The 141357-nt window shown below is 43.8% G+C and overlaps 3 protein-coding genes across 3 annotated transcripts; all 3 read right to left on the reverse strand.

Annotated features, from left to right (window-relative positions):
• Positions 1-13066: 13066 nt before the first annotated feature.
• UBA2 (ubiquitin like modifier activating enzyme 2) lies at positions 13067-25658 on the reverse strand. The gene is made up of 17 exons (XM_075189382.1): positions 25467-25658; positions 23440-23523; positions 22005-22075; positions 21460-21524; positions 20867-20967; positions 20544-20665; positions 19729-19796; positions 19503-19624; positions 18834-18933; positions 18513-18676; positions 18058-18151; positions 17872-17984; positions 15983-16138; positions 15696-15792; positions 14459-14564; positions 14166-14302; positions 13067-13842 (listed from the first exon to the last, which is right to left on the reverse strand). Exons 1-17 carry the CDS (start codon positions 25602-25604, stop codon positions 13655-13657), a joined length of 1926 nt encoding a protein of 641 aa, XP_075045483.1. The 5' UTR covers positions 25605-25658; the 3' UTR covers positions 13067-13654.
• Positions 25659-40519: 14861 nt separating this feature from the next.
• Positions 40520-78083, reverse strand: LOC142104611 (pyrethroid hydrolase Ces2e-like). The gene is made up of 14 exons (XM_075189388.1): positions 78065-78083; positions 74030-74138; positions 67818-68022; positions 67576-67714; positions 66745-66878; positions 56950-57103; positions 56414-56527; positions 55785-55880; positions 49538-49678; positions 48605-48682; positions 44629-44776; positions 42790-42936; positions 41950-42022; positions 40520-40946 (listed from the first exon to the last, which is right to left on the reverse strand). Exons 2-14 carry the CDS (start codon positions 74088-74090, stop codon positions 40760-40762), a joined length of 1677 nt encoding a protein of 558 aa, XP_075045489.1. The 5' UTR covers positions 74091-74138; positions 78065-78083; the 3' UTR covers positions 40520-40759.
• Positions 78084-92698: 14615 nt separating this feature from the next.
• On the reverse strand, positions 92699-115691 carry LOC142104610 (fatty acyl-CoA hydrolase precursor, medium chain-like). The gene is made up of 13 exons (XM_075189387.1): positions 115583-115691; positions 111903-112107; positions 111662-111800; positions 110803-110936; positions 109084-109237; positions 108552-108665; positions 107926-108021; positions 107157-107297; positions 106235-106312; positions 96275-96422; positions 94968-95114; positions 94136-94208; positions 92699-93117 (listed from the first exon to the last, which is right to left on the reverse strand). The coding sequence occupies exons 1-13, from the start codon at positions 115641-115643 to the stop codon at positions 92931-92933; spliced, it is 1677 nt and encodes a 558-aa protein (XP_075045488.1). The 5' UTR covers positions 115644-115691; the 3' UTR covers positions 92699-92930.
• Between the last annotated feature and the right edge of the window lie 25666 nt (positions 115692-141357).

Raw genomic sequence — 141357 nt, forward strand, 5'->3', positions numbered from 1 at the left:
ATTCTAAGCGGCAAGGTCAAGCAAGAGGTAGAGCACCCGGGACTCCAACGGATAATTTCTCCTCTTTTCCAGTCAATAAGGGGGTTATGACTGCGAAGCCAAGGATACCCCAGAATCAACGGAGCAGAGGGACAGGTAATAAGGTAGAAGGCGAGTTTCTCCGTATGGAGGGCTCCTACAGACAACCGAACCATTGGAGTCCTAGCAAGAATTCTTCCCCCAGGCAAGGGGTTACCATCCAACCCACAGGTGGTGATACTTGATCCTAGCTTGATATCCGGAATATCGAGCGTCAGAGCCAAATGTATGTCCAGGAAGTTACCGGCCACACCACTATCAAGAAAATCCGTCAGATCCATGGATTTCCCACGGAAGGCTAAACGTCCAGGAACTAATAAGGAATTTTCCGAAGAGATAATTTGAAGATCTAAGCGCACCTCTTCACCTGCACTTAGGCCTAGGAGTTTCCCGGCTTATTGGGACAAGAAAGTACTAAGTGGCCCGGTTGACCACAATATATACAAAGGCCCAGCGAGCGTCTTCTGGAGCGTTCTTCCGGAGGCAAGCAGTAAGCGCCCAACTGCATGGGCTCAGAGGAATCGGGCAGAGTGGTACCGGAGCTAAAGGATAAGTCAATAGGTATAGAGGATTCCCGTTCAGTCCTCCTTTCTCTGATCCGACGATCAATTTTGATGACGAGTTGCATCAACTCCTCCAGTGAGTCGGATACCGGATACTGGACTAAGGAATCCTTAATCTGCTCGGTAAGCCCTAAGCGAAATTGACTTTGCAGTGCTGGATCATTCCAGGCACTATCGGTGGACCACCGCCGGAATTCCGCACAATATTCTTCAGCGGAGCGACGTCCTTGCCTTAATGCTCGGAGATGGGACTCAGCTGAGGCCACCCTGTCCGGGTCATCATACAATAACCACAAAGCTTGGAAAAAGGCATCAACGGTCTGCATGGCTGGACTTGTTGAAGGCAAGGAAAAGGCCTAAGACTGAGGGTCGCCCTGTAGTAGAGAGATGATGATCCCTACCCTTTGCTGTTCAGAACCGGAGGAGCGGGGTCTCAGTCGGAAGTACAACCTGCAACTTTCCTTAAAATTGCGGAAAGCTGACCTGTCTCCAGAGAACCGGTCCGGCAAGTTCATTTTGGGTTCTGGAGTGTTTCCAGCGGGAGCTTGCTGAAGCTGCAGGTTTCTGGAAGCCTCCTCTTGCTGCCAACCGCTGGGATAGAGTCTGCACAACTTGGGAAACCATCTGTATCTGGTTCGCCAGGATCTGGGCTGGAGACAGATTCGGTTTGTCGTTGTCCATGGCCGTAATATACCAATCTTCCTCGGCCGGTTATAATGTTAGGAACTCCCAAGCCAGTACAATGAAACTTGGGGTCTACTCTGAAGGCCCGGTGTTCGCTGGAGCCCCTAGTGGTGGGGACAGACTTGGCCGCGGGCCGTCAGAGGGTCGAGTAACGTATACTGACTTAAGGAGAACCCAGGAGAAGGGTGATTGGCGGACAGAAGCGGCCAGTAAAACCAAGGTCAGAGGTCACAAGCACAGGTTCGAAATCCAAGGACAAGCGAAAGGTCAGGAGCACTAGTGGAGGAGCAGAATCTGGTTTTCAGGCAAATGGTCAGGGTCAGAAGTGTAGGTTCAGTGGTCCAGAAGCAAGCAAAGGTCATACACGGGAAGACAATCAAAGGTAATAATAACCAGGCTGAGAGAGAACAAGCGGGCAGCAGAACTGAGGACAGGACGCTATAACCGGCAGTGAGGCTGCAGACCTCACTGCCTTAAATATCAGCATCAGCCAATCAGAGCTTAGCTCTGATATCACATGAGCAGATTCTGATAACCACAAGTAATTAGCCCACAGGCTTGTCAGCGCTCCTGCGCATGCGCCCGGCTGTCCACAGCTGCCGGGACGCAGCGCTACTCCTGCTAGTGTCCGGCCGTTGCCTTGGCAACGGTCGGGAGGTTTCCGGAAAGGACGTCCCGGTCGCCATAGCGACGGCCGGGACGCCTCCAAGAGGAAGGTAAGAGTCGCGGCTGACACCGCTGCTGCTGATCCTGGGAGTTCTTTCTCCTCAGAAAGCTGCTCCGCTCATGACGACATTTGACCCGTCCCCTCTCTAGTCACCACTCATCTTCCTGCCACCCCAGGACAGTGCCCTCTGCCATCAGTGTGAGACATCCGCACAGTAAGTCTCCTCTGATCTCTCCAGCAGCATTCTGAGTTGAATTGGGCATGTTAAAAAGTTTCACAGGACGGCATGTGGGTAAGTCTGATGGGCATGTGGGGTGGTCTGGTTGGCATGTGGGTAAGTCTGATGGGCATGTGGGTAAGTCTGATGGGCATGTGGATGGATATGTGGGGTGGTCTGGTTGGCATGTAAGTCTGATGGGCATGTGGGTAGATATGTGGGGTGGTCTGGTTGGCATGTGGGTAAGTCTGATGGGCATGTGGATAGATATGTGGGGTGGTCTGGTTGGCATGTGGGTAAGTCTGATGGGCATGTGGGTGGATATGTGGGGTGGTCTGGTTGGCATGTAAGTCTGATGGGCATGTGGATAGATATGTGGGGTGGTCTGGTTGGCATGTGGGTAAGTCTGATGGGCATGTGGATAGATATGTGGGGTGGTCTGGTTGGCATGTGGGTAAGTCTGATGGGCATGTGGGTAAGTCTGATGGGCATGTGGATAGATATGTGGGGTGGTCTGGTTGGCATGTTTGGAGGTTGAGGGACTGGTCAGTGTCGTGGGGAGGTCTGATGGGCATATAAAGGGCATGTAAGGGAAGTTTTCGATTATGTGAGGGATCTGAGGGTTTATAGGGGTCTGATGGCATGTGGGGTCATTTTTGGATGATGTGGGTGTTCTGATGTTGTTTTTGGGATGTTTTTTCATTCTCAAAATGAAGGGTAATGTGCCAACCTATTGAATGTTGGGTGTATGTATTCTATACTGCGTGATGTGTTATGTTCTGTAGTCCCTTACTGATCGTCTCTCCATATTCCACGTACATCCTGTACATTCCAGCAGCAGTTTGTGTATACTACAAGAACAGGTAGGAGAGAACACCCTCGCCCACAATGGAGGGATGAAGTTTGCGCTTGCTTGGTGAGATTGGGCTGGAGCAGGGGAGGACGCTGCCAGTTTCATTTATACTGGGCACCATATTTTATGATAACAGCGCTGCTAGCAAGTTGTTTAAATAGTACCTACAGCAAGGACTACCAGAAATCTATACTGACAGACAACATTGTTACTTACATACCATATTTCCCCATGTATAAGACGCACCTTAATTTTGGCCCCAAAATTTTGAAAAAAAAAATATTACGGTAGCTGTCAAAAAAGGCAGGGAGAGTGTAATGGCCGACTGCTCTGATTTGTGATCAGAGCAGCTGGGCAGCACACTCCCCCTGCAATCGCCCCCCGCCCCCTGCTGCCACTCTCTGCCTGTCCCCCTCCTCCTGGATTCCCCCCCCCCCGCTGCAACTGTAACGCTGCCCCTTGATCCCCCCCACTGCCACTGTAGCGCTGCCTCGCTCTCCCTTGATCCCCCCCTGCTGCAACTGTAACGCTGCCCCGCGTCCCCGTCGATCCCCCTGCTGCCACTGTAACGCTGCCTCGCCCCCCCTGCTGCCACTGTAACGCTGCCTCGATTCCCCCCCCCCCGCGCTGCCTCGTGGAGCCAGCTATCGTGCCAGCGCAGAGTGACCGCGGGAGAAAATGATCATCATAGCGGTGGATCAGGACTTTTGTCCCAGTTGGCTGTTATGTCCCACTAGCGGATGGCTCTTCAATTCCAGGGGTACCAGCGGCAGGTGAGGGGAAGTGGTCTGGGAGCACATACATCCTAATATTATTATCACGCTTTATTTATAAAGTCCTGGCTGATTTTCCAGCTAATGAGATACAATTCTGTGCCCCAGCTTTAACCCATCAGAAAACGATCTGCGTTGATCATTGCGTGTTACAATCAGATTTATTCAGGAATTCTTATTGTGTGCAATAAATCCTTCATGTATCTGCAGAAGAGAAGATACTTTGCTCTGTTCTGATCGCCGTGTCGTAAGCTGTACACCCAGAACATTCCATCAGGTTACCAGGCTGGTTAAACATTAAACGGACAGCAAGTGAGGCACAAGGCCCGGATAAAGGTCCCAGAACTGATGTGTCACCAACAAACAGGCATTCCAAGAATTCCTCCTAATCCTGATATTTCACAAACACGATGCACAGAATCCGCCGTCCTGGATCAATGGACGTCACATTTACGCAGAAAATTTACATAGACTGAAGTTGTCTCTAACTACAGATTCTCAGCATGTTTCAAACCACTTAATGTCTAATTATATACAAGGAAAATATTGTGATTTCCTCCCCCTAGATGTCTTAGGAAGTGGGATGTGCAACAGACAGTTAGCTCCTAAAATAATAAGTACGACGTATTTAGACTGTGCATTATAGGTACAGGTATAGTTTTGGAAATTCCTTTCTCTTTGGATGTTAAACTGGGAACTCACCATCTATTCATGGATGAGACGTAGAATTTTGTCCTTAGAAAAAGAATTCACCGCACCCACTTCAGAGACCAGTTGCCAAACCACAGACTCCTCTTTCCTTATATAGCGACAGTGTATCTTGTAAGACGCAGGGCCGGCGGCTGCGCTGACCACGGAGAACACACGAAGATGTACAATATATTTATCTGTGAGGGAATCGGCACTGTGTTAGACAAGATTAGCACAATACTCAATATCTACTGAAATATCTTTAACTTGACAACCAATGAGCAGGACATGTTACTTATCTACAAAGTGTCCAGTCCATTATCATACATCCCAACATTTATACCTATAATCGGGACAAAATAAACCACACCCCTGATACTCCAAAACCCCGCCCATGATATTCCCAAACACCCACTTTTTTTTTTAAAACTTTTTCCATATAAGCCCCACCCCTTTTGGGGTCTGCCAAATTCAGACTTATTACACAAAAGAGCAGTTTTTGGGCTTGTCCTATTCTGGCTGTTTGTAATTGAACAGGTTCACAACCGATTGGGGTGTAAGGTGTGCTCAATTGGGATATCATCACTTGTGCACTAATGATTGGGGTATTATCACTTGTGCACTAAGGATTGAGGTATTATCACTTGTGCATTAATAATGGGGGTGTAAGGTGTGTTCAGTTGGGGTATTATGACTTATATAATAATGATTCACTAACCACGAGAACATACGGTGATGTACAATATATATTACTCAGCCTGTTGCGTTTAACCAGTGAGTCGCTCGCTTAGTGTTTCGTAAAGACGCCGGACTCCATTTTTTTAATACAGATTCCTTACCAGCAACTCTCCTGTAATAAGCTATAATAATCCCTCTCTCAGACCGGAAGGGGGGAAATCTTTGGTGGGATTTAGTCAGACCCAGGTGAATGAGGTGTGGAGGAATTAGCCGAATGGCAGCAGGAACATGAAGCCCTTTGTCTGAGCTTTTCAGAGAGAAAATAATCCAGGTGGATGTATGAGATATCAGGTTGCTGAGTGTTAAATGAGGGGCCGAGTGCGGGACACCTCTCTCCCGAAATATCCAGAGAGATAAGAGACATTTATTGCTCTGGAGTCACCTGTTCAGCTCGGTCTGATCTCCCTGTTCCACTGTTAGAATTAAATATATAAAATAAAAGCTTTTTTTGTTTAATGAAAACAAATTGTTTATACATAAAATTCAGGCAGATATAATATAAAAAGATAATATCTACCTTTTTTCACCACCAGAAAATAATGTTTCTTTTCTGAGCAATAAAACCATTAAGTTAGTTTCTAAGGGGTAAATGCATCAAGCTGTGAGCTTCCGGTGGGTTTGAAAAGTGGAGATGTTGCCTATAGCAACCAATCAGATTCTAGCTGTCATTTTCTAGAATGTACTAAATAAATGATAACTAGAATCTGATTGGCTGCTTTGGGCACTTTTCAAACCCGCCAAAAACTCGCAGCTTGATACATTTACCCCTAAATCTTTATAATGAGCTCTAATAAAGGGAGACAGAGAGAAGTATTAGGGATGATTGGAGAAACAAGAATTGTGAGATTACATTCAAGCAATAACATCTTCACAAGCCTGATTCGTTTTAAAAAGTTTCCGGTAAAAAATAAATAAAAAATAATGCAGTAATAACATTTTTTATCAGTTTTTCTGGTAAAGCAGCAGATCCACATCAATTTTTTTCCAGCAAGATAAGTAGCACCTGTCATTATTCTTAGCTGTCCTACTACAAATAACTATCTCCTTTTCAAAATCTTTCCTGAGCCAAGACAAGAATGGCTGCCAGTCACACACCAAGGCCCACAGATGTCATGTGATGGCAGTGGGGAGAAGGAGGAGTTTCAGCTCAGAACCTTTCCGCTTACTCCATCATGTGCCATGTGACTGTGGTTGTCATGGTAGTCACATGACACTGTGCAAACAGTTTAGAATTATAAATCATTATTAGCAGCCTAAAGAAACAATCCAAGGAAAAAGGTTTATAATCAACATTCTTCTTATAGTCTGACAGTGATTTATGTAAAAAAAACAAAAACATATTTCTTCATGGAATTGCTGCATCCTGAGATGGCCTTAACAGAACAGACATTGCGGTACACGTACCCCCACCACGCTCTCTCAAGTAAGGGCATGGGATAGCCAGCACCGGCTAAGCTGGTAAAATTTACTGCAAGAATGGGTTATTGCCGAGGATACGAATGTTAGCTCCTGTAGTCAGTTCTATGATGCATAACTCAAAGCAAATTAGCTCTATTGCCAGAGCAACAATTCACAACGAATACGGTCAGTCTGAGTCCTTTATTTTATATTCAGCAAATCTTATCCGAGGAAATATAATATTTTGGCATTTTAGTATAACAACACATAACAGATATTGATGTTCAGATGTCCACGTCCCGTGGCTGCCACGGTGGTGTCTGACACCAATAGTTACTGTCATTGTCTGGTCAAGTTTTCTCTCTAAAAAACCCCCATCTGTTATGTGTTAAATTGTTCTTATACTAGACCCCCAAATATGGTGATTTCAGAATAAATATTCTGTATTTAACAAACTGGAAATCCAAGTCTTACGTTGTAAGACTGAAACAAAGAAACAACACAAAAAAAACCACAACAGGTAATTTCTGTATCAGAATCCAGAGCTGGAACGAGCGCACGTTGGAACGCCGAGAGAAACAGCGAGGTTTCCCCAACCTGGCACCTCCGCAGCTTGACGCCACTTTCAGTGCCAGTAAAGTCACATAAGGGGATTTCCTTCTCTCGGTTACAGCGGGAGAAACATCCAGAGCCTGACAAATACCAGGATCCACCTCAACTCCTAAGCGGCCTGCAATATACAGCCCCCCACAGGGGAGATCAGAGCAGCAACCGTCTGCGTGGTTTAGAGGGTGAGACCCCATCCCTTCAATATACACAATCTGTATATTGGAGGAACGGCAGATTCTGCGGTTATGAAGAGTCTTCCACTCGGCGAGGCGCTGTGAGAGCCACGTCAGTGTAGTCCATAGCTCCCTGGGCATTTGGTGTTATTTATTACCTACCAGAGAATAAATTGTTCCTTTATGATCTAAACATTAAATCTTGCTCTGCAAAATGATTAAATTGAGATTACCGTTTGTTTTTATCAGCCCTCTCATGACCGGGAACAGACACCATGAAAAAGTCAGATCTGAAAACCAGGCCACAGCCGCTGAAAAATACCCAGCGCTAGAAAATGTATCGCTCCCGACATCGTCAACACCAAATCAGATGTGAGCACTTAAATGGTTGTTACACTAAACACCAAAATATTGTAATTTTCTGAATATATTTTGCTGCATTTAAAAGACTTTATTAAATGGCCAAAAAGTCTTATTGGCATCAGAAATGGGAGTTTTATATTTGCTTTGCCCAATAAATACTTCATAGGGTGATAAGATTGTTGATCTTTTTACAAATGAATGGGTCTATTGCCAGCCCCTAGAAAATAAATATTACATTCTGTAGGGAGAGGTGTTCGATATGATAAAACTTTTATATTGCATCTGCCTTTGTATATATAAAGCTTCAAGTCCCACACCAGTAATTGTGACTTGTACTCAGGCGAAAAAATAATGAAAAATTACACTATTCAATAACCATTGTAATGATGAACAGAGCCCTAAGGTAGTGAATGGATCAAATGATAATCAAATCTAATTTATTATTAAACATATTAAAATATATAATAATGTACACAGTGCACAAAATAATAAGAATAAAGTGATATTTTAGAACAGATTCTATTTCCCAGCCAAGATCAGATACAGACAAGGGTCAATACCCCCCATAATAATAAGATACCTCATTGAGTGACTCCTGACTGTAACAGAGGGAGAAGAGTAATTAGGAATGAAACAGATAAACACATTATGAAAGCAGATGGGATTTCTAATCTAAGAAATTTCCCCCTCTCAAGAACAGAAGAAAACTGATAAGTAAAAGTTCTAAAAACAGTGACTTAGTCAAACGTGCTAAATTTCTAGATATAGATAAATATGAGAAGTCTTACCCTTAAAATGATATTTTGAAGACACCAGTTGCTGAAAGCTCCATACTAGGGTTGAATGGAATAAGTTACAAATATATCAATATAAGAACCAAATCTAATTATTTTCCTGGCTATCTGAATGGACCATATTTATACACGATCTTTCTTACAAAGCACCTCAGAGTGATTTCATTGTGGATAATATGGATTTTATTCTTAAACATAATTATTTTTGGTTTGAAGATGAGTAATATATTCTCAAGCACAGAGCAGTACAATGTATATATTATATGTGTCTATATTGTCTTGTTAGAGATCTCATCTATGCTGATCCCCTTCTCGTCTCTTAGTACAGACGATTCATTTCCGGATATTGGAGGAAACAACATTCTATTGGCTTCTGATTTCTTAGGTATCAGGGCGATCTTTTCAGATTATCTGACTCATCACAAGAGGAACTCTAACAGGAGCCCCCCAAATCAGGGATAAATCTGCCTTCCTCCTATTGGTCTTCACATTATCATTCAGTTTTTAATGATGTGAACTCATTACTGACTGATACAATGTAACAGATCCACAGGTGGTTACTGACTGATACAATGTAACAGATCCACAGGTGGTATAATTATCTCACCTGTCACCTGCACTGTGAGGGGCCCCGAGGACTGGATTGGGGGGTAACACTGGATTAGGTTATTACATCCACCCCTCCAAAAAACAAACAGCAACATTTGTTGACTGAGAATACTTACGTTTCCCATGACTGCCCCAATGTTTGCTTATAACATGGCAGCCAGGGACGGGGAGTGGTCATAAGGTTTGTGAGCTGGGAAAGCAAATCAGATCCATATTTATACCGTGGGAAAATGGTTCAGGAATGTTATAGTAGAATGTACTTATACATAATGAGGTTGTTTTAGTAGTTATCAGAGAAGTACTACAAAGCTGTGGCCAGTGGGGCACATTGTGGATGTTATGCAGGGATGCAGATTTCTGAGCTGATAACACAAGTCATCATCATCATTTATTTATATAGCGCCACTAATTCCGCAGCGTCTTCATTCAAGGACAATCGCATTCAATCCTTGTTCCTGCCCATCTGATCTTCATGTTGTCCCTCTAGATATCCACACTTTAAGACCAGCTTGTACTTGATAAATTCAGATTTGGGCGTAATCACTAAACAAATGCTGCGCTGGTGGTGGTCGGTCACCCACAGGGGTGCATGTGAGGGAGGCGTAGTTTCCCTAAAAGAGAAATATCTATAGGACCCTAGCGCAGGGTGTCAGCTGGACACCCATCTTACCTACCAGTCCTGTATCTACCAACAAGCACTGCACCACGGTACATAGCCAGGAATCAATCATCACAATCTACGGCCCTCAATCCAGGGCCCCAGGCTGTAACAGACAGATGAGTAGAGTGATGGCAGCACAAGCTGCTACCTTCAATTTTGGGAATGGACCTGCAGGCTCTAGGTCCACTTGGGACCTCGGCAGTTGGGGCATTTCCACTGCCATGAATATGGCATTTACCTGAAGGGCTGTGTCTGACAGTATGAGTAGGCTGGACCAGAGAGCTCACAACCTCAGCCCTCCCCAGCTATACTGTTACCTCAGGTCACAGCCACTGGGCACCCTGCAATTGACCCCACGAGTGACTGTATTTGGCCAGTGCTGATGGCAATAGACAGACAATTACAAGCTGAGCAGTGAATGATGGGAGTCCTCTGTGAAAAATTAGGTTCAACAAAGTGTTTAGGGGCGGACAATGGCAAACACAGAGGCCTGAATGTAACAAACAACAAAGTTACTACACAAAAGCACCTAATGCCCAAAGTTCGAAGTCTAGAACAATGACAGCTGGTCCTGCGGGAGATTCAGAACCCTCCATCCCGACAGCTGGTCCTGCGGGAGATTCAGAACCCTCCATCCCGACAGCTGGTCCTGCAGAAGATTCAGATTCCTCCACCCCGACAGCTGGTCCTGCGGGAGTGCTTCAAAACCCTCCATCCCTGTCAGCTGGTCCTGCGGGAGTGCTTCAAAACCCTCCATCCCTGTCAGCTGGTAATGCGGGAGTGCTTCAAAACCCTCCATTCCCGACAGCTGGTCCTGCGGGAGTGCTTCAAAACCCTCCATTCCCGCCAGCTAGTCCTGCGGGAGTGCTTCAAAACCCTCCATTCCCGCCAGCTGGTCCTACGGGAGTGCTTCAAAACCCTCCATCCCGACAGGTGGTCCTGCGGGAGTGCTTCTCAACCATCCATCCCGACAGCTGGTCCTGCGGGAGTGCTTCAAAACCCTCCATTCCAGCCAGCTGGTCCTGCGGGAGTGCTTCAAAACCCTCCATTCCCGACAGCTGGTCCTGCGGGAGTACTTCAAAACCCTCCATTCCCGCCAGCTAGTCCTGCGGGAGTGCTTCAAAACCCTCCATTCCCGCCAGCTGGTCCTGCGGGAGTGCTTCACAACCATCCATCCCGACAGCTGGTCCTGCGGGAGTGCTTCAAAACCCTCCATTCCCGCCAGCTAGTCCTGCGGGAGTGCTTCAAAACCCTCCATTCCAGCCAGCTGGTCCTGCGGGAGTGCTTCAAAACCCTCCATTCCAGCCAGCTGGTCCTGCGGGAGTGCTTCAAAACCCTCCATTCCAGCCAGCTGGTCCTGCGGGAGTGCTTCAAAACCCTCCATCCCGACAGCTGGTCCTGCAGAAGATTCAGAACCCTCCATCCCCACCAAGTGGTCCTGCGGGAGATTCAAAACCCTCCATCCCGACAGCTGGTCCTGCGGGAGATTCATAATCTGTGATAATGTCCAGTGGGTCTTGGTTCTATGGTCACAGATAGACACAAGTGGTGATGGATGCTGAGCACATTTTAATTATACAAGTCTAGAATATTCATATATTAATATTAATGAGCAGTGTACCCAACGATGGCCTATTTACATGTCTTCCATCCACATTGACACAAAATACACTAGTCACAAATGACAGATATATTACAGCGTTTAATGCTCTGTGGAACAGGGTCAGAGACATGGAAATAGAGAACTAGGATGATGCATATGTTCACATAGGAAAAACTGAATTTTTATGTAGGAGACTGAAAATAGAATGTTTATTCCCTCTGTGAAGCCGCGTCCTTCCTCCACTATTTCTGTCCCTTCGCTTCTCCCACAAGTCAGGAAGAATTTTTTCAGCTACGTGAACTAGAGTTGACATTCAGGCTGCTGTGTTACGATCCCAGCGGATGGTTCATGCTGCCCCCTGCTGGTAAAGTGTGGGACAGCAAGAGGAAACCCGAGAATCTCCAGCTGGTGAAGAACTACAAGCACTAGCATGCCTCTCACTGCCACAGCTGGGGGGCCCACATGGTGTATCTCTGCATTAAAGAGACAAAAGTAAATTAATGGTAGCCCTTATTTGATACTTTGGTTTAATATAATGAAACATAAGACCCGCGAGCTAGCGATTCATGTTAATCTTGATAAACGACGGGCCATTGTTCTCTGCAAAGTTTTATACTTTCCCACCTGCTGCAGATGAAAACTGTCTATTGTGGTTTTTCCTTCCCAGTTGGATTAATTCTATCCAAGTTGTTTAGGTATTTGGTTAGGGCTCGTCCTCCTCTGAGCCGCTGGGCTACCGTGTGTAACCAACACTTAACAGAACCATCACAGCAACGCCGGCAGAGAATCTAGACGCGGCCAGGAGTGCACAGCGGTAGGAAGGGGTTAAACAATCCGTTACTGACACGCAGCTTCCAGGTTTACACGGTGAAAGTAGAGCAGACATTTAGAATCACACTGTGCTAGAAGTCATGGCAACCTCCACATACAGCGAGAGGACAACACACCTCCAACCGGCCGCGCACTCTCCTGTAGAGCGTTTCCGCCCACTAATTTTAACTCAAATACTTGAATCGCTTTAAGTGCTTTCCCATAAGACCCTCCTGAATGGTTATATCGCTCAGAAATATGAGGAGTCATCGCCCTAAACAGCGTGCTGCTGTAAGTGGGTGGGAGCGCCATTACCTGCAAAGCGCACGAGAGACATTTTTCTTGTGTACATTTCAATCAGTGCGTTGTAGCTTAAGGTTCCCAAAACTCTTCAGATCATACTTACGATATTTCTATGGTACAGTATCACTCAAATTTAAATGTCATCAGTTCAGATTTCCTAGTAATTCTGCACAATGGCTGCAGGACAAAATAAACGCAACCTCGCAAGAAGTTTAAAGACAAAACTTTTCTCCGACGTACAACTAATGACAACATTCTGTACGTGTCCCATATAGGAGGGAAAATGTTAGATTAATAATGTGATAATTAGAACTATGTATCAGGTATATTGTTAAACATTTATATAAACCAAATTGAAGCTGAGCAATGGATCCTAAGTGACAGACGGCTGCTGCTTTCTCCGAGCGGTGACGTTTTTCTTACTGGTCATATGACGCGTTGTCCCTGTTTCTGACACTTACAGAGACTCTGCACACAATATACAAGATGCCATTTATTTGGTCCTTTCAGAGGTACAGTAAGGAAGCGAATCTTACAAAACATCCAATATAAATAACCTGGAACAATGCACAGTTTGCTTTGAACAGTATCCATCAGTACAGACAAGAGCCGCTTTACAGTAATGTACTGACAGCTGCCACATACGCCAACCATCGCCCCCCCCCCCGGAGGACAGAGAAGGCGGCACGTCGTAGAAAACGCTAACCAACTATAAATCAAATTAGGGTGTGAGAAACATGTAGCTCTACAAAAGTCCTTTCTCTAATCTAAGAATAAAAATGTAACAAAACATAAATACAGGAGTCAGGATTCTTCGTTATACCACAGTTTTAGTGCTAAACCACTTGAACATAGAGGAGGGGGCTGGGCCACCTCCTACAACAATGTAAAACACAAGTGTATGAACATATAAATAGACATGGCGTCCTACTTCTCAGACCAGTGTAGAAAAAGAGAAGACGGCTGCCGACTTAGGTGGAACATCAAAGGACTGGAGTCAGATGTTTAACACACCCTAATAAAAGTCACAACGCAATATATAAAATATGGCGAGTCTGCGGCGAGTTCTCAGTCCAGAGAAATGATGTCATCGTCCTGTTCTGGCAGCAGCTCCAGGCACTTCCTTTTGCTGACCACCGTCTCGTCTTCTGAAAGCTTCCTCTTTAGACTCACGCTCTCCATGTTGACATCAGAGTTGCTGGAGGAAGGACTTTCTTCATCAGAGTCCACGATTAACACGTCGTCTTGTTCTTGAGCTTTACAGGAGAGAAGTAAAAGTGAGCAGCAGAGCAAACAGTTACTACACTCCGACAAATCTGTTATAGGTCAGAGTATGTTATATGAACCCACTGTCCTAGATCGGCTCATTGTCATTATCAATACCCCCCGCCCCCCCCGATGCCCTACACCAGCTCATTGTCATCGGCCATAAACCCTCCCACCTCTGCTGTCATACACCGGCTCATTGTCATCAGCAATAAACCCAACCCCCCTGTCCTACACATGCTCCTTGTCATCATTAATAACCCCGCCCCCCCTCCCCCACTGTCGTTCACAGGCTCATGGTCAGCAGCAATACCTGTGGATGTTGAGGGTTGTGCTCCGTCGTCACTGCCGTTGGTGATGCTTTTATCACCCTCTTCCAATGGTTTCTGAGGAGCCTTTTCTGGAGCGTCTCCAACAACCTCAAACTCCACGTCTTTCTCCAAATCTTCACTAAAAGAAGAAATGTAACCAGCTTTAAGCATCAACTTACACACAAAAGCCATTGTAACTGGAAGGGTTGAGGTGGGTGTTTTGGAGTCTAGAAAGGGGACGAACCGAAGACTTTACACAGGTTCAATAATAACATTCCTGCAGGCTCACTCCTACCTCTGTAATAAGTTGATCAGGAGAGTATAATCCTGTAGAAAGTCATCCGCTTGAAGTCTAGTACCGTTCCGAATGCCAAAGTCTGAGAGCTTCCGCCCGTTGTTTGCTGAAAGAGGGAAACGGGGCAAAATGAGAAACCTCCCAGAGCGGACAGGGCAGTAATATCTCTGCCAGGGATCCTGCTATATCGGTCATACAGTGCCCGCTGTGAGGGTGGCACATGATACAATGTAATGAGGGAACGTTGGCTGCTCGTGAGGTATTCATCTAACACAGCTAGAACGGAGATCTATTCCTCGTCTGTACTGCACAATCAGCTTGTAGACACACTGACTGTGGGAGCTACACTCAGAGCAGCCAGACAACATTCATAGGAGAAACAATCTGATACACGACCACTTCAATGACCTCAGTATGGTCGTCTTTACCCATTTACTCAATTTGCGTCTCATGATCTAAAAGGAACTTAAGTTGAGCCGGTTTGCCCACAAAGGATTTTAATTGTAACAAAACGAATAAATCTAACCAGAATACCCTCTGTATTTGTTTCCTAACTCCCCTAACACATTACAATCGTATTCATTCTTTAATCCTATACAGAGATGAGCAGAAGGGCCAATCAGAGTCTTAACGAGTCCTAGGCAACAGCAGCCGACGTGCCGGATAGATACCGATGACTATAAATGTCCAGAGCCCACCCCGCCCAGCTAATGGTCTGTAGTAAGGAGACCACAGTAGTATTCCCAGAGCAGGTTACCACAGAGGCCCCAGCATGGTCTACGCACTGAAGGGAAAGTGAGAAGATAAGTATATTATAAATACATGGACCAAGCTTCCTCTACGGGTGCTGCTTTATTGCAGAGTGACTGACAGCTTGCCAGTCTTGCTTGTACCAATGCACAGTGTGGATTGGTGGATGCATACACAGGGGCAGGACCAGTGATGTCACAGTAGCTCAGATGACTGAATTCTCAGCTGACACTGCCCTAAACACGCGGGAGGATTATCAGCGGTCTGATAGAGATGGCCAATACTTTATGACAGGGCCGTAGTGTAATATCAGGGAACAATGTATGTTATATTCTGGAGCTGTCCCAGATTACAGATAGAGAACATGGTGGGACTTTCCTTGTATTGCGTCTACCACTGCGGCGCTCAGCGACCTGCATGTAAGGTGGATGCAGACAGAGGTCGTTCCGCCAGGATAGACAGCAGCGGCCACATGCCTGTCACTCACCATCCGTTTCTCCAGCCTCGGAAGAGATGAGGATGGTGCCTTTACCGTCCTCAATCTGGACATCAGGAGCCACCATGCCGAACTTCTCCTTTATTATCTGGGAAGACACGATGGAAATTTACTTCTGAAGCGGCCACGACAAGTAATGCAACTAATTTTTCTTCTATACGGAAATTCCAGCCAAGAGAAACCAGAGCAGGACGGGGGAGCAGCCTAGCGGCACCAGTAACCCTCCGGCAGTTATAACACATACATAACGCGGTTTGTAGCACTCGGTGTAAACGCACCTTGTCCTGCAGCGTCTGCACCGTGACTTTGTGGACATTTAACTTGACTTTGACCTCGGGACGGCTCGCGCACACGTAGCAGTTGGGGTTCGGGGGATCCAGCACGCAGGGGACCAGCAGCTTCTTACGGGGGTTGGGCTGTTTGTTCAGAAATACCTGACGGAAGGAATCACAGGGGGTCACATACTTACTCTCTGTCTTCATCCAATGATAGCACCGGTATCAGATTGTCACACACAGAAATACAACAGATATTTAGCATCTCTGATTTGCAGCAGCCAACAACATATAGGTGTAATATAACCAGAAGACCGCTGACACTAATTGTATCACATATCCCGATAGTGACATCACATATGAAACGTAGATACAATTAAAAGACTAACAAATAGATAATGGATACATTTAGACAATGTTGCGTCTCCTTGTGACAGCCGAACGACCGTCATTACCGTTTATCTGTAAAGAGCCTCAAACATCTGCAGCACCGGACGTCCAGACAAACACATCGCACATAAAACAGTACATGAGGTTAATGGAGGTGCAGACATCAGAGAGAGGGGGCCCTGGTCACGAGAGCTTACAGTCTAGGTGCGTAATATCTGAGCTGTCAATGTGTTTTCCTACGCTGACCCCGATTAGCTGGTCCATATAGCGGTCAGTTAGCGACGCCACATAGCGCAGTTTCCACTAATGTCATGTTACAGGCACACAAAGCGGAGGTCTCGGCGCGGCTGAAGCTGGGAGTGTCCACATTAAGTGCCGTCTATTACCGCAGTTAAATCAGCAGCTCGTAGCCGTGTTACTCAAAGAAATAAAAAAAAGTCTACAAAACAGTCGAAGATGAAATCCCCTAATCGCGATTCATCACAGCGCGTGCCACTGTCTGATGCCCTATCCCCCTCCCCGATTCTGTACAGTCATAAGCCATTTATATTTGGTTGATATAATGGATCACAGATCTACAGGAGATATAATGGATCACAGATCTACAGGAGATATAATGGATCACAGATCTACAGGAGATATAATGGATCACAGATCTACAGGAGATATAATGGATCACAGATCTACAGGAGATATAATGGATCACAGATCTACAGGAGATATAATGGATCACAGATCTACAGGAGATATAATGGATCACAGATCTACAGGAGATATAATGGATCACAGATCTACAGGAGATATAATGGATCACAGATCTACAGGAGATATAATGGATCACAGATCTACAGGAGATATAATGGATCACAGATCTACAGGAGATATAATGGATCACAGATCTACAGGAGATATAATGGATCACAGATCTACAGGAGATATAATGGATCACAGATCTACAGGAGATATAATGGATCACAGATCTATAGGAGATATAATGGATCACCACAGTATACAGACGAGCCATACGTTCATGCTGTATGCAATTTTTATTAATTGTTTGAAATAAGGTTGCAAGTCTTAAATATTGCACAAGGAGGCGCCTTGATGTCCTTTGTATTTTCCTACAGATTTTATATTCTCCTGGCTGAACAAACAGGAGGTTAAAGGTCATCGGAGGAATGTATTCTAAGAATTGTGCTGCTATTGGAGATAAGAATGTATTAACCTCACAGTACAGTGATATCACGGAGATGGGCAGGGGTTATACACGTCACAAAAGAGCTTTAGCGTCCGTTACTACTTCTCGATATTGATGCATCTCTACCACTCTGATGAAGATTTGTATTTATCTGTTGTTGCTTCGTGCTTGTGCCCATATCTAGGGGAGTGTTCTGCTAAACACCCGGAGCTCTGAGGTCCACCTAGGGTTGTCTGCTGCTCGGTAACTGAGTACATATGGACGGACAGACAGGTCACACACACACAGAATAAAAGCGACATACGGTTCTGCATTGTTCTAGGTTCCCGGATAAAATCTTCAGTCCCTCCAGCACGATCAGCCCGGATATAACGGCATTAGTCGTAGCAATCGCAGGGATGATGTTTCCAGCCATGGCTGTGAGAAGACAGAAACACGTCCTGACTCGTGTCCTTTACACACACGGAAGACACCATTATCAGCTACTTACATTTAACATCAAATCGGCTCTTCATGTTCATGCTGAAGATAAACATCCTGAGGTTAGCGGCAGCCGTCACAAAGTCCATCGCTGGTGGGTCATCCTACAGTAACCACAATAACAGCCAGATCTAAGTCATAGAGCAGCGCAGAAATAAAGAAACCACCACAGAGACATCATTTCCTATTATTACCTCCCAGAAATCCCAGGTCAGAGGTTATTGAGAGACTACAAATCCAGCAGACAAAACAACAATAATCTGAGAAGTTACTGAACCGGTCCCCTATATAAAACTTTTTTGTAACGCAACCAATTAAACGTGTAATAATAGAAGGCGATTTATCGAGAGAAACATAATAAAATATTTAGCCAATTCTCCTGAACGCTACATGTAACAAGTCATCCTGTAAGATTATATAATATAACATGAACTGACCGGAGGTACAGACACGGGTACATCTCACCTTATCCCACACAAGCTCAGCGCCATCGCCCTTCTCAGATATCTGCTCCTGTAATGTCCGGACGCTGTGAGAGAACAGCTGAGCGTAACCGGCGACATCCAGGACCTGCTGGTCCTTCAGACCGACGGAGGAATATTCATTCTTCTGTTCTGGGGAACTGTTCTCTGGGGAAACAATGAAACATTTTATACTGCAGTCCAGAATGAAAGCACGGTGTTATATAGAGAGAGAACTAGCGATACATAATAATGTAACTGCCTAACACACCCCGGGCCGCCATCATGTGCACACACCACTAGATATGTATAAAACGTGAGTTACCGCTGTCCTGCATGCTGGCCCAATCCAGAGGTACCGGGGGCTTCCGCTTCCTCCATAGTTTGTCCATAGTCAGCAGATAGCGGATGTCGTCCTTGAATAGCTGCGAGTAAGGAGGAAGGTGATCAGGACACCCCTGAATTGTATCATCGTTATACAGCGAAACTCCCCCAGGGAACCCCTAGACCTGTGCCAGCCGTCCCGTGGGCATAACCATATATACAGATATTAAACAAAGTACAACATTCCCCAGACACAGATTATCTGGAAATTATATCCAGTATACAGGCAGCAATGTGCAACATTCATAAATAAATATGCAAATATTCCAATATATTAAGGATTTGAGATGTCCGACATGAGACAGAATCACTGGGAAATAAGGACATAACCGGACGTCCCGGGTCCGTATCGGTCACTCACAGGGCGCGTGCGACTCATCAATGTGCACAAACACCTTATTTTCAATCTCCTGAGGATGCCGCGTAACTAACAACAGAGCCGGCTGTGGAGCTCTCCGGTTGCTTTACTGCACAGTAGTAAATAGACTGGAATTCGACATGAAGATTTTTTCTTATTTTTTAAAAAAAGCTCCTGTTCACAGACCCATCACTCAGTGGCCCCTTCTCCCCCACAGACATGGGACACAGCACAATTAATTGGTTAAGTTACCTTGTGAAACAGCTTGACCGGATCATACCCCGTAGACCGGGCCCACTGCTTGGTAGACACACGCTTGATGTCCCCATCCTCGTTAGAGGCATTGGCCCGCTCTGCGGCCTCTGTGGGCTCCCCTGTGAGAAGAGACCAGTATCCGTGAGACTAGTGACCTGCAGGACACACACGCAGAACGCAGGCTTCCGATTGGTGCTCTGTAATAGCGACAGACAATACTCACAGGAAGCTTCAGGGTCAGCGGTGTCGGGAGAAACTTCCTGATCAGCATCTTCTTCCCCAAATAACTGGCTGCAGAGAGAGAGAGATTTCTAGGTTTCCAGAGCACAATGGTGAAAGAGACCGCACACATTACAGCGGTAGAGGCCGCAGCCATCACTCATTACACCCACTATGTCAGATGATCACTGCTGGTTGTTATAGGAGTAACTTATTACGTGCTACAGGTTTTCATGTCCTCCCCATTTGTTCTACAGACCCAGCTCCCAGTGCCACCTTATAGCCCGGACCTCTGACCGGCTCATCCAATCAGCAGCCGGCTTTTATTTGTAGCTGCTGTGTCCGGTTCTCCTGCGCTGGAGCTGCCCGAAGGGTAGTAATAAATATCCCGGATATATGCTAACAGGTCCCACTAAATAAATATAACTAAATAAAAGTGGAACTCCCCTTGAAAGTGTCACAAGGAGCAGACATTAGAGGACTGAAACTGGCGTCTGAAGAGCATCCCAACAACCTGGCGCACGTAACCTAACCAGAGAGCCACGACTCGAATATACCAGGAGTATGCTGTGTGAGGAGAGCAGTGCCATCTGGTGGTGGAAATAAGATTACACACTGAAATCTGGAATATGAAGAAAGATCTCTTACAGGATAACATGACCCTGCCTCTATTCTAGCTCCATAATTCCCAAGCTTATCTACTTATAAAAAAAATCTCTATGTGACAGTTGTGAGTTATGGGACAATGCAGTAAATTCATGTAACTGGCCTGAGCTGAGCGCACAGAGGGCTCATATCACAGATATAATTACATCTTACTTGAACAAGTATTTTGCCCAGACGATGCAGTGGATGGGCTCAGACGGAGTGTTTCGGATGGTGCAGCCAGGGAAGGTCTTCTGGGTAGGTTTGGGTTGACATTCGTAGCACTCGGTGACGCCCTGGAGATACACACGTTATGTACAGGTTTACACACATCCAAAGAGGTTCAGTTTCCAGCTGCCCAACCCATGAGCTGTAGTTGTACCAGTTCCACAGCAGAATTATCTCCAAGTTTATATCAGCGTCACTACAAAGCTCCTCCTGACTGACAGGCAGGAGGCCCAGTAGCGGCTGGGAAACTCTCATACACCGACACAAACCTTCTTAATAACTGTGACCTGTCCCAGGTACCCGGCCGTTCCGCTTTCTATCAGGGGAATTTCAGCAGCCAGACACATCCTGTTTACATGGTTCCTGGCAGCTGTAATTAGAGGGAGATGGTCATAAAACTATACACAGGTTACATACAGGTTCAAGATTCCCCAGTCCCACCTGGCTAACGTCAGATATAATATAGATATAGTGTCCGAGGGAGGCGGCCCCCACACAAGGGACAACAGAGGATGCCCTTCAACATGCAGCAATGGAAATAAAGGAACAAAAATTGAATAAAGACACAAGGCAGGAGCAAGAGGGGTACAGGAGTGTGCTGCCACCTAGTGGAGGAACACAACCCATTGTCTAGGTACCACCACTGCAGATAAAGAAACTACTTTCAGGATTAAACAAAGCCTTAAGTTGTTGTTTTTTTTTTTTAAAGAATCAAATTGAATATGGGGTAAAAAAAACCTGGATATTCACAGAAACATTTTCAGATTCCACCCATTGCATCATTGAAACAATAAAACAGAGCCACACGATTTATAATAGCACTGACTATAAAACATTAAATATAGATCTCGGCACCTCGTACCTCTGTTGTCCAACGCGTTCATAACCAGGGTGAATTTCTTAAAGAATTCCACGTCATATTCAGCGCTGTGAAGACAACATATGACAGGTTACACCCTACACCAGGCTCTGACAGGTCCTCAAGGACATAACACAAAACTTCCCCATGACAAAGTGGCAAATATCCATAACTGCCAAACAAGGGTCGGCAATACACGAGTCATATCTATAATCCCCATAAATAATATCTGTATAAACCGAATTCTGATACCGTCACTTTAGTATTAGAAGGAATAACGCACAACTTATTGTCAAAGATTATGGATATTACAAGTCCCCTCGGATCTATGTGACCAGTATAACAGCAATACCCCCCCCCCCCCCCCAAAAAAAACAGCTGATGATTTATATCTCTGAGGTGACTTGTAATATCATTAAAAATCTACAGTAGAGTTGCATTTTCCTGGTGCATAGTCACAATGGATACGTTTGACATGTTCCTCTTCATGTTTAGTAAATATAACGTTCATCTCGCATTAATCCCCCCAATGTAGACGGAGCACTGACTTCATGATGCTGTCGTGGTAATCTGTAATACTGGCTTCTGGACAGAACTGCAGGACACTCTCCTTGGCCACCTGCAGAGAGAATACGGAAGGTCAGACGCTGGTCCAATAATCAGTTATAGGAGACAGGGGGACTACTCCTATCTGTTGTTCCCAATAGCAGTATCACCTTTAAACTAGCTGTGGCTAGATAACGTAGAGATATTGTAGATATTTATTTCAAGGGTGCCGCTATTTGTAATTGCAATTGTACGTATTTTGGTATAGTAATGTAGTGATATGCCATGTAGCAGGACATTTGTTTTTGTAACTCCTGAAGGTTAAAGCTAAACATGCTAATTCAGTCTTTTCACCTCAAATGTGACCAACATAACTTTATAGTCTGAATGCACAGCAGGAGGTAGTTACCTTTATCTTAGAACCTTTCTAAATAATGCAACCAGCAAGTAATTTAGGAAATCACAGATTGATGTGAATTTTGTTAAGGTAAATTGCGTTAAAAGCAAGTTTAGAAAATATTTTACATCCTGATGGTAAACATTCAATGTAATATCTCAAATTGTGGTGTCAGCTTGGAAGGGAGCAGGGTTACCCCCTGCCAACATGTGTCAGAATCTGTATATTAAGAGCCCTGTTTGACCAGGCTATGGTATCATTTCATCTGTAACTTCTGGACAATCACCAGTACCACTAAACTAGTGTGAAAGGGTCTTGTCATGACGCTTGAGCAATAAAGAATCACTCATTAAAGATTCCACATGAGACTATTACCTGCTGTTTCCCGTGACCAGCAAATAAGAGCTTACACTCTAATCCGTTCCCCGGCTGTCCTGTGTTGAGCCCAGTGTCTCTGTGTCAATGCTCTGGCCACTACCCAGCAGTTCTGATCCATAGTAAGAGGTCAGGAAGTACCAGCCAGCAATAAAGAGGCACTGAAAGTAGCTATACCAGGTACCCCAGAAGTAAGCTGTTTTAGATGCCATTGAAGGAGCCTAGTGATGGCAGACGAATCCTCCTACAACTACTGCGCAGTCAGCAAGTGTCTGGTGCTAAGGTGACACCAGGAGTGATCAGTTACTGACAGTGAATAACCCAGATAAACCGTGCAGGAGCGTCCTTTCATCCTTCTTCCCCACACAGACCAGGTGATGAAGAAAGCCCATCCGGTCACACCAATTATTATTTATTTACAATAAACTCTGCAGCATAGAGAATGTAATGTGGGGGCTCTGCTACAGCAGGGGTCCAGGTAAAGGGTCTGGCTCAGTATTACTAGTTCAAGAGAGGAAAACGTGTGGGAAAAACCAAGGGGTGAGGATCTCCCTGTCTAAATTAAACACAATGGAACCTCTTTCTGCCACTGTATTATCAGAAAGACGGTGATCTAGAGGCTACCAGTCACATCCAACTACTGTACAAATAAGGAGGCGACTTACCTGCGCCTTTGACCTCCCGACATGTTTCTTCTGAAACAGAAACTGCCTGTTGAGGTTACTGACGTCAATTGTGTCCAGATCAATCTGCAAAGCAAAGAAAACCTCTTGTTTAGTTGTTGCCTAGAGTTTCAGACAGGACAAGAGCCCCTCAATTCCCATGTGAAGGAGCAGAGAAGAGAGGGCAACACAGGGAGATGCCACGACCAGAGGGAGAGGATAGGGGCAGCGGGGATAGCCCAAAGAGGGAAGGAGCAGGAGAGAGATACCCTGCAGGTGTATGGGGGGCAAGGAGATGCCCTGCATAGAGAGAAGGGGGGGTCAGGGAGATGCCCTGCATAGAGAGGAGGGGTCAGGGAGATGCCCTGCATAGAGAGAAGGGGGGGGTCAGGGAGATGCCCTGCATAGAGAGAAGGGGGGGGGTCAGGGAGATGCCCTGCATAGAGAGAAGGGGGGGTCAGGGAGATGCCCTGCATAGAGAGAAGTGGGGGGCAGGGAGATGCCCTGCATAGAGAGAAGGGGGGGGGGGGTCAGGGAGATGCCCTGCAGAGAGAGAAGGGGGGGGTCAGGGAGATGCCCTGCAGAGAGAGAAGGGGGGGTCAGGGAGATGCCCTGCAGAGAGAGAAGGGGGGGGGGGGGCAAGGAGATGCCCTGCAGAGAGAGAAGGGGGGGGGGGGCCAAGGAGATGCCCTGCAGAGAGAAGGGGGGGTCATGGAGATGCCCTGCAGAGAGGGAAGGGGGGGGGCAAGGAGATGCCCTGCAGAGAGGGAAGGGGGGGGGGCAAGGAGATGCCCTGCAGAGAGAGAAGGGGGGGGGCAAGGAGATGCCCTGCAGAGAGAGAAGGGGGGGGGGCAAGGAGATGCCCTGCAGAGAGAGAGAGAGGGGGGGGGGGCAAGGAGATGCCCTGCAGAGAGAGAGAAAGGGGGGGGGTCAGGGAGATGCCCTGCAGAGAGAGAAGGGGGGGGGGGGCAAGGAGATGCCCTGCAGAGAGAGAAGGGGGGGGGGGGAAGGAGATGCCCTGCAGAGAGAGAAGGGGGGGGGGTGGCAAGGAGATGCCCTGCAGAGAGAGAAGGGTGGGGTCATGGAGATGCCCTGCAGAGAGAGAAGGGGGGGGTCATGGAGATGCCCTGCAGAGAGAGAAAGGGGGGGGGGGCAAGGAGATGCCCTGCAGAGAGAGAAGGGGGGGGGGGGGGTGGCAAGGAGATGCCCTGCAGAGAGAGAAGGGGGGGGGGGGGCAAGGAGATGCCCTGCAGAGAGAGAAGGGGGGGGGTGCAAGGAGATGCCCTGCAGAGAGAGAAGTGGGGGGTCATGGAGATGCCCTGCAGAGAGAGAAGGGGGGGGTCATGGAGATGCCCTGCAGAGAGAGAAGGGGGGGGTCAGGGAGATGCCCTGCATAGAGAGGAGGGGTCAGGGAGATGCCCTGCATAGAGAGAAGGGGGGGTCAGGGAGATTGCCCTGCAGAGAGGGAAGGGGGGGGTCATGGAGATGCCCTGCAGAGAGGGAAGGGGGGGGTCATGGAGATGCCCTGCAGAGAGGGAAGGGGGGGGGTCATGGAGATGCCCTGCAGAGAGGGAAGGGGGGGGGTCATGGAGATGCCCTGCAGAGAGGGAAGGGGGGGGTCATGGAGATGCCCTGCAGAGAGGGAAGGGGGGGTCATGGAGATGCCCTGCAGAGAGGGAAGGGGGGGGGGGGCAAGGAGATGCCCTGCAGAGAGGAAGGGGGGGCAAGGAGATGCCCTGCAGAGAGGGAAGGGGGGGGCAAGGAGATGCCCTGCAGAGAGAGAAGGGGGAGGGCAAGGAGATGCTCTGCAGAGAGGGAAGGGGTGGGGAGGGCAAGGAGATGCCCTGCAGAGAGGGAAGGGGGAGGGCAAGGAGATGCCCTGCAGAGAGGGAAGGGGGAGGGCAAGGAGATGCCCTGCAGAGAGGGAAGGGGGGGCTTTTAGGGGCCCACAGGCCGCACTCGGGGTCTTATCCCCTCCCCACAGTTACCCCCGGGGTCCCCTCAGCCCGCCCACAGCCCCGGGTCCGCACCACGTCCAGGTTGGTGAATCCGGTGAGTAGAAGGTTCTTCAGTAACTCGCAGCCGATTCCTCCGGCCCCGACCACCAGCACCCGGCAGCTGGACACCGCCTCCGCCAGCTCCGTCCGCAGCGCCCCGACCACCGCCATCCTCACCGCCTCTCAGCGCGGGAGACACCACAGACTCCGTCACGGACAGAGCGGCCCTAACACACTCACACAGCGCCACCTGCTGGCTGGAGGGAACAAGGCACCGGAGCGCGCTTCGCACAGCGACACCTGCCGGCTGGAGGGCACACTGCACCGAAGCACACACAGCTCCACCTTGTGTCAGAATGGCGCACTGCATCTGAGCTCAGTGTTCAGATCCATGGAGGAATTTTTTTAAGTGTTTATTTTGAGAGGAAACAACAATCAACAGTATAGTGGCTCTGACCCAAGAGACGTTGTACCCAGCCTAGAGGATCCAGAAGCGTCTCAGGTTCCAAATCGCATAGAGTGGGGTCTGCTGCTCCTGGAACGTGGGGCAGGGGAGGGTGAGCAGCTACGACTTTCCCTAAGATACCAAGGGGCCCAACACTTGTGTGAGTTGTGATGAAGATAGTAGGCGATACTATTCCTACGTGCGATATGTCAGACATCAGAGGCGGAACTAGCGAGTTGTGGGTGCTGGTGCACCCCCTACACACACATGCAAAAAAACAAAAACATATAGTGTTTTGTTTTGATTTCAATTATAAGAAATATAAATACATAACAAGTGCCATATTGTATCATACTGTGCCCTTCAGAGGGAAGCCAAGAAGTGAACTCCTGTGAAGTGCGTCTCCAAGTCCACCACACAATATTCTGGTAAGAACAGTGGCGGATCCAGGAGGGGGGGGGGGCAATCACCCCCTCATAGCAGCACAAGCATACCTTTAAATTGTAGCTAAGATGCTGTTCAAGATGGAGGAGAGGGTGGGGCCAACCGGTGCTGGGGCAGGGCCAACAAGAGCTAGCCAACCAGAATGAAGGAGGGGCGTGACTATGCTGCATCACCACCCCCTCCCACCTAAAAATAAAGTCTAGGTCTGCCCCTGGGTAGGGAACAGGGAGCATAAGTGACTAATAATAAAACTTGATATCCGGGAAGCAATCAACCTATTCTAAACAGGCAATAAATTTGGCGATCAGTCTCAGCTGATCGGCGGGTAGCGTCTATGTTGCTTGGCAACAAAAGCGGCACATCGCGCATGTGCTAGTGCCGCAATCATGTGATTGCGTCCCGTTGCCTAGCAACGGGACGTGAGTTGCGGCCTAGCGGAGGTGCGGAGACAGCACCTTACAGTATCCTCCCCCTCTTTTTTTGTGGGTAGCATAGGACTCCTGCAAGAATTTTGCCAACAAAAGTGGGGCATGGATATCCTCTTCAAAGACCCAGGACCTTTCTTCAGGGCTGTAACCCTTCCAGTGGATTAGAAATTGGCGTCTCCCACGAGAGATTCGAGATTTCAAGATGCGTTCCACCAAAAATTCTTCACCCCTAACTCTTAACAGGAGTGAGTGGAGGAGATTTGTTGGAAAATTCGTTGAGAATGAGTGGCTTCAACAAAGATATATGGAATGTGTTATATATCCGAAGAGAGGCTGGAAGGTGACGTCTGTAGGTAACTGGGTTGATCACATGAGAGATGGAAAAAGGTCCAATATAGCGTTGAGCCAATTTCATTGTGGGAACTTTGAGTCTAAGGTTGCAGGTAGCTAACCACACTTTGTCTCTCACCCGAAGCACTGGAAGATTCCTTCTATGCTGATCCAAAAAGCGTTTGTAACAATCCGAAGACTGTAGTACCCTGGAACAAACTTGGGACCAAATTTGGGAAAAATTGTGAATCATATTCTGTACAGCAGGTACCGAGGAATCAGAAAGATTAGAAAAGGTGGGGAGAATGGGATGTCTCCCGTAGATGGTAAAGAAGGGAGAGTTACCCGTGGACTCGTGCTGGTGGTTATTATGAGTAAACTCTGCCCAGGGTAAAAGTTCACTCCAGGAAGATTGTTGATCCAAACAGTAGCATCTCAGAAATGCCTCCAGGTCCTGATTGGTCCGTTCAGTCTGCCCATTAGTTTGCGGGTGGTACCCGGAGGAGAATTTTAGGCTGATGCCAAGCTGTTTGCAAAAAGACCTCCAGAATTGGGAGACAAATTGGACTCCACGATAAGAAATGATATCCCTCGGGCAGCCATGGAGGCGGAAAATCTCTCGGATGAACAGGAGTGCTAGCTGGGAGGCAGAGGGTAGTCCCTTGAGGGGAATGAAGTGGGCTCATTTCGAAAAGCGGTCTACCACTACCCAGATGGTATTAAAGCCATGACTGGCAGGAAGGTCTGTGATAAAGTCCATTCTGATACTGAGCCATGGGAGGTCCGGAATGGGAAGAGGATGGAGAAGACCGGCAGGGGGTCTCCTAGGGATTTTATGTCGGGCGCAGACCTCACAAGAACGGATGTATTTCTGGACGACCGAGGGCAATGAGGGCCACCAGTATAGATGAGAAAGAAAGGCAACTGTCTTCTTAACCCCAGCATGACCAGCGAATTTGGCGTTATGAGCCCATCTCAGAAGTTTGATGCGCAGATGTTTTTGCACAAAAGAACGACCAGGAGGAGGAGTCTTGAAATAAGAATTGGTCAAGGCTAGAATAGTGGAGGGGTTGAGGATGGGTTTGGCAACTATGGGTGATGAGGCATCAGAGGAATCAAATGATCTGGACAGTGCGTCAGCACGCATATTCTTGGTACCGGGCCGGAATGTTAATATCAGCTGGAATCTGTCAAAGAATAGCGACCAGCGGGCCTGGCGAGGGTTCAGACATTGCCCAGACTGCAAATAGGTGAGATTTTTATGATCAGTAAACACTGTGATAGGAAAGCGTGCCCCCTCCAACAGGTAGCGCCATTCCTCTAAGGCGGTCTTGATGGCGAGAAGTTCTTTATCACCAATCCCGTAGTTAGCCTCACTAGCAGAGAACTTTTTGTAAAGGAAACCGCAAGGAATGGGAAGACCAGCAGAATTCTTCTGAGACAGCACCGCTCCAATCCCAACAGAAGACGCGTCGACCTCCAAGAAGAACGGTTTACTTTGGTCGGGTTGAGATAAGACGGGTGCAAGCGTGAAGGCCTCCTTATTGGCTAAAAATGCTTGTACTGCCTCTGGGGGCCAGGATTTTGATTGACCACCCTTCCGAGTAAGAAGAGTAATGGGAGAGATTAGCGTGGAAAATCCCTTGATGAATTGGCGATAATAATTCGTAAAGCCAATAAAACGCTGGGCAGCTTTGAGGCCGGAAGGCTGAGGCCAATTACGAATAGCCTCCAATTTGCTGGGATCCATCCGAAGGCCAGAACCCGAAACTATATACCCCAGGAAGGGTACTTGAGAGCAATTGAAGAGACACTTCTCTAATTTGCAGAATAGCTGATTAGAACGTAAACGAGAAAGTACTTCTTTGACATGCAGAAGATGAGTAGACAGGTCTTGTGAAAAAATTAGGATGTCATCCAAATAGATAGCCACCGACTGATAGAGTAAATCTATGAATATTTTGTTAACAAAGTCCTGAAAGACAGCTGGGGCGTTACAGAGCCCAAAAGGCATCACCAGGTATTCATAGTGGCCGTCTCTGGTATTAAACGCGGTTTTCCACTCGTCTCCTTTACAAATTCTACTCAGATTGTAGGCCCCTCTGAGGTCCAACTTGGTAAGAATTTGTGCCCCTCGAATACGATCGAAGAGTTTCGAAATTAGGGGAAGAGGGTAGCGATTTTTAATCGTGATGGCGTTTAGTCTTCTGTAATCAATGCACGGTCTGAGAGAGCCGTCCTTTTTTTTGACAAAAAAGAAGCCTGCACCTGCTGGGGAAGATGACTTCCTAATGAATCCCCTCTTGAGTTTCTCGGAAACATACTCCGACATGGCTTGTGTCTCAGGTAGGGACAGAGGATAAACCCTGTCTCTAGGAATACTTTTCCCAGGGATGAGGTTGATAGGGCAATCCCAAGGCCGATGAGGAGGAAGGATTTCAGAAGCGGTTTTAGAAAAACATCAACAAAACCAGAGTAAGCGTCAGGAAGACCCACCAGGAAAGATGTGCAGAGGCAGGCCAGCTTGGATTTCAAGGGAGAAACTGATTTCAGGTAGTTGATAGTTTCATAGTTTAGGCTTTTGCTAAATGGGTAACTGTCTGTGTATTATCAAACAATAAAAACATACAAAAATAAAAATTTGATGAGGTTGGGCCTAATTTCAATTACCATGACCTTGCTTTAATTAAAGCAACTACTGTAGGAGAGCTTCAGCCTACTGACCTGGCCTCTATAAAAGTGTATAAATGCAAGTGTTCAGAAGCAAACAAACACAATGGCCAGATGCGGACCAAAAGAAATACAAACTGACGTATTGTATATATTTTGTCTGGTTGGCCAGGCTCAGACCATTGTGATTTATTACATCCCTACCGGATAGTTCAGTTATTGAGATAAATGAGCTCTTGGACATCCATCACTAGTCAATGTAGATAATGTGTTGTCTACTTACTAGGATAACAGGGTGTGGTTCTTTGGCAGAGGTAATAATTCCCAATCCTCCCTGTGTATTATTTTACAAAACATTACTATCCAGACACACAGCAAACAGCTCACACAACACTGCAGTCTTAGGTTGTTGTCAAAAATATGTGTCTATTGCAATAAGGACAGGAATGACCATTGATCTAAGTGGTTTGGTGAAGCCCTGGCGATGGGACAACCACTGTACATTAGCAATATTATAAAAGGCTAATGACTTTGTATATATTGTAAATGTGCCCATATTCATATCGGTACATATTTGAAGTAAAGATTCATGACCTTGGTGCACACCTAGAATGAATTGAACTAGTCCATTAGTTGCATTTGAACCTGTGAATTGTGTCACATTATTGAGAGGTAACATATTAAAATAGGCAAATAATCTTGGCTGGAGGTATTTACCTACCTAGCAAGGAACACTATAGTAGTTATATGCTTGCCTAGGCACCATTTATTCACCCAAACCAAGAGACACTGCAACTGGGGTAAACTATTACCCCATTCATACTGCACCAAAATCCCGGGTTTTTGCCGGGGCGAGCTCAAACTACCCGGGTCTTGGTGCAGTATGAATGGTACAAGTCTAAAAACCCGGGTCTTCAACTCGGGATTTATCGAGGGGTTATTCCCGGGTCGGACCCGGGTTGCCTGCACTATGAATGGTGCAACCCGGGTTTTTCAACCCGGGTTGCACAGAAAACATGCTGATTGGCTGTCTGCCTGTCTCTTGAGGATGATGTCATCGTTGGAAGCCCGTGGAAGATTGTAGAAGCTTTTTAGAAGAGATGGTGGATACATTCAAACAAGTGAGGTCAAATTGGCAGTGAGGGTGGTCCTAATAAGTTCAGCAGAGGTATTGGTGCGCTCTCCTTCAAAAGTACTGGAGTCCACTGACAGCACTGGCATTTCAGATTCCTGCACATTCCACTCAGGTAGAGATTGGTCTTTTTGAATTTTACAAATGTTATGTAAAATACAGCAAGCAGCAACCACGTGGGGCACAAGCTTGGTGTCAATGTCAATGCGCTTCAATAGACAGCGCCAACGTCCTTTCATGCGCCCAAAAGCATTTTCCACCACCATCCGAGCCGAGCTGAGGGTATGTGTAAACCGGATCTGGTCCTGAGACAGGTGATGTTGCTGAGTGAACCCCTTCATCAGCCAGCGCCTCAAAGGGTAAGCAGCATCCCCAATGATGTGTACCGGTATCTCCACACCATCAACAAACCTAGATTTCTGTAAATAAAAACATGCAGTTTCACGTCACCATGTTAAAAATATTGGTCACATAACGCAGTACACTTGGTACTATATGGTGAAAATGCATTTTGCAAGTGTTACATCTATATTTAAAAAGGGGCAGTAAATACATACAATATTGATAGCAAACAATAGTATATAAGCTTCAATTACAAAAACATCATACAACATTACACCTATATTTACCTCTCTAGGGAGCAGCCAGCCATCTTGTCTTTCCTCAGCAATTTGGTAAAGGTCTGAATTTGCTAGAACTCTGGCGTCATGGGAACGTCCAGGCCACCCGATGAAAACATCTGTGAAACTGACATAAAAAAATGCATATAGCAATGTTTTACAATACGCATTACACATGGCACAGTCACATAAAAAAACCATAAAAAAAGCTTACCAATAGTTGGGGTCAACCACAGCCTGCAGAATGATGGAGTGCCAGCCTTTGCGGTTGTAGTAATCCGCATGGTTGTCTGTGGGGGCAATGATGGGGATGTGTGTCCCGTCTATGGCTCCAGCACACTGTGGAAACCCACGCTTCAGGAATCCTGCAATTGTATCATCCAGGCGCTGACCTTGCGGTAAGGAGATGAAGCTATGATACAGGGCTTCCAGCAATGCCGTGGTGACTTCATGCACTAGAGTGCACACCGTGGATATCCCCACTCCAAACAAGCAGGAGATTGTCCGGTATTCTCCAGGGGTAGCATACCACCACAACACAATAGAAAGGCGCCTACATGGTGGAATAGGTTTCCCAAAGTTAGTGGCCTTCCTGGAAAGTGCTGGGGTAATAAGGTCCAGCACATAGTTAAATGTCCCACGTGACATTCTGAAGTGTTGCATCCACTGCTGTTCCTCAAACGCTTCCACAGTAGACCAGAAAGCTTCTCCGTGGCTACGCTCTCTGGCACGCATGGTTCGGTTACTGGCAGCACTGCATCTCAAAATTGAGGCAATGCTGGCCCTGAGAAACGCTCTCCTCCTGCGCATATACAGACACCGAGTTTTCTTCTGTTGTGCCATAAACTTTGCCTTCCTCCTCCTGAACTGGGACTGTGCAAGAGTGCACAGTGTCAGCAGATGCAGCAAACTCTCATTTGCTGCATAAAACAGCAAAAACACACTAGTAAACATGAACTCTGGGCTACACAAAAGTGAGTCGTCGGCCATGATGAAAAGTAATGTGGTAAACAATCACCACCCACTTTTGCATCATCTTTATGCGTCAAAAAACCAGTCACCTTTCAATGACATCACCATTTTTCAGCCAATGAAAACTGCTCTGGTGATGACTCCCACAAAATGCCAGGGCACAGACTTGTGCAGTATGAATGGGGTCAACCTGGGAAATTCCCGGGTCCGAGGTGCAGTATGAATGGTGTTTCTGAGCTGGGACGCTCCGAGACCCTGCAAAAACCCGGCTTGAAAAACCCGGGATATTGCCGGGGCGGCAGTATGAAAGCGGTATATGTCTGCTTTTGGAAGCCATTACCCAGTATGAGATATGTTAAAAATTAACCTTTTATGGCTGCCATTCACATGATGCTAGTTTAAATTTAATAGATTTTAAAACCTGATTAGTGATGTACATGTGTGCTGACATTTACTCTCGTATTCAATTGTTGCTCGGGGCGCCGCCGGAACGAGCGCGTTAAAACTATTACCGTTTATACGGTAATATTGCGCGTAATTACCGTTCATACGGTAATTTACTCGCTCAATTTCAGCTCGCTGCTAACAGGAGCTGCGAGCTGAAATTGAGCGAGTAATTACCGTATAAACGGTAATAGTTTTAACGCGCTCGTTCCGGCGGCGCCCGGAGCAACAATTGAATACGCCCCTTAGAACTTTAATCTGCAGATCCAAGCCATATTTACATTAAATATTTAGCAATGTGTTGACTATGGAGAAATTAAGGTCATGCATGGCTGCTTTGTCATGTACAATCCCACTAAATAGTTAGCGGTCAAAGACTGAAATTTAGAGATAGACATAAGGGCTCTGAATCATTACAGATCTTAACTAAATAAACTTCTTATTTAGGTCTCCTGGACAAAACCATGTTGCAATACAAGGGGTGCAAATTAGTTTTCTGTTTTGCACACAAGTTAAATAATGACTGTTTTTTCATGTAGCACACAAATATCAACTTTAAATCTCAGTGTACAAATAAGCCATCAAGTATTTAACTTGTGTGCAAAACTAAATACTAATTTGCACCACTTGCATTGTAACATGGTTTTGTCCAGGAGACTTTAATAAGATACTTCTCAATTTAAGATCCTTAATGAATCAGGCCCAAGATGACCCTTTGGCTAGATTTAAACATACCGTTTGACACATAAATGTCTTGTCAGACACGTAGCTAAAATTAAATTAAGGAATGTAGACTCAGTGTTCTGAGATAACAATGTCCTTAGACTTATTAAAAAGTATAGATTTTTAACAACATCATAAAAAAGCTATAACAAAATTACAGCCACATAGTTTTGGTATGATTATAACATTTATTTTACACAAAACCATAATTTTTGGTTAATAAAATTTAATAAAATGAAAAAACAAAAACAAAACTAAAATAAAACCAAGATCATTTTTTTTTGCCTTCTTATAAAGGATTTTTTTGGCATGACGGGTGTGACTTCTGGTTACCCGTGATGTGGAGGAGTCAGAGGAAGCATCCAAATGCACAAGGGGAACAGAATGTGCAGACGCTGTGAAGGCACAGGGTTATGGGCAGGGGTGGTGGAAGGGGGCAGGACAAAGGGGGTGGAAGGGGGCAGGACAAGGGGGGTGGCAGGTGTCTGGACAAAGGGGGTGGCAGGGGTCTGGACAAAGGGGGTGGCAGGGGTCTGGACAAGGGGATGGCAGGGTTGCAGGACAAGGGGGGTGGCAGGGGCGCAGGACAAGGGGGGTGGCAGGGGTCTGGACAAAGGGGGTGGCAGGGGTCTGGACAAGGGGATGGCAGGGTTGCAGGACAAGGGGGGTGGCAGGGGCGCAGGACAAGGGGGGTGGCAAGAGCATTTGCTAGGGACATAGAATAAAGATGGACTAGGGTTGGGGCAAGGAGGGAGGAGGGAACAGACGGACCAGGGAGGGAGGAGGCAACAGACGGGGCAAGGAGGGAGGAGAGATCAGACGGGTCAAGGAGGGGGGAGGCAACAGACGGGGCAAGGAGGGAGGAGGGAACAGACGGACCAGGGAGGGAGGAGGGAACAGACGGACCAGGGAGGGAGGAGGGAACAGACGGGGCAAGGAGGGAGGAGGCAACAGACGGACCAGGGAGGGAGGAGGGAACAGACGGACCAGGGAGGGAGGAGGGAACAGACGGACCAGGGAGGGAGGAGGGAACAGACGGACCAGGGAGGGAGGAGGGAACAGACGGACCAGGGAGGGAGGAGGGAACAGACGGACCAGGGAGGGAGGAGGGAACAGACGGACCAGGGAGGGAGGAGGGAACAGACGGACCAGGGAGGGAGGAGGGAACAGACGGACCAGGGAGGGAGGAGGGAACAGACGGACCAGGGAGGGAGGAGGGAACAGACGGACCAGGGAGGGAGGAGGGAACAGACGGACCAGGGAGGGAGGAGGGAACAGACGGACCAGGGAGGGAGGAGGGAACAGACGGACCAGGGAGGGAGGAGGGAACAGACGGACCAGGGAGGGAGGAGGGAACAGACGGACCAGGGAGGGAGGAGGGAACAGACGGACCAGGTAGGGAGTAGGGAACAGACGGACCAGGCAGGGAGGAGGGAACAGACGGACCAGGGAGGGAGGAGGGAACAGACGGACCAGAGAGGGAGGAGGGAACAGACGGACCAGGTAGGGAGTAGGGAACAGACGGACCAGGGAGGGAGGAGGGAACAGACGGACCAGGTAGGGAGTAGGGAACAGACGGACCAGGCAGGGAGGAGGGAACAGACGGACCAGGCAGGGAGGAGGGAACAGACGGACCAGGGAGGGAGGAGGGAACAGACGGACCAGGGAGGGAGGAGGGAACAGACGGACCAGGGAGGGAGGAGGGAACAGACGGACCAGGTAGGGAGGAGGGAACAGACGGACCAGGGAGGGAGGAGGGAACAGACGGGTGAAGGTAATGTGCCGGAGGTGCGTTGGGAGTGGACATGTAAGAGATCACCCAGGAGTGTTGCTATAGTAGACATTGTGGTATTTAGAGTAGTCATTTGGGTGGTGTGTGCTCATGAAAGTTTTGAGTGTGCTATTGATAGTGGTGCTCCATGCGGGGTAGAGTGCTCGCTATTTGTGCAAGGTGAGTGTTCTGTGATACAGTGATACAGTGGCGTCTTCAAATCTTTGGGATGTGAGTGAGAGTGCCTGCACCCTCGCAAGTTCAGCCTGATCCCTCTGAGGCTCCTCCACATCACGGGCAACTTCCCCCTCCACCTCAGGAGCAGCCTGGTGTTCACATTCTGTAGATAGAGAAAAAGAAACAAGAAGATATTAAATCCAAACAGTAACCCTAAAGGTTTTATTTGTAAACATTTTTAGCCATGCGTGATGTAGCATTGGTAGAGTGTAAGCTTCCATGGAATTTGCTAACAGGCCTTGACAGTCCACAAAAGCAGCCATAGGCACATATGTTGCTACCTTTTTCTAAAAGCCCAACATATTGATACATTTTGTCTTCAGTGTGTACATTTCATTTCCTACTATGTGATAGGCAAACACATTGTGCCATTAAAGTTTTACAGAAGACACATCCTGAGAGTTGACACATGTGCAGATACAGACATTAACAGACATTAAATAATTAAACCCATCATCAGGCGCGGGCTGGGAGAGGGATGGCCGGGGGGCACACAGGCGGCCGCATCATATGACAGGGGGTGCGGCCGCCTGTGCGCTGACACGGCCGCATCTGATGTCATCAGATGCAGCCGCGGGGGGAAAACTATGTTTTTTGCATCCGGGGGGCGGCTGGTCGGCCTACCCCCCGGCCCTAATAGCCGTCTGACCCAGCGGCCCGGGGGGCCATTGCCCCCCTGCCCCCCGGGCCAGCCCGCCCCTGCCCATCATGTACCTAGTGGAGCGTGCTCTCCTGTCCAGGGTGGGCTATAGCCAATGTCTATGTCACCCACCCCAACGATTTCAACAATCGAAATTGCTACACTTGCACTCTCCTCTAGGGGTGTTAAAAATGTCTCAAGGGGAGGACCCCCACCAGTACCTTGGGCATGTTTGTGTGCCCGCAACATTTTTGCCTTCAGCCGGCCTTTATAGTCTGCCCATCTGTGCAAATGACAAAGATTATGCCGTGAAATAGCAGATTACTAAACGAAAAGCAACTTCATTTTGTACTTTGGCAAATCACACACAAAATAACGAAACAAATACACTGTAAAATGTGTGCGGCTTTTCAAGTGTGGATAATGTAGAAAACTGAACATGTTAATGTGACAAAGTACCCTGGTGATTTTGTAGTTGAACTAAGGCCCTGATAGACAAATGACTTACAGACACAAGGTGGGTTAAGCTCACAGTTTTCTAACTAGTACTATGGTTACAGTCATCCAACTTAAATAGGGCTTTAGAACAAACATTTAATTTGTACCGTTTCTGCACTTCTTGCGTTCTACGCTCGACGGTTGATCTTTCATTTATTTTTTGGGTTATTTGGGCTCATTTTTGAGCGCGTTCATGCCCCATTATCTGTCGATCCACTTCTAGCTCGGCTTCAGTAAAATTGTGCCTCCGGCGGGCTGGCAGCCCTGGGGCCCTCTCCGAGCTGGGCCCAGCATCAGACATATTGCTCTAGAAAAAAAAAGGAGTGTGTTTATTGGCAAAGCAAACAGTCAGGTGCAATGAAACATTGTAGGCCAAACCACCTCCTTAAAGATTGCATTTGGCAGACTCCAACCTATGTATCAAGCACATGCCCCTTAATCTAAAAAGCCTTGTTGTTTCTATATATAACCAACAGTCACTTAGCCAACTGTATTTTAAAATTAGTTGCCTAAAATAACTAATTCAACATTCTGCTAATACTATCACTCTCCACTTTATGTTTTATTACATTGTTTATCACGTTGGCAACACAGTTAACTCACCTATCTCCCATTCAAAATCCTGAGCAGGAACACAACAATGTGATTGGAAATGTAAGTTGATTGCAAAATAAAGGCACCACCAGGATTAAGAGTGTAGACTATAATTTTTTATTTTTTGGGATTCATCCAAATAAGTGCATAGATACATGTGCAGTAATATGACCATCAATGCTATAATCTACTTAATAGTGTGTGTTGTAGGGAGAAAGCCATTAGCAGAGTGTAGCAGTAAATTGTACACTTCCCATGTACATTTTGAGGGCAAGGCCACGCTTTCATTGTTGAAAGCAAAGTAACAAATATTTCATCCTAAAAAGCTGCCTCCATAATGTGAGACAAACATTTTTCTTTTTTCTAAAAATATATCACATCCAATTGTACTTACTGTTTGTTTGTTTGATAAGAAGCACCGCAAAATGTCTCAAAATCAATAATACGCTTGGCCTGCCCTGCAAAATAGCAAATGAACAGGAATGAAAGCTAAGTCCAGGTGGGTTTAAAAGCATGATTTTATTAATAAACCAGGTGTACACTCTCTTCCTAATTGCAGAGCACAGAGTACTCAACTTACCTGCGACGAGCGCCATGTTTTTGGCTGGAGAAGCAGCCATTACACAGACAGGTGTCAGAAAGATCCGTGTGAGACGTGAGCGCGCCCATACGTGCTGAGAGAACCAATCACAGCCCAGAATACTTCCATTTTGATTGCTTGCGAAAATCAAAATGAGGGCAGCAATCTTTACCCGACGTGAGCTCCGCTGCCTTACTGAAGACATGAATAATGGGCCCTCAGGGAGGTACATTAGCAACGAACTTAAGCTGCGGGCGTATCAGAGGGTCCGCAGACACCTCCGCCTGCGGTACCACAGCAAACGGACCGTGGTACAGCTCCAGAGGCGCTGGAGCGACCTCCGGCGCCGTCAGCCCCAGCTGCTGCATGAACTCCGTCAGGAGATTATAAGAAGTGAGTTCTCTATTAATCGACAAAAACACGTGTACACATATATCATTGCTATATGTTTGAAAATATGTTCACCCTAATCACCTGACATGGACTACCAGTACATATCAATGTTCCAGCGCACTATAGACTACTATACAGACTACTGGCAATTTGTTAAAAAAACAAATTACCCGCCCAGTAGTATGTTTTGGGAGTGTTGTAGTCAACACATGCAACTATGGAGAAAACATGCAAACTCCACACAGATAAGGCTATGGTCATGACTCGAACTCCTGACCCCAGTGCTTTGAGAGCAAAGTGCTAACCACTAGGCCACTGAGATATTCCGCATCCCTATACCAAAAACAAACATTTGTGATAGGTCATGTGAAATGCTTTGCGTGTATCATGTTTAGCTCATTACTTTTAAAGTAGGTAATATTTGTGTCTGCTGGCAATGAGAAGTTTTGTAAAAATGTCTGATCACATGATTATCGTACTACTATTGTTTTTTTAAGCTGGAGAATCTGTTAACAATACCCTGTTTATTTGTGCCTTGTTTACAACAGACCGGGCACGGTTTGAACGCCGGAAACAGCGCCAGCACTGCCAGCCGGTGGGGGAGGAGGAGGAGCAGCACCACCAGCTGGTGGGGGAGGAGGAGGAGCAGCACCACCAGCCGGTGGGGAAGGAGGACGAGGAGGAGCAGCAGGGCCAGCCGGTTGTGGAGGAGGAGGAGGAGGAGCAGCACCACCAGCCGGTTGTAGAGGAGGAGGAGGAGCAGCAGCGCCAGCCGGTGGTGGTGCTGGAGCAGGAGCAGGCTGACCAGGAGGAGGAGAGGCCGGAGGAGGCAGCGGTGGCCAGCCAAGAGGCAGAGGCCTTGGGAGATAGTAAGTATTTGCTATAACTGTTGGACATAATTGGATAACATTAAGATGTCCATTATACTTGTATATAATCCCTGCTGCCATTGATTAAATGGTGACATAAATGTCACAGGTTTAAAACATAATGGTCCTACAAATTTTCGGATCACGGGGGGCCCTCAAGGGGGAATGGAGGCCCCATTAGCCCAGGGGCCTCCATTCCCTTAATCCGGCCCTGCCACTGAGCTACCTGTGAGATTCCTATTTTGTCAGTAATTTGTGTGAATAATGAAGAGTACTATTAAGTGTCAGTTTCCTGTGTAGCACGCATGCTGTATTGTTGGTGTTCTTCCGGGTTTTTCAAATATCAGGTTGTGATAGTGGGTAGCTCTCCTACTTTCCATAAAGGCAGTCATGAGTTCTAATCCAGACAGAAACCCTTTATCTGTGGGGAGGTTGTATACACCCGTGTGTGTGTGTGTGTGTGTGTATCCTTTATGGAAGAGTATGCTATGCATTTTCCTGAAAACCCAGATGGATTTATAGTACATACATTTTTATAGATTCATTACTCATGTGCTTTTAATGTAGCCATGTCCATACATTTTGCGTACTATACGGCGACTTGAAATCCAAAACACACAAAGGCCTTCAGCAATGTGTGCTTTAGTTAAAAGTGTGTATTACGCTAATTAATAGCAAATGAAAAACATCGTTCACAGTGTACCACATCATTGTTATTTGCCAATGATTAATCAGTAAAAAGCTATCCCGTGAAAATAAGCCACAGGCATGGTGTTTTGTTATGTGTAAACAAACTGTTGGGACCTCCCACATTGGGCGTGACGTATACATTTCTTAGCTTCATGTCAATTGCTTGTGATCCCTCGCTTGTGCTTCTACCTTGTTTAAATATCCGCAGGTGGGTGTGTTTTTTTGAGTTTGTGATTCTTATTTCCGTCCCTTAAATGTAGAAGACCACAAGTGGGTGTGTTTTTGGAGTTTGAGGTTCTTATTTCTCTCGCGTAAGTGTCTGCGTCAATTAAAGTATGCAATGCAAATACGGATGCGTTTGCGTACCTTGATGAATCGGGCCCTTAGTTCATAATTTCTCTGTGTGATGTGACCTTTTAGTGTACAGACGCTTGTGCGGATACTGTAATCTGCTCTCTGTCTACATTCAGTAAGACATTTAGGCAGATTGTACTTACACCAATATTCAATATGAAAATGCTGGAGTTTCGCGCTATTTATAAAAACGCAACTTGTGTGCAGGTTCAAATCCAGCAATTTGAAGTAAAATAAGAGTGTGAAAACAAATACATTTTTTTCCTTTAATGAATGACTTATTTGATAATTTTTCACAGTATCAAAACTAAAGATAAGACGGTCAGTCAGGTGTAATATTTATCAGGGTTAGTAAGATGTAATTCGGTTACTTGCTTACAGCTCCTTGAACATCCGTGTTGTTAGGAGTATGTTAAGGTGAAGGGCTGGTCTGTCTTGATCTTCCTATAAGACGCTCTGTAAGCCTCTACTTCTGAGATGATCTGGGGACATTTACAGCTCAGAACGGGTTTCCCTTTCCTTCAGCAGTTCCTGCATTTTCTCAGGAAGACTTGTCGTCCAGAATTTAAATTTTTCGGCTTTCAGTCCTTCTGCAGGAAGCTGCTCCAAATTAATTTTCAGATAACCTTCGACTTGGTCGTATTGAGGCCAGTTGATGAGCCCTGGCCCATTGGGATTACTGAAAAAAATGAAACCAGAGATTGTTAAAAAGAAAAAGTGTCAGAAGAGAAGAGTCTCTACAGACTGGTGTCCAAGGGAAGAAGTGACTTGCACATAAGTGAGGGAGTAAAGAAGTAGGGCTAGAAGTTGTGATTACACAATCTTGTGCAGTTTTTAGGGGACCACCACATTAGTTAGTAACTAGGCTATTATTATTGGATCGCAGCAGATATCGGAGAAATCTTCTTTGGTCCCAGCCTCATCATTCACAAATCCAGTACTCAGATGTCTATGATTATGCGCCATTTATCCGACAATGGCGTTAGCTGTTCTATCCTACGAAGAGAGCATCGCAGGAGAGTGATCCCTCCCCAGCAGGCTTCCCGCTCCCCAATCCCATAATTCTGCACAGACCATTAGAACCTGTAAGTAAACTGATTGCGATCACTTACTACAAACTATTCGCCAGGTCAGGCTCCTAACGGTCAATGTTAATAAATAGACATGTTATATCATTTCTCATTACTGCGATAACAAATGATAACCAACGCAAGGAAAATACATTTGGTCATAAATAGACCCCTAAGTCTCCCGTAAGTATGAGTCTCCTGAGCACTACGCCTCCTACACCTCAATGAACATAAAGTGTCAAAGGGCGATATGGATTCTGTTGGGTCAGAGCAGACATGGGATAGAAAACACATCTGTCTGATGACTCCAGATCGACCTGTAACCTCTGGACGGTTATATCTGCCGTTTATAAGACTCTTATGCTCCCAGTCCACATCTCACCCCTTTTATATTAGTATCTGATACTGGCGCACATCCTATGACAACTGAGCCACTGGATTTAGGTAAAGAGAAGAGTGAATGTAGACGGGGCCTTGGTAGTACAAGAGCTCTAGATATTCAGTCACAATACTGTGGTCTCTGATCTTTTACCCAGTATTGGGGCTCAGACAAGTGACCCCACAGGGCGGAGATACCAAGTCAGGGCCAGGGGAGATCAGCAGATATCTTACCCAGTGCGGGCAAAGTTGGCCCAATATCTCATGACTTTCTTACTCAGAACCTTTTCTTCTTCCTCAGCGGCACCTACAGAGATACAATAAAGGTGTTAGTAAGACCACAAAACAACATAGAGTAAAATAGATCCCTTCTATGTGTGTACGACAGACAATGGGTGGGTGCACTCGGGTGTTTCTCAGGTGTGAGAGAAGCCAGGAAGATAAAACAATCTATTTAATATGAGCTGTCAGACAGCGCACAGCAGCAACATGTTCCTCCTGGGTGTAACCCATAGACCTTGTCACAGTGATTTGGAGGAGTGAGACACTAAGTGCTGATACCTGATGAAGGCACATTGTTGCTCTTTGCACCGTCTTATGTAATAAGCCCCATTGAGGATTATGATATAAATAAAATAATCTCCATCAACTTTTGTACTTTTGCTGACGTCTTAAATCAGAACTGGGATGGTGCTAATTTCCTGCCACAGTAAATTCCATTAATATTCCCCAAACTCATGGTCTGCATTAAATGAAGGATAATATTATTCTGCCATCTGAAATCTGTGACGTCACCGTCACTGGTCCCCTCCAGTGTTCCCAGCGACTGAGGCCCAGAGACAGCTGGTTTCTCCACCTCTGTTTACTCATCACGTCTGTTGCATTATGACACCTCCTTCCTTTATCTACCTTGTCTGGTCTGGTTTTATGACCAGACGTTACTGATCTCCATGACTTTATTACTGGCAGATTCTATCCTACTTCCTGCCTAGACACCATATTGTGCCGGACGTGTGCCAGGCATTCCTATAACACGCCCATTTCAGGGTTCCTCTCAGACTTTAGGGAAATTACCTGAGAACAGACCGAATTTCAGAAATGGCCATCCTACCACAAAGAACAACTCATCTCCGTGGTCGGCCTTCACAAACGCTGGCTTAGAATCCTTAAACAAGGATGGACGGCACTGGAACTCATAGAAGTAGACTGGGTGACCGGCATCTGTTGGGCAGGAGGTGAAGTGTAGTGATCATGGCACAATATGAAGAATCAAAGAGACATAAAACATAAAGCTGTGCATTCAATAAATGAGGAGGAATACCCTAACTCGTAACCTTGCCCCCTCTTCAGCTGGGACAAGGGATTGGACACGTCACAATGGGGACACTGCCACATCGCTAGGGGTGTGTGTGGTCCCATCCCCAGGGGCTTGACTAGCGCTTTGGAACTACCAGGCTGCCCCGTACTCTCCTGCCCTCCCCTCCAAACACCAGTCACTCAACGTTACCCAATCACTGCTGCTCTGACATGCAGATAATACCTCCCACTTTTCCCACCCGCGGGACAAAACGTCTCGATCAGGATGGCAGGACAGAACCCTCAAATCAGGACTGTCCCGCGTAAATCGGGACAGTTGGGAAGTATGGAATAGAAATTTTGGATTAAAGTGGACTTGTCACCAGGTCCTACCATGTTATATTTTTGCTCTGCACAATATGTATTAAGTAAAAAACACGGTTTCCCTAGAACACTGCTTGCACGAACCGAGCATTGTATTCTGTGCACTATACTCTCTCGCGGCCAGGCTTCCTCCAGAGCACACAGGAGAGCAATGTGGTGTAGAGCTGGCTCAGGACAAACATACTACAGTATTAAAGTTAGACTTGTAAGGTGAGCTGGGCTTTTAGAGTAGACAGCGCACTTCCGGGCCGGCTTCCTCTATAGCTCACAGCTCTCCTGCATCCTGGAGGAAACCTGCGTGGGAGAGAGAATGGCGCATAAACGGATATCTCCCAAGTGAACATAGCGCTTGGGAGAACCTGGTTCTTCTGCTAACAAAATGTGTGTGTATGTATGTATGTATGTATGTATGTATGTATGTATGTATGTATATATATATATATATATATATATATATATATATATATATATATATATACACACACATTATATATCTATATACATATATATGCCTAGTGGCGTGTGTTAGTCTGTCTGTGTGTGTGTGTGTGGAAAAAATAAAACCAAGCTGCAGCGCCACTTGCTGGGCGGAGTTATACACTGACCTACTAAATTCTTAGTGTGTGTGGAAAAAAAAATTCAGAAAGGGCTGAAATTTGGTATACTAAGATGTTTTTAATTTGTTAATTTAATTTGTTAATTGTTTAAAGTGTTTATAAAGGTTTAAAAAATATATATATATTTCTTGAAGGAGAAGTGACAGTGGGGAGTGGTTGGTGGTTGCCGGGGGTGACAGAGTGAGAGGAGTGTGATACTCAGGACCGCTGAGAGAGATCCCTGTGTCTGGATAGACATCTGGATAGATGTGGCGATAAAGATGAAGGATGAGGTGATGGAGAAAAATTATGAGGTGGTGACATGTGGACAAAACCACGTTAAAAAAGGGCGCTTGCGTCGGGAAGTAACGCTCTTCCCCTGAGGAGGCCTGGGCTATGGCCCAAATGCATGACAAGAACCTTTTTAACACCTTAAGTAGCTTGATTTCACTAGAATGCATGAGTATCATGCACGGGTTAACTTGTATATAAATATATATATATATATATATATATATATATATATATATATATATATATATATTACACACACATACATATATATAAGTTCCATAAATAAGGATAAGCTGCTATAGATCCACATCAAGCTGTACTAAATCCTGGCTCAGTCTCGTACCTCTGTGATATTTAGCCGTCTTCAGGGCCGGTATTACAAACATGAAGTCTCCGACAAGATCCACAAAGCGGCTGCGGATTTCTGCAGGATCAGTCGCATCGCCCAGATATTCCTCCAGCAGCAGAGATGAAGCGCTGGACAGTGAACCCTGAAATATTTTGAGATATTTTCACAATGTCAGTTGCGACCTCAGGTTCTACAAGATCCAGAACATGGGACACAAACAGCAACAGGAACTGCCTGAGACAAACGGAATGAAACGGGATTGTAACACTTATTTCATGTGAGGAAATAAAGGTAGACAATCCCAGCTCTGCACTCTATACAGAATGAAACTATTTTATGTAGTTTTATGCCTGTTTCTATTGTATTTAATTAGTTAATTAACAAAAATTACAACACAGACTTATGTTACATGTATCAGTTTCCTGTAAAAGAACTACAGACAGTAAGTATTAGGAAAACTTAGTGTGCAGGTGAAAGGCTAACCTGAGAGTGTGATCTATGGACGAGTAGTGTGCAGTAACTGGTATATATATATATATATATATATATATATATATATATATATATAGATATATATATAGCAGGTTGTCTCACATTCACAAAATAGAGCAATAAAGAGAAATACAGGTATTCCTCACTTAACAACCTACCCATTTAATGACCGCTCGGACTTACAACCTGGTTCTCCCTGGGTCCTCATTGTTATAATTGCTGCTGTTTGTAGAGCTTTACTGTACACATGTTTATTTTCTGTTATGCAGTGTTATGTAATGTAAAGCAAACTAACAAAATACAGTTTTCTTTAGTCTATTTCTTCATTCAGAATCAATAAAAATGATTACAATACATGTAGGTGCATATAACAGTACTGTACTCACTTAGCGACCAATTCGCTTAACGACCTAGTCGTAGGAACGGAACTCGGTCGTTAAGTGAGGAATACCTGTACAACAGATTATACTTTCTAGTATGATTGGATATATGATAACTGCTACAGGGTATGTCTTTGGGTGTGTACCGGCAGGACCAAGATTATAAATATACCAGTAAGTGACCGGTAACGAGTGTGGTAGGATTGATCAGCTGTCACAACGCCGACAGACTTTACAGCGACGTTAAAATACAGATGAGTATAATAGCGACAAGCACACCATGTAGACTTATCTAATAGACAGCCCGTATAATATAATTCAGGTGGTGGTCCGGCCATTGCCTCCTTAAAAAACGCCACTTTCACTATTAAAAGTGACGTAATTTCTTACTGCAGAGATTTCTGAAGTCGTATTCAAAATGTGTCGGGCATTACGTGTTTGAGAAATAGTCGCTGTCGGTTAGATGGTAAGTGTAGATTTTGTGTTGTGTATTAGATAAGTCTACATTGTGTGCTTGTCTCTGTTATATTCATCTCTATTTTAACATCGCTGTAAAGTCTGACATAATTGTAACACCCAATTAAATGATTACCACCGCCCGGTAATAACATTGTATCCCTAATTTCTGTGCTTGAGCATAGAAGGATAAGGAGTTCCATCCACATTTTGTGTAACAGAGAATAGACTGTAACCTTGCTACATGTCGTAAGCGGTCTATAAACTGAAGGACACATAAAACCACTATATACACTACTTATATTTTGTATCACTGTATGCTTTATGTGTATTTATTTCTTGGATAAAACTCTACTGAGAGCAACTTATTATTTCAGCCACTTTTCCTACCATTAGCGCCTGATCATTGTTGAGCTTATGCTATTTTACTGGTAGGTCTAGTGCTCCATTAATGTACCTAGTATCCTGTGTTTTATTGACCTTCCTAAGAAGTATGGTCCTGTATTCCTGCCATCCTGTTATTAGTATATAATCCTGAGTTCCTGATACCAGTGTACAATCCTGAGTTCCTGACACCCTGATACTAGTGTACAATCCTGAGTTCCCGACACCCTGATGCCAGTGTACAATCCTAAGTTCCTGATACTAGTGTACAATCCTGAATTCCAGACACCCTGATGTCAGTGTACAATCCTGAGTTCCTGACACCCTGATGCCAGTGTACAATCCTGAGTTCCTGACACCCTGATGCCAGTGTACAATCCTGAGTTCCTGACACCCTGATGCCAGTGTACAATCCTGAGTTCCTGACACCCTGATACCAGTGTACAATCCTGAGTTCCTGACACCCGGGTACCAGTGTACAATCCTGAGTTCCTGACACCCTGATGCCAGTGTACAATCCTATATTCCTGAAACCCTGATACCAGTGTACAATTCTGAGTTCCTGACACCCTGATGTCAGTGTACAATGCTGAGTTCCTGATGTCAATGTACAATCCTGAGTTCCTGATACCAGTGTACAATCCAAAGTTCCAGACACCCTGATGTCAGTGTACAATCCTGAGTTCCTGACACCCTGATGCCAGTGTACAATCCTGAGTTCCTGACACCCTGATACCAGTGTACAATCCTGAGTTCCTGACACCCTGATGCCAGTGTACAATCCTGAGTTCCTGACACCCTGATGCCAGTGTACAATCCTGAGTTCCTGACACCCTGATGCCAGTGTACAATCCTGAGTTCCTGACACCCTGATGCCAGTGTACAATCCTGAGTTCCTGACACCCTGATGCCAGTGTACAATCCTGAGTTCCTGACACCCTGATGCCAGTGTACAATCCTGAGTTCCTGACACCCTGATGCCAGTGTACAATCCTGAGTTCCCGACACCCTGATACTAGTGTATAATTTTGAGTTCCTGACACCCTGATACTAGTGTAAAATCCTGAGTTCTTAACACTCTGCTACTTGAGATTCCAACACCTGCTCTGTGTGTTCTATCCAGAGTTCCCGACGCTCTGCTGCAAGTTTGCAGTCCTGATATATCTCTCCGACCTGACGACTCCCAAACCATTGTCAGTTCTTGTCTGGTTTCAAGTGTACTAATCAGTTTTGCACTTTCAAAGTTCTCTGCCTCCACTTGTGATATAATATAGTAAATTTGAAATGCATGAAAAGTGGATGAAAGGTTCACACAAGCATTTCGCTATGATTTATATTATGGTAACAGTGAGCGCACGCTCTGCTAATACAAGACAGTGTTGAATTCTGCTCTGAGCTTATCTGAGACTCATTTACAAACTGGAAGCAAAACACATACATAGTACATGGTCCTATTCTGACTTTTCTACACAACACTTTGCAGACTTGCCAAAGATTGGGATGCACATGCCGGCAACAATAAATATGACACTTCAATCCTGCGTTCTCTCACTTGAAGGCCTACAACTTAATTACAGCTTTACATCTCTTTTCTAAAAAACTGCTCATTGGAGCCTCATTAATGTCTAAAGTCAGGAGACTAAGAGGACACTGGGACTGTGCAATATCCATCAATGATCTGCTTCCGCCATCACAAGGAGCAAAATGATGCTTCACGTGTGGTAGCTGCCATCTCAGATGTAATATCGCAAAAATAGGAACATGATGACGCAAGAGAGGAAACGGTGTTTGCTAGCACCTCCGCATTATGTGGTCTCACAATAGGTTAGAAGCAGGAATGGTTAAATATGCAATAAAGATATAATTCATTCTTCACCATGGTCGTCTCTCGTCACTGTTCTGACAAAACCCCACTCTGCAGTTTTAGACACAGTGAGATGAGGGGAGCAGGTACGAGACCGAGGAGAGAAGGGATGTAAGGAAAGCTAAGTCTCCTAACACATTGTTTCCTCCTGCAGTATAATAATTATATAATATGACAGTGACAAACTACCAAATACTACACAAGGGGGAGGGGGGCAACTAGCTGTGACATTCCTCACACCATCGCAGATGCGTATTTTTTCCTATATTACGGTAGAAATCTCCGCTCATTTCTCCTCGCGCCTCTGAAAAATCTCCGCCACAAAGTGTTTTCAGAAATAGTCGTGAGACTTCGCAGCTAATTGAATTCCCCCCAAAGACTGTACAGATCTTACCAGAATGGGGAAGGTTTTTAGCATTTCATGGGCAGCTTCTCTTTCCATTCCATCTCTAACTCCGGTAATATTCATGGCCTGCCAACAAAACACACATCAATTAACACAGATATAACATCCCCGTGTCACAGATTCCTATTATCACAATCCTTACCTGGGGTAGCTGCCTCCTTCCAGAATTTCCCCTCACGTGCACATTGTGCTCACTGACATAACTGAATCTGTATGGTCACTAGGATCCTCGGGCTTTGCTAGGTTGGTGCAGGCTCTAAGGTAGAGCCAACGAGGCTACACACTTAGTCACAAGGGCTGTATGCTTATTTGTAACCATATTAACTATTGTATGCAAGACAATGTAACTACTGGTAATGCACGCAAGATGCGCACAAACAATTCTACATCCACTAGATGAACATGTGTCCAGTCATCCATACGTCCCTACTTCCGTTCTGATATAGGACTGATGCCATCATGGAATCACTTGTCACATTGTTGTGTTGAGTGTCTGTGACCCAGTATCCTGCCTATACCTTCTGGTTACGGAGCCTGGCTTGTACAACTTCCTCCCCAGCTCTGGCTTCTCATGACCACCCTCCCGGGTCTGAATGTATGGACTTGTCTTACCACTTTCTCTAACTTTTGTTTAATCCAGCATCCTTTCCTCCCAGTACCGGCACTTACCATAAACACATCAGACGTGTGCACAAGACCTGGAGGTAACCGAGTGGGTAAACATATCTATCTTTATGGGAAAAGAAGCTGGTAGAGGTGGAGAGCACACTGTCCCCGACACTCGTGTTTATGGCGCTCTACACACCAAATGTGTTTCCATCACAAATGTAAGAAGTAATGAAAATAAAATTTTCTAACCAATTCCGTTCCAAATTCTGAAAAACACATTATTATTATTATTATATGTAAGTAATATTGTACCATTGGAATCATCCAACCGAATTCCTGTTCCGTTACACCAGTCAAAAATGGGACACTATCAACCTCCTTATCAGCTAAAATCTGTTCCGCAGATTTCGGAAGAAACACCCCATCGATACTTCCAGGCACAATGAGGAATTTCTGTAGAGATAGATAATGGTCATGTCAGAATTAAAGGTGAACCCCAACTACAGAGCCCCCCCCAAAAAAAAACTTGTGCAGATTCTCAATGACGGGAAATGTAACACGATTTTACTGTATTCATCATGGTCTAGGTACCCCTGACCCCCCTCTGTTCCCTTATCTTGCCCCCGCTGGAGGAGAAAAGGAATCGCAGGCGCAGCAATAGCGCCGAAGAGGGATAAGGGAGGATGGTCGCTAGGCGGCCCGATGCAAGTGACATGAAGAAAGGGGGGCAGACAGCGCAGTCCGTCCTATTTTGTTACAGCTGAGCAGTGCAGGTAGCCACTCAGGGAAAGGAGGGGGCGAGACAGGAGGCAGGACAAGGTGAGGGTAATTAAAGGAGAGGGGGAAGGAGAGGGGAAGGAAGCTTATTATACATAGTTTTTCAGTCTTGCGAGGACTCTGAGCAACCCTCTGGACCTCCAAGGATTTAAATTAACAGAGGAAGAACTGGAGGCTCTAGGGCATCAGCCCTGGGGCAGGTAAATATGAATACATAAATTCAAATTAAAGATAAAGACATTTTAAATGATAAACTTTAAAAAAAATAAAAAAAAATAAGATATGATCTAAAATCATTACTTTTATTTTGATTAATTTAACATAGTGTGTGTTTTTAATGCTACAAAGTAAATACATTAAAATAAGGAAGCTATGTAGTATGAACTAAAGTATAAATGTTAGAGGTATTGTATTGCACTCAGCAGTGCTTTTTTTGTAAAAAAAAAAAGGTGGTGGAACTCACATCTTGTTAATATTTTATATTCATGTCTTAACATACCTTTAATGTATTATATGTATTGTATGTCCCCCTTCAGCTTTCATCCTGTACCAGTGCCCCTAATCATTTTTTTGTGCCCCTTAAGTTTTTATGCTGTGCCAGTGCCCCTAATCATTTTTTGGTCCCCCTTAAGTTTTTATGCTGTGCCCCGGGCCCACCCCTCTCATGCTGGCCTTTTTCCTTTTTTTTGTCACCATTTATTTTTCTGACCAAACGGCGCCCCACTTTTCCTCTAACTTTCCTTGCTTTCTGTTGCCTCCTTTTTCCTCGTCACTTTTTTTTCAGTTTTCTTCTTTCTGTCGCGGCGCTGCTCTTCTAGTTGCTTGCTCCTCACAGCTCCGTGAATGACTGTTGCGGCGCTCCTCTTCTAGTTGATTGCTCCTCACAGCTCCGTGAATGACTGTCGGGCGCGACGTGCGTGATGATGTCACGCCCAACAGCCATTGGAAATAGAGAAGGGAGGAGGGCGCGGCCGCACCGGACAGATGGTATTGTTTACTTTTTTTTTTTTCATTGTGCGTGTTAAAGGCCGGCGGAGAAGCCGCCGCAAAGCCCAAAAAAAAAGGTCCCGGAACGCCGTTCCCAGCATTCAATGGGAAAAAAAGCACTGGCACTCAGATAGCACTTGTTAAGCAGAGATGGCTGGGCTAGGAGACTTGCAAGTTAATGTGTGTAACAAAATAATACTATCTAAGGTGGGACAAGGCAGAGGCACAATTGCTTAGTACAGGGACATAATTTGGACTCTGTTTTTGTTTTTTCCGTTTTGTTTTGTTTTTCTTGATCTACTTCTTGCATAGACCAACATGCTGATGGTGCTAACAATTAGCCTCCGCCTTCCTCAGACATTCTTTTGTTTGACATGATTAGTTAGGAGACAGGAAGTGAAATTGTCTGTTGATCGTGCTGATTACCAGGAGGGGACAAGGTTATATCCAGGCTGTGGTTACAATTACAATAAGGAATCATCATATATGTTATTATATACATTTATTTCTTAATAGTAAGATTTGTAGTCACTCAGAATATATACATGCTGTGGGTTCTTTTCCCTTATCTATTCCTTCCACTTCCCGGTCACATGTCTGTCATGTGCTGATGTAGTCTTATAGATGCTCTACGTTATATTACTACTTGACAGTGATATATACTCTACCTTAAATTACTACTTGAGGTGATATATACTCTACCTTAAATTACTACTTGACGGTGATATATACTTTACCTTAAATTACTACTTGATGGTGATATATATACCATACTTGCCTACTCCCGGAAACTTTTTTCCGGGAGAGGGGGCGTGACTGGAGGGCGGAAGGGGGCGGGGCGAGGCCAATCACGTCATTTTGGCCCCGCTCCCCGCGAAACAGTAAGAGGAGAGTTGGCAAGTATGATATATACTCTACCTTAAATTACTACTTGACGGTGATTATATATATATATATATATATATATATATATATATATATATATGTATGTATATGATACTACCTTACTAATACTTTTATTACAGACATTAGGTACAGGTCTGCATACATAGATTATTTATTATTATACTGACTTATTATAAGACTATTAAATGTATTCAACCAAATGCATTTTCATTACAAGGTGAATGCAAATATATTTTTGCTGCACAGGTTAATTTATTACGTGCTTAGACTCCTTTAAAATATACCATTAGCAGCATTGATGTCATCGCTTATAAGCTGGACTCATTATCAGCATTAATAATAATGTATATGCATATATGTTACTGTGTTGAGCTAAGTATAGCAGACATATATGTGTGTAATTTGTAAAATACTGATGTAGGATAGTAACTAAATAATAGGTACGTAAGGCTGTAGATTATTTAATGCGGTTAAATACAGTAGTAGCGTTATAACGCAGTTCACATGCCCATTGCTCTGATTTTACTATTGATTTAACCAAATTCATCCTTTGTGGTCAGAAGTCTGTAAGATATCATAAATATTGGATAGAATGGGTTTGAATATGTTGGCTAGCACAGACTTAATTAGGGGGTTGTCACATCACACCTATAAGCACAAGATACAAGCTAAACCCCTCCTTGCTATATGTTTGTTTATTCTCCTGGGAGTTTTATGGCCATACAAGCACTTAGGGACAAGGACATAGTACTGGGAGGTGTCTTATTACATCTAATTAGGGAGGTGTCTTATTACACCTAATTACAAGTGCTGTTATTCCCGAATATACAAATCATCTGCTAAAAGATTGCATAGCACTAATAAGTTAATATTACATAAGGACCCTGTGGTTGGTAAATTTGCCTAAGTACCATTAAAGTTGTCTGATAACTAAAAAATATTACAGCATCTTTTACAGAAGTCCTGATAATTGGAGAGTTTAGCACAACTCGTGGCAAAAAGTACACAAGTCTGCACCATACAGCTAAAACCTGAGCCACCTGCACACTCTTACCAAGATCACCCGACACACTCATACCAAGATCACCCGACACACTCATACCAAGATCACCCGACACACTCATACCAAGATCACCTGACACACTCATACCAAGATCTGGCCTTCAAGGTGTTAAGCAATAGCAGCAGAAGCTGTTGATTAACATAACAGAGTTCACGCCCTGTCCAGCGGGGACGCCAACACCAGCACGCCGGACAGCTGACGCCATGCCCAACTCAGCAGCCCGTGCATCATCTCACAGGGGAAGGTCCAACGAAAAGCTAACGCCATGTCCAGCGCAGTGGGCGGGGCATCATCTAGGGCTGACGTCATTTCCAGCGCGACCAAAAAGGTCATTCAATGGATTACAGGGACGGGTGCACAAAAAGCTGACGCCACGTCCAGCGCAGCGGGCGGTGCACCATCTTCGGCTGACGCCACGTCCAGCGCAGCGGGCGGTGCACCATCTTTGGCTGACGCCACGTCCAGCGCAGCGGGCGGTGCACCATCTTCGGCTGACGCCACGTCCAGCGCAGCGGGCGGTGCACCATCTTTGGCTGACGCCACGTCCAGCGCAGCGGGCGGTGCACCATCTTCGGCTGACGCCACGTCCAGCGCAGCGGGCGGTGCACCATCTTCGGCTGACGCCACGTCCAGCGCAGCGGGCGGTGCACCATCTTCGGCTGACGCCACGTCCAGCGCAGCGGGCGGTGCACCATCTTCGGCTGACGCCATTTCCAGCGCTGTCAAAAAGGTCATTCATTGGATTACAGGAGACAGTACACCGGAGAGCTGACGCCACGTCCAGCGCAGCTAGCGGTGCATTGTCTACGGCTGGCGCCAATTCCAACGTGGCCAGAAGAACATTCATTGCATGGGAATGGTGAGATTAATAATAACGTTGTGTATAATTGTGATGTAGAATGGATGATAAGGATGTAGGTAATGCAAATATTAAGGTTAGGGGATGTTTATAAGGATCGAGAGGGCTTAGCTTACAGTTCAGGCGACGATAGCTCATCCGAGTCGGAGAACGAGCAGACGTATAAGTCATTGAAGGAGCAGCAGCGCGTAGTAAAGGATAATAGGAGGAAGAAGAAACTAGTGGGCCCAGGGGTGGATGTGGTAAGGAATAGACTTGTGCAGGTGGAGACTGGTGTCGTAGAAAGAAGTTTGTTCACACGGAAGTGTAGCTGTCGGTTGTGAGTTGAGCGCAGTGATGGGACATTTGCCAAAACACACCAGGAAGGAAACTGAGAAGGGTAATTTTGTTCACCTATTTACATTAACCGAGGAGGGACTCAAGGAAAAAGAGAGTGAGCAGCGCAAGCAGATGCGTACGAAACTATAAATAATCGGCTGAGCAGGATGTTTGTGTACTCTGGTTGTTATATGGGGACATTCCCAGGCAGTGCAATGGGTATGGTAAAGTACACAAACGTTATTCATTTAGTTTACAGAGAATACGCCGGGTCAGTATGGTGGAGATATGATGAGGCTTTTAGATTGAAATAACAAGGGCAAAGGCCCATAAGTTTCGGAGTACGGGATACATATTTGGCTAAGATCACAGTGGTTCATCAGTGGAAAGGAATGGTGCAGTGATAAGGTTTGGAGGCCAGTAAAGGGGAGCAGGATGAGTTGTTGCAGACAGGATGCAAATCAGTGATGCATGTGATTTTTGGTGGCAGGGCCAACAGAGTCAGATCAGTGTAAGAATTGGCTGTCTGAGTTGAAAACTTTGCTTATGTATTTTGAGTAGTGGAGCTCTAGGGTCAGACATGTCAGGGGCAGGCATTAAAAGGGTGAGAAATAAAGTTAAACCTGTTATTACCTCCCGCGGAAGCAGCAGAAGTAAAAATCATGGTTCAATTGTGCAGGTTTTTTAAGAGTGACGGGGTGCACCTTTAAGTTGTTGCACGTGATATGTTTAACAATATGCAGGAGGCGCTTTGGAGGTTGTTGTTATAGGAGGTCGAAGCGGTTGGGGGCTTCGGTCCCCATGGACAGGGTCATGAGAACCTTGCTTGGCGGGAAAGCGGCGAGCAAGGCATAGGAAGTGGGGAGCCAGCAGGGCCGGGCAGTATCGCTCTGGGTAGACGGCCACACGCCTGGTTCCAGCTTCAACGGTTGGGCCAATACCAGCGGCGTGCCAGGTTTATTGGAGGGTGATTTATGCCAAGGCGCTGGTCTCCGGAGGGCATTGTTGTGGTGCCTACATGGTGGGCAGAACACGCCCTATTTTTCCAGATGGAACTGGAAAAGGTGGTAAATTTGATTGGCCTTGCACGCCGCTTGTCTGCCAAGTTTGGAAGTGTTAATAAAGCTGTGGCCAAAATAATTTTGCCAAATACTTGTCTCAGAGTTTTTCTTTATTAGCTGACTGCGTGGGACGCCGGCTGGTCGACCTCTATCCCTTAATATGAGACCATGTAATGAAACTGATTAATTTTTCTTCCAGGTTTCATTTATGATGCAACATTACTGAATTGTTGTCTCTATCAGAGAATCTATTGATATTAAAGCTAAATCCAATGTAAACAGTCTCAATAATACATATAAAATGCATGTATGTAGTCTACCAATAGCCTCACTTACAGGAAGTCTGGTGTGCACAGGAAAAGTGCTTCCCCTGTAGTCATGTCGCAGATTATCTAAATTAATGTTTGCATACAATATATATTTATGAATGTTAACAGTCACTGTTTTATATATAGCAACCAGTAATATACATTTAATGCATCTTTAAGTGAAAGTTGAGATTCTTCTGGATGATAATAATTTATACAACATTCTCTATCTGCCCAGTGTGATATTATGATATTGGACAATATGATTACATTACAGTACCAGGCTAGAACTTATAGAGATGATCTCTTCTTCAGATTTTGTCTTGAAACAATCCACTATTGTATTCTGGTCACAGCCAGTCACGTTTGCAATTATCTGCAAGAGTAACATTTAATTTGGTTACAAGAAAAACTGCAATGATTCCAAACAATTACTAATTGACAGCATTTTGTTGAGGTCCATATGATTAGCATCTTAACACAGTTTTGAAGGATGGAAATAGAGCAACCTATAGATGAGCAGATCACAATATTTACAGCAGTATAAGAGCATTAAAGGACCCAAGTGTGCAGACCTTGTAGGACACAATGAAGTGTCCACTCATGATTATATAAGTGAGGGCTGCATGTGACAGGGGCAGTGACATGATGTGAGGAGGGGAATGGAGGCAGCTGGAAGCCACAGACTGAGAGTTATATAGTGGAAGGAGCAGGGTCCCCAGCAGCACAGATTAGTAGTTTATCTTTCCCCAGGAATAGATGGCTCTTTGTGCAAATAGTACAGGAAGGATGTTGATGTATCAGCCACCAGGTATTGGTATTGGCTGGCGTAAGAAAGCCGTTATTGGCACAGTAGTTGGCGCTATAAACACAGACGAGGTAATTCCATTAGAAGGAAAATATACTTACATTTCTGATAAAAATAACTTCCTCAACAGACTTGGCCATCAAACCTGGCATGATGGCTACACCGCTCTCCGCAATGGCTTTGTGGAATAAGCCTTTGGCTAAGGGAGATAGCACCTAAACATGTGAAAAACACAGATGGGGGAGAATAGATGAGAGCTTAACAATCATGTTTCTAGAATCAAGATAAAAGGATATTATTATATCAGTAGGTTTGTCAGAGCACTATACATTCATCAGTCACTTCCTGGGTGAGCTCTTTACATGGAGAGACAACCTGCACGTAACGTCTGGTATTCTGAACTTACAAAGATACCTGTGCTGTCTAGTAGTAAATAGGATTTCTGTAAAATAGAGCGATATTTTCAGTTATGCTCAGTCCTAGAGGTTCTTCTCTCATCTTTAGATTTCTGTCTGTCTGTCGTTATGTACTAAACAAACAGATAACACCCACCAGACTTCATGGCTAGAATATGCAACTACTAAGCTACATGAGAATCTCTCTATATAACCAAGTTATTTTAGTAAATAGAACATACCAAGGCAGAGACACTGACGGCCCCAGCAGACTCCCCAAATATAGTGACGGAGTTGTGGTCACCTCCGAAATCGGCAATGTTATTCTGAACCCACCGGAGTGCCTCCACCTGATCCAAGAATCCGTAGTTTCCAGGCGCCCGTTCATCACCGGAGCTGGGACAGAGAATCACAGGAAGTTTATATCAGGTGGTACCAACTGTCTGATCTCTGTGGCTAGCAGGAAATAGCCACACAGACACCCACAAACACTACACTTGAGGGGTGGAATGTTTTTACTATTTATTAGTGTAAACCTGTAACAGATACTGGATTCTACTATTACTAATCTTGATTAGCGCTGGCTTACCTGAGGCGCGGAGTCTAACGATCTCCCCGGTGTTCACCAAGAACCGCCGCAAGGTGGGGTGGGCTTCGCTGCCAGGAGTCGCAGGTCGCGGTCCCCAGGTTCGCCCCAAGATGTAGTACAGCGGAGTGGAGCGGAAGATGAGGAGTCAGACAAGCCGGTTCGGTGCACAGGAATGGAGTCAGGCAGAATCAGGAGGCAACTCGGAGTCAAACAAGCCGGGGTCGGTACACGGATCACAAGAACAGAGAGATGGTCAGCAAGTCGGGTCGGTACACAGGGGTTGGAGAGCCAGGATAGTCTAACAGGCAGATATCAGCACACAGGAAGACACAGGAGACTGGAAGACACAGCAATCCACGAAGCACAGGAGCCAGGAACAGGTAAGTGAACTTGTTGCTCTGACAAGGCTGCAGTGTCCAGGTGAGCTTAATATAGTCTGTGGATAGTAAAAGCCGCCTCCCAGCCACAATCATGTGACCACCCAAACCAGGAAGTGCTGCTGTACACAGAGACAGGAAAAAAGCTGCAGAAAGCAAGTAGGTTTGTGACCGTACCCCCTACCTTAAGGGTGGACTCCGGACACCTAACAGGGTTTTAGGGGAAATTTTTTATGGAACAGTTTGAGTAGACGGGGAGCGTGCAGATCAGTGGCTTTTACCCAGGAGCGCTCCTCAGGGCCATAACCCTTCCAATCCACCAAGAACTGTATGGAACCTTGAACTTTGCGAGAATCCAGAATAGTCTTAATCTCATATTCCACTTGATCCTGGTCCACAATAGGAGGAGGAACTCTTGATGGAGAGGAGAATTTGTTGGTTACCATTAGTTTTAACAAGGAGACATGAGACATTTGGAATGCGTAGGGAAGGAGGCAGACTCAATCTGAAAGCTACCGGATTGATGACCTCAGAAATAGCGAACGGACCAATGAACTTGGGAGCAAATTTCTTACTGGGAACCTTTAAACGAATGTTTTGAGTGGATAGCCATACCCTGTCACCGATAGAAAAGCTTGGGCTTACTCTCCTCCTCTTATCATAAGATTTCTTGAAACGAATGGTTGCACTCTTTAAATTCCTCTTGGTTTGTTCCAAAATAGAAGAGAAGTTACGAAACAATGAGTCCACTGCCGGAACTTCGGAAGGTGTAATTTGAGAGAAGGTGGGTAGTCTAGGATGGTAGCCATAAAGAACAAAAAAGGGGGAGTTAGAGATGGCCTCATGAAAATGATTGTTATGGGCGAACTCGGCCCAAGGGAGAAGATCCACCCAGTTATATTGATTACTTGAGATAAATATTCTTAAGAATTTTTCTAATTCTTGGTTGGTTCTTTCCGTAGACCCATTGGACTCGGGATGATATGCGGAGGAAAAATCAAGCTTAATTCCGGACTTACTGCAGAAGGACCTCTAAAATTTTGATATGAACTGTGATCCACGATCAGAAACAATATGTTGAGGACAGCCATGGAGGCGAAATATTTCTTTAATAAAAATATCGGCTAAGGAGGAGAAAGACGGAAGGCCATTAAGAGCAATAAAGTGGGCTGTCTTAGAGAAGCGATCTGTGACCACTAGCACCAGTCTCTGACTAGGCCCGGCCGTGGTTAAGCCCCGCCCCCTCCGGCGTTGGGGTGGAGCTTGCAGGGAGCACCTAATTGACGGGACTGTTGTGGACTGACCACTCCCCCTGTGTTTTGCTGTTTCTCACAATAATCATCCAACTGTCATACTAATACTGCTGCCGCTGCAAAATACTGATCTCTTAACTATGCAGGGACACTATAACACTGTCAGCTGATAGAAGAGATCTCTGTCTCATTATAATATAGCAATTAATACGAGAGGCTGTTTATTCTTACACACGTGAGGCAGGGTCTGCTATTTAAGGCACATTCTTATACCATATGCAGCTTGACACTAGTCATAGATAAGTGATCGTTACTGAGCTTACACACAGAGTATGGCTACAGCTACAATAAAACACTTTCCGTGCTGCCAAGTGAATGATAGAGATAGTCTGGTATTTTGTAAACAGTCTGACTAATCCTATTAACCCTACTGCCGCCAACGGAGATTTCTGTCTTATTATAATTCAGCAATTGAAATGCACTGTTTGCGAACACTTGCGTATGCTAAGTGAGGTCTTTACTAAGATAAATACTTTGATCTCATGCAGCAAGACATACACAGTGAAATATGACCCCCTCTTTTTTAGCTCATTAACTACAGTGCTACAACAAAGCACCTTACGTGTTGCTATTTTGTGAACAATTGTGCACTTATCATTTGTATGTCATTTGTATGATAGAATTAGGGTCTTGTTTTATCCCCTAACAGCATACTTGCCAACATTTTTTTTTCTTTTTCCGGGAGATGCCGGCTGGGACGTGGGCGTGCAGGGGGCGGGGCTGCAAAATCGCGTCATTTTGGCCCCGCCCCCGTGACGGAATGACGCAAATCGCGTCATTTTACAGTGGGGGCGGGGCTAAACGCCGCGATTCCGGGTGAATCGCGGCGTTTAAACTAAATTTTTCCCCCTTCCTATCAGGGAGATTGCCACACTCGTCCGGGAGACTCTCGCAAAATGCGGGAGTCTCCCGGACAATCCGGGAGAGTTGGCAAGTATGCCTAACAGGGCAGTATTTATCATAATAACATAAAGCCCTAAGGATATTCCAAAAGTTACATACTTTGTACAGAGTTTTCTGTGTTGAATCTCAACCAACAAAGGGATTACACACCACTACTGGAATAATATATATTTTTTCTCCCCTAAGGGAGTAGATTTCCCACTGATAGGACAGAGACATATTATTTGAGGAGTTAAAATAAGGGTAATATTTCACCCTCCACTATTCTCATAATAACAGCATCACAGTTTAGCAGATAAACTGCTTTTTAACTCACTTACTGTTTTTTTCATCCTTTTGCATTTTTTAACTATTTCGCTAATGATGTGGAGTCCTAATAAAGATTGTATCTATACACATTTTTATGTGTTTTAATAAGTACTAATAAAGTTACAAACCTATTCTATATACACAGAGAAATGTACTATAATATTAACCCTTTTGAGTGCCCCACTATGCATATTTCTCTCTCCTCTGATTGCTGTTATATTGTTCCTTATGCAAGGGTGCACCTTCTACAGTGAAATACTATATATTCATCGTAAAAATCAGTCACTCTAGACTGTACAATACTTTCACTGTCTAATGTGGGTTTCACCCAGTGCGGTACACAACTTTTTAGTTCACTCTAGTGTCTGTTTCCGCCTCTATGATGACTGACCACACCCCCTCTGGTGGGCCCCTAGTTTTGCAGTCCCCCGGTGGGCCCTTCATACCCCAGTCCGACACTGACTAGCACCACAGTACAGCATTTGGAAGGTGGAAGGTCTGTGATAAAGTCCATTGAAATCTGTGACCACGGATATTCAGGAATGGGTAATGGGAGCAAACATCCATAAGGTCTTTTCCTAGAGGTCTCGTGTTGAGCACATTTGGAACAAGCAGAAACAAATTTCTTCACATCTTCCAGCAAGGAAGGCCACCAGTAACTTCGGGACAACAAGTCCCAGGTCTTGCAGATGCCGGCATGCCCAGAGAAGAGAGAGTGATGAGCCCAGCTAAGGAGTTTAGTGCGCAGACGTGGCAGGATGAATGTTTTGCCCGGAGGGTAGCCCTTGTTCAGGTGTGTAGTTGCCAATACTCGACAGGGGTCTACAATTAATTTATTATCCTCCAAAGGATCCATATCAGCTGGATCAAAAGAGCGAGATAAGGTGTCTGCCTTCATATTCTTGGATCCCGAGTGAAAGGTGATGTTGAAATCAAAGCGTGAGAAGAATAAGGACCACCTTGCTTGCCGAGGGTTTAGACATCGGGCAGTACGTAAGTAAAGTAAATTCTTGTGATCGGTATATATGGTGATTGGAAATTGTGCCCCTTCTAGTAGATGTCTCCATTCGGAGAGAGCCAACTTGATGGCCAGGAGCTCTTTGTCGCCAATCCCATAATTCCTCTCAGCAGGTAACAAGCGACGGGAAAAGAATCCGCAAGGATGAAGTTTGTCAGAAGGGCTCCGTTGTGACAGTACGGCTCCAGTACCAACGGAAGACGCATCTACCTCCAGGATAAAAGGACGTGAACAATCAGGCTGTTGAAGAATGGGTGCAGATGAGAAGAGAGACTTTAATGATATAAAGGCTTGGATAGCCTCAGTGAACCATATGCTAGCATCAGCAGATTTACGGGTCAATGTAGTGATGGGAGCCACAAGAGAAGAATAACCTTTAATGTATTGATGATAGTAGTTGGAGAATCCTAGGAAGCGTTGGGTAGCCTTAAGACAAGAAGGTTGAGGCCAGTCAAGTATGGCTTTCAATTTGGTGGGGTCCATCTGCAGACCGGTGCCAGACATAATCTATCCCAGGAAAGGAATTTGTTTCTGCTCGAAGGTACATTTTTATAATTTGCAAAACAGATGATTTCTCCGGATACGAGAGAGGACTTTCAGTACATGACTGCGATGAGATACTAGATCTTGAGAAAAGATGAGGATGTCGTCCAAGTAGATGACGATGGATTGATATAAGAGATCTTGAAAGAGTTCATTCATAAAGCCCTGAAAGATAGCCGGGGCATTGCATAACCCGAAGGGCATGACCAGGTACTCAAAGTGGCCGTCTCGGGTGTTGAACGCAGTTTTCCATTCATCCCCCTCCTTAATGCATATGAGGTTATACGCTCCTCTGAGATCAAGTTTAGAGAAGATGGTGGCACCCTTAATACGGTCAAACAATTCGGAAATCAGTGGCAGAGGATACCGATTTTTAATGGTAATAGCATTCAGATCTCTGTAATCTATGCAAGGGCGGAGACCCCCGTCTTTCTTTTTTACGAAGAAGAAGCCAGCCCCAGCTGGGGAGGCAGACTTGCGGATGAAGCCCCTCTTTAGATTTTCTTGAACGTACTCCTCCATAGCCTTAGACTCCGGAAGGGAAAGGGGGTAAACACGACCCTTAGGAATAGGTTTACCAGGTATAAGGTCAATGCCACAATCCCAGATTCTGTGAGGAGGAAGCCTAGTGGCCTTCTGTTGACAAAAAACATCACAGAGGGCTTGGTATGGTTCAGGCAAAAGAGTCACAGGAAATTTTTGGGAACGTCTGGGAATATCTGGAGGGACCACTTTCTGAAGGCAGTGAGAGAAGCAGGACTGTCCCCAGGACAATATGTGACCTGATTTCCAGTCTAAGGTGGGAGAATGGAGACGAAGCCATGGAAGTCCTAGGATGACTGGATTGGTAGATTTCTGAATTACTAGAAAAGAGATCTTTTCCTGATGAAGCGCACCGATCTGGAGAGGGAGGGGAATAGTGCGTACCAGAATGGACCCCTCAGGAATTCTTCCCCCATCAATGGCCAGCAATGAGATGGGTTGTTCCAAGTTTGCGTGGGAATAGCGAATTGTTTAACTACTGCGGCAGAGATGAAATTTCCTGCGGCTCCGGAGTCAAGAAGTGCAGACTGCGGGAAAGTCTTCTGTCCTAACTGAAGGGAAATGGGGATAGACAGGCAATCATTAGTACAAGGAACTGACTGAGACTGAGAGAAGAGGCCCAACGATACAGCTCCCGAACTCGTTAGGCCCTGTCGTTTCCCTGGCGTTTAGGACAAGAACTCAGAAGATGGCCACTCTCTCCACAATATAGACACTTGTTCTGAAATCTCCTTTCCCTTTCTTCGGCCGACGGGCGGGTCCTCCCCAGTTGCATAGGCTTTTCGGGAGGAAGAACAGGGGTTTGGAAGTTGTGGGCCAAGCGAATCATACTGCGTCTAGATTGTTCCTTCTTGGAATTACGCTCCTTAAAGCGCAAATCAACCTTGACACAGAGAGAAATGATATCATCCAGAGACGTTAGGAGTTCCTGAGATGCCAGCTCGTCTTTGATCCGGTCTGAAAGGCCCTACCAGAATGTAGCTACTAGAGCCTCGTCGTTCCAGCGAAGTTCAGAGACCATTGTTCTGAAGTGGACCGCATACTGTCCCACAGACTGGTTTCCCTGGCGAAGACATAATAAGCCGGTAGCGGCATTAGATACCCTTCCTGGCTCATCGAATATCTTCTTGAAAGTGTACAAAAAGGTGTTGAAGTTATATAGATTGGGATCATCCCTCTCCCATAAAGGGGAAGCCCATGCTAAGGACAACAGAGAAATCACATAGGCCACTTTTGCTTTTTCGGAAGGGAAGTTCCCGGGTAATAGCTCGAATTGTATGGAGCATTGATTTAAAAATCCTCTGCAATATTTGGGGTCCCCATTAAACTTAGGTGGGTTAGGTATCCGTAACTGTGAGGAAGAAACTGGCACTACGGGCTGGGGTTCTGGGGCAGCCACTGCCGGTGCAGGTGGTCCGCTAGCCACTAGCATGTTCTGGACAACATCCAACCGGATGGATAAACTATTGAGGAATTTTAAAAGTTGCTCTTGGTTAGCCTCTTGCTTATCCATCCTTCCCACTAAGTGCTCCAACAGGTCTTTTGCTGCGGAATCCATGGTCAGAGCAAACTGTAACAGATACTGGATTCTACTACTACTAATCTTGATTAGCGCTGGCTTACCTGAGGCGCGGAGTCTAACGATCTCCCCGGTGTTCACCAAGCACCGCCGCAAGGCGGGGTGGGCTTCGCTGCCAGAAGTCGCAGGTCGTAGACCTCAGGTTCGGCCCAAGATGTAGTGCAGCGGAGTGAAGCGGTGGTTGCGGAGTCAGACAAGCCGGTTCGGTGCACAGGAATGGAGTCAGGCAGAATCAGGAGGCAACTCGGAGTCAAACAAACCGGGGTCGGTACACGGATCACAAGAACAGAGAGATGGTCAGCAAGCCGGGTCGGTACACAGGGGTTGGAGAGCCAGGATAGTCTAACCGGCAGAGATCAGCACACAGGAAGACACAGGAGACTGGAAGACACAGCAATCCACAAAGCACAGGAGCCAGGAACAGGTAAGTGAACTTGTTGCTCTGACAAGGCTGCAGTGTCCAGGTGAGCTTAATATAGTCTGTGGATAGTAAAAGCCGCCTCCCAGCCACGATCATGTGACTATCCAAACCAGGAAGTGCTGCTGTACACAGAGACAGGAAATCAGCAGCAGAAAGCAAGTAGGTTTGTGACAAAACCCATATGCAAACCAGTGTGGTTATTAAATATGTACCACAGAGTGAATTCAAAGGCAAAATCTCCTATCACCAGATTTCCCCCACGTTCTCCACCACTCACCTACCTACCTTCAGTTCTTCGTCTCCTGTTACTGTCTCTGCTGACACTTTCCCTTCCATATTCAAAAAGCACACTTGTGACTGGATCACTCATAAATAACTTATGTTATCAATTTATTTAAGGGAAATAGTACAGGGCACTGATTTATACAAATTGCAAATGCACTTATTTTTAATATTGTATATATTCTGAGATAGGAAATCGTGATTTCTGAGACCAGAATAGAAACAGTTTTTCCTGTTTTCACCTTACTAAAGGATATGCCTTATTTCTGATGCATATATCTGATACAATAGGCCTTTGTGGATGGAGGTCTTGTGTGTATTGAGATGTATTTAGTATGGAAGTGTCATTGTTTAGGATTTGTAAGGTTGTTAGTGGAAACCTCCAATTAGGCATATGTGCAAGGGAGCCTGATAGCAGGAAGTGCTAACGAAGTTTTGTGATGAAGTGTCATGCCTGCTCTGGCCAAAGGCCCGGCAGGGGGTCGTTACTGTGTGGCTTTTTGTCCAGAGCGAATTTCATAGACAAGCACAAATTTTGTTAGCTTTGCAATGCATGTAAATCCATGTTTGTGTAAATAGAGTATATCCTGATGCTAAAAATAGCATGTGTCTGAAATGTATGAATGCATTGACACTGAAATGTGTTCTTCTGATTTCAACATTTAACCTAATCACTGGTGCCACTAACCAGTGTGAGCAAATAAACATCTTGCTTCAAGACCTGCTCGGAAACATCTTCAATATTGCTGTATTCCTGTGATCTACAGATTAGACCCTAAATATAATTCGTTCTCCGGCTGTCTCTGAGGTTTGGACCCAACCGTTTGCAGTACCACCGCTCTGCCTGCTACCCAGCAGCCCTGGTCAATGTGATAGGTCAGGGGAGAAACCATTCACAGCAACCCGGATCCATAGTAAGAGGCCCGGAGTTACCAGCCGGGTACACCAGCAACGAGGTACACAGCATTGTAAGCCCCTCCTACTGCGGTAAGAGGGCGCATTTGGGATAACGAAAGGGAATGTGACAAATTAAACCCAGCTGGTTCCCAGCAACAACAGACAGGGTGGCATAGGCGGTCCATCCTGTCACAACACTCATCTCTCCTGTACTCAAAAATCCATCTCTTGGCCCGACCTCTTTTCCAGCTTCAGCCGTTTGTCTCCTCACTTTTGCTTCCAATTACTTAAGCGTCTTGTGTACAACACCTGACCCACTTTCTCTCCACCCCCCTCACCCTCTTCAGTCCTCTACACTAGGACACTGCTCTCACTAAATGACCAACAATCTACTCAGCTTAGTCAACGGACAGTTACTACCTACTCATCCTCCTCGACTTTCCTGCTGCTTTCCATACAGTCAATACCTTTCCTTCCCTTGGACTTCATAGCATTGTTCTCTCCTGCTTCATCTCTCACTCTGCAAACAGTCTATCAGTGTCTCTACTTCTGACACCATCCTCTGCACTCCCTTTATTTGTTGAGGTCTCTCGAGGCTCTGTTCTCAGCCCTCTGCTGTCCTCTCTTTATACCTCTTCTTCTCTCAGCCACCACCACCGCCTCTATGGCGATAGAAAACTAAATCTACCTGACCTCCCCTGACCTCTCGTCTTCTCTTTTATCTTGTGTGTGCTACTGCATCTCCATTATCTCCACTAAAATGTCTTAACACTACTTAAAGCTGAACCTCACATTGAGAACCCTCATCAACACGTCCACTTTATATATCACTGTCCTCGTCACCAGATACTCTCCGACTCATCCTCTTAGATCTCCTTCGGACCTGCGCCACCTCCTGACTCCTACCTCCAAGAATTCTCCCGTGCTGCTCCCCATTTATAGAAACTCCCTACCCCACCTGATCAGACTCTCCTCCAACTGTCAATCTTTCAAGCACTCTCTCACAATCCCCCTCTTCACAATAGGCTCTCCCACTCCCGTATCATACTACTGCCTCTGCATGTTCTGCCAGCTCCAGTCCCATGTCCACCCCAAGTACCACCATCTCCTCTGTCTCACGTCTGCACCTGTTCTGGTTTTATGTGTATATGTTGATTGATTAATAATCCTGACTGTACAGCGCTGCAGAATTTTATGGCGCCTAACAAACAATGATGAATTACTGTGTACATTTATGTAATTTGGATGCATAATATGAGTTACCTGAGAAAGCCCAAGAGCCCCAGTCGATACTGGATAGAGACAACGATAACGTTTTCATGGGCACTCAACGCTGAGCCCTCAAACATCATAGCCCCTCCGATCGACAGAGCACCTCCATGTATAAATACCATCACCTGGGCAAAAGCATGAAATGTAGCGTTACATTAGTGAGACACAAAGATCTGCACGTGTCTGTCTACAAATTCCCACCTGCCCATTACGGGAGGGCGAGAAACCATCTGACATTTGTGCTTCTCTGTACACAGTAAATGTACCCAGGAAGTTTCCCAACATTGACAGCACCCATAGGAATGTCCAGAACAATTGTTAATATCACAGAAACAGCTGATGCCCTCTTTCTCCAAGAACATGGTATATAAGAGGAGCAGTAGGCCGGGCCCCAGATTTTACTCAGATTATTTTACAGGCCATAATTGCGCTGCTGGGTCTGTGTGTGACACTTGCTTTATACAATAAGGTAGATTGGCTTCTGGCATTTCACCAAATTGTCACTCATAATATTGGATATATTTGTGGCTCATATCTGACATACTCTGAGATGGGAGCACATTTCCAGCCCTGTAACGGTGATTAATAATATAAAGTGATTATCCTTAAGATTTATATATAATGTAATGGAAAAATATATATAATAAATGGATATAAATACAGATACTCATGTACATAAAGTAAAAGCCAAAATCAATATTTACTAAAAAAAATAATACAATTTTATTCTGAATAAAGCACTAAAAAAATATATATATTTTAAATAGTACAGAAAGCATTAATAATACATTGCAATATCTTAGGTTAGAGGGCCATATTTACAGGTAATTTCACATTCTCCTCTCGGTCTGCTGGTGTAAAGATATTCAGGTACAGACAGTCCTCAGACACTGGGGGTATTGTGATTGTGTCTTTAACCACTTCTAGTAGTTGTTTCATCACCTCTATATTCTGCAGACACCTGTAGACAGGATGATGAGAGTTTATGTATAAGACAAATAAAACAAACCTGAGGCCAGATCAGCATCTGCTGAACTTCACCCATTCCCCTCTTGTATACTTACATGGGGGGATTGTCAGTGGCCTCTCTCACAGAGCTCCATGGCTGGGGGGGTTCTGGACTTGCAAATCTTAATGGACCTACTGGAGGCTTCGCGAAGGGAACACCATAGAAAGCGTGTACAGTTCTGTCCGTCTCCTTCGCTGATAGCGTCTTCCCCCGGAGAGTTCCGTACTGTGTCTCCAACAGAGGCCTGTCCTCCTCCTGTCCTGAAATCACATCAGCAATAATAGTGTGTGGACTGCCAAGTCCAAATATTGCACAGAAAAACAGCTGCTCCAATGCTGGATGTATTAATACAGGTATTCTAAGCAACTCCCACGTTTCAGGATAAGTGGCCCCACCAGCTTTGTACCTCATCTTCTCTATGCGCAATAATCCACGGACACATGTCAAATGCAACCTTGTCAGTTACTAAGGCAGCGCTGTTTGCTCCTCACATTCCCCCTGTTGTCATCACAGAGGGAAGACTGAGCACAGAGCTAGTGGGGCCCAGTCCATGTACACTGCAGGGGCCCCTGTCCGGTGTCAACTTCAGTTCTGCTAGTTTAGGGGGGGAATTGGGCGGTGGTAACGAAGCATTATATTGTGGGTAGAAAAATCAATTACACTTTCACTGTTCCATGTCCAGAGGACAGAGCCAGGTAACAGTGACTACAGGCAATACAAACACATGCACACACACACTACACAGATAGATACACACATGCGTTCCTGCACACACATATACTCACACACACACACACACACACACACACACACACACACACACACACACCCTCTCTATTTAATTGATGCGTTTCTTTAACCTAATCTTTCAGTGTAAACTGTTTGTGTGATGAAATCTTCTATATACACCCAGGATTATTACTGCCTCTGCCATGATCTTGGACCTAATGCTCTACAAGTCATCCACTACAAGCTATATAAGGCAGGATCTCATTTATGTGACTAATATGCACTGACTTGTTTGTGTGTGGTACAGTTCTGCATGTAATGTGAGCAAAGACAGACCTCTGCCCTATAGATTAGCAAGTGTGATATTTTCACAGGTAAATGAAGCGACAAGCGACATTGTTGCCAACTGGGGACTATAATTATTGAGCCAGGTTGGTGAATGTACGATGAGCTGACTGATCATGTGACAGAGCTCAGCGTCACATGATCAGTGAATATACAGAATTTAAGTTACTACCAAGGACACACTGCTACAGAACAAGGGCGGAACTATGGAGGGTGCAGGGCCTGGGAAGCTAGAGGTGCATTGCTGGTCCCCTGCAAAGCATGTAGCTATTGGGTGCAGCAATGCACTGTCCCACCCCTGCTGCTGAGCCAGATGACCCACACAGGATATACACAGACCTTGCAGCACTGCCAGCCCCATTGTGCCAGGTTTACTGAATGTGATAACACTGCACCTTTTTACATTTTACAAAATCCTCTTCAAATATAGAGTGGTGAAGCCCAGATAATAGGAGTAGATGGTAATAGATGCATCCGAAATGCAGAAAAAGTGGAATTGCACTTGGCAAATACAGAAAAATAGGGACATTTCATCAAGCAAGAAATACCAGGGACAAACCTGGAGAACCTGGGACTGTTCATGGAAATTAAGGACAGTTGTCAGCATTATACACTAACTAGCAGCATAAGGTATAGGCCATAATACCAGGGAAAGCTTTGTATGTATAGAGCTTGCACTCCTTCCAGAACACAATACTCTACCCTTGTGTTATACAGCAATCTTGTAGGACTGGGTTCTCAGCTCCAGGAGGGAGGTGGGGGGGGGGGGGATACCCGGCTGCCAGTGTGGGAGAGGGACACAGTAATAAGTTGATGTCTGGGGACAATAAGAATTCACATTGTGGTGGGAAGCTGGATATTCTATATCTGTAGCTATAGGACATGTATGTAAATTGTACAGCAGAGGAAGGACCGGACATCAGTATTTGCTGCTCTGTCACACCTTACATCACTGCCTGCATTCATCCTATGCTACGTTACAACCAAAACACCACGTTTAGTCACATTCAGCGTAGTCTGTTCCATGGACCACAATAAGTCATCTTCACTGAACTTAATGTCATTTATTGGCACTATCATTAATATCGATGAACGTATTTGTATTACTGCGCTGTATAATATACTATATAAATGATAAATATATCCACCATGCACACTCACTTCTCTGCAGCAGGCGGCCATGTTTGGAGGGAGGGGCTGCAGAGTTTGAGTGACAGCTTGTCACACTTGCTGTGTGGATTCACACACAGGGGAGGACCGGTGAACTAATAGTAACACAAAGAACTTCAGTCTCAGTGGTTTTACCTGCAGAAGATATGGGCGGAGCTTCAGCTGTCTGTAATTGGGAGTGGTGGGTTATTAATTTGTAACAGAGCGGCAGTGATCTACCTCCCTGGTTCATATATGAACATTTCCATGTTGTGGTTTAGTGGTCATTTAAATACTCCTCAATAAATGTTCATTTATTAAACCCAAGGAATGTGGAAACTGAGAAGTCATATTATTTGCAGCAAACAGAGAGCTGCACTGTGTAGTTGGTAAACATTGTTGGGGCAAATCTTTCAAACCTGTTCCTATAAATCAGAAAGAGCTGGTAACTATGTACAGTATGACCTGTGTTACCGGTCAGTGGCCTCTATAGTGCCATAAATAGGAGGATGCCGCTAAGGTCATGGATCAGTGCAGCAGAATCTGTCTCTTCTTTGTCAGTTGATGCATCATCTTTTGTGACTAATTTGCACCATTTTCATGTAAAAAAAACTATTTCTTCACCTACAGGTTGCAGCAACAATAGAGCAGGTTATGTAACTTCTACAGTATCTTGGCAACATTTGAATTAATGCAATTTATTGATAAGCAATCTGCATCTAAATAGGAGAGAGAAATATATATTCACAATGTAACTAGTGTTAGATTACCCAATCCCTTCTGTTACTACCTAGACCCCGAGATTCTCACACACTGATCCATTAGTAGCTGCGCAGACCCCGAGATTCTTACACACACTGATACATTAGTAGCTGCACAGACCCCGAGATTCACACACACTGATACATTAGTAGCTGCACAGACCCTGAGATTCTCACACACTGATACATTAGTAGCTGCATAGACCTCGAGATTCACACACACTGATCCATTAGTAGCTGCATAGACCCCGAGATTCTTACACACACTGATACATTAGTAGCTGCACAGACCTCGAGATTCACACACACTGATCCATTAGTAGCTGCATAGACCCCGAGATTCTTACACACACTGATACATTAGTAGCTGCACAGACCCCGAGATTCTCACACACTGATCCATGAGTAGCTGCATAGACCCCGAGATTCTTACACACACTGATACATTAGTAGCTGCACAGACCCCGAGATTCACACACACTGATCCATTAGTAGCTGCACAGACCCCGAGATTCTTACACACACTGATACATTAGTAGCTGCACAGACCCCGAGATTCTCCCACACACTGATACATTAGTAGCTGCACAGACGCCGAGATTCTTACACACACTGATACATTAGTAGCTGCATAGACCCCGAGATTCTCACACACACTGATACATTAGTAGCTGCATAGACTCCGAGATTCTTACACACACTGATACATTAGTAGCTGCATAGACCCTGAGATTCTCACACACACTGATACATTAGTAGCTGCATAGACCCCGAGATTCTTACACACACTGATACATTAGTAGCTGCATAGACCCTGAGATTCTCACACACACTGATCCATTAGTAGCTGCATAGACCCCGAGATTCTTACACACACTGATACATTAGTAGCTGCACAGACCCCGAGATTCTCCCACACACTGATACATTAGTAGCTGCATAGACCCTGAGATTCTCACACACATCATCATCATCATCACATCATCACCATTTATTTATATAGCGCCACTGAGTCCGCAGCGCTGTACAGAGAACTCATTCACATCAGTCCCTGCCCCATTGGATCTTAGGTATTCAATTGTTAGCGAGATGCGTTAAAATTTTGTAAAAAAAAACCCCCCTCAATTCAATTGTTTTTTTGCATGCACCCCCTCGCGCTCTATTATTGGTCATAGCGAGTTTGAAATGGTAAAGGCACTCATTTTACTATAAAAAAATAAAAATAAATTAATGCAATCAAGAATGGCCCCAGCACTGCAAAGAAGATTGGGCCCCTACACTGCAATCAAGAAGGGCCCCAGCACTGCACAAGAGAATGGGCCCCCACACTGCAATGAAGAAGGGCCCCAGCACTGCAAGCAACAATGGCCCCCCCCCCTGTACAGCAGAATTAAAGATTTTACAAGGAGGTACATTTTTTGAAATTTACAAACATTTGAACACTGGCCAAGCATGGACATTTGTAAGGTACAAATATTTGTGGGACAGTGGGCAAGCCGGACCTTTCTTCGAAGGTAAAAATATTTGTTGGGACTTTGCGTAAATGAGTGTGTGTAAGTAAAGCATCATAAAACTGAGGATTTCGTCCATGGTGAGTATTTTGTATTTTTTTTTTTTATTAAAATCTATGGTGTACATGCGGGTGTTTACTGTATTTCTTGGGGTTTTATTATTTTTAATAAAGATTTGTGGTTGGAATGAGGGTGTTGTGCTTTTATTTAACATTTTGCTTTGTGGAACTACAGATCACAGCCAGCCGTGGGTGTAAGAGCATGTTGGCACTTGTGGTTCTACTACAAGTGCAAACATGCCCTGGCTGCTATGGGTACGCTGGTGGTTGTAGTTAGACAAGTAGCAGCATGCCCTACTATTTAGGACAACATGGCTGGCTGGGACATGTAGTTCCACAAGTAAAAAAAAATTTTTTTGTTTTTTTTCCATACAAAATCCCCATTTATTACCCTACCACCCACAGCCCAGGGGTAGTAGGAAGAGCCCTAGTGCTATCGGCACTGGCCTGGGTGTCCCTAGGGGGGTGGCCCGCTTACATTTTTCAGCGGACCACAATCCCTAGGGAATCCAGGCCAGCGCTGAGCAGTCTGTGGGTGTTTAGTCACTATGGCCGTGGGACCCAAACTGCGTTCCCCCCCCCCCCCCCCCTGTTATAGTGCCTATCACCCCGGCTGGTTTGCCTAGTGCTGGTTCAATTAAAATAGGGGGAACCCTACGCCAAATTTTTCAAAGATTTTAACTCACACATCAATAGCCTGCCAGCACTAGGGCTAAGACTAAATAGAGTGGGGAGCAAACGATTTTGCTTTTAAAAAATAAATAAAAAAAACATGATACTTTTTGGCACAACCACCCCCCCCCCTCCCTCCTTAAAAACAAAAAAATAATATAAAAAAGTTTTAAATACATGCACCACTATGGTTTTTTCTAAAGGGGGAAATTTCCAAAAATTATTAATTATTATACACTTTTTTTAGTACTTTTCTTTTTTTAGGTTACTTTTATGAACTTTTACACCTATTTTCTCAGTTTAATGTATATTTTTCTTAACTTAATAAAATTTTTTTTTCTTTGAGCAGACCATGGAGGTGCGAGATAAAACAGCAGATTTGCCTTTTTCACACTCGGCGTTAAAAAACAATTGAATAGCTTTTTCCGCTAAGGGTTCGCATCCAGCCTATACTTTAACATTGACAAACGCTTGGAGCGCGATAACACCGTTTCGGTAAGAAAAAAAAAAAAAAAAAGAATAGAATTGCGTGAGAGGTTTTCGCGCTCGAAAATAAGGTAAAATAGCCAAAAAATGACTTTTCACGCTCGAACTTCCAGACTCGCTAACAATTGAATACCCCCCTTACAGTCTAAATTCCCTAACACACACACACAGACAGAGAGATAGAAACTACGGTCAATTTTGATAGCAGCCAATTTACCTACTAGTATGTTTTTGGAGTGTGGGAGGAAACCCACGCAAACACAGGGAGAACATACAAACTCCAGACAGATAAGGCCATGGTCGGGAATTGAACTCATGACCCCAGTGCTGTGAGGCAGAAGTGCTAACCACTTAGCCACCGTGCTGCCCACTGAGACATAAGTAGCTGCATAGACCCCGAGATTCTCACACACTGATACATTAGTAGCTGCACAGACTGAGATTCTCACACAAACTGATACATTGTAGAACAGACAATCAGCCTTATGCCTATCCTAAGTACAATGTAACTGCCGCCTTCAGTTAGAGCCATGAAAGTCATGTGATGTTTCTTACCTGTTGCCAGAGCCCCCAGTGTGAGGGTGAACAGTATAATCCCTCTCATCATTGTCCCCATTATTCAGGAATGAGCAGTGCTTGCAGCCCAGGAAGAAGATCTCTGGAACTATGAATACGAGAACTGTTGTGGGCTGGAATTTAAACCTCTGGACAGAACTGTAACGTGACTTGTGATTGGCTGCTGAAGATGTCAGTCACTGGCTGATAAACTGCAAGTTTTCATGTCTATATCAGGACATGTAAAAGCACCAGATTTCATCACCTGTATCACATTGTATCAGGATGTAGCAAAACATAAATGTAGTGATGTGGAAGCCAACCTGATTGACACAATATTGACTCTTTATGGTTAATATTGTTTCAATTAAGCAATACAATATATATGTCCAATTATGTTCAAAGTTTGACATGGTTTGAGCAGAGGTATTCTTAGTGCAGAAGGACAATCTTATTTATCTATAAGTTTAAAGAACAATGAGAAAGGTGAAGCTAAATAAAGTGACATGAGATTTGCGATTCCAACAATTATAACAATGTTGGTTTATGTGGTTTCCTTATCTCAAGGGAGTGTTACGAGCCGCGGCGGTGCCCAGCCGCCGCGACTCACTCACCTGCGTCCCGGCCGTTGCTATGGCGACCGGGACGTCACTTCCGGCCCTGACCCGGCTGTTGCCGGGGCAACGAGAAGACGCTTCGGCGCTGCGTCCCGGCAATGAGAGGAAGCCGGGCGCAGCGCTCACCATATTCTCTAGCCTGTGGGCTAATTAATGCAACTTATTAATTATGCTGGGGGCTGTGTCTAATTCAGAGCTAGGCTCTGATTGGTGGCCACTGGTATTTAGGGCAGTGAGGTCTGCAGCCTCATTGCCGGTTATAGCTTCTGTGCTCCAGTCTGCTGACCTGCTTGTTCCAGTTCCTGTATCTACGTTTTGACTTCCCGTGTATGACCCTTGGCTTCGTATTTGACTTCGCTTGTGTTTCCTGTGACCCTGATCCTTGGCTCGTTTACCCGTTCTGCTACTTTGCCTGTGACCTCTGACCTCAGCTTGTTCGTTGTTACTGTTACCTGCTGCCGGCCTTTGACCCCTGCGTGGACCTGACTCTTCTTGCCTGGGTTCTCCCCAGCCGGTACACACTTCACGACCCTCTGTCAGTCTGCAGCCCAGTCTGTCCCCACCATCAGGGGCTCCAGTGAACACCTGACTGGCAGAGTAGACTCCGGGTTGTGTTGTGCTGGCTGGAGGGGTTCCTAACAGGGAGACAATGTTCAATACAAACTTCTTTACCATATTAGCAAACTGTAAATAAAATTATAGATCTTTACATTGTCTAACAGTTGCTGTTAAAATGTATAAAAGCATGTACTTGTGTGCACCATGAGACATCTCTCTCTGCTTGAGAGGTGTCCACATCTGATGTGAAAGGAATAAAGACATCAGACTTACTTCAGAAGACTTTGGTGGCCTTGTCCGAGATTTCAATATCTACATTTCACCTGAACCCCTTTCCCTCTGGTGCCCATTGGAGAAAAATCTACTGGCCAGAAGGTAAGCTTTTACCTATTATCTTTAGCGGGCCCAGAGGATGAAAGAATCAGATGATTGTGGTGCCGAAATCTTGAGCTTGTAAGTAAGTGATGAACTCAAATGACTGTTTATAACCTGGTTATTAGATAAGTTGTGTAACTGTTGTAGTTTTTTTTATGTTGTTATTGCTGCTGTTATTATACTGTTCTTGTTAGTAGTTGGGTTTAGTATATTTAGTTGTCAAAGAATGAGTGAAAAGGACCTTGCGTGATTTACATGTGTGTTTATAAATGGAAGTGACCAAGGCTGGGAATATATGTCTGGGATTTGAATAAACCCAGATCTCAGACTGAACCTCGTGCCTCACGCCACTGAATGAGGTTCCCACAAACATTCCCTAAAGTGTGTGAGCGTCCATAAGGGTCCGCAGGCGCTATTTCAGTGCCTTGAATGTGTAAAGTAGAATACCTGCAGTTTCGCTTTCAGATTGCATCGCTGGTGAAAGTGGTCAGGTAATTGATGAGCTGATCGTACGGGATCAGACGTAGTCTAAAATAGTATGGAAGACTGTGTGATTTCTTCGAATACTCATCAGAGTAAATCATAAACTATTCCTACTGGGATTAGATATAGAGATTGAGTGACCTATGAGAAAAGTGTAAATTGTGAATTATCGCTAAGATTCTACGGTCTGACGAGACCTAGAGGTTCTGTAAATTTAGTAAGAAAACTGCGGGATTCTTATGAGCGCCATATTATATTAAGGTAGGGTATAATAATGGGACAGATCAAACTCTAGTATGGTAGAAATATGCCTGCAGGTAAGCCTGCCCGATATTTTCAGAAATATGGTCACAGAGGATGCATCAGAATAAATTGTTACTTATCATTGTAAATTCTACAGTCTGACGAGACCTAGGGGTTCTTATACTCACAATATTATATTAAGGTAGGATATACTTATGTGGCAGATCAACCATGGTGTGGTAGAATTCCCTGCGGGGTCACCTACCTTGATAATGTTTCATAAATATGGTCACAAAGGATGTAAGTATGTGTAGGAATGAAACTATGTAATGTGCAAGACAAACAATACCCTTTCCTATAGAAAGGATATTTGATGTGTATGTGTTAAGTTAACTAGAAAAAAATTACTAAACAAGGCAGTATGTAGTAACAAATATGCTAGAAAACTATGTATTTTAGATGGGGCAAACTAACCCTTTACTGATGCCCGCTTCCCCTATGAGCAACGCCCTAAGCTATACCCAATAATGTAAAATAAATGAAAGACAATAAGAAAAAAAAGGCAATCATAAAAAATTGGATACATTGTAGAAATGCAAATGCTAAGTGTTTTGAGAAAGAAAAATAATAATAAGCCACTGGAAATTCATTCTTGGTAAAGCATGGGGTCTAAAGGTTTAAACAAAAATTTGCAAGTATGTTTATATCAATTTATTTTGGGGGTACATATATTTTAAGGTTAATTAAATGGTCTCCATGGAGCAGTAAAATAAACGCTTTGAAATGAGAAATCTGATCAGTAAAAGTTTTTTTTATATTTCATTTCATATTAATGTTATTGTATTGTATCTTTCTTGTATTTTTCATTGTGAAAATGTGTTGTATTGTCTCCCTCTAACCCACTGTAAGTTAAATTTCTAAGTGATAAATTTTACAGCAGCTGTTCTGAATACCCACAAAAACAAAAGAGTCATAGAGACAAGTTTTAGCGACAATGAGAACGTTTTTCAGCTTCACCCACAGCCCCCTTTCCTCTGAAGGCGCAGAGAGTTTCATAGATAGTAAATTTCTGCGAGAAGTTTGTAAGGAAGTAGTACTATGCCATGATATTACATTTTCTGTGCAGAAAGAAAGATAAAGATAGGAAAGTATTCTTTTAGAGTTGAGTTTTTGAAAAAGTGTTCAGAAATGTAAAATAAGTACTGCTCATCTAGCAGCATAGCACACAGAGAGATAAAAGGGAGGGGCACACAGAGCTGGATTAAGGCTTTGGGGGGCCCGGGGCACTTAAGACAGGGGGGTCCCTAAGATCTAAAATTAAGGGCATAGTGACACATCCTGCATTACATCACCTACAGCCCACAATATGACACTTATAGCTCTCCCAGAGGGCTCACCTAGGTTGTCTGCATAAGAAAAATCATTGCTTCCACAAACTAAAATACTGTACATTAAAACAATCATCAAAACAACACATTAAAATGGGTATTGACACCACACATTAAAACTAGCAATGATACCACACACTAAAACTAGCAATGATATCGCACATTAAAAATAACATTTATAATGCACATTAAAACTAGCAATGATACCGCAAATTAAAAATACCATTGATAATGCATCATTGGGCATGGCCAGGCCACCCTCCTACAGACAAAAAACCTGCATTGTTGTGTACACCATTGAACAGTCACCAAAAATTGGGATTGTCCCACTAGAATCACAACATTTCACAGACTCTGCTGCTCTCTCCTACCTGTTCTCACTTTCACCACCTGTGCTGCAGGTTTCTTTAGTTGCGGCTTGTCTGGATCCTGGAATGTTGGGGGCCCTATTTGGGAAAAAAAATGGGTAAATTTAGAAAATTACAGCCAGCCCTGGTGTTAAATCAATAGCACCCATGATTAATAATTAGGCCTTCCTCCAGCCCCAACATTAAAATAATAGTATTCCCATTTAATTAATAAACCTATTTCCCTCCCTACAAACAGCCCCAACAATAAATTAATAGTATTTGCATTTCAGAAATATACCTATTTCCCGAAACCGTCACTGCCATTAAATAATTCATAGGCACATTTAATAAAGGGACCTCATTCTCCCCAAACTCACCCCCACATTCAGTAGCGCCCAAACCACCCCATCTTAAATTAATAGTCCCCACTATTGTGCCCCTCCCCCCCTTTTTCCTCATGCTGTGTCTTTCACCCTTTTTTCTTACTGTGCCTCTCTCCCCCTTTATCCTCATACTGAGCCTCTCTCCCCCTTTATCCTCATACTGTGCCTCTCTCCCCCTTTTTTCTCATACTGTGCCTCTCCCCCCTTTTTTCTCATGCTGTGCCTTTCCCCCTTTTTCCTTACTGTGCCTCTCTAATTTCCTTTTTCCTCATAGTGTGCTTTTCTGCATTATTCCCTTTTTTTACTTACCTTTCTATTAGCTTCTTTCTTCTCTTCTGTCTTCTTGTTTCTTTCTTGGTCCTCTCCGCGGTGCTCCTCACTGAATGACAGTCGTGACTTGATGACATCACGCCTGTCATTCAGTGTTAACAGTGCAGAGAGGAAGGAGGAGGGATCAGGTCAGTACTGTATATCTATTTTTTTTTTTACTACCCCCCACCAACACAGTTTGTCGGTTTTTGTGTTTTGTTTTGTTCTGCCTCACTAATGGTCAAGAGTCGCCTGGTGAGTGTCTTTTTAGACTCTGGGGGTACATTAGAGGTAACATACCTCCAATGTGTTTTTGTTTTCCTTGTATGACAATTGTTGACATGATTATTATTGCTACTGATATTTTATATGAAAATTGCATTGTGCTTCATCTAAACAAGACAATGTTTGTTAAAATTCAGTGATGATATTTCTGTTCTGTACATATATATGCAATGATAATTAATGAGTTAAAAGATATTTTTTTCATAGTCTGGATTAGAAAATGTTAGATTAATGGAAGTATTTATTTTAACATAGAATGTTGTAGAATTGTAGGGAATCCTGGGAAAAGGTAGATATTCTCAAGTGACATGCGCAACCAATTAATGGGTCCTAGGGAGAATGGTCAGATCTTTCTCTGATTCCACTGTGACAGTTTAGGATACAGGTACAGTGTTCTTGGGGGCATATTCAATTGTTGGCGTTACATCCAAAAGTAACGCGCCCAACGCACTATTACGTAATGATGGTAATAGTGCGCGTAAATACTGGTATTACGGTACTTTTCTCGCTGGATTTCAGCTCGCGGATCAGGGAGCTGCGAGCTGAAATCCGGCTTACTATTACCGTAATACCGGTAATAGTTTTTCCGTGGCGGGAACCGCGGACACTTGAATATGTCCCTTGGTGTTTAAAATGTCATGAAGTAAGAAACAAAAAATAAAAAAAATTGGTTTTTTTAAATATAAATTTTGATGACCATATTTATAAAACAAGAAAAGGAACACTGGGTATCTAACAGATGTGCCAAAATTTATTCTGAATTCTGGGTTGATCCAGTGAGATGGGCAGTGTGTCTAAAATCACTGTTCAAGCCATAAGCGGTTGCTGCTCATGGTGTTTGTTATAGGGGTAAGGAAGGAATGATTAGTACAGCTAGCTTCTGGGTTTTTCTTCCATTGCCCAAACCTTTTGCAGTTCATGCCACACATTCTTGTAAAACAACCTAGGCAAATCTACTACAGTGTCAGAATCTGGCCGTCTATCAAGAACTCAATGGGCTAGATTTACTAAGCTGCGGGTTTGAAAAAGTGGGGATGCCTATAGCAACCAATCACATTCTAGCTTTCATTTATTTAGTACTTTCTACAAAATGACAGCTAGAATCTGATTGGTTGCTATAGGCAACATCCCCACTTTTTCAAACCCGCAGCTTAGTAAATCTAGCCCAATGTCCCTTCAATGTATTGCAGGTTGACTTCATTCAGCTTCCTAAAGTAAGACAATGTGAATATATACTGGTATGTGTTTATTTATGGATGCATTAGAGCATGGCCATGTGCAAAGGCCACTGTGTAGACAACTGCAGAGAAACTATTAGCTGAATTTGTTTGTAGATATGGCCTTCCTTTGGTACTTTCCTTTGATAGGACAACAACATTTGTTGCTCAGGTCACACAAATTATGTGTCAAGTTTTAGGTATAAAACAAAAACTTCATACCTCTACCATCAGCAAAGCAGTGGTAAGGTCGAGAGATACAATGGGACTATAAAAAACAAACTTGCAAATGTCCAGAAGCAAACAGGCTTGCCTTGGCTTGATGCCATACCCTTGGTGCTTTTCTCTATCAGAACAATGCCAAGAGGTGCAACTAAGTTATCACCCTGTGAAATCCTGTTTGGAAGACCAGGTAACAATGGGCTGAATCCCATAGTCCCAGGACAAATGTCTCTTCAAATCGGACAAGACTTATTAATAAAGTATGTAAAGGAGTTACAAACCAATCTTGTCTTCAATCATAAACAAGTTGCTGACTCCCTCCCCAACGAACCAGATGTGCAGTGTCATACCTTGCAGCCCGGAGATTTGGTATTTGCTGAAAAGTTCCAGAGGAAAGGAGCCCTCGACCCGAGGTGGGACGGACTATTACAGGTACTACTGACTACGCCTACAGTAGTAATGGTAGAAGGTAAGGACACCTGGATCCGCACATCGCATTGCAAAAAGATAATAAAAGAACAAAAGGGAGGTGCTAACAAGTCTGATCAAACCTTAATCCCCAGTGACCGCAATTCCCTTTAGCAAGGAGGCCATAATAACGCCCCAGTGTATGTGTCACCACCTAAGACCGAAAAGAATACTCTCTACCCGTGAAAATTTAATTTTTTTATTCTGATTATGACAATGGCGGTTGCTTCTGCAGCATGGACTGAGAACACTATACACCAGCTTCATTTGGCTACTGCAAATGTGACTAATCAAACTGATTGTTGGGTTTGTACTCATATATCTACCTCGGCAGAAAGGGGTATTGCATTGTATGCTATTCATGTAGCGGTAGAAGAAATTGTGGTTAACAATGGCATAATCCAATTCAGGCATCGTATGCATTACAAAATCAATATATTAGACTGGCAGACCTAGCATCTGTGGACAATTTAAGAGCCCAGTGAGGAAGGAATATAGACATACATTTCAAAATGTCATTAGAGATGTCAGATTAAAAGATAGGTAGGCCATTCCAATTACACACAAGCTAACATTTGGTTTTGGGCATCTGAGAAAAATAATGACCTCCTTACATTTGATTATAACATGACCTGTAGATGGAGTAATACCGACCAACCTTCCAAAAATGTAATTTTACACATTATCCAGACCTAGATAGATGGATGGGTGCAGGAATATACCAGGAGAAGGATGAGATCCCTTTGGATGGTTAGGCAAAGGAATATCAAATAAGATTTCAGGTTTTATGCAATATGTGATTATTTTTAATGTACTATGCTTTATTATCTGTGTATTTTTTTTAAAAAGTATCCTAATGATTTCCAGTAAATGTAGAAAACCATATAGAATGAAAATTATTCCAGAACACATGTATATGCAAGGGACTTTGAGAAATCAGGAGGGTGAGTGATTCCTTGTAGTTCTGTATGAAAAATACAGGCACTGGGCCCATTCCTGTATGTTTTTTTCCTTTGTACCCATGTTTATACATTATTGTAAGCTTTTATTGTATAATGTGATCAATATTGATCAAAGGGAGGAATGATGTGGAAGCCAACCTGATTGACACAATATTGACTCTTTATGGTTAATATTGTTTCAATTAAGCAATACAATATTCTTATGTTTTATATGTCCAATTCTGTTCTTTTCAGAATTCAGCTGGAAGAGGTCCAATTTTGACATAGTTTGAGCAGAGGTATTCTTAGTGCAAACAGACAATCTTATTTACCGATAAGTTTAAAGAACAATGAGAAAGGTGAAGCTAAATAAAGTGAAGTGAGATTTGCGATCCCAACAATTATAACAATGTTGGTTTATGTGGTTTCCTTATCTCAAGGTAGACAATGTCCAATACAAACTTCTTTACCATATTAGCAAACTGTAAATAAAATTATAGATCTTTACATTGTCCAACATATGCTGTTAAAATGTATTAAAAGCATGTACTTGTGTGCACCATGACACACCTCTCTCTGTTTGAGAGGTGTCCACATCTGATGTGAAAGGAATAAAGATTTCATACTTACTTCAGAAAACTTTGAAAATACTTTTTGCTTTATCAGTAGCCAAGAAGATCTGCATTGTGTCCAGTCATATTCTGGAGGGTGCATGAAATATATGTCTGATTTCCTACGGCACTTTGCTACTGACAAGGAGTAAACATTACTCATAGACTGAGCTTCTCAGAGCATAGAGCTCTGAATGACTGTTGTAGGGATATAGAATTGTCACTGACTCCATAGGAAAGCAGTGATGGTGGCACCTGTGTGATGTGGGCATAGGGCAATGCCAGGCCGGCTTTTTACAATTCTAAGACTCTCTGACCAGCCGACCGCAGCTTCAAAAGTGATGAAATGATCTGTCATTATATGACAGAGAATGGGGGACGCTGCTCCCGGGTACAGCACTAGTTTACTATCAATCAATGCTTGGAGAAGCCCTTTAATATATTTATGTTATCACCATAGAGCAGCAGAGACATTAATAACAGCTTATTGTGAATCATCTTATTATCAATTGGAGAAGAGAAGTTAAAAATGTGTAAATTTCCTGTTAGTAGGATGCACCTGTTCACAGCCTGGAAACCATTGTGGTTAGAATTGCTATTAGGAATGCTTAGTGTTATTTCCCATCCACAAAACATTTGTATGTATAGCACAAATAGATCATATTGATCTCCCCTATACAATTCCTGCTGAGTGGTTTCCTCGCACACAAGTATCACCTGTGGCAAAATGGGCAGTTTGTCACAGATTGTTACTAGAGTCACTGATAGTCTTTCTAGGAGTCAGCAAACTCCTGCTGCAGACAGGGTTAATCCTTCTCTGCACACGGAGCACAGGATCACTGGTGGAGCACACGGGTGTGATTCATTTCTGGTTTAGTAGGTAGTTAGTGCTGGGAACAGGACCTGATTATCCAATAGGCTGACTAGGCTGTAGCCTAGGGCACAAAATGTTTGGGAATGCAAAACTGTGATAGGAGAAGTATAAACTGAAATTCATTTTAAAATAATAAAAAAAGAGAATAGCCATTCTCCCAAAAAAAAAAAAAAAAGAAAACATGAAAGATAAATGTAGTAAGGTTTCAATCTTGATGTATTCCCATGGTAAAGGCTGAAGACACTGAGTCCTCCTCGAGCGGGTGCTTGAGGATAAGCGGGTAGGAGAGAGAAGGATGGTGGCAGACGCAGGCGTAACAGCCCCTCCCCCTTCCCCTTTAGCAGTTCACGTTCACGCCTCTGCTCTGCTATACAGTTCTGATGTTTATGAAAATGAAATGAGTGAGAAAGATTGTTGTGACCCTTTTAAAAAAACAAGTGGATCAAAAACAAAAGAACAAAAACACTGGTGAGGGGAAAGGAAGCTGGATTTTAAATTAAAGACAAGTTCATTTTACCTACCTTGTATTAGCCTGGCGTGGTAATTGATTGGGCACTGAGGACATATTAGCCTAGGGCGGCCTGAACCCTTAATCAGGCCCTGGCTGGGAAGGACGCATAAATAGCTGATTTTGTGTTGTGACGCTGGTGGTTAGTGAGCTGACTGTTTAGCTAGAAGCAGGGTCACGGGAAACTGTAAATACTTTTGTGTGTTTGATGCTGGAACTACACCTCCTGCTGCACCATCCTGACATCACTGAATAAAGTGCAGCCAAGTGGTTCACGATGACAATCAGGATTTGGATTTGTGAGAAGCTTGGACATAGTGCGGAGTGCACCTTCTTCCAGACGGACCTTAACCTAGATGTGAAGGCAGGGGTCCCGGAATCACCAACGGAAACAGCAGAAGAGAAAGAGTTAGCTTTCTGGTGGAACCCAAGGTTATAGAAGAACGGGGATGTATGTGTTGCGGAATGGCAGGAATTGTTGTATGCAAACTCCGCCCAAGGTAAGAGAGAGGACCAGTTATCATGGAACTTGGAAACATAGATGCGCAGGAACTGTTCCAAGGATTGGTTGGTTCTCTCCGTCTGACCATTCGATTGAGGGTGATAAGCTGAGGACAAACTGATATTTATTCTGAGGGAATTGCAAAAGGACCTCCAGAATTGTGCAACAAACTGGGACCCTCGGTCTGAGACGATGTTGTCGAAGTCGTATAATTGGATGAACGAAAGTATATTGGTTAATATTGTTTTGCCGTGCGATTGCGATCTGTATGCCACGTAACACGTGGCATGGTGCGATCGCACGGTAAAATACGCACGCACACACTCGCATTACAACATTTAGTTATTTGTATAATTCATATTGGTTCCGTTACACTGTAATTTATGAGCAGACAGTATTTGGTTTATTATTAGTATATATATATATATATATATATATATATATATATATATAATGATTATATGTACACTTCAGTGATATTTGGATTCCTTAGATTGAATCAGCCTATGACCTGTTTAGCCTAGACCCATCTCATGTCTGGACCTATAGAAGCAAGCCACATCATTTGCATTGTTCTCTGTAACACTGAGTGTGTATATATGATATATGCATAGCTGTGCACCCAGTCCTCAGTCTTCACTGACCGCAGTATTCTAACAGATAGACTGTCCACCGGGTCCCATGGCTGCGCAGCGAGCGCATGCGATAGCAGCGGTATGTATTTATCTTTTGGTATTGGCTGTACTGTACTGTATCATAATATAATAATGTATTGAATTGTTGACTATTTACATCTGCTAAAATAAATTACTTTGTGCGTTAGAAACACAATACAATCGCCTATGCAATGCTTATTTGAAAACGATAGAATTACTTTAATAATGTCTTCCGGAAGGCCGTGGAGACGGAAGATATGTGTAATGAATAAGGTGGCCAAGCTTCTGGCACTCGGCAGATTAGGTAAGGGTACCAAGTGTGCCATTTTGCTGAATCGGTCAACCACCCAAATGGTGTTATGACCCGAAGACAATGGGAGGTCGATAATAAAGTCCATTGAAAGATGGGTCCAAGGCCTGCTTGTAGTCGTGAAGGGTAGCAGTTGACCAGGAGGACGGTTTCTGGAAGATTTATTTCTGCCACATTCTGGGCAGGCGCTTACGTAGTTTTCCACAGCAGAAGATCTGGTGGGCCACCAAAGCCAGTGGGAATGTATTTCAATGGTAATATGGATTCCAGAATAACCTGCTGAGCGGTTGTCGTGGTATTCGATGAGGACAGACTTCCTCAGATGAACTGGAACAAACAATTTATTAGCGGGTGTCTGAGCTGGAGCAATTTTCTCGAACTGGCGGATCTTGGGTTAGACCGATACGAATGGGGGTTGAGGGAATAATAGGCTGCGGGTCAGGAGGCTGAGGATGGCATGCCATAAAGCTCAGAGACAGAGAATCAGCCTTGGTATTCTTTGATCCTAGATGGTAAGTGATGAGAAAGTTGAACCGGGTGCAAAACAAAGCCCAGCGGGCCTGCCGAGGATTTAGAGTTTTGGCAGTCTGAATATACAGAAGGTTTTTGTGGTCAGTGAAGATTGTTATAGCATTAGCTGCTCCTTCTAACCAATGCCGCCACTCTTCAAGGGCCCACTTGATGGCCTATAATTCCTGATTCCCAACATCATAATTAATTTCAGCAGGCGAAAATTATATGCACACGGATGCAATTTCTTGCTTTGTGGATCTCTTTGAGAGAGAATGGCGCCTCCTTCTACATCTGAAACGTCCACTTCTACAATGAACGGGAATTCAGGGTCTGGGTGAATAAGAACAGGAGCAGATGTGAAGGCGGCCTTAAGGGTAGAAAAGCTCGCCAACGCCTACGAAGACCAATTAGTCGTGTCTGCGCCCTTCCGGGTGAGAGTGGTAATAGGAGCCACCAGGGAAGAAAATGAGCGTATAAACCTCCGATAGTAGTTGGCGAATCCAAGGAACCTTTGAATCGCCTCGAGGTTTGTAGGAAGAACCCAGTCCTGGATTGCTTGGACTTTACTGGGATCCATGGAGAAACCAGATGAAGACATGATATATCCTAAGAAGGCGCCTCCTTCTACATCTGAAGCGTCCACTTCTACATTGAACGGGAGTTCAGGGTCTGGGTGCCTAAGAACGGGAGCAGATGTGAAGGCGGCCTTAAGGGCAGAAAAGCTTGACAACGCCTCCGAAGACCAATTAGTCGTGTCTGTGCCCTTCCAGGTGAGAGCGGTAATAGGAGCCACCAGGGAAGAAAATGAGCGTATAAACCTCTGATAGTAAGGTAGGTTTGTAGGAAGAACCCAGTCCTGGATTGCTTGGGCTTTACTGGGATTCATGGAGAAACCAGATGAAGAATTGATATATTCTAAGAAGGCCACCCTGGAGACTTCGAAATCGCATTTCTCCAATTTTGCGTAGAGGTGATGTTGGCACAACTTCTCCAGAACTTCCCAAACCTGTTGGCGGTGCTGAGACAAGGACTGAGAGTAAATTAGAATATCATCCAAGTAGACCACCACAGTCTTTCCTAGGAATTCGCACAAGACGTCATTGATGAGGTCTTGGAAGACTGCCGGGGCGTTGCACAATCCGAATAGCATCACCAGGTACTCATAATGCCCAGAGTGAGTATTAAAGACCGTCTTCCACTCGTTTTCCTGTTTGATGCAGATACGATTATAAGCACCCCGGAGGTCGATCTTAGAAAAAATGGTGGTTGACTGGAGCTGATCAAACAGAACAGAAATTAATGGCAGCAGGTATGTGTTTTTGACTGTGATTTTATTCAGGCCGTGGTAGTCGATGCAGGGTCTCAGACTGCCATTCTTTTTGGCCATGAAGAAGCATCCTGCTGCTACTGGGGATTTGGAGGAACGGATAAATCCTTTCTTCAGATTTTCCTCCATGTACTGCTCCATAGCTTGGGTCTCTGGGACAGACAAAGAGTACAGACGCCCTTTGGGCAATTTTAAACCGGGTACAATGTCAATAGCGCAGTTATTGTCCCGATGAGGCAGGAGAGAGTCAGCCTTTTGTTTACAGAACACATCACTGAAGTACTGGTAGGGTGCAGGTAGCGATTCTGGACTGGGCCGGAGAGTCCTAAGAGGTAGGGTCAAGCATGTGGAAGTGCACTCTGGACTCCAACGGATGATCTCCTCCTTTTTCGAATCAATAGAAGGATAATGACTTTGCAGGCAAGGGTACCCCAAATTCATTGGAACAGAGGAACGGTTGATCAGGAAAGAGACCTCCTCAGTATGGAGAGCTCTTACAGACAAATGAACCAATGGAGTTTTAGCGAGTATTCTACCCCAAATCCAAGGGTTTCCATCGAGACCGCAGGCCGTAATGCTTGATCCCAGTCCGACTTCAGGAATACCAAGCGTCTTAGCCAGGTGGATGTCCAGAAAGTTACCTGCCACACCGCTGTTGAGGAAGGCTGTCACCTCCACGGACTTGGGGCAAATCGCGGGTGATAGTCAAAAAATTTTGAAATGTATTAAGCTGCGATTTTGACCCTGATCTTCAAAATCGCTGTTCATTTCTGGCAATTTGCTGCTGTCAGGCCGTGGCCTCTTGAGGAGAACAATAGCAGGGCACTAACCGGTATTGGCGCTACTGAACTAACAGGTGCGGAGTCTAACGTACCCCTGGTATTCGCCAGGGACCCCCGCAAGGAGGTTTAGACTTTGCTGCACAGGGTACGCAGGTCGCGGTCCTGCTAGCCAGTTGCCGGTGTAGTGTAGAAGGGTCAGACGGTCCGGGTCAAGCCAAATCGGGAATGCAAGGTACCAGGGAAAATCCAGAGAATGGTCAAACAAGCCGAGGCCGTGGAGCAGAATGGGTCACACAGAAACGAGGAATGGTCTAACGAGCCGGGTCACAACGAGGAGACTGGAAAACTGAGAACACTTCAGGAGTATGGAAACCAGTAACACCAGGAAAGGACCTGTTACTCTGGCACCCTAATGGCGCCAGAGTCAGGTTTAAATATCAGGAAGGAGCACCTGATAGGAGAGCTTCCGGGGAGCGGCGGCCGAGGAGTAATAGCGTTCCATTGGGACGGGGGCAGGCCGTATGTGCCCGACGGCCTAAGCAACAGACCGCTCGGTGGAAGTCGGGCGTCCGTACCCGGCTGTCAGCGATCAGCGGGGACGGCGCCTGACAGCTGCAATGTAAAACACTCCCGTGTTAGCTAACTCTCCTGTGTTGTAGCAGCGAATTGTATACACATTACTGTTACACTGCCTGTCATAGTAACTAATCTGTAAAGATTAGATAAAAAAGTAAATAAAAAAGCGTGGGGTCCCCCCTCTATTCATGCTTAACCCTAGTGCTGCCTGACTACTGCTAGTTCCGTGAAAGAAAAAAAAAATATTGGGGCAAGATTTTCATGGAACCAGCACTAGGCAAACCAGCCGGGGTTGGAGGCACTATAGCAGGGGGACACGCGGCAGGGGTCCCCCTGATGCACCCTTGTTGTTGCCCAGGCAACCGGGACGCAGGAACCGGAAGTGACGCCCTGATCGTCATAGTGACGGCCGGAACGCCACAAGTAGGACCTAGAGATTGCTGACAGTGGCCAGAGATCCACTACACAGCCTAGAGGCCACCAGTCCAATTAGCTATGAAAACTGTCAGTCACAGCTGGAACCAATAAGAATCTTCCTTTCGACCAACCAACCATGGAGGACAATTGTCAAACAAGGCGCCTTTAGAAACCCTCCTCATCTCACCCAATTTTAAAAACAGACAGACACAAGGATTTTGCCCCATGGGCCCTTTTCGGGCATTGGTAATGTTTTGAACATGAGAATATAGACTTAAATATGAGTAAAATGTACACTGTATATTGTTAGTAGTTTAAGGGTAAATGAGATTGAAATACATGGGACAGCATGGAGTGTTAATATCTGGTTTGTGACCAGATCACATTTGGTTTATGTTATTGTAAATACATTGGGAGATTTTGTTATTTAGGACATTGTCTGGTTACATTGTTTGTGAGAAATGTTAGTGTGCTTAAGAACTAATGCAGTTTGAAATTAGTAATATATAGTAGGAGTTGTATTGTGCCATATAATAGACCTCATGTCCCTGCTGGACATGGCAGCAAGGTGATATTTACAGAGATTACTAGTGTTTAAGTGGTAAAACTGTAGACTACAGGAGCTACAATAGGAAGATGTAATTACTGTAGATGTCTTTACATTGTTGTGATTATTGTTAAGTGGAAGTTATCGAAGGGGTTATTGTAGGAGAGATTATCTGTGTTGTAAGCTTTGTTACAGAGCCACAGACCATGTGGTATAGCTTTTAAGAAATGTACATTTGTAAGGGAGTGAATAGCAAGATATATTGTTATTTAGGAAGATATAAGTTTGGGAATACTTACTTGGGAAATATTGTTGCATTGTATTTGACTGCATTATACACTGTATAATATAGCTTGTAAATGTCTGCTTGTTTAATATGCCTCGCTGGCTCTGATCCCCAGCCCCCTCCCCACTTGTGTAAGGAGCACTGTGTGTAATGGTTGGTATATGGTTTGTATAAACAACCTGTGAGACTATAGAGAGATTAGTGGACAATGCGCAATGACTGCTAAATAGAAGGATATTTGTGGGGGACTTGCAGTTATTGTATTACTAATAATTGCTATGATTGTGAAGGTTGCATTGTAATATAATATAATAGCATGTAATGTGTATATATATATATATATATATATATATATATATATATATATATATATATACACACATACACACACACACATACACACACACACACACCAATTAGGATTAAGATCAAGATAATGCAGCCAACATGGGAATGGTCTGGGATACCTACACAATTAACAAGAAATTGATAAGATATTGTACTATTAAAGTTATTTTATCGTTTACCAATAATCGTTGTCTATGCGATTTGTGTGGTTCCAACTCACAAATTGATTTATTAGCAAAAGACTAACAGTTAAATACATAAGTACATCCGATACATACGCCGCGCTGTGCTGGATCCAGCTTACAGTCATTCAATCCTGAAGTCTGTGGTCAAAGAGACTGTAAGCTGATTCCAGAGAGCAATATATATACATTTGGTGTTACAGTAAATACAATACAGATGACTTGGCATGTTTCCATAGGTCCAGGACAGTCCAGTATAATGTAGTTCATAGGTCAGTTCAAACGACGCCCTCCTAGGGTGGGGGTCAGCTCTCCAATCAGATGCATACTAATCTTCCCGCCGAAAGCTAGTTCAAACTGGTCTATTTACATTATACACATAATACCACCCTGATCATTAATTCCCTATATTCCATAACTAGCATACACAAGGTGCGATCTTATAGGTGATGGAACCGAATCACTAAGGATAAATAGGGGATTTGAAGGACACCAAACATGAGATGTTTCATGTAACCTGAACCATAGATCTCACTTATGTGCATATAACATAATAAAAACCAACTATAAACTCAATAACATCTGTTCATAAACGACTGTGGGTTGGAGCTATTATAAAAAATGAACTATATACAAGTGTATGTGCAAGTGTATGTGTAAGTGTGTGCTATTTATCGTGCGATTGCGTCGACACGTGGCTTACTGATCGCAATGTAAAACAATATTCATAAATATACTTTCTTTCATCCAATTATTCGACATTGACAGTACCTACACACAGGTCATCTCTAATATGTACAGTAAGATTAGTGTCACAGTTTGGTATTCTGGACTCTTGGGGGAGTGATAGTAACTGGTGTGAAGTAGGCACACTGGTAATGTCAGTTCTATACCCAGACAGCGAATAAACAACAGATGCAGGATAAGGTACAATTAGCGATTTAATGATGCTTGAATGATCACAGAAAGTCTTGGTAATTAAGCACAAGGAACATAGGAACAGGGTGAGCAGTACCACCAGCAATGCAGTATGAGTGCATACAATATAGCAGTATAATCAGTGTATTCAAATATAGCGATAGCAGGAACAGTCCAGCAACAAAGTGGAGATGGTAATGCAGCAGGTATATGAGACCACAATGAGGCAGCACGATACAGGAGGTACAAGTAACAGTCCAGCAACAAAGTGGAGTGGGTTAGAGCAAGCAGCTCAGATGATACGACCTGTAATAACCACTGAGCCACCGAGACAAATGTGGAGTAGATGATCTTGAGTGGTGCAGTCCATGGAGATGTAGTTTGAGCAGTATAGCCTTTGAACAGCAACACAGCAGAGGCACTGACGATCCAGGTGAGAGCACACAGAATAGGTAGGAACCTAAACAGCCAGGTAACTTGATGAACAGGCCCAGAGGAATGGGAGGAGGTGCCTTTTCAAGTTTAGAGCCAGAACCTGAGACCAATAGGAATCTTGCCAGCAACAGACAGGTGCTCAGTCTGCACATGTGCAGATCAGACGAAGGGTTTGAGGGCTGCTAATGAGACACAGGTGAGTGTCTTAGTCTTTGTTTATGGAAGCCGAATAAGCGCCGTGTGACAATTAGGTTATTAAAATTATTACATTATTGTACAAGTAAAGATTCTGTTTCATACATGTATATCTGCATTGTGATTATGAATTTATATGCAACGAGAGTATCCAGGGGCGGATCTAGATAATTGGTGTACCGGGGGCGATTTAGGGGGGGGCGATTTAGGCCCCATCCCCTTTCTGCCTTCTGAGGCTGCACAGTATGTGCAGGTCTGTTCTGCAGTGACACAAACACAATCAGAGCATTCGGGCAGCACACTGTCACTGCAGAACGGACCTGCACATACTGTGCAGCCGTCGGCAGCAAGCCCCTGCTAGGGGGGGCGATTGCCCCGATCGCACCCCCCCTGGATCTGCCACTGCCAGGAGCGGAATAAGATAGTGTGCACTATTATGTAGTACAATAAGGGTTCTTTTATAGTATACAAAAATAGATGCTTTAAAAACAGATTGTATATACAGGCATTAAATGCATCTTGATTTATGTATAAGAAAAACCATGTTAACACAATTAAATCCATATTGTTTTATTGATGATTATACTGTTAAGAGTTGTTCATTTAGTTCCTAAATTTTTTATTGCTTGTATGTGTTCTGATGTGACCTTTTAGTGTACAGACACTTGTGCGGATACTGTAATCTGTTCTCTGCCTACATTCAGTAACACACATTTAGGCAGATCGTACTTACACCAATATTCAATATGAAAATGCTGGAGTTTTGCGCTATTTTTTAAAACGCAGCTTGTGTGCAGGTTCAAATCCAGCAATTTGAAATGAAATAAGAGTGAAAACAACAAATACATTTATTCCCTTTAATGAATGACTTATTTGATCATTTTTCACAGTATCAAGATTAAAGATAAGACGGTCAGTCAGATGTAATATTTATCAGGGTTAGTAAGATGTAATTCTGTTACTTGCTTACAGCTCCTTGAACATCCGTGCTGTTAGGAGTATGTTGGGCTGGTCCGTCTCAATCTTTCTATAAGACGCTCTGTAAGCCTCTACTTCTGGGATGATCTGGGGACATTTACAGATCAGAACGGGTTTCCCTTTCCTTCAGCAGCTCCTGCATTTTCTCAGGAAGACTTGTCGTCCAGAATTTAAATTTTTCAGCTTTCAGTCCTTCTGCAGGAACCTGCTCCAAATTAATTTTCAGATAACCTTCGACTTGGTCGTATTGAGGCCAGTTGATGAGCCCTGGCCCATTGGGATTACTGAAAAAGATAAAACCAGAGATTGTTAAAAAGAAAAAAAAGTGTCAGAAGGGAAGAGTCTCTACAGACTGGTGTCCAAAGGACGAAGTGACTTGCACATAAGTGAGGGAGTAAAGAAGTAGGGCTAGAAGTTGTGATTACACAATCTTGTGCAGTTTTTAGGGGACCACCACATTAGTTAGTAACAAGGCTATTATTATCGGATTGCAGCAGATATCTTTTTTAGTCCCAGCCTCATCATTCACAAATCCAGTTCTCATAGATGAATATGATTATGCGCCATTTATCCGACAATGGCGTTAGCTGTTCTATCCTACGAGGAGAGCATCGCAAGAGAGTGATCCCTCCCCAGCAGGCTTCCCACTCCCCAATCCCAAAATTTTGCACAGACCATTAGAATCTGTAAGTAAACTGATTGTGATCACTTACTACAAACTATTCGCCAGGTCAGGCTCCTAACGATCAATGTTAATAAATAGGCATGTTATATAATTTCTTATTACTGCGATAACAAATGATAACTAACGCAAGGAAAATACATTTGGTCATAAATAGACCTCCAAGTCTCCTGTAAGTATGAGTCTCCTGAGCACTACACCTCTTACACCTCAATGAACATAAAGTGTCAAAGGGCGATATGGATTCTGTTGGGTCAGAGCAGACATGGGATAGAAAACACATCTGTCCGATGGCTCCAGATCGACCTGTAACCTCTGGACGGTTATATTTGCTGTTTAGAAGACTCTTATGCTCCCAGTCCACATCTCACCCCTTTTATATTAGTATCTGATACTAGCGCACATCCTATGACAACTGAGCCACTGGATTTAGATAAGGAGAAGAGTGAATGTAGAAGGGGCCTTGGTAGTACAAGGGCTCTGGATATTCAGTCACAATACTGTGGTCTCTGATCTTTTACCCAGTATTGGGGCTCAGACAAGTGACCACACCGGGCGGAGATACTGTGTCAGGGATGGGGGGGGGGGGGGGGGGAGGGGGAAATCAGCAGATATCTTACCCAGTGCGGGCAAAGTTGGCCCAATATCTCATGACTTTCTTACTCAGAACCTTTTCTTCTTCCTCAGCGGCACCTACAGAGATACAATAACGGTGTTAGTAAGACCACAAAACAACATGCAAAATAGATCCCTTCTATGTGTGTACGACAGACAATGGGTGGGTGCACTCTGGTGTTTCTCAGGTGTGAGAGAAGCCAGGAAGATAAAACGATCTATTTAATATGAGCTGTCAGCGCACAGCAGCAACATGTTCCTCCTGGGTGTAACCCATAGACCTTGTCACAGTGATTTGGAGGAATGGGACGCTACGTACCGATACCTGATGAAGGCACATTGTTGCTCTTTGCACCGTCTTATGTAATAAGCCCCATAGAGGATTATAATATAAATAAAATAATCTCCTCCATCAACTTTGGTAGTTGTCTTAAATCAGAACTGGGATGGTGCCAATTTCCTGCCACATTAAGTTCCATTAATATTCCCCAAACCCATGGCCTGTATTTAATCAAGGATAATATTATTTTGCCATCTGAAATCTGTGACGTCACCGTACATTACTGGTCCCCTCCAGTGTTCCCAGCGACTGAGGCTCAGAGACAGCCGGATTCTCCACCTCTGTTTACTCATCACGTCTGTTGCATTATGACACCTCCTTCCTTTATCTACCTTGTCTGGTCTGGTTTTATGACCAGACGTTACTGATCTCCATGACTTTATTACTGCCAGATTCTATCCTACTTCCTGCCTAGACACCATATTGTGCCGGACGTGTGCCAGGCATTCCTATAACACGCCCATTTCAGGGCTCCTCTCAGCCTTTAGGGAAATTACCTGAGAACAGACCACCTTCCAGATATGGCCCTCCTATCACAAAGAACAACTCATCTCCATGGTCGGCCTTCACAAACGCTGGCTTAGAATCCTTAAACATGGACGGACGGCACTGGAACTCATAGAAGTAGACTGGGTGACCGGCGTCTGTTGGAAAGGAGGAGAATTGTAGTGACAGGGTCACAATATGAAGAATCAAAGAGACATAAAACAAAACTGTGTATTCAACAAATGAGGAGAAATATACCCTACCCCGTAACCTTGCCTCCTCTTCAGCTGGGACAGGGGGTTGGACACGTCACAATGGGGGCACTGCCACATCGCTAGGGGTGTGTGGCCCCATCCCTGGGGGCATGTCTACCAGGCTGCTTCGTACTCTCCTGCCCTCCCCTCCAATCACCAATCACTGAACGGCACCCATTCACTGCTGGTCTGACATGCAGATAATACCTCCCAAATTTCCCACCCACGGGACAAAGCTGTCCCGATCAGGATGGCAGGACAGAACCCTCAAATCAGGACTGTCCCGCCTAAATTCGGGACAGTTGGGAAGTATGGAATAGAAATTTTGGATTAAAGTGGACTTGTCACCAGGTCTTACCATGTTATATTTTTGCTCTGCACAATATGTATTAAGTCAAAAACATGGTTTCCCTAGAACACCGCTTGCACGGACTGAGCATTGTATTCTGTGCACTATACTCTCTCGCGGCCAGGCTTCTTCCAGCGCACACAGGAGAGCAATGTGGTGTAGAGCTGGCTCAGGACAAACATACTACAGTATTAAAGTTAGACTTGTAAGGTGAGCTGGGCTTTTAGAGTAGACAGCGCACTTCCGGGCCGGCTTCCTCTATAGCTCACAGCTCTCCTGCGTCCTGGAGGAAACCTGCATGGGAGAGAGAATGGCGCATAAACGGATATCTCCCAAGTGAACATAGCGCTAGGGAGAACCTAGTTCTTCTGCTAACAAAAAGAACATGACAGAACCTTGTAACAGGTCCCTTATAACTTGTCTAACAGAATGTATTTCCCAATCTCCACATTATATAATGTCATATCACAATCATTTCCTCTTCCACTTAGTATGTTAATGAGTAAAATGTGGCCGGTTTAGCTAGCAGCACACTGAATCTGACTCCAAATTAATATATTAGGAAATGATGCTGTCTAATGAGAAGAACGAACACACATATACATATATATATACATACACACACACTTTCATAAGGAATGAAACATTCCATAAATAAGGATAAGCTGCTATAGATCCACATTAAGCTGTACTAAGTCCTGGCCCAGTCTCCTACCTCGGTGATATTTAGCCGTCTTCAGGGCCGGTATTGCAAAAATTAAGTCTCCGACCAGATCCACAAAGAGGCTGCGGATTTCAGCAGGATCAGTCGCATCGCCCAGATATTCCTCCAGCAGCAGAGATGAAGCGCTGGACAGTGAACCCTGAAATATTTTCAGAATGTCAGATGTGATTTCAGGTTCTACAAGATCCAGAACATGGGACACAAACAGCAACAGGAACTGCCCGAGACAAACGGGGTGAAACGGGATTGTAACACTTATTTCATGTGAGGAAACAAAGTGAGACAATCCCAGCTCTGCACTCTATACAGAATGAAGCTGTTTTATGTAGTTTTATGCCTGTTTCTATTGTATTTAATTAATAAAAATTACAACACAGACTTATGTTACATGTATCAGTTTCCTGTAAAAGAACCACAGACAGTAAGTATTAGGAGAACTTAGTGTGCAGGTGAAAGGCTAACCTGAGAGTGTGATCTATGGACCAGCAGTGTGCAGTAACTGATTTTATATATATATATATATATATATATATATATATATATATATATATATATTTTATATCTCACATACAGGTTGTCTCAGATTCACAAAACAGAGCAAAAAAGATAAATAAAACAGATTATACTTTCTAGTATTATTGGATATATGATAACTGCTACAGGGCATGTCTTTGGGTGTGTACCGGCAGGACCAAGATTCTATAATATAAATGCTTAGTGGCGTGTGTTAGTCTGTCTGTGTGTGTATGTGTGTGTGTGTGGAAAAAATAAAACCAAGCTGCAGCGCCACCTGCTGGGCAGAGTTATACACTGACCTACTAAATTCTTAGTGTGTGTGGAAAAAAAAATTCAGAAAGGGCTGAAATTTGGTATACTAAGATGTTTTTAATTTGTTAATTTAATTTGTTAATTGTTAAAAATGTTTATAAAGATGTAAAAAATATATATATATATATATATTTCTTGAAGGAGAAGTGACAGTTGGGAGTGGTTGGTGGTTGCCGGGGGTGACAGTTGGGAGTGGTTGGTGGTTGCCGGGGGTGACAGTGGGGAGTGGTTGGTGGTTGCCGGGGGTGACAGTGGAGAGTGGTTGGTGGTTGCCGGGGGTGACAGTGGAGAGTGGTTGGTGGTTGCCGGGGGTGACAGTGGGGAGTGGTTGGTGGTTGCCGGGGGTGACAGAGCGAGAGGAGTGTGATACTCAGGACATCTATCCAGATGTCTGGATAGACATCTGGATAGATGTGGCGATGAAAATGAAGGATGAGGTGATGGAGAAGAATGATGAGGTGGCGACATGTGGACAAAACCACGTTAAAAAAGGGCGCTCTTCCCCTGAGGAGGCCTGGGCTATGGCCCAAATGCATGACAAGAACCTTAACACCTTAAGTAGCTTGATTTGACTAGAATGCATGAGTATCATGCACGGGTTAACTTGATATAAATATACCTGTAAGTGCCTGGTAACGGGTGTGGTAGGATTGATCAGCTGTCACAACGCCGACAGACTTTACAGCGACATTAAAATACAGATGAGTATAATAGCGACAAGCACACGATGTAGACTTATCTAATAGACAGCCCGTATAATATAATCCAGGTGGTGGGTCCAGCCATTGCCTCTTTTAAAAAATGCCATTTTCACTATTACAAGTGACGGAATTTCTTACTACAGAGATTTATGAAGTTGTATCTTAGATGTGCCGGGCATTAAGCGTTGGGGAAATAGTCGCTGTCGGTTAGACGGCAAATGTAGATTTTGTGTTGTGTATTAGAAGATAAGTCTACATTGTGTGCTTGTCTGTTATATTCATCTGTATTTTAACATCGCTGTAAAGTCTGTCGTCATTGTGACAGCCAATTAAATGATTACCACCACCCGGTAATAACATTGTATCCCTAATTTCTGTGCTGGAGCATAGAAGGATAAGGAGTTCCATCCACATTTGGTGTAACAGAGAATAGACTGTAACCATGCTACATGTCGTAAGCGGTCTATAAACTGAAGGACACATAAAACCACTATATACACTACTTATATTTTGTATCACTGTATGCTTTATGTGTATTTATTTCCTGGAAAAATACTCTACTGAGAGCAACTTATTATTTCAGCCACAAGACACCCAAACAGGCTGAACTTTTCCTACCATTAGCGCCTGATCATTGTGGAGCTTATGCTATTTTACTGGTAGGTCTAGTGCTCCATTAATGTACCTAGTATCCTGTGTTTTATTGACCTTGCTAAGAAGTATGCAGTCCTGTATTCCTGCCATCCTGTTATTAGTATATAATCCTGTGAGAGTTAATATGGTAAAAAGTACATATATTGATCAAACTTGTAAAATAAAAGATGCTTTCATTGTTTTTCTGAATATGATATTGACACCAGCTTTTCTGTTTCTTTCTCATGTGAATATGCTGAGCTTGGCAATACGCCCAGAGGCCGTGGCGGAGACTAAGGCTATGGACCGTCCTTGAAGATAAGGAGTTACAGGAGTTACAGGCCTTGACATTTACAGCAGCATTCTTGAGAAGAGGAATAATCAACAGATGTATAGACTCTTTCTGTTGATACTATGTCTAATTTTCCCCTTTAGAAAATGCAATAATTTCTAGATAACAAATGTGCCTGCGAACACCTTTTTCATGTATAAATAAAGCCTTCTGACTAGGGGGCAGTCAGAATTGATTCTCATTCAGCCCTAAAAAACTGAGTGTGTCTCTTCTCTATCGATCGATAACCCATTTGTTGCACAGGTACCAGAGCTGATAAGTTACACTATTGGGGTGTAACTCTGACAGTTTCAGTGGGGGCTCGTCCAGGATCTTCAATATATCCAGACCCTCTGGCACACGGGACCACCTCATCCCCAAGGACAGAGGACAAAATCCATATGGTGAGTAAAAAGCTTTATTTTTACTCTTAGAGTTCTGTCCTTGTGTATTTAGTCTAATGCTGGGACTTGTAGTTCCACAGCAGGAGGCTGGAAGATAGCAGTTAATTTTCTTTCTCTGTATGTGAGTTTTATCTCCTTCTTACTGCGTGTGAGGGAGATCCGTGTTTGTCTGTCTTGACTGTTTTACAAGAGACATGTTTCAAGGTTGAAAAAGCTGTACAGTTGTAAATGTAATGCTTTTGAAGAGATGAAAAGAAGTTTTAAAATCTTTGGTTCGTCACAAGACTGTAAATAATGTACATTATCATCACTATTACTGGTTTCAGAACAAAGTTGGCTGGGGTCCAACAAGCCGTTTCTGTATTTGAACAAAGTAATTTTGTTTTGTTTTTTTGAGAAAAATAGCTTTCTCTTTAATGAAGTTGAGAATTGTGGGAGTGAGCTTTACATGGAGAGATATTACAAGCTGTTTTTATCTGTGTAAAATGGCGTTAAAATGTTACGAGATAAAATGTCGTCTGTGAGCGAGAATTGTGAATATATATTTGTATTTTAAACATGGAAATCACAGAATCTGAAAATATGTGTGAATATTTGGTTTACAAAGAGATGATGAGAAAGGAGTGGCTTTGAACACTCGCCCAGGTCTCGTCACTTTGACATTCCCTGTTTGTGATATTGGGGACTGCCCTTTTGAGGAAATCAGTTTTTCATTGCATGGAACGCATAGCGTCACAGTTAAGCTACAAAGAGAAACTTTTAAACAAGTGTCGTATTAGCAGCTGTTCAATGTGAATTAATAACAGTTACTGTAATTCCTAGTGAATAAATGTTAATCTCTATGCAAAAGTTTTTTCTTCACAGATCTCCAGCTACAAAGCACCCTTTCAATCCAGATTGCATTGATCCAACTTCCAATGAATAGAAGTTTGCAATATATTCTGGTCAACAGCCACAACAAACATAAGTATAAACTAATGAAGGATTTAAAGAACGTAGATTCTGCTGAGAAATGATTACCTTGTTTTGGAAAGAGATATTAGAGTTTATGGGCTATTCGCATAGCAAATGCATGAACTAGGTGGTTTTTCTGTATGTCGAAGAAGGTGAGAAGATGTTTTTAAAGGGAAAAGGAGAAATGGACTAACATTGAAGTTGAATATGAAATAGTGTTTAAGTTTATTTTTGGTTTTTTTTAAACCAAATTTTATATCAGATGGTTTGAAAGAAAGTAATGCAGCAATGGCAGCCACAGTATCCAGAGACAAGGTTGTTACAATATGTGGATGATTTGTTATTGTGTGCAACAAATAAACAACAATGTAAAACAGAAACAATAAAACTACTTATGTTTTTACATAAGGTAGGATGCAAAATAAGCAAGGATAAATTGCATGTGGCACAATCCCAAGTAATCTTTTTGGGACACTGTATAGGAAAAGGAACAAAATACCTTACAGCAGACAAAATAAATGCTATAAAAGATGTTCCTGTGCCCACTACAGTGCGAAAATTAAGAGCCTTTTTAGGCTTGGTAGGTTATTGCAGAGAATGGATACCCAACATCTCTGCATTATTAGACCCTCTGTATGAAACCACCAAGGGTAATAACAAGGGCCCATTGCAACTTACAGATAAACAGGTTGATGTTTTTCTCCAAATAAAGGCAATCATTTTACAAGCACCAGCCCTGGGGTTACCAAATTATGATAAACCCTTTGTATATTCTGTCATGAGCAGAAGGGCTTTGCACACGGTGTATTAACTCAAGAACACGGTGGTAAACAATGACCTTTGGGGTATTACTCAGGAAAACTAGACCCTGTAATCAGAGGTTCAGCTTCATGCATAAGAGCAGTAGCTGCGGCCGTTCTGCTAAAAGACAAAGTGGGGGATATAGTGTCAGACCATTCCCTCACATTACAAGTACCACATGCAGTAACAGAAATTGTAAATCAAGCTAAAACCAAACATCTGTCAAATGCCAGACTTACTAAATATGAGGTTGCATTATTAAGTCCAAGTAACCTCACCATCAAGAGATGTACAGTATTAAATCCAGCCACCCTGTTACCACAGGATGAGGAAGAGGATTTAAAAGAGGGGAGTAGTAGTCTGTAAAGTAGCCATAAGCATGATGACTTCAGTGAGGAGTTTAATGCGCAGGGCTCAGATCACACTACAAATTTTTCTCATGACTGTTTAGCTTTGATGGATTCTAAGCATCAAGGGCTTCCCAATGTGTTCGAAGAGCCACTAACAAATCCTGATATGATCTTATTTGTAGATGGTTCCAGATACTACCACGAGGGGCAACCCAAAACAGGGTATGCTGTAACTACTGAACAGCAAATACTCGTCCAAGAGGCCTTAGACCCAGGGCAATCAGCACAAGAAGCAGAACTTCAGGCCTTGATAGATGCCTGTATTATGGCTGAAGGGCAGAGAGTTAATATATACACAGACTCCAGGTATGCTTTTGGGGTAGCACATGATTTTGGCCCCATATGGCATAGCCGGAACTTAATGGGGGAAAATGGTAAGCCAATAAAGCATGCAAGCCTCATAAAAGCATTATTTGAGGCCTTAGCAGCCCCTACAGAAGTGGCTATTTTAAAGGTAAAAGCACACACTAAGGAGCAAACGTTTGAAGTAAAAGGTAATAGATTAGCAGATAAAGCAGCCAAGGATGCAGCTTTAAAAGCAGTAGCCATATACTATGAGGTCACCCTAGGCCGAGGGAAACCAATAGACTTGCAGGTGTTGAAACAATTACAGAAACAAGCAATGCCCACGGAAAAGGGAGAGTGGGAAAAAAAGAAGGGGAGCAACAGCACAGAATGAATGGGACACTAAAATTAAAAATACAGAAAGCTATGAGAGAAACTGGTAAATCCTGGGTAGAATGTCTGCCCTTAGCTCTCTATTCTGTAAGAATAACCCCAAATAAAAAAACTAAGTTGAGTCCTTATGAAATATTGTTTGGTGGGCCACCCAAAACAGGGTGCTATTTTCCATGGGCAGCAGAATTGAATAGTACTTTTGAGTTAAAAGGTACCAATGAAACTCAATGTTGTGAGCAGCCTTTTCTGAAATGGCTAGAAAGCTATGAGGCAACGAATCAAATAGATCAGTGTGGAAATAGAACTGATACTATAAAGTATAACCAAACCAATAATGCTACAAACTATCAAGATAGAGTAATAGTTTGTGCCAATAATACACAGATGCAAAATTCCACCTTAGGGTTAAGGCTTAGATTTTATATTTTGCAATCACAGCCTAAGGTGGTAACCAACACAATTGTAAGGGTCCCATCTACATGTCTAATGATGGGAACAAGAAAACAAAGAAAAATAATAAGGTGGAACATTACTTTCCCGGCACATAGTCAAAAAAAGTGCAAGCGGGAGTGTTAGGAGCTACAGGGACAGGATTAGGCATAATGAATACAATAGACACTGAGGTCATAGACACGAAATTTAGCAAAACAGGAGCAGATCTCAGTAAAATATTTCATATGCAAGCTGATTGGATGCCCACAGTCTTCAACCCTTTGACTAAAAACATACAGTGGGATAAAGAGTTTTTGCAGATATACAACAGAACCATACTCAATAGCTGGAGTACACAAGTAAACATTACGAAATTTGTAAATTGGACCCAGTGTACGTTGCAATATTTGTATCAAAAGCAGCAGAAGGATACTGCACAAACAAAGCTTATGACTGGAAACATATTATTCTATAGAAAAATGTTTAATCTGACAAACCAAGGAAGGTTTAAGTTAGATGGAAGAAAAATAAGATGTGAAGGAACCTTCTGTGCAGGGACTCTAGAAACATATACAATAAAAACAAAAGTTCAAGTATGTAAATTTATTGTTATGCCCATGATTTTGCAGGATGGTAACCTATGGACACCTGAATTTAAGGGACATTATATTAATAACAAAAACAGGTCACATAATTTAGACCTCTGTGATGACACGGACATGGGACCAGTATGCCCACAACAGACTGTTATCTTTGAACCATGTTTACTACAGCATAATACCAGCATTTGTATATGGACATTGCATCCAAAAGAAAAAGAATATGAGACATTAATAGAGGTGGCTCCTCAGATGGTTTGTCTCATCACATATGATGAAGCAATAACACAAACTTATGGACTAGCTTACCCGTTCTCAGGGTGCTTAATAAATGTAACACACTTACAATGGCAAGGGAAGTTGCTAATGTTCTATAAAGATAAAATGACACAGGTGGACAAAATGTTCATGTATAATGATTTAACGTTACCTCAACTGACCCTAGATATAGGGATGATAGTGAGGGTAATTAATGAAACCAAGTAACTATATGAGCATCTTAAACAGGTAAATTATACCAATAATCATGCTAAAATGGTAACTATTATTGAAGGAAATGAGCTAAGAGGCATGGCTACCAAATTGAAGGAGGATTTGGAAAAGCATTGGTGGGATGTATTCACAGGGGCATCCCCCACAGTATATGCAATGTTAAATATGCTGATACACCCAGTATTGATACTATGTATAATCATTTTACTACTCAGCTTATGGAACTGCTTTATTGCCTACAAAATGTTTTGCGCCCCCAGACCTTTTCAGCTATATTGATACCTTACCCTCTCACCTTCCTATTCAAACTATGCAGCACAAAAGGTGATCCCCTTTTTGTGAAATAAGTGACTAAGACACTTGCCGAGCGCACTGCATATTTTCATACCTAATCTACCCCTGATTTATATTACTAAGCCCCCCCGGATACCTCCTATTGTCATACCATAATAAGATGAATGTATGTGAATTATAAGACTTTGACTGAATGTATCTTTACCAGCGTCTAGGGTCCAGAAGGGATTCCATTCATTGAAGTAGGCAAAGTGCAGGTGTAATCCACAGACATAAAGAGACAGGTAGCATTTTAAAAGTATGATAAAAAGGAGGATCTGTGAGAGTTAATATGGTAAAAAGTACATATATTGATCAAACTTGTAAAATAAAAGATGCTTTCATGGTTTTTCTGAATATGATTTTGACACCAGCTTTTCTGTTTCTTTCTCATGTGAATATGCTGAGCTTGGCAATACGCCCAGAGGCCGTGGTGGAGACTAAGGCTATGGACCGTCCTTGAAGATAAGGAGTTACAGGAGTTACAGGCCTTGACATTTACAGCAGCATTCTTGAGAAGAGGAATAATCAACAGATGTATAGACTCTTTTTGTTGATACTATGTCTAATTTTCCCCTTAGAAAATGCAATCATTTCTAGATAACAAATGTGCCTGCGAACACATTTTTCATGTATAAATAAAGCCTTCTGACTAGGGGGCAGTCAGAATTGATTCTCATTCAGCCCTAAAAAACTGAGTGTGTCTCTTCTCTATTGATCGATAACCCATTTGTTGCACAGGTACCAGAGCTGATAAGTTACACTATTGGGGTGTAACTCTGACAATCCTGAGTTCCCGATACCCTGATGCCAGTGTACAATCCTGAGTTCTTAACACTCTGCTCCCTGAGATTCCAACACCTGCTCTGTGTGTTCTATCCAGAGTTCCCGACGCTCTGCTACCAGTTTGCAATCCTGCTACATCTCTCCGGCCTGAGGACTCCGAAACCATACAAGAATTGACAATGGTTTTAAGTGTACTAATAAGTTTTGCACTTTCACAGATCTCTGCCTCCACTTGTGATATAATACAGTAAATCCAAAATGCATGAAAAGTGGATGAATGAAAAGTGGATGAAAGGTTCACACGAGCATTTCGTTATCATTTATATTAGGGTAACAGTGAGTGCACGCTCTGATAATACAAGACAGTGTTGAATTCTGCTCTGAGACTCATTTACAAACTGGAAGCAAAGCACATACACAGTACATGGTCCTATTCTGATTTTTACACACAACACTTTGTAGACTTGATTGAAATGCACTGTGGCTTAGTGGCTAGCACTTCTGCCTTACAGTGCTGAGGTCATGAGTTCGATTCCCGACCATGGCCTTATCGGTGTGGAGTTTGTATGTTCTCACCGTGTTTGCGTGGGTTTCCTCTGGGTGCTCTAATTTCCTCCCACAATCGAAAAACATACTGGTAGGTTAATTGGCTGCTATCAAATTGACCCTAGCCTGTCTGTCTGTCTGTGTATATGTTAGAAAATTTAGACTGTAAGCCCCAATGGGGCAGGGACTGATGTGAGTGAGTTCTCTGTACAGCGCTGCAGAATTAGTGGCGCTATATAAATAAATGGTGAGGATTATGATTATTAAATGCACATATCAGCAACAATAAATATGACACTACAATCCTGCGTTCACTTTAGGGCCTACAACTTAATTACAGCTTTACATCTCTTTTCTAAAAAACTGCTCATTGGAGCCTCATTAATGTCTAAAGTCAGGAGACTAAGAGGACACTGAGACTGTGCAATATCCATCAATGATCTGCTTCCGCCATCACAAGGAGCAAAATGATGCTTCACGTGTGGTAGCTGCCATCTCAGATGTAATATCAATAGGAACATGATGTTACAAGAGAGGAAACGGTGTTTGCTAGCACCTCCGCATTATGTGGTCTCACAATAGGTTAGAAACAGGAATGGTTAAATATGCAATAAAGATATAATTCATTCTTCACCATGGTCGTCTCTCGTCACTTTTCTGACAAAACCTCACTCTGCAGTTTTAGACACGGTGAGATGAGGGGCGCAGGTACCAGACCGAGGGGAGAAGGGATGTAAGGAAAGCTAAGTCTCCTAACACATTGTTTCCTCCTGCAGTATAATATTTATATAATAGAACAGTGACAAACTACAATAAGCTGTGATATTCCTCACAACATCGCGGATGCGTATTTTTTCCTATATTACGGTAGAAATCTTCACTCATTTCTCCTTGCGCCTCTATGGAGCGAGAGGAAAAGGAAGACAAGAGATCTGTCAAAATCTCCGCCACAAAGTGTTTTCAGAAATAGTCGTGAGACTTCGTGGCTAATTGAATTCCCCCCATAGACTGTACAGATCTTACCAGAATGGGGAAGGTTTTTAGCATTTCATGGGCAGCTTCTCTATCCATTCCATCTCTAACTCCGGTAATATTCATGGCCTGCCAACAAAACACACATATCAATTAACACAGATTTAACATCCCCGTGTCACAGATTCCTATTATCACAATCCTTTCCTGGGGTAGCTGCCTCCTTCCAGAATTTCCCCTCACGTACACATTGTGCTCACTGACATAACTGAATCTGCATGGTCACTAGGATCCTCGGGCTTTGCTAGGTTGGTGCAGGCTCTAAGGTAGAGCCAATGAGGCTACACACTTAGTCACAAGGGCTGTATGCTTATTTGTAACCATATTAACTATTGTATGCAAGACACTGTTACTACTGGTAATGCATCTAAGGTGGCACACAGACAATTCTACATCCACTAGATGAACATGTGTCTAATCACCCATACGTCCCTACTTCCGTTCTGATATTAGACTGATGCCATCATGGAATCACTTGTCACATTGAGTGTCTGTGACCCAGTATCCTACCTATACCTTCTGGTTACGGAGCCTGGCTTGTACAACTTCCTCCCCAGCTCTGGCTTCTCAGGACTACCCTCCCGGGTCTGAATGTATGGATTTGTCTTACCACTTTCTCTGACATTAACTTGTTTAATCCAGCATCCTTTCCTCCCAGTACCGGCACTTACCATAAACACATCAGACGTGTGCACAAGACATGGGGGTAACCGAGTGGGTAAACATATCTATCTTTATGGGAAAAGAAGCTGGTAGAGGTGGAGAGCACACTGTCCCCGACACTCATGTTTATGGCGCTCTACACACCAAATGTAAGAAGTAATGACAATAACATTTTCTAACCAATTCCGTTCCAAATCCTGGAAAACACAACAACAACAACAATAATAATAATATGTAAGTAATATTGTACCATTGGAAGGATCCAACCAAATTCCTGTTCCGTTATACCAGTCATAAATGGGACACTATTAACCTCCTTATCAGCCAAAATCTGTTCTGCAGATTTTGGAAGAAACACCCCATCGATACTTCCAGTCACAGTGAGGAATTTCTGTAGAGATAGAGAATGGTCATGTCAAAAGTACAGGTGAACCCCAACTACAGAGTCCCCGCTCCCCCCCCCCCAAAAAAAAACTAAAAACGTGTGCAGATTCTCAATGACGGGAGATATAACACGATTTTACTGTATTCATCTTGGTCTAGGTACCCCTGACCCCCCCTCTGTTCCCTTATCTTGCCCCCGCTGGAGGAGAAATATGAGACCATGTAATGAAACTGATTAATTTCTCTTCAGTGATGTTGCATCATAAATGAAACCTTGAATTGTTGTCTCTGTATCAGAGAATCTATTGATATAAATCCAATGTAAACAGTCACAAGAATACATATAAAATGCATGTATGTAGTCTCCCAATAGCCTCACTTACAGGAAGTCTGGTGTGCACAGGAAAAATGCTTCCCCTGTAGTCATGTCGCAGATTATCTAAATTAATGTTTGCATACAATATATATTTATGAATGTTAACAGTCACTGTTTTATATGTAGCAACCAGTAATATACATTTAATGCATCTTTAAGTGAAAGTTGAGGTTCTTCTGGATGATAATAATTGATACAACATTCTCTATCTGCCCAGTGTGATATTATGATATTGGACAATATGATTACATTACAGTACCAGGCTAGAACTTATAGAGATGATCTCTTCTTCAGATTTTGTCTTGAAACAATCCACCAATGTATTCTGGTCACATCCAGTCACGTTTGCAATTATCTGCAAGAGTAACATTTAATTTGGTTACAAGAAGAACTGCAATGATTCCAAACAATTACTAGTTGACAGCATTTTGTTGAGGTCCATATGATTAGCATCTTAACACAGTTTTGAAGGATGGGAATAGAGCAACCTATAGATGAGCAGATCACATTATTTACAGCAGTATAGAGCATTAAAGGACCCAAGTGTGCAGACCTTGTAGGACACAATGAAGTGTCCACTCATGATTATATAAGTGAGGGCTGCATGTGACAGGGGCAGTGACATGATGTGAGGAGGGGAATGGAGGCAGCAGGAAGCCACAGACTGAGAGTTATATAGTGGAAGGAGCAGGGTCCCCAACAGCACAGATTAGTAGTTTCTTTCCCCATGAATAGATGGATCTTTGTGCAAATAGTACAGGAAGGATGTTGATGTATCAGCCACCAGGTATTGGTATTGGCTGGCGTAAGAATGCCGTTATTGGCACAGTAGTTGGCGCTATAAACACAGACGGGGTAATTCCATTAGAAGGAAAATATACCTACATTTCTAATAAAAATAACTTCCTCAACAGACTTGGCCATCAAACCTGGCATGATGGCTACACCGCTCTCCGCAATGGCTTTGTGGAATAAGCCTTTGGCTAAGGGAGATACCACCTAAACATGTGAAAAACACAGAGGGGGGAGAAGAGATGAGAGCTTAACAATCATGTTTCTAGAATCAGGATAAAAGGATATTATTATATCAGTAGGTTTGTCAGAGCACTATACACTCATCAGTCACTTCCTGGGTGAGCTCTTTACATGGAGAGACAACCTGCACTTAACGTCTGGTATTCTGAACTTACAAAGATACCTGTGCTGTCTAGTAGTAAATAGGATTTCTGTAAAATAGAGCGATATTTTCAGTTATGCTCAGTCCTAGAGGTTCTTCTCTTATCTTTAGATTTCTGTCTGTCGGTATGTACTAGATAAACAGATAACACCCACCAGACTTCATGGCTAGAATATGAAACTACTAAGCTACATGAGAATCTCTCTATATAACCAAGTTATTTTAGTAAATAGAACATACCAAGGCAGAGACACTGATTCCCCCAGCAGACTCCCCAAATATAGTGACGGAGTTGTGGTCACCTCCGAAATCGGCAATGTTATTCTGAACCCACCGGAGTGCCTCCACCTGATCCAAGAATCCGTAGTTTCCAGGCGCCCGTTCATCACCGGAGCTGGGACAGAGAATCACAGGAAGTTTATATCAGGTGGTACCAACTGTCTGATCTCTGTGGCTAGCAGGAAATATCCACAAAAACACCCACAAAGAAAAAAAAAAATGAAATGTTTTACTATTTATTAGTGTAAATCTATATGCAAACCAGTGTGGCTATTAAATATGTACCACAAAGTGAATTCAAAGGCAAAATCTCCTTTCACCAGATCTCACCCCGTTCTCCACCACTCACCTACCTACCCTCAGTTCTTCCTCTCCTCTTACTGAGGGCCAGGAGTTCACATTTCTCATCTTCCTTCTCAACTTGTCCCCTCAAACCCATTCACTGTCAATTTATACCCTGATTCCCAATAATTGGCAGCACGTAAATCACCTCTTCAACATGTCCCTCGCTACTGACACTTTTCCTTCCATATTCAAAAAGTACACTCATCTCTCCTGTACTCAAAAAGCCATCTCTTGGCCCGACCTCTTTCTCCAGCTTCAGCCGTTTGTCTCCTCACTTTTGCTTCCAACTACTTAAGCGTCTTGTGTACAACACCTGACCCACTTTCTCTCCACCCCCCTCATCCTCTTCAGTCCTCTACACTAGGACACGGCTCTCACTAAGTGACCAACAATCTCAGCCAAGTCAAAGGACAATTACTCCCCACTCATCCTCCTCGACTTTCCTGATGCTTACCATACAGGCAACACCTTTCCCTCCCTTGGACCTCATAGCATTGTTCTCTCCTGGTTCATCTCTCACTCTGCAAACAGTCTATCAGTGTCTCTACTTCTGACACCATCCTCTGCACTCCCTTTATTTGTTGGGGGTCTCTCGAGGCTCTGTTCTCAGCCCTCTGCAGTCCTCTCTTTAGACCTCTTCTCTCAGCCACAACCACCACCTCTATGGAGATAGAAAACCAAATCTACCTGACCTCCCCTGACCGCTCGTCTTCTCTTTTATCTTGTGTGTGCGCTACTGCATCTCCATTATCTCCACTTAAATGTCTTAACAGTGCCTAAAGCTCAACCTCACCTTGAGAACCCTCATTAACACGTCCACTTTATATATCACTGTCCTCGTCACCAGATACTCTCCGACTCATCCTCTTAGATCTCCTTCGGACCTGCGCCACCTCTCACTCCTAACTCCAAGATTTCTCCCGTGCTGCTCCCCACTTATAGAACTCCCTACCCCACCTGACCAGACTCTCCCCCAACTGTCAATCTTTTAAGCACTCTCTCATATTCCCCCTCTTCACTATAGGCTCTCCCCCTCCCGTATCATACTACCGCCTCTGCATGTTCTGCCAGCTCCAGTCTCATGTCCACTCCAAGTACCACTACCTCTCAATGTCTCAGCATCGCCCTCTCCCTGTAGACTGTAAGCCTCTCACTGGCAGGGCCCTATCTATCCTCTGTCTCACGTCTGCACCTGTCCTGGTTTTAGGTATATAGTTTGATTGATTAATAATTTTGACTGTACAGTGCTGCAGAATTTTATGGCGCCTAAAAAACAATGATGAATTACTGTGTACATTTATGCAATTTGCATGTTACATGCAAAATGTGAGTTACCTGAGAAAGCCCAAGATCCCCAGTCGATACTGGATAGAGACAACAATAACGTTTTCATGGGCGCTCAACGCTGAGCCCTCAAACATCATAGCCCCTCCCATCGACAGACCACCTCCATGTATAAATACCATCACCTGGGCAAAAGCATCAAATGTAACGTTACATTAGTGAGATACAAAGATCTGCACATCTACAAATTCCCACCTGCCCAATACGGGAGGGCAAAAAACCATCCAACATTTGTGCTTCTCTGTACACAGTAAATACACCCAGGAAGTTTCCCAACATTGGCAGCACCCATAGGAATGTCTAGAACAATTGGTAATATTACAGAAACAGCTGATACCCTCTTTCTCTAAGAACATGGTATATAAGAGGAGCGTTTAGAGCAGTAGGCCGGGCCCCAGATTTTACTCAGACCCAGCAACGCAATTATGGCCTGTAAAATAATCTGAGTATGACACTTGCTTTATACAATACGGTAGATTGGCTTCTGGCATTTTACTAAATTGCCACTCATAATATTAGATATATTTGTGGCTCATATCTGACGTACTGTGAGATGGGGGCACATTTCTAGTCCTGTAATGGTGATTAATAATATAATAATAAGTGATTATCCTCAAGATTTATATATGATGTATATGAAAAAAAATACATAATAAATGGATACAAATATAGATACTCATGTACATAAAGTAAAAGCCAAAATCAATATTTACTTAAAGAAAAACTAAAAAAAATATATATACAAATTTTTTATGATAAAAGCACTAAAAAAAAATATATATATTTTAAATAGTAAAGAAAGCATTAATAATACATTGCAATATATTTTAGGTTAGAGGGCCATATTTACAGGTAATTTCACATTGTCCTCTCGGTCTGCTGGGGTAAAGATATTCAGGTACAGACAGTCCTCGGACACGGGGGGTAACGTCAATTTGACCTTAACCATTTCTAGTAGTTGTCGCATCACCTCCATACTCTGCAGACACCTGTAGACAGGATTATGAGAGTTATGTAGAAGACAATTAGACCAAACCTGAGGTCAGATCAGAATCTGCTGAACTTCACCCATTCCCCTCCTGTATACTTACATGGGGGGATTTTCTGTGGCCTCTCTCACAGAGCTCCATGGCTGGGGGGGTTCTGGACTTGCAAATCTTAATGGACCTACTGGAGGCTTCGCGAAGGGAACACCATAGAAAGCGTGTACAGTTCTGTCCGTCTCCTTCGCCGATAGCGTCTTCCCTCGGAGAGTTCCGTACTGTGTCTCCAACAGGGGCCTGTCCTCCTCCTGTCCTAAAATCACATCAGCAATAATAGTGCGTGGACTGCTAAGTCCAAATATTGCACAGAAAAACATCTGCTTCAATGCTGGATGTATTAATACAGATATTCTAGGCAACTACCACGTTTCAGGATAAGTGGCCCCACCAGCGTTGTACCTCATCTTCTCTATGCGTAATCATCCACGGACACATGTCAAATGCAAACACCTTGTCAGTTGCTAAGGCAGCGCTGTTTGCTCCTCACATTCCCGCTGTTCTCATCACAGAGGGAAGACTGGGCACAGAGCTAGTGGGGCCCAGTCCATGTACACTGCAGGGGCCCCTGTCCTGTGTCAACTTCAGTTCTGCTAGTTTAGGGGGGGGGGGGGAAGCATTACATTTTGGGTAGAAAAATCCATTACACTTTCACTGTTCCATGTCCAGAGGACAGAGCCAGGTAACAGTGTGTCAGGCGCCGTCTCCGCACTAACACTTGGTGCAGGAGACGGACGCCTGCACCTTCTCAGCAACCATGTGCTGTTGCCTAGCAGCGGGATGCTATCTCTGCTCACCTGTCTGCAGCCAGCATGTCTTACCGCCAATATCTCCCTAAACCAATCAGGAGGCACATTAGGGTATATAAAGCAGCCTCTGACACATGTCTAGTGCCAGAGTATTTGTTCACTCCAGCTCCAGCGTTTCCTGAACTTCTGATCCAGAGTGTTATTCGGTTCTGACTCGGCTTCCTGTGACTACTCTCCTGTGTTTCGTTTTGGTACTTCGCTGCCCGGCTGGTTTGACTATTTGGCTTGAACTGACTTCTCTCTGGATTCTCCCTCTGTACTGCACCGCTCGGTTGGCTCTGACCTGGATTGCCTGACTACGCCTGTCTACTACTGTCGCTACACCGGTGACTGTCTTGGAGAACCGCGACCTCCATACCCTCTGCAGCTAAGCCCAAACCTCCTTGCGGGGGTCCCTGGTGAATACCAGGGGTACGTTAGACTCCGTGCCTCCCTGTTCAGTTGCGCTAATACCGGTTAGCGGCCATCTCTGCAATTCCGTGACACAGTGACTACAGCCAATACAAACACACTACACAGATACATACTCACATGCCTGAACACACACACACACACACACACACACACACACACATACACAACCTCTCTATTTAATTGATGCGTTTCTTTAACCCAACCTTTCAGTGTAAACTGTTCATGTGACGAAATCTTCTGTCTACACCCAGGATTATTACTGCCTCTGCCTTGACCTTGGACCTAGTACTCTACAAGTCATCCACTCCAAGCTATACAAGGCAGGATCTGATTTATGTGACTGATATGCACTGACTTGTTTGTGTGTGGTACAGTTCTGCATGTAATGTGAGCAAAGACAGACCTCTGCCCTATAGATTGATAACACTGCACCTGAATGTGATAACACTGCACCTTTTACATTTTACAAAATCCTCTTCAAATATAGAGTGGTGAAGCCCAGATAATAGGAGTAGATGGTAATAGATGCATCTGAAATGCAGAAAAAGTGGAATTGCACTTGGCAAATACAGAAAAATAGGGGCATTTCCAGCAACAAATACCAGGGACAAACCTAGAGAACCTGGGACTGTCCATGGAAATTAAGGACAGTTGTCAGCATTATACACTAACTAGCAGCATAAGGTATAGGCCATAATACCAGGGAAAGCTTTGTATGTATAGAGCTTGCACTCCTTCCAGAACACAATACTCTACCCTTGTGTTATACAGCAATCTTGTAGGACTGGGTTCTCAGCTCCAGGAGGGAGGTGGGAGGATAACCGGCTGCCAGTGTGGGAGAGGGACACAGTAATAAGTTGATGTCTGGGGACAATAAGACCTCACATTGTGGTGGGAAGCTGGATATTCTATATCTGTAACTATAGGACATGAATGCAAATTGTACAGCAGAGGGAAGACCGGACATCAGTATTTGCTGCTCTGTCACACCGTACATCACTGCCTGCATTCATCCTATGCTACGTTACAACCAAAACACCACGTTTAGTCACATTCAGCTCAGTCTGTTCCATGGACTACAATAAGTCATCTTCACTGAACTTAATGTCATTTATTGACACTATCATTAATATTGATGAACATATTTGTATTATTGCGCTGTATAATATATAGTATATAAATAATAAATATGTCCACCATGCTCACTCTCACTTCTCTGCAGCAGGCTGCCATGTTTGGAGGGAGGGGCTGCTCTACCTGAGCAGAGATTGAGTGACAGCTTGTCACACTTGCTGTGTGGATTCACACACAGGGGAGGACCGGTGAACTAATAGTAACACCAAGAACTTCAGTCTCAGTGGTTTTACCTGCAGAAGATATGGGCGGAGCTTCAGTTGTCTGTAATTGGGAGCGGTGGGTTATTAATTTGTAACAGAGCGGCAGTGATCTACCTCCCTGGTTCATATATGAACATTTCCATGTTGTGGTTTAGTGGTCATTTAAATACTCCTCAATAAATGTTCATTTATTAAGCCCAAGGAATGTGGAAACTGAGAAGTCATATTATTTGCAGCAGACAGAGAGCTGCACTGTGTAGTTGGTAAACATTGTTGGGGCAAATATTTCAAACCTGTTCCTGTAAATCAGAAAGAGCTGGTAACTATGTACAGTATAACCTGTGTTACCGGTCAGTGGCCTCTATAGTGATATAAATAGGAGGATGCCGCTAAGGTCATGGATCAGTGCAGCAGAATCTGTCTCTTCTGTGTTAGTTCAATCATCTTTTGTGACTAATTTGCACCATTTTCATGTAAAAATTTCTACACCTACAGGTTGCAGCAACAATAGAGCAGGTTATGTAACTTCTACAGTTGGCAACATTTGAATTAATGCAATTTATTGTTAAGCAATCTGCATCTAAATAGGAGCAAGAAATATATTCACAATGTAATTAGTGTTAGATTACCCAATCCCTTCTGTTACTGCATAGACCCCGAGATTCTCACACACACTGATACATTAGTAGCTGCATAGACCCCGAGATTCTCACACACTGATACATTAGTAGCTGCACAGACTGAGATCCTCACACAAACTGATACATTAGTAGCTGCATAGACCCTGAGATTCTCACACACACTGATACATTAGTAGCTGCACAGACCCCAAGATTCTCACACACTGATACATTAGTAGCTGCACAGACTGAGATCCTCACACAAACTGATACATTAGTAGCTGCACAGACCCCGAGATTCTCACACACACTGATACATTAGTAGCTGCACAGACTGAGATCCTCACACAAACTGATACATTAGTAGCTGCATAGACCCTGAGATTCTCACACACACTGATACATTAGTAGCTGCATAGACCCTGAGATTCTCACACACACTGATACATTGTAGAACAGACAATCAGCCTTATGCCTATCCTAAGTACAATGTAACTGCCGCCTGTGTGGCCCTTCAGTTAGAGCCATAAAAGTCATGCTATTTTTTTTACCTGTTGCCAGAGCCCCCAGTGTGAGGGCGCACAGTATAATCCCTCTCATCATTGTCCCCATTATTCAGGAATGAGCAGTGCTTGCAGCCCAGTAAGAAGATCTCTGGAACTATGAATGAGAGAATTGTTGTGGGCTGGAACTTAAACCTCTGGACAGAACTCTAACATGACTTGTGATTGGCTGCTGAAGTTGTCAGTCACTGGCTGATAAACTGCAAGTTTTCATGTCTATATCAGGACATGTAAAAGCTCCAGATTTCATCACCTGTATCACATTGTATCAGGATGTAGCAAAACATAAATGTAGCCAAGAAGATCTGCATTGTGTCCAGTCATATTCTGGAGGGTGCATGAAATATATGTCTCATTTCCTAGGGCACTTTGCTGCTGACAAGGAGTAAACATTACTCATAGACTGAGCTTCTCAGAGCATAGAGCTCTGAATGACTTTGCTGTAGGGATATAGAATTGTCACTGACTCCATAGGAAAGCAGTGATGGTGGCACCTGTGTGATGTGGGCATAGGGCCAGCGCCGGTGCTAGGGTTCATGGCGCCCTAGGCAAAATAACGCCGCCGCCGCCCGCCCCCGCTCACCGCACACCAGATAAAAGAATAATTAATTAAATGTTATTTACCTTTTCTTCCCTAGCTGCTCCTCGCGATGCATGCTGAGAGGGGAGGGGAGAACTCAGAGGCGCCGCCGGACAGACTATCACATGATCACTGCCGCCGCTGCCCTTCTCTCCTGAGAAAATCTAGTCAGCGGCGCCCTGCAGGTCCCGACGCCCTAGGCAACTGCCTAAGGTTGCCTAATGGGAGCGCCGGGCCTGCATAGGGCAATACCAGGCCGGCTCTTTACAATTCTGAGACTCTCTGACCAGCCGACCGCAGCTTCAAAAGTGATGAAATGATCTGTCATTATATGACAGAGAACGGGGAACGCTGCTCCCGGGTACAGCACTAGTTTACTATCAATCAATGCTTGGAGAAGCCCTTTAATATATTTATGTTATCACTATAGAGCAGCAGAGACATTAATAACAGCTTATTGTGAATCATCTTATTATCAATTGGAGAAGATTAGTTAAAAATGTGTAAAAGTCCCTGTTAGTAGGATGCACCTGTTCACAGCCTGGAATCCATTGTGGTTAGTAATGATATTAATGCCCTCACTGACCTCTGCTATAGACACAGACAAGGCTACATTACTTCCTCTGCTTCTTGCATTTTCTCTGGTTTAGACTGAGGCCTGATTATCACTCCAGTCTCCACACACCCCTAACAGCTCATGTGAGGAGTTTTGTCTGTGGAACAGGTAGGATAATTACTACCCAGCCAAGTAGACTAAGTCAGCTGTGCAGGATTAAGGAAATCCTGAAAACATGAGCTGTTGGGGTGCGTGAGGACTGGAGTTAAGAAACTCTGCAATAAACTGACTAGGCTGCAGCATAGAGCGTGAGGTTTTCAGGGGGCATTAGAGTTTTCGGGGTGCAAAATCATGACAGGGAGATGTATAAACTGGAATTAATTTCAAAATATAAGAGAATAATTGTTCTCAAAGTAAAAAGAATAAGTTAATAAGGTTATAATCTTAACGTTTTCCCCTGGTAAGGGCTGAAGACAATGAGTCTTCATTGGGCAGGAGCTCGATGATAGACATTTAAGTAAGACAAGGATGGCAACAGACGCAGACGTGACAGCCCCCTCCTCCTTTCACATATTCATCCTCCGTAGTGCTCGTTCACACCTCTGCTCTGCTATACTGTTCTGGTTTGAATGAAAACTAAATGAGTGACAGAGATTGGTGTGACCATTTTAACAGCTGAGTTTCAAAAACACAAGAACATAAACACGTGGGGGGGGGGTTATTTTACCCACCGCGTATTAGCTTGGCATAGAAGGTGAGAAGGCACTCCGAGAGTATTAGCCCAGGGCAGTCATCATCATTTATTTATATAGCGCCAACATATTCCATAGCGCTTTACAATTGGGTACAAACACAGTAAACTAATAAACACACTGTGTAAAACAGACAAAGAGGTGAGAAGGCCGCTGCTCACAAGCTTACAATCTATGGGACAATGGGAGTTTTACACATCAGGCTAAGTCTACATTTTGCATTTCGGCCCAGCCAGACTGCAAAGGTAAAAGTGATTTATAAGCTAAATGATCCTGTCACACAACAATGATGGTTGGTTGTTTTTTTTCTCATCCACATAACATTTGTATGTATAGCACAAATAGATCATATTGATTTCCCCTATACAATTCCTGCTGAGTGGTTTCCTCGCACACAAGTATCACCTGTAGCAAAAAGGGCAGCTTGTCAAGGTTGTTAATAGAATCACTGATAGTCTTTCTAGGAGTCAGCAAACTCCTGCTGCAGACAGGGTCAATCCTTCTCTGCACATGGAGCACAGGATCACTGGTGGAGCACACGGGTGTGATTCATTTCTGGTTTAGTAGGTAGTTAGTGCTGGGAACAGGACCTGATTATCCAATAGGCTGACTAGGCTGCAGCCTAGGGCACAAAATGTTTGGGAATGCAAAACTGTGATAGGAGAAGTATAAACTGAAAAATCATTTTAAAATAATAAAATAAAATTATTATAGCAATTCTCCAAAATAAGAAAACATGAAAGATAAATGTAGTAAGGTTTCAAACTTGACGTATTCCCATGGTAAATGCTGAAGTCCTCCTCGGGCGGGCGCTTGAGGATAAGCGGGTAGGAGAGAGAAGGATGGCGGCAGACGCAGGCGTGACAGCCCTCTCCCCCTTCAGCAGTGCGCATTCATGCCTCTGCTCTGCTATACAGTTCTGATTTTTATGAAAATGAAATGAGTGACAAAGATTGTTGTGACCCTTTTAAAAAAACAAGTGGATCAAAAACAAAAGAACAAAAACACTGGCGAGGAGGGTGAAGGAAGCTGGATTTTAAATTAAAGACAAGTTCATTTTACTTACCTTGTATTAGCCTGGCGTGGCAACTGAGTGGGCACTGAGGACATATTAGACTAGGGCCGCCTGAACCCGTAATCAGGTCCTGGCTGGGAAGGACGTATAAATAGCTGATTTTGTGTTGTGACGCTGGTGGTTAGGGAGGCGACTGTTTAGCTAGAAGCAGGGTCACGGGAAACTGTAAATACTTTTGTGTATTTGATGCTGGAACTACACCTCTTGCTGTACCATCCTGACATCCCTGAATAAAGTGCAGCAAAGTGGTTCAGCACAATCCATATGAGCATCATCTATTTGCTGTGCTTATCATACACCCCTCTTGCCATCAGTATATGCAGACTTGCCCACTGTCCCTGTTTTCCTGGGTTGTAAAGATGTGCCCTATTTTTCAGTAGTGATTATAAACATGATCTCCGGCACCCCAGAGGCTTTATGAACAGGATAATGTAGACTCTGAGCCTATATCTCTGGCACCCCAGAGGCTTTATGAACAGGATAATGTAGACTCTGAGCCTATATCTCTGGCACCCTAGAGGCTTCATGAACAGGATAATGTAGACTCTGAGCCTATATCTCTGGCACCCTAGAGGCTTCATGAACAGGATAATGTAGACTCTGAGCCTATATCTCCGGCACCCCAGAGGCTTTATGAACAGGATAATGTAGACTCTGAGCCTATATCTCTGGCACCCCAGAGGCTTCATGAACAGGATAATGTAGACTCTGAGCCTATATCCATATTTCTACATCCACAGAGAACTTTACTCTTTGCAGGACAGTTATCAGTTATTCATTTCTTACTATGCCGGTTACTTTACAGTGATCTTTGATCTTGGAGCAGAGGACGGTTCTCCAGCAATTGATGACGATCTGCAAAGGATTTGAATTTGTGAGAAGCTTGGACATAGTGCGGAGTACACCTTCTTCCAGACGGACCTTAACCTGGATGTGAAGGCAGGCATCTCAGAATCACCAACGGAAAGAGCAGAAGAGAGTTAGCTTTTGGGTGGAACCCGAGGTTACAGAAGAACGGGGATGTATGTGTTGCGGAATGGCAGGAATTGTTGTATGCAAACTCCGCCCAAGTTAAGAGAGAGGACCAGTTATCATGGAATTTGGAAACATAGATCCGCAGGAACTGTTCCAAGGAGTGGTTGGTTCATTCTGTCTGACCATTCGATTGAGGGTGATAAGCTGAGGACAAACTGATATTGATTCCAAAGGAATTGCAAAAGGACCTCCAGAATTGTGCAATAAACTGTGACCCTCGATCCGAGACAATGTGTTCAGGAAGGCGGTGGAGACGGAAGATATGTGTAATGAATAAGGTGGCCAAGCTTCTGGCATCCAGGAGTTTTGGTAAGTGTACGAAGTGTGCCATTTTGCTGAAACGGTCAACCACCCAAGCTCCGAGACAGAGAATCAGCCTTGGTATTCTTTGATCCTAGACGGTAAGTGATGAGAAAGTTGAACCGGGTGAAAAACAAAGCCCAGCGGGTCTGCCGAGGATTTAGAGTTTTGGCAGTCTGAATATACTAAAGGTTTTTGTGGTCAGTGAAGATTGTTTTAACATTAGCTGCTCCTTCTAACCAATGCCGCCACTCTTCGAGGGCCCACTTGATGGCTGATAATTCCCGATTCCCATCATCATAATTAATTTCAGCAGGCAAGAATTTCCTGGACAGATATGCATACGGATGCAATTTCTTGCTTTGTGGATCTCTTTGAGAGAGAATGGCGCCTCCTTTTACATCTGAAGCGTCCACATCTACATTGAACGGGAGTTCAGGGTCTGGGTGCCTAAGAATGGGAGCAGATGTGAAGGCGGCCTTAAGGGCAGAAAAGCTCGCCAACGCCTCCGAAGACCAATTAGTCGTGCCTGCGCCCTTCCGGGTGAGAGCGGTAATAGGAGCCACCAGGGAAGGAAATGAGCGTATAAACCTTCGATAGTAATTAGCAAAGCCAAGGAACCTTTGAATCGCCTTGAGGTTTGTAGGAAGAACCCAGTCCTGGATTGGTTGGACTTTACTGGGATCCATGGAGAAACCAGATGAAGAAATGATATATCCTAAGAAGGCCATCCTGGAGACTTCAAACTCGCATTTCTCCTACTGGGGATTTGGAGGGACGGATAAATCCTTTCTTCAGATTCTCTTCCACGTACTGCTATATAGCTTGGGTCTCTGGGACAGACAAAGAGTACAGACGCCCTTTGGGCAATTTTGAACCGGGTATAATGTCAATAGCACAGTCATAGTCCCGATGAGGTGGGAGAGAGTCAGCCTTTTGTTTACAGAACACATCACTGAAGTCCTGGTAGGGTGCAGGTAGCGATTCTGGACTGGGCCGGAGAGTCCTAAGAGGTAGGGTTAAGCATGTGGAAGAGCACTCTGGACTCCAACGGATGATCTCCCCCTTTTTCCAATCAATAATAGGATTATGACTTTACAGCCAATGGTACCCCAAAATCAATGGAACAGAGGGACGGGTGATAAGGAAGAAAGAGACCTCCATAGTATGGAGAGCCCTTACAGACAAATGAACCGATGGAGTCTTAGCGAGTATTCTACCCCCAATCAAAGGGTTTCTATCGAGACCGCAGACGGTAATGCTTGATCCCAGTCTGACTTCAGGAATACCAAGCGTCTTAGCCAGGTGGATGTCCAGAAAGTTACCTGCTGCACCACTGTTGAGGAAGGCTGTCACCTCCATGGACTTATCGCGGAAGCCTAGATGTTCAGGAACCAACAAAGAGTTTTCTGAAGAGATTACTTGGAAATCTAAGCGCACCTCTTCACCGGCGATTAGGTTTAGGCGTTTGCCGACTTGCTAGCACAGGAACGAACTTGGTGACCCGATTGGCCACAATACAGACAGAGACCTAGAGAGCGTCGTCTGGAATGTTGCTCGGGAGGCAGACGGTAAGTGCCCAACTGCATGGGTTCAGGGGAATCCAGAAGAGTAGAACCAGACTTGAGTGGTGAGCAAGGAGGTATAGATGACTCTCTTTCAGCTTTCCTCTCTCTGATTTGATGATCAATCTTGATGACAAGTTGCATCAAATCTTCAAGTGAGGTAGGTACAGGATACTGAACAAGGAAGGCCTTGATCTGCTCTGTAAGGCCCAAGCGGAACTGACTCCGCAGCGCCGGATCATTCCACTCACTATCAGTTGACCATGGCCGGAATTCCGCACAATACTCCTCAGCAGAACGACGTACTTGCCTTAACGCCCGGAGATGGGACTCAGCTGAGGCCACCCTGTCTGAGTCATCATATAGCAGACCCAAGGCCTGGAAGAAGGCATCCACGGATGGTAAGGATGGACTCGTTGGCAGAAGGGAGAAGGCCCAGGACTGGGGATCGCCCTGAAGTAGAGTTTATAATACCGACTCTTTGCTGCTCAGAGCCAGAGGAGCGTGGTCTCAGGCGAAAGTATAAACTGCAAATCTCCTTAAAGTTGCGAAAGGCGGGACTGCTTCCCGAGAATCGATCGGGCAAATTCAGTTTTGGCTCCGGAGAGACACCAGAGGAGGCCTACTGAGGCTGCGGGTTTCTGGAGACCTCTTCTTGTACTGACAAGCAATGAGATAACCCCTGCACAACTTGAGATATAGCCTGGATCTGATTAGCCAGGACCTGGGCTGGAGAAAGGTTCGGGTCGCTGTTGTCCATGGCAGAATTACCTCCAATCTTCACTGGCCGGTTATAATGTTATGGTCACCAGTGTGACATAAACTTGTAGAACAAGGGTAGAGGTCTTCACCTTTAGCAGCTGCCTTTCCCGTAGAGACTGGTTATGCTCACCGGTACTCGGGTGCCCCCAGGACTTATGCTCAGAGTAGTACAAGTTTATGCTTATACGGTGGCGCACAGGTACAGGAGGTAAAGCACAGAGTAGGATAGGCCAGAGATATGCGGACTGGATAGAGCACCGGTGATGTCAGATACCAGCAGGGTCAGGGACACAGGCAATGGTTCAGAGTCCGGGTACAGGCAATAGGTCAGGGTCACAGGCTATGGCCCAGGTACAGGCAGAAGATCAGGGTCACAGGCTATGGTTCAGAGTCCGGGTACAGGCAGAGGTCATACAAGTGAAAGCAATCCAAGGTTTAAACACCAATCAAACACAGAAGCAGGTAGCAGTACTGAGGCAGAATGCTATAACCGGCAGTGAGGCTCAGTCCTCACTGCCTTAAATAGTGCCAAGGGACAATCAGAGCAGGGCCCTACAAATTTCTGGCAGTGTTGCCAAATAAGAAAGCAGAGTGCCCAGCTGCTAAACTAATCAGCCTTAATAGGCTGATCTTGAACAGTCCTGCGCGCACATGGCTGTTTGACAGCTGGCCGGGCGCGGCGGCAGGTAGCCTGATGCATCCTGGTTGTTGCCCAGGCAACCGGGACGCATTAACCGGAGGTGATGCCCCGGTCATCACAGCAGCGGCCGGGACGCCACGAGCAGGACTCAGAGAATCGCGACGGTGCCCACGGCCGCCGCGGCTGCTGACAATATCTCAGTGAATATTGTAAATTACTTAATATAGTGAAATGCTGCATAGAGTAATAACATGCCTTATAGTGCTAACATTTAAACCAAATTTATCCTATGTGACTGTGACAAAACGAGTTTAATAACACGGTAGCCAGCCTGTCCCTCGTTTCTCACAAAATGTGGATTATAGCATGTACTTTTTATAGCCCTTGTTTTTGTTCCCCAGCTCAACAGAATACCACTGCAGTGTCTACTTACATGTGGATAAGGGGATATTGTAGCTCATTGTAAATATGTATATTGTGTATTGTATATTGATGATGTGGCAGTGAGGTTGTTATTCATTGTCCTTAAAGTGAAGCCAGGGGGGGTTATGGGTAGGGATCAGGTTGCAGGATACAGGTGAGGGGGAAGGCCAATTAGTATCCATTGCTCTCAACATGACTAGTTCAGGCATTTTGTCTAGAGCCCAGCAGGGGACCTTCTGTGGAAGTACAGCTCATCTCAACTCCCCCCTCCAACATCACCCACCAAAGGTTAAGAAGGATAGACCCAGGGGTTTGACCAAGGAGAGGAAAACACACTGGAAATTAGACCCTAGATATAAGGAGCCACTGCAGGGGGTGGGGGGGAGTGTAGATATTCATTCTGGGACTGATAGCTGCAGGGTGGCTGGTTTTAGAGTAGCCATTCTCTACCAGTGAAATACATAGACAGATCCATGGGTCGTGGGTCGGACAGCCAGGTGACTGTAACTCCTTAAGCTAGTAGGGTAAGGGACAGATAATGTGGTAAACCTGACTAGCATTTATTTACTGTGTGTACATAATAATCTAGGGCCTGATTCATCAAGGCACGGATCCGTATCTTTCCGCATTGTAATTTGCGTAGCGTACTCTAAAAGACGCAGACATTTATGCTACAGAAATTAGCATCTCAAAGTCGAAAAACACGCCCACCTGCGGTCCTTTAGACAACGTAGAAGAAGAAACAGTGGATCCCAAGCAATTTACATTAATGTAAGCAATGTATATGTCACAAGCAATGTGGGAGGTCCGACGAGTTTGTTTACATATAACAAAACAGAATCCCTGTGGATATTTTTTCAATACAGCTGGAACTGAATTATTCAGTATCAAGTTTTACATACGTTATACACTTTAAACAATGATTTTGGATTGCTTTTAATTAGCGTAATCAACACTATCCCTAAAAGACAGATTGCATAGGGCCTTTGTATGCTTTGGAGTTCAAGTGTGTATAGTATGGAAAATGCATGTACATCACTAGATTAAAATCAAATGCATAAAGAATATCTAAAAATGTATGTAGTTTTATAATTCCATCTGGATTGTTATTAAAATGCATATCATACACTTCCATAAACGATACATACACATAGTACAGTGCATACAACCTCTACACAGAAAAAGGGTGTGAGTCTGGATTAGAACTCATGACTGTCTTTTTGGAAGGTGAAGTAGCTAACCACTATCCCAAACTGAAATTTGAAAAAAATGGGGAAAAGAGCAACAATACAACATGTGTGCTACACAGGAAACTGATAGTTAATCATACTCTTCATTATTCATACAAATTACATACAAAATACATACAAAATAGGAATCTCACAGGTAGCTTAGTGGTTAGCATTTCGGACTCACAAAACTGCCGACATGAGTTCAAATACCAAGTATACCCATAACATCTGTGTGCAGATGGTGGTTTTTAATCACTCATCTAAGAAACTTACCCCAAATTTTTTTACTTTGTCCTACACGCTCGACCACAATGTCAAATATGCCCTCATATTTAACATGTATCTACCACTCTACTGCAACTTTATTATGGCAAGTTCCTTTCCTCATGGCTGACAATGTTAATGTTTGAACTTTCATAAAGCATCATGGGCCACAGTTCACGTGCACATTATTATGTGCAAGCTGACATATACGAATGGCCTAAGAGGGAGAGAGGGAGAGAGGGAGGGAGAGAGGGAGGGAGAGAGGGAGGGAGAGAGGGAGGGAGAGAGGGAGGGAGAGAGGGAGGGAGAGAGGTGGTGGATTTGGAGGGGACAGGCTCCTTGAAGTTACATGCAACATTGCCTGCAAACCTAGTTTAATCTGGATCTACGGTTTACAGATTATGTGATGTACTCAGCTTTACCCAAACAGAACGCTGACCACAGTTGAGTAGCATGGTGGTTTCCATCAGTTGTACTTCTGCCTTACAGCACGGAGGTCATGAGTTCAATTCTCAAACATGGACTGATCTGTGTATAGTTTGGATGTTCTCTTCAATGTGTGACTGGCTTTTCTCTTGTCTATCACTACAATGGCACATGATTTGGGGAACTAGTTAATTAGCTATGGCATATGCCATATACCTTTTTTAATGAATATTGCCCCCAGGGCACATTAATTATGTATCTGTTATTACTACGGATGGCCTACCTCTTGGAGGGGTGGATTGTTGTTGGAGGGCACATGTTCCTTTGGCTGACATGGAAATAGCAAATAGAAACCTTTATTTCTTCAGCTACTGCCTGTGCTTGGATGTGATTTCACCATCTTCTTGTCTTGCAAAATACTATAGCCAGCACCGGTTCAGCATGGTGGCTTATTATTTAGCACCTCTGAATCCCTGTGCTGGTGTCATGAGTTGGATTCCTGACCATTGCCTTATGTGTATGGAGTTACTGTTCTTCACATGTTAGTGTGGATTTCATTACAAAATACACAAAATACTTTGTGTATCTTCATTTGCTGATAGCCACAATTAGTAGGCCTATATAAATGTCGCTTAAATTTTAGTATTTTTGGAATCAATATCCATTCTTTATTGACATTAGACCCACATGTTGTGCATTTGCAATATATTAATAAAGACACACACACACCAATCTTTTTGTTTCTTAACTTTTGATTATTTGTAGAAAAAACATAAAAATGTAACTATTAACAATTATTACCCCCAAAACTATTTACAAATTTATATGTGCCACACTCTTACTTACAAGGCCCTCGCCAACTCCACTGCCCCCTACATCTCCACCCTCCTCTCTATTCATGCTCCATCCCGCCCTCTCCGATCTGCCAATGACCGTCGCTTCTCTTCCCCCCCTGATCACCTCCTCCCATGCGCGTATCCAAGACTTCGCCCGCGCTGCCCCCCTCCACTGAAACAAGCTCCCTCCCTCCATCAGAACTTCCCCTAATCTGTCCAGTTTCAAACGGGCTTTAAAAACCCACCTTTTTCTTAAAGCCTTCCAGTCTCCCACTTAATTTCCTACCTTTTCTTCTGCCTCTTCCCCTTCATTCCCCTTCCCTTATCCTTATCCTTAGTTCCTCCTTCTCTCCCTCTCTCCCCAGTGTCTCTCTGTCTGTCTACCCCACCCCTTAGATTGTACGCTCCTTTGAGCAGGGTCACCTCTCCTCCTGTCTTCACCACTTTTAACTCTGCTCTCCATCTACCTTGCCCTCCTCCTCTAAGACTCTCTTCCCCTGGGGGTCTCCCTATCATCCGTGCCCTCCTTCTTGGGCTCCGTCGTATGCGGACCTTCCCCTCTCCCCTCCCCTAGCTGTGCTTTGAGCTCACGGATTTACTGTGCTTATTGTTTACTGTACTGTGCTGTCTGTCCTCGTATTGTAATTTCGTTTGTCCCTGTACGGCGCTAGGGACACCTAGTGGTGCCCTATAAATAAAAATTAATAATAATAATAAGTCCATGCCCTTATTTTTTTTGTAGACTTTTTTAAAAAAATGTGCCTTTTTTTTAGTCTTTTTAGATAGCGGTCAATGTCGACCTGCAGTTCTGTGGCCGATGGGGGGAGGTGTGGCAACCGCCAAGCTTACTCAACGTATGCTGTAAAACAAATAAAGAAACAAATAATTCCATGGCACACTAATTTTACAAGCAGACAGGACTTACTAAAGATGTGTACTGTTACATAACTTTAAACTGTTAGGCCTCTTGCTCCAAATGCATTTGCCAGCCCATTAGACATTGATAAGGCTTTGTGTTGCATTTTTAGAGATATACAAAATTCTGGTGTGCCCAGGGGAGAGGGGCGTGGACAGGGTCGTCTTAACAGCATTATAGGCCCTAGGGCAAAGCAGTACCCGGGGCTCTACCTACACAATCACTCACAGGAATCCAAAGAAAATTATCAAGAAAATTCAGCTCATACTTATTGGTACCCACCACAAAATCAGTGTTTTTAAAATAAAACGCCTGCTGAAGAGCAGACATTAATCTATAAACGTTTGGCTAATATAACACGACCCTTTTTTTGGTAAAGCAAGATTTTCCATTCACACAAATTACTCAGTTATTAAGTCATACAGACAGAGGTGGCACAGTACAAAATTACTAGGAATTATTTATTATTAAACAAGTGTTCAACTAAACTTTAGCTCGCTTTATTGCAAGAGAATTGTTTTATAATTGCATTAAAAATCCATAGAATAATATGAACTGACATGTTGACAGGCCTATCGGGCCCGTCTGTTCGTGTGGTCCCTGCCCTGCGTGGCCATGTGTTAAGATGGCCCTGGCTGTGGTTTTCTTGTTTACATAAAATCAAATTTGTAGGGCCATTATGATTGAAACCTGTGACATTGATGTCACCTTTTAATCAACATGTGTGACAGCAGGGATTATTTACAAGTATAATGAACACCGCAATGTTATCCAAATCTGAAAAACCTTTCATGTAAATACTTAATATCTCCTAACGCCTTACCAACTTGAGGCACCACCAGCTGACCGTTGGCCTCCTGGTCCGGCTGGGTCTCGGGTTCTGGCTCCGCCGCCGCCTCCAACTCCGACTCAGCCTCACCAGAGGCGGAGGACTGGGGCTCAGGCTGAGACTCGGCCTCAGATTTGTTGTCCGACTCCTCCTCCGCCCTGCCCCTTCGCCTCTGGGTCGGCTTCTCCCTCGCCTTTGGCATTGGTATCGCCATCCTCATTGGCCCGGACTGGCACCTGCTGTTGCTGCGGCTGCTGTTGTGACGGATGTGGCTGCTCCTCCTCCTCCTCCACCACAGGCTGGTGGCGTTGCCGCCGTTCCCAACGTGCCTGGTCTGTTTTAAACAAGCCAAAAATAAACAGGGTATTGTTCAAAGATTCACCAGCTTAATATACGATAGTAGTACGATAATCATGTGATCAGACATTTTAAGTTAACTTCTCATTGCCAGCACAGACAAATATTAACTACTACAAAAGAAAGGATATAAACATAATAGACACAAACCACTTCACATGACCTGTAACAAATGATTGTTTTTGGTATAGGGATGGGGAATATCTCAGTGGCCTAGTGGTTAGCACTTCGGTCTCACAGCACTGGGGTCAGGCGTTCGAGTCCTGACCATGTCCTTATCTGTGTGGAGTTTGCATGTGTTGACTCCAACACTCCAAAAACATACTACTGGGCGGTTAATTTGCTGATTTCAAAAATTGCCAGTAGTCTGTGTGGATATGTTAGGGAATTTTAGTCTGTAAGCTCCAATGGGGCAGGTACTGATGTGAATGAGTTCTCTCTCTACAGCGCCACTGAATTAGTGAAGGGATATCAAATACTGTGGATGATTAGAATACTTTTGAAATCGTCCTTTGTTGGGTCTCCCTCACATTGCAAACAGCCAGTTAATGAATGACTGATTAGGTATAGCTAGTACAGTAGGTAATATGTTTGCACCTTATGGGACCTTAGAGAAATGGGACCTTCGAAATCTCTGAAACTGAGCTAAGGACTTGGTTTTCCAAGCTGGCGTTCAAATGTTTTTGCAATAATAAAAACACATCCGCCACTATCATCTTCAATTGGTTTTTTAGCTAAGGTCATCAAGTTACAGCACTGGGGTCAAGAGTTGGAGAGTTTGAATCCCAAACCTGCATTAATGTTCTGGAGTTTCTCCATCAATCATTTAGGAAAGTAAATGTTCATCAGCAAATTTTAGGAGACAGGAGCCAAAGCAGGTTGAGTGCATTGTAAGGTGAATGACCTTTCTACTGTGGAGGAAGATTGATATGTAGTGGTAGGCGATGTCAGGTGATTTGGGTGAACATATTTTGAAACATATACCAAAAATAGATGCTTAAACGTGTTTTCGGCGATTAATAGAGAACTCACTTCTTATAATCTCCTTCCATAGCAACTGTGGCCGACGCCGGTGGAAGTCGCTACAGCACCGCTGGAGCTGGACAACAGTCCTGCGTTTGCTATACCGCAGGCGAAGGTGTCTGCGGACCCTTTGATATGCCCTCAGTTTGACCTCATTGGACATATATCTCACGAAGCTCACGCCGAGAGAAAATAGCTGCCATCATCTTTTCTCTCAAAAGACTACTCTGCAGTACTCTGCGCTGATTGGTTCTCTGAGCACGTATGGGTGCGCTCACGTCTCACGCGGATCTTTCAGACTCCTGTGTGTGTAATGGTGGCCTCTCCATCCAAAAACATGGCGGCCAGCGCAGGTGAGACGAGTACACCAAAAAAAAACCAGGGACTATATAGTCTACACTCTTAATCCTCTTTATGGCTTTCTTTTGCATTTACCTTACATTTCAAATCACATTGTTTTGTTCCTGTTCAGAAATTGGAATGGGAGATAGGTCAGTCAACTGTGTTTCCAACGTTATTAACAATGTAAGTTCAGAAACGGTACAAATCAAATGTTTGTTCTAAAGCACTCTTTTGTTTGGATGACTGTAAACATATTACTAGTTAGACGACTGTGAGCTTAACACATCCTTGTGCCTGTGTAAGTCATTTTTTGATCAAGTCCTTAGTTATACTACGAAATCATCATGGCACTTTGACAAATAAACATGTTCAGTTTTCTACATTATCCACACACATTTCACTGTGAATTGGTTTTGTTCTTTGGTGTGTTAATTGCAAAAGGACACTATGAAGTTGCATGCTTTGTACTAATCAGCCATTTAACGGCATATTCTTTGTCATTTCCGCCACAGATGGGCTGACTATAAACTAAGGCTCAAGCGTAAAATATCAAAAGCATGGGAACATGCCCGAGCAACTGGCGGGGGCCCTCCCTTGGAGGCGGGATTAACACCTATCGAGAAGCGTGCAAGCGTTGTCATTTCAATGGCCGAAAGTGTTGGGGTGGGCGACAATGATACCGGCTCTAGCTCACCCCAAGTAGGACAGCTCTCTCCCCTAGGTACATGATGATTCTCATTATTTAATGTCTGTTAATGTTTGTGTTTTGTATCTGCACATGTGACAACTCTCATGATGTGTCTTCTGTCAAACTTTACTGTCAAAATGTGTTTGCCTATCACATACTAGTAAATTAAATGTACACCCTGAATAGAAATTGTCTTAATATGTTGGCCCATTTTACAATCTGCTAACGAAATACGATTCTTAATCTGTTAAAATGCTACATCATGCTTGTGTCTTTTTGTTTTAAAATGTAAATTTTTGGGTCAAACTTTGGTTTTTAAATCTTCTCTTCTCTTTTTCTCTATATACAGAACGTGAAGACCAGGCTGCTGGTGATGTGGAGGAGCCTCAGAGGGAGCAGGTTGAACTCTCGAGGGTGCAGACACTCTCACTCGTATCGCAACGATTTGAAGCCATCACTGAATCACTGTTCACTAATGTTGCACACACTGCAAGCACTCTACCCCGCATGGAACACCAACTCACCACTTTGAATAGCACACTCACCACACAACTGTCCACTCTCAATTCCACCTTTACAAATATTGCAACACTCCTGGGTGATCTCTTGCACGCCTACTCCCAACGCACTTCAGGCACATTACCTTCACCCATTTAACCCCCTACCACAGCTACTTCATTCACGTCTCTATTCCCCCTCCTTGCCCAGTGTTTTGCCCCCCTCCCTGTCCCTAGCCTTGCCAATCTACTTTCCGAGACCCTTGCCCATCTCCCTGCCCATGCTCTTGCCCTTCTCCTTTCCCATGCTCTTGCCTCCCCCCCTGCCCAGGCCCCTGCACCTTCACTGCGTCGATCACAATCTGCTGCCCTTGAGAGTTCGGATGCTTTCTCTGAGGCCTCCACATCACGGCAAACGAGAAGCCAGTCCTGTCGTGGGATGGGCCCAGGGCCAAAAAAATAAAAGACGCAATAATGTGCGATATTTATTTTTCATTTTTTTGGTTAGACCATTGTCTAAAATTGATGATATAATAATAATAAAAAAAATTCTAATTAAACTATTTTGTTGTTACTTATTGTAGGCATATTAAGTCTTGATGGTAAAATTCATACATATTTGACAGTGTCAGGACATTGTTATCTCAGAACACTGAGTCTACATTCCTTCAAACAATCATTGCAAAGGCATTTATGTTTAAAATGGTCTGCCAAATTGTTGAAAAACTGTCATCCTATGTCTAATTGTGCCAAAGATTGTGAGGGGGGAAATAATACACATACCCAGGCCCGGCGCTCCCATTAGGCAACGTTAGGCAGTTGTCTAGGGCACCGGGCTCTGAAGGGCGCCACAGGATTAAAAAGCAGATATACTTTTTATTGTAAAACTGTGCGGCGACCGCGGGCATACCTTCCACAGCCGCCTCACAGCTATGGATCCCCATCGCCGCAACGGCCCGCACATACTGAACGGGCTCAGCACCTGCTCTGCTCCTACCAAGCAAAACTTTGTGCTCCGGAACAGCAGATGGGGCGGGCGCACCTCCGTCTCCTCCACTCCCCCTCCCCTCACTGACTGTCGGGCGTGACATCATCATCAGGGCCCGACAGTGTCAGTGAGGGACGGGACCCTGCAGAGAGGAGCAGCGTCATGGAGTTTAAGGTAAGGAAAGTCCTGGGGGCGGATATTTTGGGGGGGTGGTGGATTTTTTTTTGGGGGGGGGGGGCGGATATTTTGGGGGTGGGTGGCGGATTTATTTTGGGGGGGGGGGGGGATTTCAAAATTGCGCCGGAGATCCTAGCACCGGCCCTGCACATACCCAAGCATTCACTCACAACAACCCAATATTCCAAAACTCCAAGGTACAGACGTGAGTACTTAAAATCCAGGAGGACACTCCAATAGTTTGTCCCACAGGGACAAGTGTCTAACGTCACAGTAGATTAAAACCTTTCCACGGGAGTATCATGGATGCTTAATGTACACATTTCAGACCAATATCAAGACGTTTAGACCTGTCTGCCCCTTATTGTGTCTGCCTGAGATGTGTGTATTACTTAACTGTAGTGCAAGCCAAAGTTTCATTGTCCTGGGTTCTGTGTTTCAAACCTTACGGACCTAGGGTAGTACTTTTAAACAGAATCCATGAGGCAATTGTCCCTACAAAGTTTGCCTGGTACGGCCTGATTCCTTAAACAACTTAGTCCAGGCATTTCTTACTTAAGTGTCCTGGACTAAACCATATGAAAATGCCACGGTGCTAAAATCTTTAATGATTTTGCACCTAGGTTCAATACTGTCTGTTTTTCATGTAGCACACAAATCTCAACTCTAAATATCAATCTACAAAAAATAACTTTTTAGTGGTGTCCTACATGAAAAAGCAGCCATGTATTACTTTATTTTCTCCATAGTGATCAAATTGCCAACCCATTTATTTAAACCTGGTTTTGGACAGGAGACTAAAGTTCTAAATGTCTGCACAAATGTACTTAAAGAATAAGGTTGGTAGTGTGTTATAATGTAATATTGTGTCTTGTGAATGGCAGAGAGATTAGGTGGATTGTGGGAAATGGGTCATGGCTTCAAAATACAGATATATTTTACACTAGTTGCAGTTTCTCATGGATTGTGTGAGTAAATGGTGACGACCAAAGGATGTTCATCTACAGTGTTCCTTGCTACGTATGGAAATACTTCAAACAAGGCAGATTTCATAAATTTAATATGTTATCTCTCAATAATGTAACACCAATCACAGGTTCTAAAGCAACTAATGGTATAGTTTATTCCATTCCAGGTATGCACCAAGGACATGAGTCATACCTACCAATCAGTACTGGTCTGATTATGGGCATTTTTCTAAAATCTAATAAAGCCTTACCCTTTTCTGATAGTGCAAAGACACAGTGGCTGGCACCCGCCCAGTGTTCCGCATTCACATTCACCCTGTTGTTTGCAAGCACACTTAATCAGCAGACATGGCGTAACTTTAGCAGAACAAATAAGGTCAAGGGTCATCCCAGTCCTTCTTTCAATCTCCAGATTTTTCTCCCAAGAGCCTCAGGCTGTAGTGGTGTGTGCACTGTCTGCTGTGTGTCTGTATATTAATGTCCAGGAATACAAGTCACAGTTAACAGTGCAAACTATTACCTCAGTCACAGAACAACACCCTGCTATCCTTGTAAATACACACCAACACATTATCTAGTTAGACTAGTGATGGATGCCCAAGCGCTAATTTGTCACAATAAATTAGCTACCCTGTAATGTTTGAATAATTAGCAATAGTCTGAGCCTGTCCAAATATACAAAATCTATTAAAAACGTAAGACATTAATGGATTTAGAACGGATCTGCCCATTGTGTTTGTTTGCTACTGAACACTTGCATGTCTACACTTTTACAGTGGCCAGGTCAGTAGGCAGAGCCTCCCCTACAGTTGTTTGTTTAAACAAAGCTAGTTCTGGTTTATTGAAAATGTGCCAAACACGAAAACTGATTTACTTGATGTCTGTTTTTACAGTTCGATAATGCAGACAGTTAACCATTTAGTGACAACTATGAAGCCTCAGAATACCATGAAAACATTACCTACAGTGTATTTGTTGGTGTTGCAGCGACTCGTATCCAAACACAGTATGGTGGTGAGCACAGATCAGAGATTGAGTTTAACCCAGATATTAATCATTCACAGGACTAATGTGTGCTAGGGCAGACACTCTAGGATGAGATGGGGAACCAAAGTACATCTTAAACGGTTTAGAGTCAGTTTTGGCCTTAATTAAACGTTGCTTTCAATATATGAGGCCAATCATTAGGGAATAATGTGAAGCTTGGTATTAAGGTTAGGCCTTTTTAAACTCTGATTGTAAACATTTGGGTGGAGTGCTTGGCCTGGCCAATGTGATTTGTACTAATTGGTTTTAATGTTTAAACAATTAGTTATGTGCACTCCTTTGCATTGTGACTTGGTTGTGCACAGTTAACATTTGCAATATTGGTAGTAATTTTCTTTAGAACACAGTTACTCTAGGTTCCAGGATGACTATGCAGCAATGGTATCTTCCTCACCAAGTAGTTACTTAGGCTCCAAAAACTACGCTTAGTGTATGCTGCAAATTTAACATGCACTTTGGTGTAAAGCCCTATGCTTGGGATGGGGTTTGACATCTAGCAACGGACTGTGTGCCAGTGGTCATTACTTACTGCTTGCTTGACATTCTCCTCTGCTGTGTGAGGATACTGAAATTGTTGCCTCATAGTGCTATGATGTCTAACACTTGGAAAGTACTTATGAATACCTTACATTTACACACATGTAGAAGCAGGCATTGGTGTTACTATGCCACAAAGTATCCCTAAAGATTATTTACACACACACACACACACTGACAAATCCAACTTGAAGATATTCCCATCCTGATTGTGACTTAATTTGGCCCTTTCCGAGGCCATTAGCAATGGGAATGCTATTGCAAAGCAATGATACATTCTGACACCAAGATACAATCTGAAATTTGGATCCTAACTATTTGGAGCACAGATTGTGAAGTTCACAAAACATGTCCAGTGTGTGCAGGCTAACAATGTGTGCCTTCAAACACATTTTAGTAGACTGTGTGGAGCTGGAATGGAACATTGCATGACTGGACCAATAAACAATATAGGTGATGTGTAACATACCACAAATAGCTTACAAAGAAAATAGAAACTGAAAAGGGAGGATAGTGTCATTGTTTATCTGATGTCCCAAAGTGGATTTAAAGGTAATGTGGAGACAGACTCAAATAGATGGTCCACTTGCGTCTGACACAAAGGCATTTAACTGGATTGATTGTGTGGGCTTTGTGGTTGCCGATTGGCTGTGGCCACAATTTTAAACAAAGTGCCAATTGGGTCAGAAGTCTATTTTGGGCCTGTTTGGAAAAGGTCCAAGGCTAGGAAGTGTTGTGGGCAACTCTTCACACATTTAAGGGACAATCTTTTAGAGAGGATATTAAAAAATCTAGAGGTTTCTGTTCACATACCATGTTGAACTTGCAGCATACAAAATCCAAATACTTGGGCAGAAAAAACAACCAGACATACAAAACTCCCAAAAACTCAATAATCGGGAATAGGTAAAAACCACTACAGAGAGTGGGCTTTTAGGGTACGGTCTATCTGTGGCCAAGGACAAAATAACCACACATGCAATCAATATATTGTACAAGTAGACATGTCCCAAAATGGGCCTCAAAGCACTATGTATGGATTGTTGTGTATGACAAGAGGAAGGACAGCAGTGTAGTACTCAGCAGATACTTGCTTGGGACTGTTTGATGACACTATTGCATGGTCAGATTTATTGTTAACAGACATGATTCAATAGTTGCTGCAGAATACATAGCAAATAAGACAGTGGTCTGTGTGCAAAAGTTACTTGCACAAGGAGTTGATAATCTGGGCAAACTTAAGCCTTGGAGAAATACTTCAACATGTAATGGAGACACAAACTGCAGAACTCCAAAAGGCACAGCAGCTTGGCCTGTTCAATCTAAAACAAACAATTACTTCAGCAATATTAGCTCACATACAACGTTTAGATGAGCCAGACTTAGTTTAGGCCTTGGTGCACATGAAGGTGTCCACTGTAATGTAACCTGAAAAGTGTCTTGTAAGGGTCAACACAGTACTCTCTGTAATACTGGCTTGTGGGTTTTTCCTATATCTTGGTTTAGGAGTGTGGTTTGTGTTGATTTTGGCTGGAAAGTACATCCACAAAAAAAGGCAAATAGGGAATTGGCTAATGTGGCCGAGCCAGAGCACCGAATCTACCTCCCAAATATACTGTTATTTTACAGCAAAATTGTATTGTATTATACAATAATTAATTAATTGTATTATAATTGTAAACGTTGTGACATCTGGTGTTCAATATTACACTATGACATTAGTAAACAAATAAGCCTTGTGAGACCTGAATAGAGAGTGATATTGGAAGGGAGAATGTGCCAGAGGTGGCTATAGTACAGGAGCAACTAGAGAGGTAGTAAGTGACCCAGAAGAGACCTGTGTCTAGATGGACAATGGAGTGAAGGACGTGTAGGAGAATAGGGTGTTAATCAGTGTCCAATGCAGCAGAGAGTTACAGTTGAATGAGTAAAACATTCAAAATAATATTTTTTGGGAACACAATTACAGTAAGCAAATGAAAGGTTATAAAAAACTGAATATAACTACTTTGTAAACTAAAATTTCAAAACACATGTATGTTGGTTTCATCTCATTGCTTACAAGTGTTGCAAGGCAGCTCATGCAGGAACCCATAATGCCTGTCTTCTTTCTGTACTTTCAAGCATTAAAATCTACAATATGTTCTCTTAACTGTAACACAGATCCACTAATGACATAAAAGGAATAACATAACTAGATACTTACAAGCTGCAAAAGGCAAAACATCCATGTGTGGTTCCTTCAGCATGAAATGAACGTTGGCAATCCACCTTGATTAATGATTATTTTTAGGTGAGCTAGACATGCTCCAGCTAAGGCCTGTTAGTACATAAAAGAAAGCCTTTAGTTAGGCCTATTTCAAACCAAACTCCAGCAATAAATCCTCATCATTATTGTTCAACCTGTTATGGCTATAAAAGGAACATCTGATAAGCTCACCAGGCCCAGAGGCAGCACTTGAATTTATCAGAATTCAAAGGTACACTTTCGTTTCAGTACAAAGTATCTGGTGCCAACATTTATATATGTTTATAAAAATTAAACAGGGCTTTATTTTCATCACAATACAATAGTTTTTAGGGACTGACAGATATTACCCAAAGTGTGACAAACCATATTTGAAAGCATTTTTGCCTTGCAAATCAATGTTGAATGTGAGGTGTCCTGGCTCCACAATTTCCAGAGGGCAGGGAATCTGTTGGATAAACATGCACCATGGCAATTTCACCAAAACACACTAACTATAGAGTCCTCACTAACTTCAAGTGTACATGAGGCAGTATTTTATAGTGGATTGTAATTAGAGAAGTATATGCAGGCGTATAGGACAGGTATCAGATGACAAGATCTGATGCTGGGTCTATGCAATGCTGGTTAAGAATAACTCTCTTCATTTTATACTGATTAAAACAAGTTTGTGTTTATTTCTGATTGTAAAATCATCTGATATGCATTAGCATAGACGGTCGTATTTTCATTTTGAAACAGCAAAACATGATCCTTTATGTCTGTTACTAAGAAGGTGTGTGCAATTGTTCCATTAATTATGGTCATGAACACTTGCAAATAGTTCATGTGCTGTTTGTGACGAGTGTTTCAATCTGAAGTATACCTTAGTGGTTAAAGAAATGAGCTGCCAAGAGCAAGGTAATGAGTTTGAACCCCGATTTATGCCTGTATGTGTCCTGACTTTGTATATCTCCATGTTTCAGTGGATGTATTCCACTCTGTCACTTATATAAAAGTACTTTAGTACATGTTTTGGTTTGTAATATGGCTATATGGCATGTTGAACAATGTGTTCAGCTACAACACAGAAAAGCAGTTCATGCGGGGATCCCCGTATGAACTACCAGCGCTGACTGCGCTTACAGAGATGATCCTCAGGAGCAGTGTAGTGTAGATCAGTGGGAGAAAGACGGGGTGCGTTCCACAGTGGAACGCACGTCAGTTCCGGAATGACGGCAGAGTGAAGGGGCGTGGCCCAACGCGTTTCATTCGCTCAGCGAATTTCCTGAGGGGAGCTGATCTACACTACACTGCTCCTGAGGATCATCTCTGTAAGCGTGGTCAGCGCTGATAGTTCATACGGGGATCGCCGCATCTCTTTACTCAAAAAGGAACTATTGGACTCCTTTCTCCCCTGTGGATTGTCGTATAAGGTTGGTCAAAGACTGTTTTGCATTGGACCATCATATTGGCCTTATCCTGACATATTGTTCTACTTGGGCTCAATCACGGAAGCACCCCTCATTATCTCCCTTGGGCTTATCTACGGAAGCTCATATTGATTGCCTATGACAGTGGTCAGGGAACAGGGGTAAATTACCCCAAATGGGGTAAAAATGAAATTCCTGGGGGTAATGCTGCCGATTCACATGCTGTCAGTTGGATTGTAGACCCCTTTAAATGTGAAATTGCTGTTGTACCAGAAGAGCCTCAAGGGTTGGCAGAGGCACTTCTTGAGCTTCGATGCAATAATGAAGCACGTATTGCATTTGAAAACAAAGCAGATCTGTCATATTTTTGGATGTTAACAGCTGCAAAGTCATTCAAAATTGCACATGAGGAGGCAGTCAAAAAGTTGCTACCTTTTGCAACAACCTACCTTTGCGAACAAGGATTTTCCACTCTAACGAACATAAAAACAAAGCAGAGAAATCGATTGGACGCTGAAGACTGTATCCAAATTGCTCTGACATCAAACTGCCCCAATATTGATGCTCTCGTATCAAAAATGAAGCAACCTCATTTCTCCAAATCCTGAAGTTTTGAAGTTGAAGCTTTCAAAGAAATTTTGATCAGATTCAATAACATTTTGATAATATATAATATAATACATGATTTCCTTCCTTTCAAATCAAGGGGGTAACGTCGGCGTATCTAAATATATTTTGCGGTAAAAGGTAAAAAGTTCCCTGACCCCTGGCCTATGAACTATAATCATTGTCATATGGTTTTTTATGTGCTTATGTTTTATGTATGTCAACAGCACCTATCTTAATGTATTGATAATGTACATCATTTTTTCTGGTGAATTTTTTACTTTTTATATGGTATATTAAATGTCTGTTTCTTTTACTCCAAACGGTTTTATTTTGACATATATAATATTGCTAGGTTTTTTTTCTCATCCTATATCCTAATTCAGTTGCATATAATCTATTTTATTACTTATTCAATTCAAAAGGACAATTGAGCGCTATTACTATATTATTTCAGGTAATATTCTGCAGTCTGCATATCATCTCTACCGCCTCCTGGCGTCCGGTCCTGCTACCCGCTGCTACTTCCTCTCCACTCCCGTGGTAATACGCTGCAGCTCTCTCACCGTTGTATCTCCTTCCTCGTGTCTCCTCCATCTCCCGCTGGGCATCACACCATCACATATGTGTTACTGAATTCCGCTGAACCTGCCACACACTCCTGAGGGCCGCGACCTGCGTAGCGGAAGCCGCTAAACCAATTCCCTCTTGCGGGGGTCCCTGGTGAAGACCAGCCGCTGCGTTAGATTCCGCGCCTCAGGTGAGTGACTGCCAATTGGTAGATTCAGGGTCCTAGAATCCTAGTGAAAGAATGGTCAAGATGACAGACTAGCCATGGGCGCGACTTCGTCCGTTCTGCGCATGCGTTGGATTGAAATAAATGCTGTTCCTTCGTGAGCTCCAACTTCAAGCACGTATGGAGAGCAGATGAAACAGGTGTATGGTATATTTGCAACGTGTTTCGCCTTAGGCTTCCTGAGGGATATAGGTGATCTGTTGGGTTAAAGGAGGATTTATAAAGGCGCTAGGCTGTGTAGTGGTGAGCCAGAGATCCACTACACAGCCTAGAGGCCACCAGTCCAATTAGCTATGAAAACTGTCAGTCACAGCTGGAACCAATAAGAATCTTCCTTTCGACCAACCAACCATGGAGGACAATTGTCAAACAAGGCGCCTTTAGAAACCCTCCTCATCTCACCCAATTTTAAAAACAGACAGACACAAGGATTTTTCCCCATGGGCCCTTTTCGGGCATTGGTAATGTTTTGAACATGAGAATATAGACTTAAATATGAGTAAAATGTACACTGTATATTGTTAGTAGTTTAAGGGTAAATGGGATTGAAATACATGGGACAGCATGGAGTGTTAATATCTGGTTTGTGACCAGATCACATTTGGTTTATGTAATTGTAAATACATTGGGAGATTTTGTTATTTAGGACATGGTCTGGTTACATTGTTTGTGAGAAATGTTAGTGTGCTTAAGAAGTAATGCAGTTTGAAATTAGTAATATATAGTAGGAGTTGTATTGTGCCATATAATAGACCTCATGTCCCTGCTGGACATGGCAGCAAGGTGATATTTACAGATATTACTAGTGTTTAAGTGGTAAAACTGTAGACTACAGGAGCTACAATAGGAAGATGTAAATACTGTAGATGTCTTTACATTGTTGTGATTATTGTTAAGTGGAAGTTATCCAAGGGGTTATTGTAGGAGAGATTATCTGTGTTGTAAGCTTTATTACAGAGCCACAGACCATGTGGTATAGCTTTTAAGAAATGTACATTTGTAAGGGAGTGAAAAGCAAGATATATTGTTATTTAGGAAGATATAAGTTTGGGAATACTTACTTGGGAAATATTGTTGCATTGTATTTGCCTGCATTGTGTAACACTGTATAATATAGCTTGTAAATGTCTGCTTGTGTAATATGCCTCGCTGGCTCTGATCCCCATCGTTTACCAATAATCATTTTCTATGCGATTTGTGTGGTTCCAACTCACAAAGCGATTTATTAGCAAAAGCAAAAGACTAACAGTTAAATACATAAGTACAGCCGATACATACGCCGCGCTGTGCTGGATCCAGCTTACAGTCATTCAATCCTGAAGTCTGTGGTCAAAGAGACTGTAAGCTGATTCCAGAGAGCAATGTATACACATTTGGTGTTACAGTAAATACAATACAGATGACTTGGCATGTTTCTATAGCTTCATGCTCCAGGACAGTCCAGTATAGTGTACTTCATAGGTCAGTTCAAATGACACCCGTTTGGGGTGGGGGTCAGCTCTCCAATCAGATGCATACTAATCTTCCCGCCGAAAGCTAGTTCAAACTGGTCTATTTACATTATACACATAATACCATCCTGATCATTAATTCCCTATATTCCATAACTAGCATACACAAGGTGCGATCTTATAGATGATGGAACAGAATCACTAAGGATAAATAGGGGATTAGAATGACACCAAACATGATATGTTTCATGTAACCTGAACCTTAGATCTCACTAAAGTGCATATAACATTATAATATCCAACTATAAATTCAATAACATCTGTTCATAAACGACTGTGGGTTGGAACTATTATAAGAAATGAACTATATACAAGTGAATGTGTCAGTGTAAGTGTATGTTTCAGTGTGCGCTATTTATCGTGTGATTGCGTCAC

This window comes from Mixophyes fleayi, chromosome 10, assembly GCF_038048845.1.
Source record: "Mixophyes fleayi isolate aMixFle1 chromosome 10, aMixFle1.hap1, whole genome shotgun sequence".
NCBI classification, from domain to species: Eukaryota; Metazoa; Chordata; class Amphibia; order Anura; family Limnodynastidae; genus Mixophyes; species Mixophyes fleayi.

Bases quoted from the DNA above. Each gene is read 5' to 3' on its own strand.
- LOC142104610 (XM_075189387.1), bottom strand. From the start codon at position 115,643: ATGGGGACAATGATGAGAGGGATTATACTGTGCGCCCTCACACTGGGG. The intron at 111,801-111,902 runs GTAAGTATACAG...TCCTGTCTACAG, and splicing joins GCCACAGAAAATCCCCCCAT to GTGTCTGCAGAGTATGGAGG. The intron at 93,118-94,135 runs GTAAGATATCTG...TATCTTTTTCAG, and splicing joins GCCAACTTTGCCCGCACTGG to TAATCCCAATGGGCCAGGGC.
- UBA2 (XM_075189382.1), bottom strand. From the start codon at position 25,604: ATGGCGGTGGTCGGGGCGCTGCGGACGGAGCTGGCGGAGGCGGTGTCC. The intron at 20,666-20,866 runs GTTTGTGTCGGT...GTGTATCTCCAG, and splicing joins AGGTCACAGTTATTAAGAAG to GGCGTCACCGAGTGCTACGA. The intron at 15,793-15,982 runs GTGCGTTTACAC...GTGTCTTCCCAG, and splicing joins TGCAGACGCTGCAGGACAAG to ATAATAAAGGAGAAGTTCGG.
- LOC142104611 (XM_075189388.1), bottom strand. From the start codon at position 74,090: ATGGGGACAATGATGAGAGGGATTATACTGTTCACCCTCACACTGGGG. The intron at 66,879-67,575 runs GTAAATATGGCC...GCTTTTGCCCAG, and splicing joins AGGAGAATGTGAAATTACCT to GTGATGGTATTTATACATGG. The intron at 56,528-56,949 runs GTATGTTCTATT...TCACATGTTTAG, and splicing joins CCGTCAGTGTCTCTGCCTTG to GTGCTATCTCCCTTAGCCAA.